The sequence below is a fragment of the Salmo salar genome, chromosome ssa14 (assembly GCF_905237065.1).
Source record: "Salmo salar chromosome ssa14, Ssal_v3.1, whole genome shotgun sequence".
In the NCBI taxonomy this organism is placed as follows: Eukaryota; Metazoa; Chordata; class Actinopteri; order Salmoniformes; family Salmonidae; genus Salmo; species Salmo salar.
Genome location: NC_059455.1, coordinates 33,551,829 through 33,653,142, shown reverse-complemented (window position 1 = coordinate 33,653,142; position 101,314 = coordinate 33,551,829). Strand labels below are relative to the sequence as shown.

Below are 101,314 nucleotides of genomic sequence, written 5' to 3'. Positions count from 1 at the left end.
ATCCAGAGCGACTTACAAATAACAATGATGGTAGGGCAGCAAGTGGTGCTGTTTCACCTACTGCGGATTCCATCTTTAAAAGTATACTTCGGCATTGTATCTACTTCCCCAGAATCAGATGAACTTGTTGATACCATTATTATGTGTCTGTGTCCAGTATGAAGGAAGTTAAAAGTTGTTTTGTGAGCCAATGCTGACCAGTGTTAGCGCAATGACTAGACGTCCATGCTAGTTAGCAACTTCCTTCAAACTGCACGCAAAGACAAAAATGGTCTCCACAAGTTCATCTGACTCTGGGGAGCTAGATAAAGGGCCTCATTGCCAAAATCCTGAAGTATCCCTTTAAGTGTTGATGGTGTATTGGAGGCTGCCTACACACACAGAACCTACTCCACTCTTCCTCCACAGACATTCACAAAAGATGACAATCAGCAAGATATCTTAATATTGTGTGATGTAGGCCTATGTGGATTGATTCCAAGATTAACTGAGAATCAAGTGACTGCTAAATGAGGCCAAGTGTTGAATCTTGATTAACGCTGCCCTCTGGTGGTACACTTGAATCACAGCAACATGTGTACCATCATTCACCATCTTGCTGTGTGGTATAGCCAGTAGGGAAATGAAAGGCTAAATGATAGGCTAGTGATACCACCATGCAAGAGAAACCATGCAAGAGCCTTCTGCTCCCTTGCCCCTCAATTTAAAGACAATGCTACCAAATACTAATTGAGTGTATGTAAACTTCTGACCCACTGGGAATGTGATGAAATAAATAAAAGCTGAAATAAATAATTCTCTCTAATATTATACTGACATTTCACATTCTTAAAATAAAGTGGTGATCCTAACTGACCTTAGACAGGGAATTTATACTAGGATTAAATGTCAGGAATTGTGAAAAGCTGAGTATAAATGTATTTGGCTAAGGTGTATGTAAACTTCTGACTTAAACTGTATGTTGTTTTTATTGTATATATAGTACCAGTTTTTTTCCTTTTTTTCCCCCGAAGTACAGCTTTGAGATTAATCAAATCAAATGTTATTTGTCACATGCACCGAATACAACAGGTGTAGACCTTACAGTGAAATGCTTACTTACAAGCCCTTAACAAACAATGCTTTAAGAAGTTTCAAGAAAAAATAAGTGTTAAGTCAAAAATAGATAAGTAAAAAATAGAAAATAAAAGTAACAAATAATTAAACAACAGCAGTAAAATAACAGTTGCGAGGCTATATATAGGGGGTACCGGTACAGAGTCAATGTGCAGGGGCACTGGTTAGTCGAGGTAATTGAGGTAATATGTACATGTAGGTAGAGTTAAAGTGACTGCATAGATAATAAACAGAGAGTAGCAGCAGCGTAAAAGAGGGGTCTGGGTAGCCCTTTGATTAGATGTTCAGGAGTCTTATGGCTTGGGGGTAGAAGCTGTTAAGAAGCCTCTTGGACCTAGACTTGGCGCTCTGGTATCGCTTGCCGTGCGGTAGCAGAGAGAGCAGTCTATGACTGGGATGACTGGAGTCTTTAACAATTTTTAGGGCCTTCCTCTATCATCGCCTAGTATAGAGGTCCTGGATGGTAGGAAGCTTGGCCCCAGTGATGTACTGGGCCGTATGCACTACCCTCTGTAGTGCCTTGCGGTCGGAGGCCGAGCAGTTGCCATACCAGGTAGTGATGCAACAAGTCAGGATGCTCTCGATGGTGCAGCTGTAGAACATTTTGAGGATCTGAGGACCCATGACAAATCTTTTCAGTCTCCTGAGGGGGAATAGGCTTTGTCGTACCCTCTTCACGACTGTCTTAGTGTGTTTGGAACATGATAGTTTGTTGGTGATGTGGACACTACAGCCCAGTCGATGAGAATGGTCCACAATCGTCTCCTTTGTCTTGATCACGTTGAGGGAGAGATTGTTTTCCTGGCACTACAGGGCCAGGTCTCTAACCTCCTCCCTATAGGCTGTCTCATTGTTGTCGGTGATCAGGCCTACCACTGTTTTGTCATCTGCAAAGTTGATGATGGTATTGATAACTCTGTAATGAAAAGCGCTATACAAATGAAATGTATTATTATTTATTATTATTTTGAATGGGACATCTGGTCATCGTGTAGCAGAGTTCTTTAGGTGTTTGGAATGTTAACCTGTTGTTATAGTGTGCCATGTCTGCCCTCACCAGGGTCAGACATCCTCTACAGTAGGCCTTAATGACCAAACACATTTAGCCACTGATTATAATGCTGATGTTTAATAAACATGTCAAATGTAAGATATAACTACTGTTATAATGAATGGAGGAAAGGGAATGGCTTTTATCTAACATAGATGTTGGCTTGGTGAGGTTATAATAGGCAGCGTGTGCCTATGGCCTATGGTAGCCTAGCTACACACCGACTGTATACCAGGCCAGACACCTGCTATGGAACAGAATGCTTTGCCATCAAACAAAATACATCTTTATATCATGCATTTTCACACACGATAGAAGAGGCCGTGATGGAAAGGGGGGATGAGTTGGGCATGAATGTGTCAGTGTCCCTCAAATTCAAATATTCGACATGTTATTTTTGCTCTCACTGTAGGGGACTGAAGGAGCGCATCCAATCCTGCTCAGTGCGTAATGCGCAGCCGTGAGTCATGACCGCAAACATGGCACGATGGCACAGGGGGCGGGTTTGTTATACCTAACCTGTATGCGCCCTGCCTATAGGCCTACCGCGACGACAGCTCCCCTGCTGTCATTGGGCATTTCATATGTCAATCTGAACACCAAACGCAGCGCCTCCTCGCAATTATCGCGGTTGCATAAAAATATATGATTAATCCGTTATAGAGGCGAATTTAGGTTCATTCAGAATGAAGCTTTGACTCCATCCGAGCAAAACGACCAGAGCAAAACATTATTATAGCACAGGACATCAACATTTAACCGATGCTCATTTACAGCAGGTGGCGTTGCTTGTATAATCCATAATCGCGTTTCGATCCGGACCTTGGATTGGATCTGCCTGTTGTTCAGATTCAGCACTGGACAGCGACCGATTTTGTCGCTCGGACATTCAAAACGACAAGGAATCCTCGAGAAAGGGTAGGTCTAAATGAGACATGGTTATAGAAAATTAATAGAATGAATTATGTCGATGTATTTATTATTAACGTGTTGCCTGTAAGCAAAACATAATATTCGATGCAACGCGTATCATTTGGTGTAGGTTATTTTTCCTCTTGATGCATGTAATCTATGGAATTATGTCTACAAATTTGCACGGCTTTATAGATGGCTTTTAGAGGCGGATTTTAACAGGACCTCATTCCCCAAATGCCCTTGAAAATAATGGTGTGTGTGCGGTGTTGGAGGCAAACAACTGCGCAATCCTACTCTGACTGCCTCGCTTTCCCTGTCTCTCCTCAGTCGAATCGACCCTTGCTTGGCTCGGGGCATTGCGCGGCTAGATGACTTCACTACATCAACAAGCACGGTAGCCCTGGACTAAATATATCACCACATCCCCCTGCCTTCTCTCTTCCTTCTCTCTCATCTTGAGCGCCCCCCGCCCGCTAGCACCATGGGTAACCGAGGAATGGAGGATTTGATCCCGCTGGTCAATAAACTCCAGGACGCTTTCAGCGGCATCGGTCAGAGCTGCAATCTTGACCTGCCACAGATCGCGGTAGTCGGCGGACAGAGCGCTGGCAAGAGCTCGGTGTTGGAGAACTTCGTTGGCAGGTAGGTTCAACGAGTAGCAGCCAAGCACAACACGTCAAATTCATTACTAATACTAGGGCTAGAAATAATCCAATCTCCTGTTAACCTTGGGGATGTCCTGTCACGGCCAATTTATCCTCAGTCGTGTCCATCCCCGTCACGTTTTGTTTTCCCAGAGGACGCACGCACTGTGGCGTCCCTGATCATCTCGTAGCCAGGAGCTCGAGCTCGTCTCCATCTTATTTTCAACGCACATTCCTATTGCATTGCAGGCTATATGACAGGGGAGCCGGTATTTGGGTTACCGCAACACCCTCGGGATTTCAGCCCCATCCAGCCTGTTTCATTCCTTGAAATATCAATTTCTTCAGGAGATCTACCATTTAAACAGAGGCAACATTTGTTTTCAATCACTTTACACAAATCCATGTCTCTATCTGTAAACTATACATATATAATGTCTATAGGCCTACAGTATTGGGTTGAAATATAACATGTCCACCCCACCACCTGCATAAAGGTTGCATTAGAACCCGAGATGTCTGTTGTGGTCTCCTGGTTTCAATAGGATTTCTAGTCATTACAGCATAAACTGGATCAATACTGCCTATCTCACTGCTGTGACACAACTGACTATCCCTTTCTAATTTCTGTCAAACAACTGAGATTCATAGGCTGTTGTTGTTTCAGAGTGAATGAAGGATGTAAACCTCTGTAGATGAAAGCATCTTTAGGTGAAGAGTAATTATTTATCCATCCTTTTGCCTCTTGGTTTATTTCAAGACATCTATTTACCAATGAATGGAATGAAATTGAATTGAATTGAATGAAGGCTGAATCATCTGGTTGAGTATTATATTACCAATTATCATTCGTCCCAAGACAAATGCGGGTGACAGGTAGCCTAGCGGTAAGAGAGTTGGGCCATTAACCAAAAGGTTTCTAGTTTGAATCCAAAATAGACAAGGTGGTGAAACATCTGTCAATGTGCGCTTGAGCAAGGCACTTAACCCAGAGTGCTCCAGGGTCGCCGTTGATAATGGCAGACCCTGGCCGTAACCCCACTCTCTGAGGGTGTCTCAGGGGGAGTTGGGATATGCAAAAACACATTTCCAATTCACACATGGGTATTATACATGCTTTTACATGTGTGAAATAGGACAAATACAAGTGCCTACATTATTATAAGACGAATCCTCTGTATCCTCGGCACTGTAGTTGATTAAAGGTATTTTGGATGTGGGTGTCTCAGAGGGTGAATGATATTGTCTGTAAAATAAGTAATGAAATGACTGTTGTAAGGACTGTTGGATATACAGTACATATACCTGTCACCACTTTTCTCTCATCTTATTACATTGATATGATCAAATCAGTTCTGCTGTCAATCGTGAAGAAGAGTTTCCATTCGATTTTGTTCACTGTGGGAGGAATTGGTACTGTACATTATGACACAGTGTGACCCTTGAATATGGTTTGTACATAAACAGAAGCCATTGGATAGAGACAGAGGAGGTTATAGAGTAGTCTGACAAGTCAGACAACTGTTTCTGAAGTATGACCTATGTCTACAAATATTTACAGACAAACGTGAATGGTAAAGACTGGTCATTTATGCTATGTATAGAAGATGTTTCTGCTATCGCCAAGGTTGTATTCATTAGTGCACACCGTAGCAAAATCTTTTGCAACGGAAAAAAGAGGATTTCTTATTGGACAAGATTCTGGAGTCCCTCCCTGTTTGTCCGTTTTCTTCCATTTGGTGCCTAGAAAATACGACCCAGGTCCAGATAGATGAGGTGCAGGGTTGTTGTCAGCAGCAGCATCAGTCAAAGCTCAGCCGGCCACCCCTGAGACCTGGGATCCAGCTGAGTAATGATCCTGCTGTCCAGGGTTGGCTCCCCCGCACACCGCTGCTGAATGGACACCAGGGTTCTGACTCATCTTTTCTGCTAGCCCATAGATAGAGGGCAATCTCATGATCAATATTCATCTAGCCTAGCCGTTGTTTCAATTGCGTCAGGATTGTAGCGTTCAACTGTGTGATGAGAAATGACAAGTGTCCTAAACATACATATAGACAAGTGACATGCAAACACATGAGCCAACACTCACGCATACACACACACACCCAATCGCTCTCTCGTCTGGTAGCAGACTGGTATGTACTGAAGTCACAATTTTTTGTTTATTTACAATACAGTATGTGGTGAATTTTCAAAACTCGTAGTACAAAACTCCAAAGTGGTAACACTTGTTGCATCTTACATTTAAAACCTTTCATTGTGCATTTTTTTTGTTTGTAGACATATTTCACCCCACAACCATTGATCCAAAATATAAGTTTACTGTGAAATATAATGAACAACCAGTTCATCTAATAGCAAAAAATGTAAGCTAGTTTTTTTTAAATTGCCCTTTGAATGTGGTATGCAACAGTACTGTAAATTGCAGTACATTACTGTTTCACATTAGACAATACATTTGCACTACCCATAAAAATGCACTGAACATCAAATTTCCAAAATGTCTACCTCATGAGTGACCATTGAAGGCATCTTTCACAATGTTATGAAATGAAAGAAACATCATGTTTAGCAGGCACTAGTTTGCGTCTGTCACGCCCTAGGGGGTGACTAGGGGGTGATCTAGTATGTTTATTTCTATGTTGGTGCTAATATGGTTCCCAATTAGAGGCAGCTCTTTATCGTTGCCTCTGATTGGGGATCATATTTAGTTAGTTATTTCCCCATCTGTGTTTTGTGGGATATTGATTGATTGTTAGTGGGTTTGGGCACTACGTCCTCACAGTCTTTGTAAGTTTTGTTATTTTGTTTTGTTAGTTTCACTTAAATAAATATGTGGAACTATACTCACGCTGCGCCTTGGTCCGCTCATTTCCAAGAACGTGACAGAATATCCTACCAAACCAGGACCAAGCAGCGTGTTCACCAGGTAAAGGAGTTTTGGACATGGGAAGAAGTGATGGGTGGATGCGAAACCCTTCCTTGGCGGCAGACGGAAGGTAACAATGGAGGACAGCGACGACGCCAGGGTTCGCGGCCACAGAAAGCCCAAGGACAACCCCAATATTTTTTTGGGGGGGGGCGCAAGGGGTGGCCGGTCGAGCTGAGAAGAGTGCCAGAGCCTGAATGGCAAACTCTGGAGGAGCGTATCGTCAGACCACGGCCACAGAAACCCCAAGATTTTTTTTGGGGGGGGGCACATGGAGCTGGCGGCTGAGCCGCGGGAAGAGCCAGAGACTGTCAGTGAGGCAATGGAGAAGTTATGAGAGAGATGTTGTGTAAGTGTGTTCTCCTCAACATTCGACCAGAAGATCCGGTTAGCAGTCTGGTGAAACCTGTGTTGGCTCCACGCATCTGGCCTCCAGTGCGCCTCCCCAGTCCGGTACGTCCTGTGCCTGCTCCTCGCACTCGCCCTGAAGAGCGTGTCACCAGTCCGGTGCAACCTGTGCCAGCCCCACGCATCAGGCCTCGAGTGCGCCTCCCCAGTCCAGTACATCCTGTGCCTGCTCCTCGCACTCGCCCTGAAGTGCGTGTCCCCAGTCCGGTACGTCCTGTGTCTGCTCCTCGCACTCGCCCTGAAGTGCATGTCCCCAGTCCGGTACATCCTGTGCCTGCTCCTCGCACTCGTCCTGAAGTGCGTGTCACCAGTCCGGTGCCACCTGTACTTGCTCCACGCATCAGGCCTCCAGTGCGCCTCCCCAGTCCGGTACGTCCTGTGCCTATTCCCCGCACTCGCCCTGAAGTGTGTGTCACCCGTCCAGTGCCACCTGTACCAGCTCCATGCACTAGGCCTCCAGTGCGCATTCCCAGTCCAGAGCTTCCTGCGACGTTTCCCAGTCCAGAGCTTCCGGCGACGTTTCCCAGTCCAGAGCTTCCGGCGACGTTACCCAGTCCGGAACCTCCTGCGACGGTCCACAGTCCGGAACCTCCAGCGACGGTCCATGGTCCGGAACCTCCAGCGACGGTCCACGGTCCGGAACCTCCAGCGACGGTCAACGGTCCGGAGCTTCCAGGCAAGGCGTCCAGTCCAGCTCCAAGGCCGGAGCCTTCTTCTGCGCCAGTGCCCAGTCCAGGCGTCTAGTCCAGCTCCAGGGCGGGAGCCTTCCTCTATGTTGGTGGCCAGTCCAGGCATGATGTCCAGTCCCGCTCCATGGCGGGAGCCTTCCTCTGCGCCGATGCCCAGTCCAGGCACGGCGTCTAGTCCCGCTCCATGGCCGGAGTCTTCTTCTGCGCCGGTGCCCAGTCCAGGCATGGCGTCCAACCCAGCTCCATGGCCGGAGCCCTCCTTTGCGCTGGTGCCCAGTCCAGGCATGGCGTTTAACCCAGCTCCATGGCCAGAGTCCTCCTTTGCGCCTATGTCCAGGCACGGTGTTCAGCCCGGCGCGATGGCCGGATCGGGGGTCTGGGCAGGGGCTACGACCTGCACCGGAGCCGCCACCGACACTAATCACCCCCCTACCCTCCCCATTTGGTTTCAGGTTTTGCTGACTGGAGTCCGCACCTTTGGGGGGGGGGTACTGTCACGCCCTGACCATAGAGAGCCCTTGGTTCTCTATGGTGTAGTAGGTCAGCGTGTGACTAGGGGGTGATCTAGTATGTTTATTTCTATGTTGGTGCTAATATGGTTCCCAATTAGAGGCAGCTGTTTATCGTTGCCTCTGATTGGGGATTATATTTACAGTGAGGGAAAAAAGTATTTGATCCCCTGCTGATTTTGTACATTTGCCCACTGACAAAGAAATGATCAGTCTATAATTTTAATGGTAGGTTTATTTGAACAGTGAGAGACAGAATAACAACAAAAAAATCCAGAAAAATGCATGTCAAAAATGTTATAAATTGATTTGCCTTTTAATGAGGGAAATAAGTATTTGACCCCCCTCTCAATCAGAAAGATTTCTGTCTCCCAGGTGTCTTTTATACAGGTAAGAGCTGCTCCTAATCTCAGCTTGTTACCTGTATAAAAGACACCTGTCCACAGAAGCAATCAATCAATCAGATTCCAAACTCTCCACCATGGCCAAGACCAAAGAGCTCTCCAAGGATGTCAGGGACAAGATTGTAGACCTACACAAGGCTGGAATGGGCTACAAGACCATCGCCAAGCAGCTTGGTGAGAAGGTGACAACAGTTGGTGCGATTATTCGCAAATGGAAGAAACACAAAAGAACTGTCAATCTCCCTCGGCCTGGGGCTCCATGCAAGATCTCACCTTGTGGAGTTGCAATGATCATGAGAACGGTGAGGAATCAGCCCAGAACTACACAGGAGGATCTTGTCAATGATCTCAAGGCAGCTGGGACCATAGTCACCAAGAAAACAATTGGTAACACACTACGCCGTGAAGGACTGAAATCCTGCAGCGCCCGTAAGGTCCACCTGCTCAAGAAAGCACATATACATGCCCGTCTGAAGTTTGCCAATGAACATCTGAATGATTCAGAGGACAACTGGGTGAAAGTGTTGTGGTCAGATGAGACCAAAATGGAGCTTTTGGCATCAACTCAACTCACCGTGTTTGGAGGAGGAGGAATGCTGCCTATGACCCCAAGAACACCATCCCCACCATCAAACATGGAGGTGGAAACATTATGTTTTGGGGGTGTTTTTCTGCTAAGGGGACAGGACAACTTCATCGCATCAAAGGGACGATGGACGGGGCCATGTATCGTCAAATCTTGGGTGAGAACCTCCTTCCCTCAGCCAGGGCATTGAAAATGGGTCGTGGATGGGTATTCCAGCATGACAATGACCCAAAACACATGGCCAAGGCAACAAAGGAGTGGCTCAAGAAGAAGCACATTAAGGTCCTGGAGTGGCCTAGCCAGTCTCCAGACCTTAATCCCATAGAAAATCTGTGGAGGAAGCTGAAGGTTCAAGTTGCCAAACGTCAGCCTCGAAACCTTAATGACTTGGAGAAGATCTGCAAAGAGGAGTGGGACAAAATCCCTCCTGTGATGTGTGCAAACCTGGTGGCCTACAAGAAACGTCTGACCTCTGTGATTGCCAGCAAGGGTTTTGCCACCAAGTACTAAGTCATGTTTTGCAGAGGGGTCAAATACTTATTTCCCTCATTAAAATGCAAATCATTTTATAACATTTTTGACATGCGTTTTTCTGGATTCTTTTGTTGTTATTCTGTCTCTCACTGTTCAAATAAACCTACCATTAAAATTATAGATTGATAATTTCTTTGTCAGTGTGCAAATGTACAAAATCAGCAGGGGATCAAATACTTTTTTCCCTCACTGTAGGTAGTTATTTCGCCACCTGTGTTTTGTGGGATATTGATTGATTATTAGTGTGTTTGGGCACTACGTCCTCACAGTCTTTGTAAGTTTTGTTATGTTGCTTTGTTAGTTTCACTTAAATAAATATGTGGAACTATACTCACGCTGCGCCTTGGTCCGCTCATTTCCAAGAATGTGACAGCGTCAAGCCTATCTTGAGCATTTGGCAACAGGTTCTCATCAAAATTGCAGTAAATATCCTCATTGTTCATGTACCTGGAGAAAAAACAAGCTGGATATAGGTCTGGATTCATCCATGACCTGAAGGAGAGTGGCACGGTCCACCTGTATTCTATTTCACAGTATTGTAGTGGTCCTGTAGTGGCTTAGTTCATTAGAGCACGACACTAGCCAGAGTTGTGGGTTCGATTCCCACCGGGGCCACATACCAAAATGTGTGGACTGTTGTCACTTTGGATATCAGTGTCAGCTATGTAAATTGCATATATTGCAGTACTGTATAGGCCAATGCAATTTTCGTAATGTACTGTAGCTTCATTTTGGATACATGTCTACTGTATAGGGAATGCATTTCTTTCTTGTTTTGGACTTTCTGGATTTTTTGCGTATTTGTATTATTACTGCACTTTAGGAGCTAGAAACACAAGCATTTCAGTACACCTGCTGTAACATCTGCTAATCTGTGTACGCGACCAATAAACGTTGATTTGTTACATACAGTACATCTCTGATCTTGTCAATATCAGATTTAAAAAAAATGTACTGTGAAGTACTATCAAGGCACAAGGCGAGAGGAGATGCAGACACAGGAGGCAGATGGTTAGAGTCTTACAATGTTTAATAAGACAAAGGGGTTGGCAAAAGAATGGTCGTGGACAGGCAAAAGCTCAAAACCAGATTAGAGTAAAGATCTGGCAAAGAGTGGCAGACAGGCTCGTGGTCAAGGCAGGCAGAATGGTCAGGCAGGTGGGTACAGAGTCCAGAAACAGGCAAGGGTCAAAACCGGGAGGACTAGAAAAAGGAGAATGGGAAAAAACGCTGGTTGACTTGACTAAACTTACAAGACGAACTGGCACAAAGACAGGAAACACAGGGATAAATACACTGGGGTTGGAGACAAAGGATTGTGAGACACGGGCTTAATCCTAGACACATGGAAGGTAGGGTGAATATGGAGGGTACGGGGTAACACAAGACGGATAGCAGTGGAACTCAGGACTCTACCCGAAAGGGCAGATCCCGAATGGAAAGCCATACCCTCTACCCAATGCGGTAGTGGGGAGCTGGGGTCGGGCGACGGTCAGCTTGTCGATGATACCTGGAGTTGCTCTTAAGAATAGCTGCCTTGGCTCTTCTCCAGGTACGTCGACAGTGGCGGACAAACATCTGGGCCGAGGGTACACTGACCTCCTGCTCTTGTTCCGGGAAGAGTGGAGGCTGATACCCCATGGAGCACTCGAAAGGGGAGAGTCCCATGGCAGAACTGGGAAGGGTGTTCCGGGCATACTCCATCCAGACCAGTTGACGGCTCCAGGTAGTGGGGTTGGTTGAGACCAGGCACCTTAAGGTAGTCCCCAGGTCTTGGTTGGCTCGTTCTGACTGACCGTTAGTTTGGGGATGGAATCCGAATGACAGGCTGGCCGACAATCCAATAAGGGGGCTGAATGCCTTCCAGAACTGAGACGAGAACCCCGATCGGAGACCATGTCTCCCGGGAGTCCATGGATCCGGAAGACATGCTGCACCATAAGCTGGGCCGTCTCCTTGGCAGAAGGTAGTTTAGGGAGAGGGATGAAATGGGCGGCCTTGGAGAACCGATCGACTACCGTCAGAATGACAGTGTTGCTATCAGACGGAGGGAGCCCAGTGACAAAGTCTAGAGATGTATGAGACCAGGGACGATGAGGGACCGGTAGTGACTGAAGGAGGCCAGAAGGAGCTTGCCGTGGAGTCTTGTTCTGAGCACACACAGAGACGTCAGGAAACATTGTGGGCCACCAGAAACGTTGTCGGAGGAAGGCTAGTGTACGACGGGACCCTGGATGACAGGTCAGCCTGGAGGAATGAGCCCATTCCAGGACCTGGGACCGGACTGGATTAGGGACAAACAGCCGGTTAGCCAGGCCCCCTTCAGCTCCAGGCTGAGAGTGTTGTGCCTCACGGACCAGGTTCTGAATACCCCAATCCACAGTGGCAGCAAGGCATGAGGTAGGAAGAATGGTCTCAGAGGTTGAGGGTGTGGCAGTGGAACTGTATGGGCGGGAGAGGGCGTTAGGCTTAACATTCTTTGAGCTTGGGCGGTAGGAGATGGTGAAGTTATATCTGGTGAACAGGAGGGCCCACTGGGCCTGCCTGCAGTTGAGGCGCTTGGCTGTATAGAGATATTCCAGGTTTTTATGGTCGGTCCAGACCAGGAATGGCTGTTCTGCTCCTTCCAGCCATCTTCACCACCAGGAGTTCTCGGTTGCCAACATCGTAGTTCCTTTCTGCAGGATTGAGATGATTGGACAGGAAGGCACATGGATGACGTTTCTGGTCCTGGGCAGATCCCTGGGACAGAATGGCCCCCACTCCAACATCAGAAGCATCCACTTCCACCACAAATTGACGCGAGGGGTCCAGATGGATGCTGTTGTGAACCGATGCTTCAGGTCCACAAAAGCATGGTCGACAGCTGGAGATCATTTAAATGGTACCTTGGGAGAGGTGAGTGCCGAGAGGGGGGCCGCCAGGGTGCTGTAGTCCCGAATGAAACGGCGGTAGAAGTTTGTAAAACCAAGAAACTGTTGCAACTGCACCCTGGATGTTGGTTGAGGCCAATCCACCACTGCTTTCACCTTTCCAGGATCCATCTGAACATTGCCCTCAGCAATGACATATCCCAGAAAGGTGATTGTAGATAGAGCGGTGGAACTCACACTTCTCGGCTTTCACAAACAGTTGGTTCTCCAGGAGGCGCTGAAGGACCTGTCTGACATGAAGAACATGTTCTTGTGCAGATCGGGAGCAAAAACAGGATATCGTCAAGGTACATGAACACAAACCGGTTTAGCATGTCCCGAAGCACATCATTGACCAAAGCCTGGAAAACAGTTGGTGAGTACAAATGGCATGACCTGGTACTCATAATGTCCACTGGCTGTGTTGAAAGCTGTCTTCTACTCATCCCCCTCGCGTACCCGAACCATGTGGTAGGCATTTCGAAGGTCCAACTTGGAAAATATGGTGGCCCCCTGGAGAGGTTCAAACGCAGAGGAGAGTTAGGGGGGTAACGATTTTTAACAGTAATGTCATTAAGTCCCCGGTAGTCAATGCACGGACGCAGGGTCTTGTCCTTCTCCACAAAGAAAAACCCTGCGCTGGCAGGAGATGGGGACGGACGGCCCCAGTGGCCAGAGACTCCTCTATAGCTTTGGTCTCTGGTCCAGAAAGAGAATACAATCGACCCCGAGGTGGTGTAGTGCCTGGGAGAAGTTCAATGGCACAATCATAAGGACGGTGCGGGGGAAGGGAAGTAGCACGTGCCTTACTGAACACTTCCAGGAGGTCATGGTATTCTGTGGGAATAGCAGAGACATCCACAATCTTGCTAACATCCTGAGGAAGACTACTTGAGTAAGGCTGTGCTGCTTGAAGGCAGTGGGAATGGCAAAATGGGCTCCAACCCAGGATGGAACTTGTGGTCCAATCAATTATGAGTTTGTGCTTTTGAAGCCAGGAATATCCCAAAACAACCGGAACATGGGGAGATGCAATGAGGAGGAACTGGATTGTCTCACAGTGGTTACCAGAAACCCATAATTGAATTGTAGTTGTAATAATTAGGTATGTTTTAGCTGAATTCATTAGCTATGTTGTGGTTGTATTCATTATGTATGTTGTAGTTGTGTTCATCAGGTATATTGTAGTTGTATTCATTAGGGATGTTGTAATTGTATCCATTAGGTATGTTGTAGTTGTATTCATCAGGTATATTGTAGTTGTATTCATTATGTATGTTGTAGTTGTATTCATTATGTATGTTGTAGTTGTATTCATTAGGGATGTTGAAGTTGTATTCATTAGATATGTTGTAGTTGTATTCATCAGGTATGTTGTAATTGTATTCATTGGGTATGTTGTAGTTGTATTCATTAGGGATGTTGTAGTTGTATTCATTAGGGATGTTGTAGTTGTATTCATTAGGGATGTTGTAGTTGTTTTCATTAGGGATGTTGTAGTTGTATTCATTAGGTATGTTGGATTCATTATGTATGTTGTAGTTGTATTAATTAGGGATGTTGTAGTTGTATTCATTAGGTATGTTGTAGCTGTATTTATTAGGGATGTTGTAGTTGTATTTATTAGGGATGTTGTAGTTGTATTCATTAGGGATGTTGTAGGTGTATTCATTAGGTATGCTGAAGTGGTATTCATTAGGTATGTTGTAGTTGTATTCATTAGCTGTGTTTAAGTTGTATTCATAAGGTATGTTGTAGTTGTAATCATTAGGTATGTTGTAGCTGAATTTATTAGGTATGTTGTGGTTGTATTCATTATGTATGTTGTAGTTGTATTCGTCAGGTATATTGTAGTTGTATTCATTAGGGATGTTGTAATTGTATCCATTAGGTATGTTGTAGTTGTATTCATTAGGTTTGTTATAGTTGTATTCGTTAGGGATGTTGTAGTTGTATTCATTAGGGATGTTGTAGTTGTATTCATTAGGGATGTTGTAGTTGTATTCATTAGGTATATTGGATCCATTAGGTATGTTGTAGTTGTATTTATTAGGGATGTTGTAGTTGTATTTATTAGGGATGTTGTAGATGTATTCATAAGGAATGTTGTATGTGTATTCATTAGGTATGTTGTAGTTGTATTCATTATGTATGTTGTAGTTGTATTCATTAGGTATGTTGTAGTTGTATTCATTAGGTATGTTGTAGTTGTATTCGTTAGGGATGTTGTAGTTGTATTCATTAGGGATGTTGTAGTTGTATTCATTAGGGATGTTGTAGTTGTATTCATTAGGGATGTTGTAGTTGTATTCATTAGGTATATTGGATCCATTAGGTATGTTGTAGTTGTATTCATTAGGTATGTTGTAGTTGTATTAATCAGGCAGGTTGTAGTTTTATTCATTAGTGATGTTGTAGTTGTATTCATTAGGGATGTTGTAGTTGGATTCATTAGGTTTGTTGGATTCATTAGGTATGTTGTAGTTGTATTCATTAGGGATGTTGTAGTTGTAATCATTAGTGATGTTGTAGTTGTATTCATTAGGAAGGTTGTAGTTGTATTCATTAGGGAGGTTGTAGATGTATTGATTAGGGATGTTGTATTTGTATTCATTAGGTATGTTGTAGATGTCATCATTAGGTATGTTGAAGATGTAATCATTAGGTATGCTGTAGTTGTATTCAATAGGTATGTTGTAGTTGTATTCATCATGTATGTTGTAGTTGTATTCATTAGGTATGTTGTAGTTGTATTAATCAGGTAGGTTGTAGTTTTATTCATTAGGGATGTTGTAGTTGTAATCATTAGTGATGTTGTAGTTGTATTCATTAGGGATGTTGTAGTTGGATTCATTAGGGATGTTGTAGTTGTATTCATTAGGGATGTTGTAGTTGTTTTCATTAGGGATGTTGTAGTTGTATTCATTAGGTATGTTGGATTCATTATGTATGTTGTAGTTGTATTAATTAGGGATGTTGTAGTTGTATTCATTAGGTATGTTGTAGCTGTATTTATTAGGGATGTTGTAGTTGTATTTATTAGGGATGTTGTAGTTGTATTCATTAGGGATGTTGTAGTTGTATTCATTAGGTATGTTGTAGCTGTATTTATTAGGGATGTTGTAGTTGTATTTATTAGGGATGTTGTAGTTGTATTCATTAGGGATGTTGTAGGTGTATTCATTAGGTATGCTGAAGTGGTATTCATTAGGTATGTTGTAGTTGTATTCATTAGCTGTGTTTAAGTTGTATTCATAAGGTATGTTGTAGTTGTAATCATTAGGTATGTTGTAGCTGAATTCATTAGGTATGTTGTGGTTGTATTCATTATGTATGTTGTAGTTGTATTCGTCAGGTATATTGTAGTTGTATTCATTAGGGATGTTGTAATTGTATCCATTAGGTATGTTGTAGTTGTATTCATTAGGTTTGTTATAGTTGTATTCGTTAGGGATGTTGTAGTTGTATTCATTAGGGATGTTGTAGTTGTATTCATTAGGGATGTTGTAGTTGTATTCATTAGGGATGTTGTAGTTGTATTCATTAGGTATATTGGATCCATTAGGTATGTTGTAGTTGTATTTATTAGGGATGTTGTAGTTGTATTTATTAGGGATGTTGTAGATGTATTCATAAGGAATGTTGTATGTGTATTCATTAGGTATGTTGTAGTTGTATTCATTAGGTATGTTGTAGTTGTATTCATTAGGTATGTTGTAGTTGTATTCGTTAGGGATGTTGTAGTTGTATTCATTAGGGATGTTGTAGTTGTATTCATTAGGGATGTTGTAGTTGTATTCATTAGGGATGTTGTAGTTGTATTCATTAGGTATATTGGATCCATTAGGTATGTTGTAGTTGTATTTATTAGGGATGTTGTAGTTGTATTTATTAGGGATGTTGTAGATGTATTCATAAGGAATGTTGTATGTGTATTCATTAGGTATGTTGTAGTTGTATTCATTATGTATGTTGTAGTTGTATTCATTAGGTATGTTGTAGTTGTATTCATTAGGTATGTTGTAGTGGTTTTCATCAGGTATGTTGTAGTTGTATTCATTAGGGAGGTTGTAGATGCATTGATTAGCGATGTTGTAGTTGTATTCATTATGTATGTTGTAGTTGTATTGATTAGGGATGTTGTAGTTGTAATAATTAGGTGTGCTGTATATGTAATCATTTGGTATGCTGTAGTTGTATTCATCAGGTATGTTGTAGTTGTAATCATTAGGTATGTTGTAGCAGAACTCATTAGGTATGTTGTAGCTGTATTCATCAGGTATGTTGTAGTTGTATTCATTATGTATGTTGTAGTTGTATTCATCAGGTGTGTTGTAGATGTATTCATTAGGGATGTTGTAGTTGTATTCACTAGGTATGTTGTAGTGGTATTCATCAGGTATGTTGTAGTTGTATTCATTAGGTATGTTGTAGTTGTATTCATCAGGTATGTTGTAGTTGTATTCATTAGGTATGTTGTAGTTGTATTCATTAAGTATGTTGTAGTTGTATTCATCAGGTATATTGTAGTTGTATTCATTTGGTATGTTGTATTTGTATTTATTAGGTATGTTGTAGTTGTTTGTATTCATTTGGTATGTTGTAGTTGTATTCATAAGGAATGTTGTATGTGTATTCAATAGGTATGTTGTAGTTGTATTCATCAGGTGTGTTGTAGTTGTATTCATTAGGGATGTTGTAGTTGTATTGATTAGATATGTTCTAGTGGTATTCATCATGTATGTTGTAGTTGTATTCATTAGGTATGTTGTAGTTGGATTCATTAGGTTTGTTGGATTCATTAGGTATGTTGTAGTTTTATTCATTAGTGATGTTGTAGTTGTATTCATTAGGGATGTTGTAGTTGGATTCATTAGGTTTGTTGGATTCATTAGGTATGTTGTAGTTGTATTCATTAGGGATGTTGTAGTTGTAATCATTAGTGATGTTGTAGTTGTATTCATTAGGAAGGTTGTAGTTGTATTCATTAGGGAGGTTGTAGATGTATTGATTAGGGATGTTGTATTTGTATTCATTAGGTATGTTGTAGATGTCATCATTAGGTATGTTGTAGATGTAATCATTAGGTATGCTGTAGTTGTATTCAATAGGTATGTTGTAGTTGTATTCATCAGGTGTGTTGTAGTTGTATTCATTAGGGATGTTGTAGTTGTATTGATTAGATATGTTCTAGTGGTATTCATCATGTATGTTGTAGTTGTATTCATTAGGTATGTTGTAGTTGTATTAATCAGGTAGGTTGTAGTTTTATTCATTAGGGATGTTGTAGTTGTAATCATTAGTGATGTTGTAGTTGTATTCATTAGGAAGGTTGTAGTTGTATTCATTAGGGAGGTTGTAGATGTATTGATTAGGGATGTTGTATTTGTATTCATTAGGTATGTTGTAGATGTCATCATTAGGTATGTTGAAGATGTAATCATTAGGTATGCTGTAGTTGTATTCAATAGGTATGTTGTAGTTGTATTCATCATGTATGTTGTAGTTGTATTCATTAGGTATGTTGTAGTTGTATTAATCAGGTAGGTTGTAGTTTTATTCATTAGGGATGTTGTAGTTGTAATCATTAGTGATGTTGTAGTTGTATTCATTAGGGATGTTGTAGTTGGATTCATTAGGTATGTTGGATTAATTAGGTATGTTGTAATTGTATTCATAAGGAATGTTGTATGTGTATTCATTAGGTATGTTGAAGTTGTTTTCATTATGTATGTTGTAGTTGTATTCATTAGGTATGTTGTGGTTGTATTCATTAGGTATGTTGTGGTTGTATTCATTAGGTATGTTGTAGATGTAATCATTAGGTATTCTGTAGTTGTATTCATTAGGTATGTTGTAGTTGTATTCATTAGGTATGCTGTAGATGTAATCATTAGGTATGCTGTAGTTGTATTCATTAGGTATGTTGTAGTGGTATTCATCAGGTATGTTGTAGTTGTATTCATTAGGGATGTTGTAGTTGTATTAATCAGGTATGTTGTAGTTGTATTCACTACGGATGTTGTAGTTGTATTCATCAGGTATGTTGTAGTTGTATTCATTAGGTATGTTGTAGTTGTATTAATCAGGTAGGTTGTAGTTTCATTCATTAGGGATGTTGTAGTTGTAATCATTAGTTATGTTGTAGTTGTATTCATTAGTGATGTTGTAGTTGTATTCATTAGGGAGGTTGTAGATGTATTGATTAGGGATGTTGTATTTGTATTCATTAGGTATGTTGTAGATGTCATCATTAGGTATGCTGTAGTTGTATTCAATAGGTATGTTGTAGTTGTATTCATCAGGTATGTTGTAGTTGTATTCATTAGGTATGTTGTAGTTGTATTCATTAGGTATGATGTAGTTGTATTCATTATCTTTGTTGTAGTTGTATTCATTAGGTATGTTGTTGTTATCAGGTATGTTGTAGTTCTATTGATTAGGGATGTTGTAGTTGTATTCATTAGGTATGTTGTATTTGTATTAATTGGGTATGTTGAAGTTGTAATCATTAGGTATGTTGTAGCTGAATTCATTAGGTATGTTGTGGTTGTATTCATAATGTATGTTGTCGTTGTATTCATCAGGTATTTTTTAGTTGTATTCATTAGGGATGTTGTAATTGTATTCATCAGGTATGTTGTAGTTATGTTCATCAAGTATGATGTAGTTATGTTCATCAGGTATGTTGTAATTGTTTTCATTAGGTATGCTGTAGTTGTATTCTTTAGTTATGTTGATGTTGTATTCATTAGGTATTTTGTAGTTGTATTCATTATGTATGTTGTAGTGGTATTCATCAGGTATGTTGTATTTATCAGGGATGTTGTATTTGTATTCGTTAGTATGTTGTAGTTGTATTCACTCGGTATTTTGTAGTTGTATTCATTAGGTATGTTGTAGTTGTATTCATCAGGTATGTTGTATTCATCAGGGTTGTGTCACAGAAATAGGCGTGTTGAAGTGACCAAATCGCAGGCGGGATGTGAATACTCATCTTTTAATGGTAAAGAATCAAGCAAACACGGAAAAATTAAAAACAAGAACGACTCAAGGCAGGCTAACAGGCTATACTTACAAAAATAGCAGTGGTAGTGAAAACAACCCACAACCCCAAGAGAAAAACACACACCTAATATATGACTCCCAATCAGGAACAACAATATCCAGCTGTTCCTTATCGGGAGTCACACAGACTAACACACAAACAGAACAACTAGAAACTACATACAACCTCTGCCATGTCCTGACCAATACTAAACAACACTCACTCTGCTGGTCAGGACGTGACAGTACCCCCCCCCTAAAGGTGCAGATCCCGGAATGCACCTTAAAAGAAAACACAAAAATCCCCCCAATACCACAAAAAAAAAAAAAGTACCCCCTAAACAAAAAAGGGAGGGAAGGGAGGGTGGCTGCCGTCAATGACAGCACCTGTGCTACACCCCCCCTCCCCAACCCACCTATCCTGGAGGTGGCTCTGGTTCAGGCCTACTGCCCTCTAGACTGTAGACAGACTTGCTCGGCTCCGGACTGTAGGCAGACTCATTCCGTTCCGGATCGTAGGCAGACTCATTCCGTTCCGGATCGTAGGCAGACTCACTCCGTTTCACGCTGTAGGCAGACTCATTTAGTTCACTGTTAATTAAACACTTATTCAGTTCCGGATCCCATACAGACTCACTTGGTTCCGGGTCGCTGACAGACTCACCCGGTTCCGGGTCGCAGGCAGACTCACCCGGTTCCGGGTCGCAGGCAGACTCCCTCGGTTCCCGGGTCGCAGGCAGTATCCCTCGGTTCTGGACTAGACACTGTTGCCGGATACTCTGGACTGCACACTGGTGCCGGATACTCTGGACTGCACACTGGTGCCGGATACTCTGGACTGCACACTGGTGCCGGATACTCTGGACTGCACACTGGTGCCGGATACTCTGGACTGCACACTGGTGCCGAGCTCTCGAGGCTGGGCTGATGCACTGGACGCCTGATGCGTGGGGCTGGTAGAGGAGGTACCAGGCTGGATACACGCACCCCAGGACTAGTGCGAGGAGCGGGAACAGGCTGAATAGGACTAGGCTGACTCATGGGAAGCTTGATCTGGGTTGCTGGTACTGGTCGCGCCAGACTGGAGGTACTCACTTCCGGGTTAGCACGAGAGGCGGGAACCGGAAAGACTGGGTCATGGAGGCGCACAGGTGGCCTTGACCGCACCTCCTGCACAACCCGTCCTGGTTGGGTGGAACTAGCAGCCCTGTACGAGCGGGGTGCTAGTACAGGGCGAACTGGGCTGTGCAGGGGCTTGCTGGTTACCGTGCGTAGAGCGGGCGTAGGGTAGCCTGGTCCTAGGAGGCGTACCGGCGACCAGACGCGCTGCGCAGGCATCCTCCTCCCAGGCTGGATGCCCACTCTAGCACGGCATCTGCAAGGGGCTGGAATAGCGCGCACCAGACTGTGCGTGCGTATGGGCGAGATAGTGCGCACCTCAGCGAAACACGGCGCCCTCAGCGAAACACGGCGCCCTCCACTCCATATACTCACGGGTAGCTGGCTTATGGCTCTTCCTTGGCCTAGCCAAACTACCCATGTGCCCCCCCAAATTTTTTTTTATTGGGGGTGCCTCTCCGGCTTCCTCGCCAGTCGTGTACCCCGGTAGCGTTCCCGGTCCTCACCAGCCTTCCTCCACGGGCCCCCTCCGGCCAGAATCTGTTCCCAAGTCCATTTTTCACGAGTGTCCAACTCAAAGTCCCTTTTCTCAACCTGCCGCTCCTTTCTCCGCTGCTTGGTCTTGGTTTGGTGGGTTGTTCTGTCACAAAAATAGCCGTGTTGATGTGACCAAATCGCAGGCGGGATGTGAATACTCATCTTTTAATGGTAAAGAATCAAGCAAACACAGAAAAACAATAAACAAGAACGACTCAAGACAGGCTAACAGGCTATACTTACAAAAATAGCAGCGGTAACGAAAACAACCCACAACCCCAAGAGAAAAACACACACCTAATATATGACTCCCAATCAGGAACAATGATATCCAGCTGTTCCTGATCGGGAGTCACACAGACTAATACAGAAACAGAACAACTAGAAACTACATACAACACACAACCTCTGCCACGTCCTGACCAATACTAAACAACACTCCCTCTGCTGGTCAGGACGTGACAGGATGTTGTATTTGTATTCGTTAGTATGTTGTAGTTGTATTCATTCAGGTATGTTGTAGTTGTATTCAATAGGGATGTTGTAGTTGTATTCATTAGGGATGCTGTAGTTGTATTCATTAGGTATGTTGTAGTTGTATTCAATAGGTATGTTGTAGATGTAATCATTAGGTATGCTGTAGTTGTATTCATTAGGTATGTTGTAGTTGTATTCATTAGGTAGGATGTAGTTGTATTCAATAGGGAGGTTGTAGATTTATTGATCAGGGATGTTGCAGATGTATTTATTAGGTATGTTGTAGTTGTATCGATTCGGGATGTTGTAGTTGTATTCATTAGGTATGTTGTAGTTGTATTCAATAGGGAGGTTGTAGATGTATTGATTAGGGATGTTGTACATGTATTCATTAGGTATGTTGCAGTTGTATTGATTAGGGATGTTGTAGTTGCATTCATTAGGTATGTTGTATATGTAATCATTAGGTATGTTGTAGGTGTAATCATTAGGTATGCTGTAGTTGTATTCATTAGGGATGTTGTTGTTGTATTCATTTGGTATGTTGTAGAGGAATTCATCAGGTATGTTGTAGTGGTTATGATCAGGTATGTTGTAGTTGTATTCATTAGGGATGTTGTAGTTGTATTCATTAGGTATGTTGTAGTGGTATTCATTAGGTATGTTGTAGATGTAATCATTAGGTATGCTGTAGTTGTATTCATTAGGTATGTTGTAGTTGTATTCATTAGGTATGTTGTAGATGTAATCATTAGGTATGCTGTAGTTGTATTCATTAGGTATGTTGTAGTTGTATTCATTAGGGAGGTTGTAGATGTATTCATTAGGGATGTTGCAGTTGTATTCATTAGGTTTGTTGTAGTTGTATTCATTATGTATGTTGTAGTTGTATTCATTAGGTAGGTTGTTGTTGTATTCATTAGGTATGTTGTAGTTGTATTCATTAGGTATGTTGTGGTTGTATTCATTATGTATGTTGTAGTTGTATTCTTCAGGTATGTTGTAGTTGTATTCATCAGGTATGTTGTAGTTGTATTCATTAGGTATGTTGTATTTGTATTCATTAGGTATGCTGTAGTTGTATTCATTAGGTATGTTGTAGTGGTATTCATTAGGTATGTTGTAGATGTAATCATTAGGTATGCTGTAGTTGTATTCATTAGGTATGTTGTAGTTGTATTCATTAGGGAGGTTGTAGACGTATTAATTAGGGATGTTGCAGTTGTATTCATTAGGTTTGTTGTAGTTGTATTCATTATGTATGTTGTAGTTGTATTCATTAGGTATGGTGTTGTTGTATTCATTAGGTATGTTGTAGTTGTATTCATTAGGTATGTTGTGGTTGTATTCATTATGTATGTTGTAGTTGTATTCGTCAGGTATGTTGTAGTTGTTTTCATTAGGAATGTTGTAATTTTATTCATTAGGTATGTTGTAGTTGTATTCATCAGGTATGTTGTAGTTGTATTCATTAGGTATGCTGTAGTTGTATTTATTATGTATGTTGTAGTTGTATTCATTAGGTATGTTGTAGTTGTATTCATTAGGTATGTTGTATTTGTATTGATTAGGTATGTTGTAGTTGTATTCATTATGTTTGTTGTAGTTGTATTCATTAGGTATGTTGTTGTTGTAATCATTAGATATGTTGTAGTTGTATTCATTAGGTATGTTGTAGTGGTATTCATCAGGTATGTTGTAGTTGTATTCATTAGGTATGTTGTAGTGGTATTCATCAGGTATGTTGTAGTTGTATTCATTAGGGATGTTGTAGTTGTATTCATTAGGTATGTTGTAGTGGTATTCATCAGGTATGTTGTAGTTGTATTCATTAGGGATGTTGTAGTTGTAATCATTTGTTATGTTGTAGTTGTATTCATTAGGTATGTTGTAGTGGTATTCATCAGGTATGCTGTAGTTGTATTCATTAGGTATGTTGTAGTTGTATTCATTAGGTATGTTGTATTTGTATTCATTAGGTATGCTGTAGTTGTATTCATTAGGTATGTTGTATTTGTATTCATTAGGTATGTTGTAGTTGTATTCATTAGTGATTTTGTAGCTCATTTCCAAATATGCATTATGATGCGTTACCAGCTTAAAACATTTTTAAACAAAAATGACAATTATTATAATAACCGAGACTATTTGCGTGATAAATAATTGTTTCCCAAACATCAAATCAAATCAAATCAAATGTATTTATATAGCCCTTCATACATCAGCTGATATCTCAAAGTGCTGTACAGAAACCCAGCCTAAAACCCCAAACAGCAAGCAATGCATGTGAAAGAAGCACGGTGGCTAGGAAAAACTCCCTAGGAAAAACTCCCTAGAAAGGCCAAAAACCTAGGAAGAAACCTAGAGAGGAACCAGGCTATGAGGGGTGGCCAGTCCTCTTCTGGCTGTGCCGGGTGGATATTATAACAGAACATGGTCAAGATGTTAAAATGTTCATAAATGACCAGCATGGTCAAATAATAATAATCATAGTAGTTGTCGAGGGTGCAACAAGCATGTCCGGTGAACAGGTCAGGGTTCCAGAGCCGCAGGCAGAACAGTTTAAACTGGAGCAGCAGCATGGCCAGGTGGACTGGGGACAGCAAGGAGTCATCATGCCAGGTAGTCCTGAGGCATGGTCCTCGGGCTCAGGTCCTCCGAGAGAAAGAAAGAAAGAGAGAAAGAGAGAATTAGAGAGAGCATATTTAAATTCACACAGGACACCGGATAAGACAAGAGAAATACTCCAGATGTAACAGACTGACCCTAGCCCCCCGACACATAAACTACTGCAGCATAAATACTGGAGGCTGAGACAGGAGGGATCAGAAGACACTGTGGCCCCATCCGATGATACCCCCAGACAGGGCCAAACAGGCAGGATATAACCCCACCCACTTTGCCAAAGCACAGCCCCCACACCACTAGAGGGATGTCTCCAACCACCAACTTACCGTCCTAAGACAAGGCCGAGTATAGCCCACAAAGATCTCCGCCACGGCACAACCCAAGGGGGGGGGCGCCAACCCAGACAGGAAGACCTCGTCAGTGACTCAACCCACTCAAGTGACGCACCCCTCCCATGGACAGTATGGAAGAACACCAGTAAGCCAGTGACCCAGCCCCTGTAATAGGGTTAGAGGCAGAGAATCCCAGTGGAGAGAGGGGAACCGGCAAGGCAGAGACAGCAAGGGCGGTTCGTTGCTCCAGCCTTTCCGTTCACCTTCACACTCCTGGGCCAGACTATACTTAATCATAGGACCTACTGAAGAGATAAGTCTTCAGTAAAGACTTAAAGGTTGAGACTGAGTCTGCGTCTCTCACATGGGTAGGCAGACCATTCCATCAAAATGGAGCTCTATAGGAGAAAGCCCTACCTCCAGCCGTTTGCTTAGAAATTCTAGGGACAATTAGGAAGCCTACGTCTTGTGACCGTAGCGTACGTGTAGGTATGTACGGCAGGACCAAATCGGAAAGATAGGTAGGAGCAAGCCCATGTAATGCTTTGTAGGGTAGCAGTAAAACCTTGAAATCAGCCCTTGCCTTAACAGGAAGCCAGTGTAGGGAGGCTAGCACTGGAGTAATATGATCAAATTTTTTGGTTCTAGTCAGGATTCTAGTAGCCGTATTTAGCACTAACTGAAGTTTGTTTAGTGCTTTATCCGGGTAGCCGGAAAGTAGAGCATTGCAGTAGTCCAGCCTAGAAGTAACAAAAGCATGGATACATTTTTCTGCATCATTTTTGGACAGAAAGTTTCTGATTTTTGCAATGTTACGTAGATGGAAAAAAAGCTGTCCTTGAAACAGTCTTGATATGTTCTTCAAAAGAGAGATCAGGGTCCAGAGTAACGCCGAGGTCCTTCACAGTTTTATTTGAGACGACTGTACAACCATCCAGATTAATTGTCAGATTCAACAGAAGATCTCTTTGTTTCTTGGGACCTAGAACAAGCATCTCTGTTTTGTCCGAGTTTAAAAGTAGAAAGTTTGCAGCCATCCACTTCTTTATGTCTGAAACACAGGCTTCTAGCGAGGGCAGTTTTGGGGCTTCACCATGTTTCATTGAAATGTACAGCTGTGTGTCGTCCGCATAGCAGTGAAATTTAACATTATGTTTTCGAATGACATCCCCAAGAGGTAAAATATATAGTGAAAACAATAGTGGTCCTAAAACGGAACCTTGAGGAACACCGAAATTTACAATTGATTTGTCAGAGGACAAACCATTCACAGAGACAAACTGATATCTTTCCGACAGATAAGATCTAAACCAGGCCAGAACTTGTCCATGTAGACCAATTTGGGTTTCCAATCTCTCCAAAAGAATGTGGTGGTCGATGGTATCAAAAGCAGCACTAAGATCTAGGAGCACGAGGACAGATGCAGAGCCTCGGTCTGAGGTCATTAAAAGGTCATTTACCACCTTCACAAGTGCAGTCTCAGTGCTATGATGGGGTCTAAAACCAGACTGAAGCGTTTCGTATACATTGTTTGTCTTCAGGAAGGCAGTGAGTTGCTGCGCATCAGCTTTTTCAACATTTTTTGAGAGGAATGGAAGATTCGATATAGGCCGATAGTTTTTTATAATTTCTGTGTCAAGATTCGGCTTTTTCAAGAGAGGCTTTATTACTGCCACTTTTAGTGAGCTTGGTACACATCCGGTGGATAGAGAGCCATTTATTATGTTCAACATAGGAGGGCCGAGCACAGGAAGCAGCTCTTTCAGTAGTTTAGTTGGAATAGGGTCCAGTATGCAGCTTGAGGGTTTAGAGGCCATGATTATTTTCATCATTGTGTCAAGAGATATAGTACTAAAACACTTTAGTATCTCCCTTGATCCTAGGTCCTGGCAGAGTTGTGCAGACTCAGGACAATGGAGCTTTGGAGGAATAGGCAGATTTAAAGAGGAGTCCGTAATTTGCTTTCTAATGATCATGATCTTTTCCTCAAAGAAGTTCATAAATTTATTACTGCTGAAGTGAAAGCCATCCTCCATTTGCGAATGCTGCTTTTTAGTTAGCTTTGCGACAGTATCAAAAATAAATTTCGGATTGTTCTCATTTTCCTCAATTAAGTTGGAAAAATAGGATGATCGAGCAGCAGTGAGGGCTCTTCGATACTGCACGGTACTGTCTTTCCAAGCTAGTCGGAAGACTTCCAGTTTGGTGTGGCGCCATTTCCGTTCCAATTTTCTGGAAGCTTGCTTCAGAGCTCGTGTATTTTCTGTATACCAGGGAGCTAGTTTCTTATGACAGATGTTTTTAGTTTTTAGGGGTGCAACTGCATCTAGGGTATTGCGCAAGGTTAAATTGAGTTCCTCGGTTAGGTGGTTAACTGATTTTTGTCCTCTGACGTCCTTGGGTAGGCAGAGGGAGTCTGGAAGGGCATCAAGGAATCTTTGGGTTGTCTGAGAATTTATAGCACGACTTTTAATGCTCCTTGGTTGGGGTCTGAGCAGATTATTTGTTGCAATTGCAAATGCAATAAAATGGTGGTCCGATAATCCAGGATTATGAGGAAAAACATTAAGATTACATTTACATTTACATTTAAGTCATTTAGCAGACGCTCTTATCCAGAGCGACTTACAAAATGGTGCATTCACCTTATGATATCCAGTGGAACAACCACTTTACAATAGTGCATCTAAATCTTTTAAGGGGGGGGGTTAGAAGGATTACTTTATCCTATCCTAGGTATTCCTTAAAGAGGTGGGGTTTCAGGTGTCTCCGGAAGGTGGTGATTGACTCCGCTGTCCTGGCGTCGTGAGGGAGCTTGTTCCACCATTGGGGTGCCAGAGCAGCGAACAGTTTTGACTGGGCTGAGCGGGAACTGTGCTTCCTCAGAGGTAGGGGGCCAGCAGGCCAGTGGTGGATGAACGCAGTGCCCTTGTTTGGGTGTAGGGCCTGATCAGAGCCTGAAGGTATGGAGGTGCCGTTCCCTTCACAGCTCCGTAGGCAATCACCATGGTCTTGTAGCGGATGCGAGCTTCAACTGGAAGCCAGTGGAGAGAGCGGAGGAGCGGGGTGACGTGAGAGAACTTGGGAAGGTTGAACACCAGACGGGCTGCGGCGTTCTGGATGAGTTGTAGGGGTTTAATGGCACAGGCAGGGAGCCCAGCCAACAGCGAGTTGCAGTAATCCAGACGGGAGATGACAAGTGCCTGGATTAGGACCTGCGCCGCTTCCTGTGTGAGGCAGGGTCGTACTCTGCGAATGTTGTAGAGCATGAACCTACAGGATCGGGTCACCGCCTTGATGTTAGTGGAGAACGACAGGGTGTTGTCCAGGATCACGCCAAGGTTCTTAGCACTCTGGGAGGAGGACACAAGGGAGTTGTCAACCGTGATGGCGAGATCATGGAACGGGCAGTCCTTCCCCGGGAGGAAGAGCAGCTCCGTCTTGCCGAGGTTCAGCTTGAGCTGGTGATCCGTCATCCACACTGATATGTCTGACAGACATGCAGAGATGCGATTCGCCGCCTGGTTATCAGAAGGGGGAAAGGAGAAGATTAATTGTGTGTCGTCTGCATAGCAATGATAGGAGAGACCATGTGAGGATATGACAGAGCCAAGTGACTTGGTGTATAGCGAGAATAGGAGAGGGCCTAGAACAGAGCCCTGGGGGACACCAGTGGTGAGAGCGCATGGTGCGGAGACAGATTCTCGCCACGCCACCTGGTAGGAGCGACCTGTCAGGTAGGACGCAATCCAAGCGTGGGCCGCGCCGGAGATGCCCAACTCGGAGAGGGTGGAGAGGAGGATCTGATGGTTCACAGTATCAAAGGCAGCAGATAGGTCTAGAAGGATGAGAGCAGAGGAGAGAGAGTTAGCTTTAGCAGTGCGGAGAGCCTCCGTGACACAGACAAGAGCAGTCTCAGTTGAATGCCCAGTCTTGAAACCTGACTGATTAGGATCAAGAAGGTCATTCTGAGAGAGATAGCAGGAGAGCTGGCCAAGGACGGCACGTTCAAGAGTTTTGGAGAGAAAAGAAAGAAGGGATACTGGTCTGTAGTTGTTGACATCGGAGGGATCGAGTGTAGGTTTTTTCAGAAGGGGTGCAACTCTCGCTCTCTTGAAGATGGAAGGGATGTAGCCAGCGGTCAAGGATGAGTTGATGAGCGAGGTGAGGAAGGGGAGAAGGTCTCCGGAAATGGTCTGGAGAAGAGAGGAGGGGATAGGGTCAAGTGGGCAGGTTGTTGGGCGGCCGGCCGTCACAAGACGCGAGATTTCATCTGGAGAGAGAGGGGAGAAAGAGGTCAAAGCACAGGGTAGGGCAGTGTGAGCAGGACCAGCGGTGTCGTTTGACTTAGCAAACGAGGATCGGATATCTTCAACCTTCTTTTCAAAATGGTTGACGAAGTCATCCGCAGAGAGGGAGGAGGGGGGGGAGGGGGAGGAGGATTCAGGAGGGAGGAGAAGGTAGCAAAGAGCTTCCTAGGGTTAGAGGCAGATGCTTGGAATTTAGAGTGGTAGAAAGTGGCTTTAGCAGCAGAGACAGAAGAGGAGAATGTAGAGAGGAGTGAGTGAAAGGATGCCAGGTCCGCAGGGAGGCGAGTTTTCCTCCATTTCCGCTCGGCTGCCCGGAGCCTTGTTCTGTGAGCTCGTAGTGAGTCGATCCACAACATTTATTCCATGGGACAAAACTAGGTCCAGAGTATGACTGTGGCAGTGAGTAGGTCCAGAGACATGTTGGACAAAACCCACTGATTCGATGATGGCTCCGAAAGCCCTTTGGAATGGGTCTGTGGACTTTTCCATGTGAATGTTAAAGTCACCAAAAATTAGAATATTATCTGCTATGACTACAAGATCCGATAGGAATTCAGGGAACTCAGTGAGGAACACTGCATATGGCCCAGGAGGCCTGTAAACAGTAGCTATAAAAAGTGATTGAGTAGGCTGCATAGATTTCATGACTAGAAGCTCAAAAGACGAAAACGTCAATGTTTTTTTTTTGTAAATTGAAATTTGCTATTATAAATGTTAGCAACACCTCCGCCTTTGCCGGATGCACGGGGGGTATGGTCACTAGTGTAACCAGTGGTTGAGGCCTCATTTAACACAGTAAATTCATCAGGCTTAAGCCATGTTTCAGTCAGGCCAATCACATCAAGATTATGATCAGTGATTAGTTCATTGACTATAACTGCCTTGGAAGTGAGGGATCTAACATTAAGTAACCCAATTTTGAGATGTGAGGTATCACAATCTCTTTCAATAATAGCAGGAATGGAGGAGGTCTTTATACTAGTGAGATTGCTAAAGCGAACACCGCCATCTTTAATTTTGCAAAACCTAGGTCGAGGCACAGACACGGTCTCAATGGGGAAAGCTGAGCTGACTACACTGACTGTGCTAGTGGCAGACTCCACTAAGCTGGCAGGCTGGCTAACAGCCTGCTGCCTGGCCTGCACCCTATTTCATTGTGGAGCTAGAGGAGTTACAGCCCTAGCTGTTTATTTGTGTTGTTGTCTTGATTGGCTCTCTGTCTGCAGAGACTTCCTGCCCCGAGGCTCTGGGATCGTCACCCGCAGGCCCCTTGTCCTGCAGCTCATCAGTGCCAATGCAGGTAACACATGTGCTCGCACACACACACTCACGCACACACGCACACACACACACACACACACACACACACACACACACACACACACACACACACACACACACACACACACACACACACACACACACACACACACACACACACACACACACATACTTATCTGCATCTTTCTTCACAGAATGGGCAGAGTTCTTACACTGCAAAGGGAAGAAATTCACTGACTTCGATGAGGTTCGCCAGGAGATTGAGGCGGAGACTGACCGCATTACTGGGGCCAATAAGGGCATATCTCCCGTCCCCATCAACCTCCGCGTCTACTCCCCACATGGTACACATACCTTACCCCTCATCCACCCTCTTTCTCTCTCTTACTCTCTCTCTCTCCCCCTCTTTTATCTCTCTCTCTCCCTCTCATACATATCTCTGTGCTCTCCTTCCCTACTGTGTGTTCATTAATATTCACTATAAGATGTGTCCTCCTCTCTCCTTTCCCCCCTGCCTGCAGTGCTGAACCTTACCCTGATTGACCTGCCTGGCATCACCAAGGTGCCCGTGGGGGACCAGCCAGTGGACATTGAGCAGCAGATCAGAGACATGATCATGCAGTTCATCTGCAGGGAGAGCTGTCTCATCCTGGCTGTCACCCCGGCCAACTCTGACCTGGCCAACTCAGACGCCCTCAAACTGGCCAAAGACGTTGACCCCCAGGGTAAGATGTTGATCATATTGCTATATCACATTATGGGGTTAGCTGATATTTTTAACACCTATCCAGACGTTGAGAGATCTCGCAGGCATCTGCAATGAAGTCAGCTATGAACGTGGTCTTTGTGTTGTGACTGACTTCTGCCTTTGACCCTTACCCTTTGACCTCTGACCCCAGGCCAGCGGACCATAGGAGTGATCACCAAGCTGGATCTGATGGATGAGGGAACAGACGCCAGGGAGGTCCTCGAGAACAAGCTGCTGCCCCTAAGGAGAGGTGGGACATCTCTTTCTCTGTCTTTCTACCAATCTCTCTCATTCTTTGTCCCTCTTTCTCCATCTCTATGTCCACCGATCTACTTCAGTCATCTTTGGTATCAGATTTTCTGCTCTATCCTCCTCACTCGCCTTACATTTTGGTCCCATTTTATTGTATCTCAGTCATGTCTTTTCCATCATCCCGTCTGTCTCTGTGTGTTGCCAGGTTATATTAGAGTGGTTTCACCCTGTCCATCTGTGTGTGTTGCCATGTTATATTGGAGTGGTTTCACCCTGTCCATCTGTGTGTGTTGCCAGGTTATATTGGAGTGGTTTCACCTTGTCCATCTGTGTGTGTTGCCAGGTTATATTGGAGTGGTTTCACCCTGTCCATCTATGTGTTGCCAGGTTATATTGGAGTGGTTTCACCCTGTCCATCTGTGTGTGTTGCCAGGTTATATTGGAGTGGTTTCACCCTGTCCATCTGTGTGTGTTGCCAGGTTATATTGGAGTGGTTTCACCCTGTCCATCTGTGTGTGTTGCCAGGTTATATTGGAGTGGTTTCACCCTGTCCATCTGTATGGAAGCCCGTAAGCCCAAGACAAAAAAAAAATAACGTAGACTCTTGGATTATCTTGTTTGAACGACTTACTATCTTTTTCAAACAACTTATTATTTTGTTTGAACAACTTAGTAAAAAAAAATAATTTTTTATACTAAGTAATTCAAACGAGATACTAAGTTGTTAAAATGACATGCTAAGTCATAATTTTTTTTTTAACTAGGCAAGTCAGTTAAGAATAACTTATTTTCAATGATTGCCTAGGAACAGTGGGTTAACTGCCTGTTTAGGGGCAGAACGACAGATTTGTACCTTGTAAGCTTGTGGATTTGAACTTGCAACCTTTTGGTTATTAGTCCAATGCTCTAACCACTAGGCTACCCTGCCGCCCCCAATACATTTGAACAACGTATTATCTCATTTTAACTACTTAATTGTTATTTAGTCTAGGCATCATTTATTATGCAGCTTGTCAGAGCATTTAATGGTTGCTGCAGCCATTCATTCACTGATTCCATCCATTGATATCATTGTTCTTTGATAGCCTGAAGTAGGGCTGCTTCTGAATGCCAGATCCTGTAAGTGGGTGAGTGTGGAGCGAGGAGCAGAACGTAATTCAAGCAGATAAAAGGTTGTCACCCGTCTCTCCCGCTCCAATTTTACTCTGGTACTGCTCATTTCCTTCATCACTATTGTTTTAATTAGGTCTATTTGGTTATAATGATTTAGCCTACAGTATATATAGTTTATATTCTACTGTCTAACATTAGTGTGAGCGGACCAAGTCATTTGGTGTCACTCTAAAGCGGAAAGATGGAATAAATGAGTCCAGAGTAGGTTTTCTTGATTGAACACAGTTCTCTATTGAGGGATTTCTGACAATACAAACACTCCAACACAGTCAATGAGAATCTCCCAAGGAACAACCTACATGTTCTTCTTTAGATGACACAGGATCACAAGACGATTATCTTTAAACTATAACAACAATCACATAGTCGTCACCGTCTTAATGGCTCTTCTTGGATATCTCCCCTCCCTTGGTAGCCATTCTCCAGAGATAGTTTATCTTCCCCCTACCTGCTGGTTCCATCCTCTCTCTTATAGGGGAAAGAGAATATCTCATTAGTACCGTCAGCTGTGCTTAATTGCCTCTGGTTACCTTGTCTCACGTGCCTTATTGGGCTACTCTCCGTGAGCCCAGCCTGCCCTCTGGTGGTCCTTCCACATTAGGTTATGTCTTTTTTAAATTATTCTTCAATTGTATTAATGGATGTTTTGGGTAGGCAATATACAGGCTACTGTAAAATGTATTTTAGTTTTTCTTGGAATAGAAACACCCTAATATAACTCAATTTAATGAAGCTAAAATATCAGAAGTGAATCGTAAATATTAAAGGCCAGTATCAGCTTATTTTCATAAATAAAAGGGAATAAATAATATCAAACTGCAGCGGTGAAATGATTTGCGCACAGAAGCAAACACCAACAAGCTTCACACCCTGTCCATCTGTCCATCTGTGTGTGTTGCCAGGTTATATTGGAGTGGTTTCACCTTGTCCATCTGTATGTGTTGCCAGGTTATATTGGAGTGGTTTCACCTTGTCCATCTGTATGTGTTGCCAGGTTATATTGGAGTGGTTTCACCCTGTCCATCTGTGTGTGTTGCCAGGTTATATTGGAGTGGTTTCACCCTGTCCATCTATGTGTGTTGCCAGGTTATATTGGAGTGGTTTCACCCTGTCCATCTGTGTGTGTTGCCAGGTTATATTGGAGTAGTGAACCGCAGTCAGAAGGACATTGATGGGAAGAAGGACATCAAGATGGCTATGGCTGCTGAGAGGAAGTTCTTCCTCACTCACCCAGCCTACAGACACATGGCCGAAAAGATGGGCACCCCGTGCCTGCAGAAAGTCCTCAACCAGGTAGGCTAACGGACAGACAGCAGACTGACCAGGTTATGAACAGTAACTGAGTCTCTCCTACAGGTTATTACATCCTTGCTAATCATCCTAAAGCCCAGCATAATAGGCTTGCTTAGCGACGTTATATTTAGGGTAATTTTTGTGTTGTGTTGCCATAGCAATTGACCAACCACATCCGCGACACGCTGCCGGCGTTCCGTAGCAAGCTGCAGACCCAGCTTCTGTCTCTGGATAAGGAGGCAGAGGAGTACCGGGGATACCGCCCTGATGACCCGGGACGTAAGACCAAGCAACTGCTGCAGTGAGTTCCACACTCACAATCAGGGTTTGGGTCAATTGCGTTTTGATTCAGTATATTCAGTAAATCAACTGAAATTCCAATTTAAATTGTGTGTGTAGGATGGTGCAGCAGTTCTCCGTGGACTTTGAGAAGCGCATCGAGGGCTCTGGTGACCAGGTGGATACTGTAGAGCTCTCTGGTGGAGCCAAGATCAACCGTATCTTCCACGAGAGATTCCCCTTCGAACTGGTCAAGGTTAGATAGCTGGCTGATGCATATCTTGTTTCCTGGAGTGCTAGGCTGAAAAACAGTCTCTCATTCTCAATCTCTCTCTCTCTCTCTCTCTCTCTCTCTCTCTCTCTCTCTCTCTCTCTCTCTCTCTGACAGATGGAATGTGATGACAAGGAGATGCGGCGGGAGATCAGCTACGCCATCAAGAACATTCACGGTATCAGGTGGGTGTTTATTTTATATTATAATATTACTGTTTACCACTCTCATACCACCTCCACCTCCACCTCTCACTCTCAAATCAAATCAAAGTTTATTTGTCACGTGCGCCGAATACAACAGGTGTAGACCTTACAGTGAAATGCTTACTTACAGGCTCTAACCAATAGTGCAAAAAAGGTATTAGGTGAACAATAGGTAAGTAAAGAAATAAAAACAACAGTACATTTTTGGGGAACAATAACAGTAGCGAGGCTGTATACAATAGCGGGGCTATAAAAGTAGCGAGGCTACATACAGACACCGGTTAGTCAGGCTGATTGAGGTAGTATGTACATGAATGTATAGTTAAAGTGACTATGCATATAAGATAAACAGAGAGTAGCAGCAGCGTAAAAAGAGGGGTTGGGGGGAAGGGGGGGGCACACAGTGCAAATAGTTCGGGTAGCCATTTGATTACCTGTTCAGGAGTCTTATGGCTTGGGGTAAAAACTGTTGAGAAGCCTTTTTTGTCCTAGACTTGGCACTCTGGTACCGCTTGCCATGCGGTAGTAGAGAGAACCGTCTATGACTGGGGTGGCTGGGGTCTTTGACAATGTTTAGGGCCTTCCTCTGACACCGCCTGGTGTAGAGGTCCTGGATGGCAGGCAGCTTTGTCCCAGTGATGTACTGGGCCCTATGCACTACCCTCTATGGTGCCTTGCAGTCGGAGGCTGAGCAATTGCCATACCAGGCAGTGATGCAACCAGTCAGGATGCTCTCGATGTTGCAGCTGTAGAACCTTTTGAGGATCTCAGGACCCATGCCAAATCTTTTTAGTTTCCTGAGGGGGAATAGGCTTTGTCGTGCCCTCTTCACGACTGTCTTGGTGTGTTTGGACCATTCTAGTTTGTTGGTGATGTGGACACCAAGGAACTTGAAGCTCTCAACCTGCTCCACTACAGCCCCGTCGATGAGAATGGGGGCGTGCTCGGTCCTCCTTTTCCTGTAGTCCACAATCATCTCCTTAGTCTTGGTTACGTTGAGGGATAGGTTGTTTTTCTGGCACCACCCGGCCAGGTCTCTGACCTCCTCCCTATAGGCTGTCTCGTCGTTGTCAGTGATCAGGCCTACCACTGTTGTGTCGTCTGCAAACTTAATGATGGTGTTGGAGTCGTGCCTGGCCATGCAGTCGTGGGTGAACAGGGAGTACAGCAGGGGACTGAGCATGCACCCCTGGGGGGCTCCAGTGTTGAGGATCAGCGTGGAAGATGTGTTGCTACCTACCCCCACCACCTGGGGGCGGCCCGTCAGGAAGTCCAGGATCCAGTTGCAGAGGGAGGTGTTTAGTCCCAGGATCCTAAGCTTAGCTTAGCTCCTATCCACTATTTCCTCCCACACACATCTGCTTTATTGACTGTTCTCTTTTCTCTCTCTTTTCTCTCTCTCTCTCTCTCTTTCTCTTTCTCTCTCTCTGTGCGCTGCAGGACTGGCCTGTTCACTCCAGACATGGCATTTGAGGCCATTGTGAAGAAGCAGATAGTGAAGATCAAGGAGCCGTGTATCAAGTGTGTGGACATGGTCATTCAGGAGCTGATCAACACAGTGCGCCAGTGTACTAACAAGGTAACCTTTTAGTTTAGTCAATCCTCATTATGATGTATGCTGTCATTCCTTTCAAAAAATATTTGTCATTATATTATTTCCTAGGATGCACTGTAACAGGTTTTGTGTGTGTGTGTGTGTGTGTGTGTGTGTGTGTGTGTGTGTGTGTGTGTGTGTGTGTGTGTGTGTGTTTTTCAGCTGGATTGCTTCCCCAGACTGCGTGAGGAAACCGAGAGAATTGTGACCTCACACATCAGAGACAGAGAGAGTAGGGCCAAGGACCAGGTAACACACACACACACACACACACACACACACACACACACACACACACACACACACACACACACACACACACACACACACACACACACACACACACACACACACACACACACACACACACAGTACAAATGATTATGGTATAATTATTGACCATGGGGCTAGTAATACTACACTGTAATTGCCTGCATGTATTGTTGACCATATCTTTCTGTCTCCAATTTCAGGTGTTGCTGCTGATCGATGTCCAGCTCTCGTACATCAACACTAACCATGAGGACTTCATAGGCTTTGCTAAGTAAATGACTGACTAGGCCTGCCTTTAATGGCCTGCTATTTTCATTACATAGTGGAGATGGGGGGGTGAGCGTCCAAAACGATACTGAATACCTGCAGACAGTACTTTGACAGACTTCTCCCTCTCTTGTCTGTTTCCCTTTCTCCTGTGCTAACCTCCTATCTCTCTCTGCTGTCTCTATCTGTCTCTCTCTATTTCTTTGCTGTCTTTCTGCTTTCTCTCTCTGTCTCTCTGCTGTCTCTTTCTGTTTCTGCTGTCTTTCTGATGTGTCTCTCTGTCTCTCTGCTGTCTCTTTCTGTCTCTCTGCTGTCTCTCTCTGTCTCTCTGCTGTCTCTCTGCTGTCTCTTTCTGTCTCTCTGCCATCTCTCTGCTGTCTCTCTGCCATCTCTCTGCTGTCTCTCTGCTGTCTCTCTCTGTCTTTCTGCTGTCTCTCTGCTGTCTCTGTCTCTCTGCTGTCTCTCTGCTCTCTCTGTCTCTCTGCTGTCTCTTTCTGTCTCTGCTGTCTCTCTGATGTGTCTCTCTGTCTCTCTGCTGTCTCTTTCTGTCTCTCTGCTGTCTCTGTCTCTCTGCTGTCTCTCTGCTGTCTCTGTCTCTCTGCTGTCTCTCTGCTGTCTCTCTGATGTCTCTCTCTGTCTCTCTGCTGTCTCTCTGCTGTCTCTCTGCTGTCTCTCTCTGTCTCTCTGTCTCTCCTCCATAGTGCACAGCAGAGCAGCAAGCAGAGCAGCAAGCAGAGTAATGCTGCAAGCCAGGTCAGCCAGGTGAGACATAGAGGAGGATCTGAAATACCCACACACACACACGCACGTACACACGTGCACGCATGCACACACACACACACACACACACACACACACACACACACACACACACACACACACACACACACACACACACACACACACACACACACACACACACACACACACACACACACACACACACACACATACACTTGGGCAAAGGGTCAAGGGTGCCCTGGCTCACACAGTGGGCTGCAGGCCATAGAGGAGGAAACAGGACCATAGAGGAGGAAACAGGACCATAGAGGAGAAAACAGGACCATAGAGGAGAAAAACAGGACCATAGAGGAGGAAACAGGACCATAGAGGAGGAAACAGGACCATAGAGGAGAAAGCAGGACCATAGAGGAGGAAACAGGCCCATAGAGGAGGAAACAGGACCATAGAGGAGGAAACAGGACCATAGAGGAGGAAACAGGACCATAGAGGAGGAAACAGGACCATAGAGGAGGAAACAGGACCATAGAGGAGAAAAACAGGACCATAGAGGAGAAAACAGGACCATAGAGGAGAAAAACAGGACCATAGAGGAGGAAACAGGACCATAGAGGAGGAAACAGGACCATAGAGGAGAAAACAGGACCATAGAGGAGAAAAACAGGACCATAGAGGAGGAAACAGGACCATAGAGGAGGAAACAGGACCATAGAGGAGGAAACAGGACCATAGAGGAGGAAACAGGACCATAGAGGAGGAAACAGGACCATAGAGGAGGAAACAGGACCATAGAGGAGAAAACAGGACCATAGAGGAGGAAACAGGACCATAGAGGAGGAAACAGGACCATAGAGGAGGAAACAGGACCATAGAGGAGGAAACAGGACCATAGAGGAGGAAACAGGACCATAGAGGAGGAAACAGGACCATAGAGGAGGAAACAGGCCCATAGAGGAGGAAACAGGCCCATAGAGGAGGAAACAGGACCATAGAGGAGGAAACAGGACCATAGAGGAGAAAACAGGACCATAGGGACACAGACTCTCTTATTGGTTTCTTTATCTATCATTCATTTGTACACACATGGTATGTATACCCCAGTATGTTATACATCCATTACCTGTGTGTCGCATGTTTTTTGCATTTCCTGTTGATTTTGGGTACCTTTCGATAGCCTTTGTGTGTCTTTTTCACTTGGATGGTGACACTTATTATTATGTCAGTGTGTACAAACCAAATGGATGTTTTTACTTTCTGTTTACCATCATCACTGTGTTTGAACCCCTTCTATATCATCAAGGTGCCCCCATGCATTTCATCCCAAGCCCTTAGTGAGAATCTGAGCTGCCCTGTTTTGGGTGTGTGGTCTGGTTGGTGAGTATTACTCGTTGGGGTTAGGGTTGGGCTATGCCTGCTGCCTGCTTTAGCGGTAGCTAATGGGGATCCTAATAAAATAAAATAAAACATTTAAAAATACTTCCTCTACTCTACTGCTCATTGAGTGTGGCTCCCTCTTGTGGCCACTTTGAGTGTGCTGCTGTTTATAGCTTTTTCCACTTCTCAAGCTTAAATCGAGGTATGCTAACTTGAACCCACTCAACTGCTATGGAAAACACATATGTCAAATACTTTTAAATATTTGATCTGCGTTGATTTAGTTTGCCTGCTGGACAATGGAACCAATGGAATAGTCCCAAAAGTACAAACTCCAAGCTAAATCAACCACAACTCAAGTATTAGAATGTATTTGCCTTGATGTATTTGAGCCAGGTGTGGCAGGTTCCAGTCGTGAGGTTGTATCCAGACGTGGTACCCACGTAATGTGGTGCCCCAGGTGTTTTAACGGCCCACTTCCTTCCTGTTTCAGGCCTCCTCTCCTCCCGCCTCAGGCCTGATTGTAAGAGCAACAGTTTACATTACGACACTCCCTCATCCCTGTGACCACAGGGGGTTACCTGTCACAATCAACCTCCCAATACAAATGGTGTTGGAAAAATCTTTGATTTGTGCCACAACTGAAAAAAATCAAGACTTTATAAATGAACTGTTTGGGTAACCCCCTTAGTGGTTCTATGCCATCTGAGACACCTAACTTAATATTCACTCAATCCTCTGGCTTGTTGTGCCTGCTGGTTAACACACCTAACACAATGGACACTGATGTAGCACTAATGCTATAATGCTAATATTGTGTGTTTTGGGGATGTAATGAAGCACTAATAACCCAACAGCCACCTCTTAACACTGTGACACAGACCTGTGTTTGTGACTGTCACCCTAGTGCCTTGTTTTGCCAGGAGACTGTCACCGAACGGAACTCAGTCACATGTTGTGGTCTGGTTGAGTCACAAAGATACACACTGACACAATCAATTAACTTGGAGTTCTCACACAACACACTTTCTCATTGCATTTTATTATTCATACATCACCTTTGTGCACAAATTGGTTTGGTTATGTATAGTAGCCTAGCAAGCCAGGTTTGGTTATGTATAGTAGCCTAGCAAGCCAGGTTTGGTTATGTATAGTAGCCTAGCAAGCCAGGTTTGGTTATGTATAGTAGCCTAGCAAGCCAGGTTTGGTTATGTATAGTAGCCTAGCGAGCCAGGTTTGGTTATGTATAGTAGCCTAGCGAGCTAGGTTTGGTTATGTATAGTAGCCTAGCGAGCCAGGTTTGGTTATGTATAGTAGCCTAGCGAGCCAGGTTTGGTTATGTATAGTAGCCTAGCGAGCCAGGTTTGGTTATGTATAGTAGCCTAGCGAGCCAGGTTTGGTTATGTATAGTAGCCTAGCGAGCCAGGTTTGGTTATGTATAGTAGCCTAGCGAGCCAGGTTTGGTTATGTATAGTAGCCTAGCGAGCTAGGTTTGGTTATGTATAGTAAGTAGCCTAGCGAGCCAGATTTGACAGAATGTGATTGAAGTAATCAATGGAGGATGGGTACAGTAGGTGTAGCTTCTGTGTTGACCTGACAACTGTTCAGTGCCTTTAAACCTGTCAAAATTTTCTTCCTGCCAATCACAACGCCAACCACCACTATGGCCCCATCTCTTATCCCCTGATCTCTAACCTCTGCCCCCTGCCCTCTCTACAGGTCATCCGTAAGGGCTGGCTAACCATCAACAACATCAGCATCATTAAAGGTGGGGCCAAGGAGTACTGGTTCGTCCTGACCGCTGAGAGCCTGTCCTGGTTCAAGGATGACGAGGTGAGATAGTCAACCCTCTTCAGGGTGGGTTAGTACAGTAGTCAATCACAGTACGTTTGATGCAGTTTATGGCTAGATTTCTGGTGTTGGTGGATTGGAACACCATTTCTGGTTAATGTCTGGCAGAAGGGAGGGCAGTGTAAACAAATGGTAGAATATACATAATTTTGAATTTCTGTCCAATTCCAATGTCATAAGAGTCTCTTTTGTTTGATATATCTGTAGAGGATATATTATAAATCATACCTTCTGACTACCCACTGAATCACAACTCAACGGTGGTTCCCCATTGGCTCTTCAGTGGGGTTTCCCCTCCCCTTGAGATGCAGGGTGCTCCTTGATTGTCTGAATGTTGCGTTCATCATAGCTTGGTGGGCTGGTGTCTGTCTGCCTGTCTGTGCCTGCTGTACAGGTTCCAGGAAGTTCTGCACAGCAAGTGTAGACAGGCAGACACACGGCAACTCCCGGAGTCAGCCAATCCATGCACTGGTCAGCAGATGACATCCATAGGTCATAGAAAGAGAGAGCGGGAAGAGGATATAAAATACTTTTGAGTCCTGCCCAGTGAATATGGCTGTGTATCGACCACATTCTGAACATAGAGAGGATTAAACTATGTGGACTGCTTGTGACCCTATCAACTGTCTCGCCCACTTTGTCTGTCTTTGAGTTTCCCCATCTTTTCTTTCTGTCTCTCTTTCTCTCTCTCCACCTCTCCTCTCTCACTCCGTTGGGAGTTAAGGCATTTGGTTTTCTTTTGCACAATTGGAACAATCCCAAATCAAACCACTGGTCACACATACTCACACACATTATACAAACACACACATTTACACAAAAACAGTTATGTGTTGGCTTTATAAGGCATTATTTGATTATTAATAGGTGTAGACATTAACTGGGTGGATCGTAGACATTCTCATGTTGCATTGACTCTCAAGCAGTTCTGACATTCAACCAAGCAGTTCTTTACTTTCCTTGTGCGTTTTACTGTATATTTATTCTACACACACACACACACACACACACACACACACACACACACACACACACACACACACACACACACACACACACACACACACTCGCCTCTTTCTTGGTGCAGTTGGCAGTTTCTCTGGAACAGCACACATTCTTGGCAAGTTTTTAATTCAAACATCAGCCTCCAATGATTCAGTGGGGAGAAATCCCCTATTAAATTACAATATTCCTCCCTCTCTGTTTCTGAACCCAATACCCTTTCAATATCCAAACCATCTATCAGCAATTCCAACCCACAGCCTCTGAAATACCACCCTAACAGTACAGTAAAATACCCCTTCATTATGCAAACCATCTATCAGCAATACTAACCCACAGCCTCTGAAATACCACCCTAACAGTACAGTAAAAGCATTCCCAACACCATTGCTAATCCTAGCAAGCATACTACACCCACCACTAATTCCAATCTCTATACAGTATACAACCCCAATACGGTACTTTATCCCAACAAAACCACTGATTCCTATACATCCTCTCAATACCACCAATACGGTACTTTATCCCAACAAAACCACTGATTCCTATACATCCTCTCAACACCACCAATACGGTACTTTATCCCAACAAAACCACTGATTCCTATACATCCTCTCAATACCACCAATACGGTACTTTATCCCAACAAAACCACTGATTCCTATACATCCTCTCAATACCACCAATACGGTACTTTATCCCAACAAAACCACTGATTCCTATACATCCTCTCAACACCACCAATACGGTACTTTATCCCAACAAAACCACTGATTCCTATACATCCTCTCAATACCACCAATACGGTACTTTATCCCAACAAAACCACTGATTCCTATACATCCTCTCAATACCACCAATACGGTACTTTATCCCAACAAAACCACTGATTCCTATACATCCTCTCAACACCACCAATACGGTACTTTATCCCAACAAAACCACTGATTCCTATACATCCTCTCAACACCACCAATACGGTACTTTATCCCAACAAAACCACTGATTCCTATACATCCTCTCAACACCACCAATACGGTACTTTATCCCAACAAAACCACTGATTCCTATACATCCTCTCAACACCACCAATACGGTACTTTATCCCAACAAAACCACTGATTCCTATACATCCTCTCAACACCACCATCTACTAACCCCACCAAACTACCAAACCACCAGGCCTCTCTCCTAGCTGGTTTATTATATCATCAGTGAAGTAATATTTTTTGCTGATTGCACACACTGGGCAATATGAAGATCATCTTTCACACAATAGTTTGATCACAGAATGAAATAATTTAGTATTATATTTTATCACTATGAGTTTGACTGTATATTTAGGCAACATAGTTACTGTAACCGCCCAACCCAACCCCAATGAAGTACTAGAAGTATGTGTTTGTATTTGAAGCAGGAGTTGATGGATGGGTTGACCACTGTTCTGTGTCTGATTCTATGGAGCCGCTGCTGCTCCTCCCTTTACTGCACCAGAGCCAATCAGGGCTGAATTCTTTGTGCAAGGGAGCCTATACATTTCTATTACTGTTGTACTGTACATTTAGCAGAAATACTGTTTCAAAGACATTAACACACATTGGTCTAGACCTGACTATGAAAAAACAACAACCTTGTTATAGCATAGGCATTTTCTTCAGGAAACTGATGTTATACATGTGTTGCATAAATAAAATAAGTCTTCAAAAAAATGCAGTTACAGCAGTCACAAAGTACAAGTATGATGCCCTAGTGAGAACCGATAGCTAACACACACAGTAAAGGAGGAAGCAGAGATGAGCAGTCAGCTCTGGAAGATGCTCCATGGTGGAGTGTGGCTAATCAAACCCACTCCTTCAAAGCCAATGTTTCCCCAAAGAGAAGAGAAGTGCTTCCCTGCCCAGTCTAACCAATGTGCAGACTACTGTACACCAGTATGACAATGAACAGGTAGTCTGAACACTGGGAGGACGGAGCCGGACAGACAGACTCAGAGTGTCAGGCCATTCCATAGGCAGTAGGGCTGCACAGTTGCTGCTCTTTGCCTTCCTCCCTCATCCTCCTCCATTTTGGCATCAAGAAGTAGGGATCCCCCACCCGAACCCCCAAAATCACTGTTTTCTTTTCACCCGTCTGCGTCACCTCTTCTCCCTCTCTCTGTCGTTAGGTTGTTTGTTTATTGTGTTTCTGTGTGTCGCTCCCCTCGCGGTCCGTTTGGGTCATGCCGGCCAGGCAGAGTATCCAGGCTTGACGTGGCACATTCACTCAGATGACCGACCGGGACAGACTGGCTGAGCACTCTGGGAGGGGATATTACAAAAAAGAGAGAAGGAAAGAGAAAGGGAGGGAAAGAGAGTGAGAGAGATGGAGGAAGAGGGAGGGACCCATGTGGCCATATTTGGGTTGGAGTGACCCCTTGGGGAATACAACCTAGGGAGGTCTGCAAAGTGTATTTTTCATTTCTCATTTTCTACTCCCCTTGTTTTGTCTAGTAACACCCTACCATGGCTCTGCAGGGGTCAGATCTGGGCACCTCTGTTGTTCCACTTTTCTAAATCCTTCGTTTTGTTTCTTCTTCAGGTCTCCCTTTCTTTCTTAACTTCACTCTGGAAGTTCTTCCCCCCCCTCCTTCCCTCCTCTCCTTCCCTCCTTCCCTCCCTCCTTCCCTCCTTCTCTCCTTCTCTCTTTCTTTCCTCTCCTTCCCTCCCTCCTTCTCTCTGTCTCTGTACTGTTAAGCGGTAGCAGATGTTAAGTCAACACCAGGCTGTCATTTAATCTCTCCCCCTCTCGCTTTCCTTTTCTCACTCTCTCTCTACCTCTCCCTCTCTATCCCTCTCTCTCTCCCTCGCTACCCGACAAATCAGGCAGGAAGTGGGCCCCTCTGGAATGGAAAGAAAAAATATTGAAGAAATAAGAGGGGGAGGGTTAATAGAGAGAGAGAGAAAGAGAGAGAATGGGAGAGTGAAGAATTGAGATGGTGAGGATAGATAGATGGATGGATGGATGGATTGAGTGATGGAGAATTTTACATGACTTTTTACTCTCCATCTTGACTCGTTGCACCCACCTTTAAAACTCTGTCATGCTCAGTGTTATCCAGACAAGCAGCTCTCTGTTTCTTCTATTGTCCATGTTCACATGCACACCGCAGAGTCCGCTGAGTCCCCTGCGTTTCTCCACATCTGTGTTTCCATAGCCAGGTTTCCTCCTGTCTCAGCTCCCCATTCCATAACCAGAAGGTTTCCTCCAGCCCCAGGTCCCCCTCCCTTACAGATGTACCGTGGAGAACGACTGTGTCTTGACCAACACACTAATGACTTCCACATGTAGACTTTCTCTTTCTCTCTCCCTTACCCTCCCTCTCCTCCCCCGCTCTACCTCCCACTCTCATTCTTCCTCCCTTTTTCCACCTCCCCTCTATCTCCCCCTCTGTGATCCCCCACCCTCTCTCCTCTCCCCTGCGCTCCCCCTAACTTCTCCCTCTCCTTACCCTTGTCTCCACATTCCCCTTCTCTCTCTTTCTCCCTGGATCGTCGCCCAATTAAACCAACCTCTTGATTCAAAATCTAACCGAAAAATATACATCATTTGACACACAAAGATCAGACAGCAATCAGAAAAGAAGTATGCATTTCCCTGCCATGGTTCTTTGCATTTGCTTGTTTCTATTGTCAAACCTGATGGCCTCTTTCTTTCTGTTTGTGTTTCTCAGGAGAAGGAGAAGAAATACATGCTCCCTCTTGACAACCTGAAAGTGCGAGACGTGGAGAAAGGCTTTATGTCCAGCAAGCACGCCTTCGCCATCTTCAACACAGAGCAGAGGTCTGGAACCAGACACATCCTAATAAAGTTAACTTTTAATATTGTAGCGCTACACTCTTCAAAAAAAGGGTTCTTCGGCTGTGCCCATAGGGGAACCTTTTTGGTTCCAGGTAGAACCCTTATGGGTTTCACAGAGGGTTCTACCTGGAACCAAAAAGGGTTATTCAAAGGGTTCACCTATGGGGACAGCCGAAGAACCCTTTTAGGTTCTACTGTAGATAGCACCTTTTTTTCTAAGAGTGTACATTTACTTTAAATATTCCTACTTTGGTACCACTACTTCTAATAATAATAATACAAACTGTACAGGAAGACAGAAACCAACGTGGCTGGTGGGCTTCTTCTCTTCCTAGGCTTTATTTAACTAGATGGGCCTGCCACCCCCTGCCTTGACCCCTAAGGGGACCTGAAAGCAGTGTAACTAACTTCCTCTTCCCCTCCCCTGTGTTGTGGTCCGACAGGAACGTGTACAAGGACAACCGTTTCCTGGAGCTGGCCTGTGACACTCAGGATGAGGTGGACAGTTGGAGGGCTTCTCTCCTGCGTGCTGGAGTCTACCCCGAAAGATCTTCTAATGTGAGTGACTGTTACACGGGAGACCAGGGTTGGGGACAATTCCATTTCCATTCAGTCTATTCACAAAGCCAGCCGAATTGGCTGAATCTAAATGGAATTGACTCCGACCCTGGTGCCCGCCACTGTGATGTACAGCCTTCCCTGTGGCTCAGTTGGTAGAGCATGGTGTTTGCAACGCCAGCATGGTGTGTGCAACGCCAGGGTAGTGGGTTCGATTCCCACGGGGGGCCAGTACAATAAAAAAATGTGTGAAATTAAATGTATGCATTCACTACTTTAAGTCGCTCTGGATAAGAGTGTCTGCTAAATTACGTAAATGTAATCCCTTCCTGTAGCATCACCCCATATTAGTCACTGACTCACTGTATCTCCTGTCTGCCCTGTTTATCATTTTACGTATTACCCATGACTACCCCTCACTCCCTTCCCATGTTGCACTTCTGTCATATCTATCCTTATTATTTATCAATTTTTCTTAAACCTGTGTGCTTGCATGGTTATGTACATTGCTAAATATGCATTTTGAATGTATAGTCCAGTATACAGTACCAGTGAAACGTTTGGACACACCTACTCATTCTAGGGTTTTTCTTCAAATGTACTATTTTCCACATTGTAGAAGAATAGTGAAAAATGGAATCATGTAATAACCAAAAAGTGTTAAACAAATCAAAATATATTTTATATTTGAGATTCTTCAAAGTAGCCACCCTTTGCCTTGATGACAGCTTCGCACACTCTTGGCATTCTCTCAACCAGCTTCACCTGGAATGCTTTTCCAACAGTCTTGAAAGAGTTCCCACATATGCTGAGCACTTCTTGGCTCCAACTCATCCCAAACCATCTCACTGGTCGGGTGATTGTGGAGGCCAGGTCATCTGATGCAGCACTCCATCACTCTCCTTCTTGGTCATATAAAATAGTCCTTACACAGCCTGGAGGTGTGTTGGGTCATTGTCCTGTTGAAAACCATATGATATTCCCACTAAGCGCAAACCAGATGGGATGGTGTATCGCTGCAGAATGCTGTGGTAGCCATGCTGGTTAAGTGTGCCTTGAATTCTAGATAAATCACCGACTGTCACCAGCAAAGCACCATCACACCTCCTCCATGCTCCACGGTGGGAACCACACATGCAGAGATCATCCGTTCACCTATGCTGCGTCTCACAAAGACACAGCGGTTGGAACATAACATCTCAAATTTGGACTTATCAGACCAAAGAACATATTTCCACCGATCTAATGTCCATTGCTCGTATTTCTTGGCCCAAGCAAGTCTCTTCTTCATATGGGTGTCCTTTAGTAGTGGTTTCTTTGCAGCAATTCGACCATGAAGGCCTGATTCACACAGTCTCCTCTGAAAAGTTGATGTTGAGATGTGTCTGTTACTTGAACTCTGTGAAGCATTTATTTGGGCTGCAATTTCTGAGGTTGGTAACTGTAATGAACTTATCCTCTGCAGCAGAGGTAACTCTGGTCTTCCTTTCCTGTGGTGGTCCTCATGAAAGCCAGTTTCATCATAGCGCTTGATGGTTTTTGCGACTGCACTTGAAGAAACTTTCAAATTTCTAGAAATGTTCCGCGTTGACTGACCTTCATGTCTTAAAGTAATGATGGACTGTCGTTTCTCTTTGCTTATTTGAGCTGTTCTTGCCATAATATGGACTTGGTCTTTTACCAAATAAGGCAAAGATTGGCTACTTTGAAGAATCTCAAATATAAGATATATTTTAATTTGTTTAACACTTTTTTGGTTACTACATGATTCCATATGTGTTATTTCATAGTTTTGATATATTCACTATTATTCTACAATGTAGAACATAGTACAAATAAAGAAATACACTTAAATGAGTAGGTGTGTCCAAACTTTTGACTGCTACTGTATGTTTTTACAATTTAAAAAAGTAATATCTCTCCTATCACTTCCCAAGTGACTCATCATATCACTTTAATCTCTCCATCCTCTCTGTCTTTCTCCCTGAAGATTGATGTAAGTGTGAAGATGATGTAACTAGTCACAATAGCTGTAGGCTACATTTTGTTGATATGCTATTCGTACTTGTAACTCATTTTTGTTAAAACATTTTAGCCCTTTTTAAAAGCCTGTGCTATGGTTGTTTCTGATGTACAGAGCTTTGTGATTTCCATTTGTAATGAAAAGCGCTCTACAAATAAAGGTATTATTATTATTATTTGTCATTGATATACACAATTGTTCTGCATCTGAAGATGCAAGCCACTAGGTCTGTATTGCTAAATACAGGTGTGTTAAAACTAAAAGCCCTTTTCCTCCAGGTGGAGAGTGAGGGGGGCGGCTCCTCGTCCTCATCCCAGGACAACTTTTCCATGGACCCTCAGCTGGAGCGGAAAGTGGAAACCATCCGCAACCTGGTCGACTCCTACATGGCCATCGTCAACAAGTGCATCCGCGACCTCATGCCCAAGACCATTATGCACCTCATGATCAGCAACGTAAGAGAAATCTCTGCTTCACGCTGGGGTAGTGCTATCAGAACTGGGTTCAAATGGTAGTTGAAATCTTTAAAATACCTTCTGCATCAGCTTGAGCCTGACTAGTGTGCAACTTTTTAGATTATTCTAATGGTTTCTTTGTGCCAGGCAAGCTAAATCAAATCAAATCAATAAAAAATCAAATCAGATTTTATTTGTCACATAAACAACAGTTGTAGACCGACAGTGAAATGCTTACTTAACGAGTCCTTTTCCAACAATGGAAAGTTAAAGTTAAGGATTAAGATAAATAACAATATAGAATAATAACATGGCTATATACAGGAAGTACCAGGTAATAACATGGCTATATACAGGAAGTACGAGGTAATAACATGGCTATATACAGGAAGTACGAGGTAATAACATGGCTATATACAGAGAGTACCAGGTAATAACATGGCTCTATACAGAGAGTACCAGGTAATAACATGGCTCTACACAGAGAGTACCAGGTAATAACATGGCTAAATACAGGGAGTACCAGTTAATAACAAGATTATATACAGAGAGTACCAGTTAATGACAAGGCTATATACAGAGAGTACCAGGTAATAACATGGCTATATACAGGAAGTACCAGGTAATAACATGGCTATATACTGAGAGTACCAGGTAATAACATGGCTATATACAGGAAGTACCAGGTAATAACATGGCTATATACAGGAAGTACCAGGTAATAACATGGCTAAATACAGGGAGTACCAGTTAATAACATGGCTATATACTGAGGGTACCAGTTAATAACAAGGCTATATACAGAGAGTACCACTTAATGACAAGGCTATATACAGAGAGTACCAGGTAATAACATGGCTATATACAGGAAGTACCAGGTAATAACATGGCTATATACAGGAAGTACCAGGTAATAACATGGCTAAATACAGGGAGTACCAGTTAATAACATGGCTATGTACTGAGAGTACCAGGTAATAACATGGCTATATACTGAGAGTACCAGGTAATAACATGGCTATATACTGAGAGTACCAGGTAATAACATGGCTATATACAGGAAGTACCAGGTAATAACATGGCTATATACAGGAAGTACCAGGTAATAACATGGCTAAATACAGGGAGTACCAGTTAATAACATGGCTATGTACTGAGAGTACCAGGTAATAACATGGCTATATACTGAGCGTACCAGGTAATAACATGTCTATATACTGAGAGTACCAGGAAATAACATGGCTCTATACAGGGAGTACTAGGTAATAACATGGCTATATACTGAGAGTACCAGGTAATAACATGGCTATATACTGAGAGTACCAGGTAATAACATGGCTATATACTGAGAGTACCAGGTAATAACATGGCTATATACTGAGAGTACCAGGTAATAACATAGCTCTATACAGGGAGTACCAGTACCGAGTTGATGTGCAGCGGTACAAGGTAATAACGTGGCTATATAGAGGGAGTACCAATACCAAGTTGATGTGCAGTGGTACGAGGTAATACATGTTTTATTTTTATTTAATCTTTATTTAACTAGGCAAGTCAGTTAAAAACAAATTCTTATTTACAATGATGGCCTACCCCGGCCAAACCCGGACGCCGCTGGGCCAATTGTGCGCCGCCCTATGGGACTCCCAATCATGGCCGGATGTGATGCAGCCTGGATGGCTATATAGACATGGCTATATACAGGGAGTAGCCGTACCAAGTCGATGTGTAGGGGTACGAGGTAATTGAGGTAGCTATGTACATATAGATAGGGGTAAAGTGAGTCAATGCAGATAGTCCAGGTAGCCATTTGATTAGCTATTTAGCAGTCTTGTTTAGCAGTCTAATGGCTTGGAAGTAGAAACTATTCAGGGTCCTATTGGTTCCAGACTTTCTGCATTGGTAAATCAAACAGGCCGGGTGTTATGCGTCTGTGTGTAGCTGGTGAGATGAGTCAGGCGCAGGACAGCAGATATGAGTAATGAAAGCAATTTACTAAAATAATTCACAATACACGTCGTATAAATACAAGGCCACACATACGGACTGCAAAACAATAAACAATTACTCACAAATAAACATGGGGGAACAGAGGGTTAAATAATGAACAAGTAATTGGGGAATTGAAACCAGGTGTGTAAGACAAAGACAAAACAAATGGAAAATGAGAAGTGGATCTGCGATGGTAGAAAGCCGGTGACGTCGACCCTCGAACGCCGCCCGAACAAGGAGAGGGACCGACTTCGGCAGAAGTCGTGACACCGGGTTACTGTAAAGCACTAGCTGACAATTGTTGTTGTAATAAGGGATTTATAAACATATTTGAATGAGTGATTGATTTATCCACCAATTCTCTCTCCTGCCACCAGGTGAAGGACTTCATCAACGCGGAGCTGCTGGCCCAGCTGTACTCAGCCGGGGACCAGGGTGCCCTGATGGATGAGTCCCAGGAGCAGGTCCAGAGGAGGGACGAGGTCCTCAGGACCCACCAGTCCCTGAAGGAGGCCCTGGCCATCATAGGAGACATCTCCACCACCACCATCTCCACCCCCATGCCGCCGCCCGTGAACGACTGGCGCAGTGGAGGTGGCAACCGGTAGGCATCCTGGTAGTCCATTGATAAGGACTACCCTAGACCCTAGACATTGATCTAAGTGTAGTGTAGTGGAGTCAACTCTTGTTCTAATAATGGTGAAGATGTTGGGTTGGCCAGCAGTAGACCTGGGTTTGCACTGATTTCCACTGATTCCCAAGAAGACTATGTTATTATTATTATTTTATTTTTTACTTGGATAGTGTTGCAAAATAAAAAAAAGGAAATCACAAATAGTTAAGTCTATTTGATCTGTTATGTCCAGAATATGTCATACACGAGAGGTCACTAAGGGAACTATCTCCACCCTCCCAGGTCTCCTCCAACCAGCCCCACTGGTTCCAGGAGGATGTCATCAGGCCAGCGCCCTAGTCCCGGAGGGGGGCGAGGGGCTCCACCCCCTCCTAACCGCCCAGGACCTCTGGGGCCCTTCAGCAACAGTGCTGATAGCCCCCAGGTCCCCAGCCGCCCCAACCGGGCCCCTCCCAGCATCCCCAGGTGAGACCAGGCCAGGGCCTATGTGCTCCTTTGTGGCTCAGTTGGTCAGAGCATGATCGTGTGTGCTAAGAGCAAGGGTTTAATTCACATAGGGATCAAAAACAAAAAAATGTATGCACTCACTGTAAATTGCTTTGGCCTTTGGATTAAAGGGTCTGATATGTATACATAGAGACCACAGGAGGTTGGTGGCACCTTAATTGGGGAGGACGGGCTGGTGGTAATGGCTGGAGCGTAATAAGTGGAATGGTATCAAATACACCAAACACATGGTTTCCATGTGTTTGATGCCATTCCATTTGCTCTGTTCCAGACATTATTATGAGCCGTCCTACCTTTGCTAGCCTCAACTGATAGATACAATGAACACTATTTGGTACCCATTACTAGTGGTAACCCTCATATAACCTGACTCAGCTCCCTACATCACGTTCCACTGTTTTACTTAAAGGGGAATATTTGAAGGGTTATTATACTGAACAAAAATATAAAAGCAACAAGTGCAGTGTTGGTCCCATGTTTCATGAGCTGAATTAAAAGATCCCAGAAATGTTCCAAACGCACAAAAAGCTTATTTCTCAAAAATGTTGTGCACACATTTGCTTACATCCCTGTTAGTGAGTATTTCACCTTTACCAAGATAATCCATCCACCTGACAAGTGTGGCATATCAAGAAGCTGATTAAACAGCATGATCATTACACAGGTGCACCTTGTGCTGGAGACAATAAGAGGCCACTCTAAAATGTCCAGTTTTGTCACACAACACAATGCCACAGATATCTCCTGTTTTGAGGGTGAGTGCAACTGGCATGCTGACTGCAGGAATGTCCACCAGAGCTGTTGCCAGAGAATTGAATGTTCATTTCTCTACCATAAGCCGCCTCCAACGTTGTTTTAGAGACTTTAGCAGTACGTCCAACCGACCTCACAACCGCAGACCACGTGTAAACACGCCAGCCCAGGACCTCCACATCTGGTTTCTTCACCTGCGGGATCATCTGAGACCAGCCACCTGGACAGCTGATGAAACGGAGGAGTATTTCTGTCTGTAATAAAACCCTTTTGTGGGGAAAAACTCATTCCGATTGGCTGGGCCTGGCTCCCAAGTGGGTGGGCCTATGCCCTCCCAGACCCATCCATGGCTGCCCAGTCATGTAAAAACCATAGATTCGGGCCTAATGAATTTATTTAAATTGACTGATGTTCTTATATGAGCTGTAACGGTAGAGTAGGGGCCTGAGGTCACACACGTAATGTGTTGTGAAATCTGTTGTGAATGTATTGTAAGATTTTTTAAATTGTATAACTGCCTTAATGTTGCTGGACCTCAGGAAGAGTAGCTGCTGCTGGTAATGGGGATCCTTAATAAATACAAATACCAAATACAAAAAACAGTTTAAATTGTTGCATGTTGCGTTTATATTTTTGTTCAGTATCATTCAACTAAAACACACAAACACATTCCAGTAGTTTGTGGTTACTGAAGCAAGGAAGTCCACACGCTGAAGTGTTTCTCAACACCACTTCCAAATTCAGGATGCCACTTTTCTCTGTTTCTTTCTCTGAAGTCACTATTTCTCTTTTAACACCTGTCCTTTATGCTATTGCTAATGGCCTGTTTTTAACCCTTTTTCAACTAACTTAACTCTCTGCTTCTCTCCTACTCTCTTCCCTTTCTCTCTCTCTCTCTGTCACACTTTGTCCTCTAAACACTACTGCCCTCCCACTCTCCCTTCCTCCCTCGTCCCCAGTCGACGACCTCCTCCTTCTCCAACAAGAAATGTCCCCCCATCTTAAGCAGTCAAAGAAGCTTGTGATCTTTTAAGGGCCTAGTGCTCATCCCCTAGCTCATCCCCTAGCGCTCATCCGTCCCCATACCAACCCTATTCCCCCTATCCTCCACAAGCCCCTCTTCTATCTATCCTTGGTCTTTACATAGTGCAGACATTGAACCTTTTGCCCTCTGACCCTGACCCCTGACCTCACGCCAGGTGACGATCGATGTCCATGTATCTATGTACAGTATGGTGCTTGTCTTGTGGTGTATCTTTCTGTATGTGTGCTTGTGCTCACCTGTGGTCCAGGTCTGTTTAGCAGATCCAGTTCCGACTGAGTTTCAGCCCCTAGAAACCTCATCTCCCTTACCTAGAACCCAACCTGCTGTCCCTAGAACGCCCTCCTCACCCTCCACCCACCTCCACCTAGACCCCACTTGCTGCTTCTCTACATATCTATGCTCAGCAGTGGCACTACCCTACCCATTCCAAAATGCAGCATGGCACATAGGCTGCTTTTATTGCATGTGTGTGTGTGTGTGTGTGTGTGTGTGTGTGTGTGTGTGTGTGTGTGTGTGTGTGTGTGTGTGTGTGTGTGTGTGTGTGTGTGTGTGTGTGTGTGTGTGTGTGTGTGTGTGTGTGAGGGAAGGGGACTAATTGGCCTATATAGGCCAAGTTAGTTTTAGTATCATATATTGCATATTGTACAACACCCTCTTTCTGTGGGTTATTGGCTAGGTGTTCTTCTCTTAGAGAGAGAGGAAAGAATATGTCTTAGTGGAGTGCATGTGTGTCGTGTGTGTGTGCGTGTGTGTGTGTGTGAATGTAAGTGTGTGCGTATATTTGTGCATATATATGTGTGTGTGTGTGTGTGAGGGAAGGGGACTAATTGGCCTATATAGGCCAAGTTAGTTTTAGTATCATATATTGCATATTGTACAACACCCTCTTTCTGTGGGTTATTGGCTAGGTGTTCTTCTCTTAGAGAGAGAGGAAAGAATATGTCTTAGTGGAGTGCATGTGTGTCGTGTGTGTGTGCGTGTGTGTGTGTGTGAATGTAAGTGTGTGCGTATATTTGTGCATATATATGTGTGTGAGTGTGTGCCAACACGTATGCATGTATTGTCTGTCTGCACGTTGGTTTGATGTTTGAGTTGTAAGCTGTTAATAAATCAAGACCCTTGGGACTAATTTGATGTTGGATTATTGTGTGATTTGTTCCTGTGTTGTAGTAGCAGTCAATACACATAGAACAAGGCTGAGGACATTGTTCAAAACAAAACAGCCTCAATAAATGGTATGCCTGTATCTACTGTATCACTGGTCAAGTGGAGATCTTCCTCACACCTTTAAGCTCAAACTCACAGAGGCTGGCTGGCGAGATGGAAGGAAGTATTCCCAACACACAGAGAGACAGAGAAATACACTGATATTACTGGCCACAATTATGGGAAGATACATATCTCTGTGTGACTGAGAACAGTGACATTCTCCATTTAGCCTTTGCCTCAGGTTGGATTCAACCCTCCCCTGTGTTCATGACTGATCACATGCCACTACAGAATTGTGTAAAATGTATCCTCCTCTCACTGTCCTCTCCCTGTCCTCTCCTTTTCTCCTCTCCCTCTTCCTCCCCAGTCCTGAGTCCAGTCAGCCACTGTGCCCAGAGCTTAAGGTGTATTTGTGTAAAGTGCTCTCTGTCAGTTTGTTATTGTGTATGTTTGTGGTCCTCTTTTGAGACTGTGTTCTGCAGTACACACATACAAACCAAGGTATTAATAATACAGAGGTGACTGTTGACTATAATGACCTTGTTACAATCTAGCGCTTGTTCTCTCAATGTCTCTAGCGTTCTCTCGCTCTACTTCTCTAAATAGATCAATTAGACCACCATAGTGGCATGAGTTACACGTCTGTATTGCCAAAGTTAATTATAGAAAGGAAATCATACAATATCAAGCAGAGCATCAACAATGTGGTTCCTATAGTTATGAAAATATATTGTATGTAGGAGGATTTAGATTAATTGGGAATTGAATTGCAACAGTGGTTCTTTTCTTTCTGTGTGTCTGTATCTCTCTTCAATAAACTATTCCCCTCCCACTTTCCCTTTGTCCAAAATGTTTCTCTTCAAAATATATTTATCTGATTAACCCATGCAGGCTAAACTTAGCCCCTCCATAACTGGAAACAGTAGCTGAACATACAAGTTGTTGAAAGGACATTCACAGACTGCACTGCACATAATACTAAGACAGAAGGTTTGTTTAAATGAATCAGATATGAAACTCAACTAAAATTAACAGATTTTATTGTGGTGGATTTATTAGTCCATCATCACCATGATCTATAATGATAGTTATACAGACAGAAACAGTACACTTATTTGCCCAGAAGATGGCGCTGGTTAGCCATAAGTAACTGCAGGCCTACACTTATCAGGCAGATGAACACGTCCTCCTCATCAGCATTGAGTTGCATTGCATCACTTTTTCTTTTGACATGAAGTACTGTTCTACACAGAGTAGACTATGTTTTTTTTAAGTTGTAATATGTACCGAATAATTTAGTTATTGTCATAGCTGGGCTATTTTCTAAAAGACAATGAGAAAAGAAAGCAACTCAGAATACATATTTTTCTGTTGAAAGCTCCAACTTGTCCATGTGGGGTCAAACGACATTAGGAGGGATAGCTCGGAACTGCTGAAAATTGATTTTAAAGAACTGATTCTAAGTCTGAAAGATTCCAAAAAGCGGCCAATTATTTCAGGCCCGGTACCATCAAAGGGCCGCGGCTGTGAAAGATTCAGCAGGCTACTGACATTACACACCTGGCTAAAAGACTACTGTAGCTCTGCTGGCATAACTTTTATAGATAACTTTGACACTTTTTGGAAACAGAAGATGCTCTACAGGAATGATGGAGTCCATCCAAATCATTTTGGCTCCTGCACCCTGTCCGCGCATTTCAAGGCTGCATTGAGACAATGACTTATCCATGACCCAAGCCATGCTCAGATAATCCCCACTATTGTGTCGCTGAGCTGTTGTAGTGCTGCTGCAAATGTACATTGGCCCAGGGGCATTAGCAGTCATAATGTAAGTAACGTAATTCATGTCCCTCTAACTCCCCTGAATGCCTCTGTCAACCCTACAGCTATTGTATGCAGTAATCATGCGCTTATGAACAATCAAGAATCCCAGAAAAGTGCTAAAAATAGCCCACATTAACATATGTAGCCTAAGAAACAAGGTTCAATGAATCAATAACTTGCTAGTAACAGATAACATTCATATACTGACTCTCTCTGAAACTCACTTAGATAATACCTTTGATGATACAGTGGTAGCAATACATGGTTTAAACATCTTCAGAAGAAACAGGAATGCCAAATGGTGGAGGTGTTGCCGTTTATGGTCAGAGTAATATTCTTGTAAAGCTTAGAGCGGATCAATTTTTTTAATTTATTTTTATTTCACCTTTATTTAACCAGGTAGGCCAGTTGAGAACAAGTTTTCATTTACAACTGCGACCTGGCCAAGATAAAGCAAAGCAGTGCGGCAAAAACAACAACACAGAGTTACACATAAACAAACGTACAGTCAATAACACAATAGAAAAATCTGTATACAGTGTGTACAAATGAAGTAAGGAGGCAATAAATAGGCCAATAGTGGCGAAGTAATTACAATTTAGCAATTTACACTGGAGTGATATATGTGCAGATGAGGATGTGCAAGTAAAAATACTGGTGTACAAAAGAGCAGAAAAACAAAAACAAATATGGGGATGAGGTAGGAGGTTGGGTGGATTGACTATTTACAGATGGGCTGTGTACAGCTGCAGCGATCGGTAAGCTGCTCTGACAGCTGACGCTTAAAGTTAGTGAGGAAGATATAAGTCTCCAACTTCAGTGATTTTTTGGCTTTGGGGATGACCAGTGAGATATACCTGCTGGAGCGCGTGCTACGGGTGGGTATTGCTATGGTGACCAGTGAGCTGAGATAAGGCGGAGCTATACCTAGCTATACCTACCTAATGTCAACTGCTGTTGAAGTAATATGGCTACAGGTTCACCTGCCTCACCTAAAGCCCATTCTTGTGGGAAGCCGCTACAGACCACCAAGTGTTAACAGTCAGTATCTGGATAATATGTGTAAAATGCTTGATAATGTACAGTATGTGATATCAACAGAGAGGTATATTTTCTTGGTGACCTAACTATTGACTGGCTTTCATCAAGCTGCCCACTCAAGAAAAAGCTTCAAAGTGTAACAAATCAAATCAAATTGTATTAGTCAAATGGAACAGGTGTAGACCTTACAGTGAAATGCTTACTTACGAGCCCCTAATCAACAATGCAGTTAAAAAAAATACGGATAAGAATAAGAAATAAAAGTAACAACTAATTAAAGACCAGCAGTAAAATAACAATAGCGAGACTATATACAGGGGGTACCGGTACAGAGTCAATGTGCGTGGGCACCGGTTAGTTGAGGTAATATGTACATGAAGGTAGAGTTATTAAAGTGACTATGCATAGATGATAACAACAGAGAGTTGCAGCGGGTGTAAAGGGGGGGGGGGGCAATGCAAATAGTCTGGGTAGCCATTTGATTAGGTGTTCAGGAGTCTTATGGCTTGGGGGTAGAAACTGTTTAGAAGCCTCTTGGACCTAGACTTGGCGCTCCAGTACCGCTTGCCATGCGGTAGCAGAGAGAACAGTCTATGACTAGGATGGCTGGAGTCTTTGACAATTTGAGGGCCTTCCTCTGACACCGCCTGGTATAGAGGTTCTGGATGGCAGGAAACTTGGCCCAGTGATGTACTGGGCCGTTCGCACTACCCCTCTGTAGTGCCTTGCGGTCGGAGGCCGAGCAGTTGCCATACCAGGCAGTGATGCAACCAGTCAGGATGTTCTCGATGGTGCAGCTGTAGAACCTTTTGAGGATCTGAGGACCCATGACAAATCTTTTCAGTCTTCTGAGGGGGGATAGGTTTTGTCGTGCCCTCTTCACAACTGTCTTGGTGTGCTTGGACCATGTTAGTTTGTTGGTGATGTGGACACCAAGGAACTTGAAGCTCTCAACCTGCTCCACTGCAGTCCCGTCGATGAGAATGGGGGCGTGCTCGGTCCTCTTTTTCCTTGTGTCCACAATCATTTCATTTATCTTGATCACATTGAGGGAGAGGTTGTTGTCCTGGCACCACACGGCCAGGTCTCTGACCTCCTCCCTATAGGTTGTCTCGTTGTTGTCAGTGATCAGGCCTACCACTGTTGTGTCATTGGCAAACTTAATGATGGTGTTGGAGTCGTGCCTGGCCGTGCAGTCATGAGTGAACAGGGAGTACAGGAGGGGACTGAGCACGCACCCCTGAAGGGCCCCTGTGATGAGGGTCAGCGTGGCGGATGTGTTGTTACCTAACCTTACCACCTGGGGGGCGGCCCGTCAGGAAGTCCAGGATCCAGTTGCAGAGGGAGGGTGTTTATTTCCAGGGTCCTTAGCTTATTGATGAGCTTTAAGGGCACTATGGTGTTGAACGCTAAGCTGTAGTCAATGAATAGCATTCTCACATTTTGTCCAGGTGGGAAAGGGCATTGTGGAGTGCTATAGAGATTGCATCATATGTGGATCTGTTGGGCCGGTATGCAAATTGGAGTGGGTCGAGGGTTTCTGGGATAATGGTGTTGATGTGATCCATGACCAGCCTTTCAAAGCATTTCATGGCTACAGACGTGAGTCCTACGGGTCGGTAGTAATTTAGGCAGGTTACCTTAGTGCTCTTGGGCACAGGGACTATGGTGGTCTGCTAAAACATGTTGGTATAACAGACTCAGACAGGGAGAGGTTGAAAATGTCAGTGAAGACACTTGCCAGTTGGTCAGCGCATGCTCTCAGTACACGTCCTGGTAATCCGTCTGTGGAGTGCGTGATCATACAGTCTTCCGGAACAGCTGGTGCTCTCATGTATGTTTCAGTGTTATTTCCCTCGAAGCAAGCATAGAAGTAGTTTAGCTCATCTGGTAGGCTCGTGTCACTGGGCAGCTCTCGGCTGTTCTTCCCTTTGTAGTCTGTAATGGTTTGCAAGCCCTGCCACATCCGACAAGCGTCAGAGCCGGTGTAATATGATTCGATATTAGTCCTGTATTGACGCTTTGCCTGTTTGATGTTTCGCCGGAGGGCATAGCAGGATTTCTTATAAGCTTCCAGGTTAGAGTTCCTCTCCTTGAAAGCGGCAGCTCTAGCCTTTAGCTCAGTGCGGATGTTGCCTGTAATCCATGGCTTCTGGTTGGGGTATGTACGTACAGTCACTGTGGGGACGACGTCATCGATACACTTATTGATGAATCCAACGACTGAAGTGGTGTACTCCTCAATGCCATTGGAGTAATCCCGGAACATTTTCCACTCTGTGCCAGCAAAACAATCCTGTAGCTTAGCATCTACTTCATCTGACCATTTTTTTATTGATCTAGTCACTGGTGCTTCCTGCTTTAATTTTTGCTTGTAAGCAGGAATCAGGAGGATAGAATTATGTTCAGATTTGCCAAATGGAAGGCGAGGGAGAGCTTTGTATACGTGTGGAGTAAAGGTGGTCTAGAGTTTTTTTTCCCTTTGGTTGCACATTTAACATGCTGATAGACATTTGGTAAGACGGATTTCAGATTCCCTGCATTAAAGTCCCCGGCTACTCTGGGTGAGCGGTTTCCTGTTTGCTTATTGTGGAATACAGCTCATTCAGTGCGGTCTTAGTGCCAGCATCAGTCTGTGGTGGTATGTAGATAGCTTCGAAAAATACAGATGAAAACTCTCTAGGTAGATAGTGTGGTGTACAGCTTATCATGAGATACTCTACCTAAGGCGAGCAAAACCTCGAGACTTCCTTGGATATCGTGCACCAGCTGTTATTTACAAAATTACATAGTCCGCCGCCCCTTGTCTTACCAGACACCGCTGTTCTGTCCTGCTGATACGGCGTAAAACCAGCTTATCGTATGTTGATAATGTTGTCGTTCAGCCGTGAAGCATAAGATATTACAGTTTTGAATGTCCCGTTGGTAGTTTAGTCTTCCGCTTCGGTCATCAATTTTATTTTCAAAAGATAGCACATTTGCTATTAGAATGGAAGGAAGTGGGGGTTTATTTGATTGCCTACAAATTCTCAGAAGGCAGCCCGTCCTCTGGCCCCTTTTTCTCTGCCTTCTCTTCAAATGACGGGGATCTGGGCCTGTTCCCACGGAAGCAGTATATCATTCAAGTCGGGCTCGTCGGACTCGTTAAAGGAAAAAAAGGATTCTGCCAGTCCGTTTTGAGTAATCGCAGTCCTGATGTCCAGAAGTTATTTTCGGTCATAAAAGACAGTAGCAGCAACATTATGTACAAAATAAGTTACAAACAAAGCAAAGAAACTAACAAAAAACACAATTGGTTAGGAATACGTAAAACGTCAGCCTTGTTCTCTGGCACCATCTTGTCCACTCATTACCTCCCCTTTATCTGGACCTTCCTTAGGTTCCTTCCCCAGGCAGTATTGTTTCTGTTATTCATGTCTAGACACTACTCCTATGTTGGATCGTTCCATGTTATTTGTCATATTAAACTTACCACCTGCACCTGCTTCTCAACTCCAGCGTCTACATTACACCCACTAAGCGCAAACCAGATGGGAAGACATATTGCTGCAGAATGCTTTGGTAGCCATGCTGGTTAAGTATGCCTTGAATTCTAAATAAATCACTGACACGTTCACCAGCAAAGCCCCCCCACACCATCTCTTCCATGCTTCATGGTGGGAACCACACATGCGGAGATCATCCGTTCACCTACTCTGCGTCTCACAAAGACACGGCGGTTGGAACCAAAAATAAAAAATTGGACTTATCAGACCAAAGGACAGATTTCCACCAGTCTAATATCTAATGTCAATTGCTCGTGTTTCTTGGACCAAGCAAGTTTCTTCTTCTTATTGGTGTCCTTTAGTAGTGTTTTTTAAAATATTTTGTTTACAGCAATTTGACCATTAGGCCTGATTCACGCAGTCTCCTTTGAACAGTTGATGTTGAGATGTATCTGTTACATGAACTCTGTGAAGCATTTATTTGGGCTGCAATCTGAGGTGCAGTTAACTCTAATGAACTTATTCTCTGCAACAGAGGTAACTCAGGGTCTTCCTTTCCTGTGGTGGTCCTCATGAGAGCCAGTTTCATCATAGCGCTTGATGGTTTTTGCGACTGCACTTGAAGAAACTTTAAACGTTTTTGACATTTTCCAGATTGACTGACCTTCATGTCTTAAAGTAATGATGGACTGTCATTTCTCTTTGCTTATTTTGAGCTGTTCTTGCCATAACATGGACTTGGTATTTTACCAAATAGGGCTATCTTCTGCATACCACCCCTATCTTGTCACAACACAACTGGCACACCTGTTAATTAAAATGCATTCCAGGTGACTACCTCATGAAGCTGGTTGAGAGAATGCCAAGAGTGTGCAAAGCTGTCATCAAAGCACAGGGTGGCTACCTTGAATAATCTCTAATATAAAATATTTGATTTGTTTAACACATTTTTGGTTACTACATGATTCCATATATGTCATTTCATAGTGTTGATGTCTTCACTATTATTCTACAATGTAGAAAATAGTAAAAAAATAAAAACCCTGGAATGAGCAGGTGTGTCCAAACTTTTGACTGGTACTGTACATGAAGAGCTAACATTAATAATATGCACGTCAATCTCTCTTGGTTTAAAGTAGAGGAGCGATTGACTTCATCACTACTTGTTTTTGTGAGAAGTATTGACATGTTGAATGCACCGAGCTGTCTGTTTAAACTACTAACACACAGCTCAGACACCCATGCATACCCCACAAGACATGCCACCGGAGTTCTCTTCAAAGTCTCTGAGTCCAGAACAGACTATTGGAGGCACACAGTACGACATAGAGCCATGACTACATGGAAATCTTTTCCACATCAGGTAACCGATGCAAGCAGTAAAATCTGATTGAAAAAAGAGAGATAAAAATACACCTTATGGAACAGCGGGGACTGTGAAGAGACACACACACGGGCACAAACACACGCACACACACACTCATGATAACATACACATTATACACACGTACACATGGGTTTTGGGTTGTAGATAATGTGGTAGTATAGTAGTGGCTGGCCTGAGGGCACACACTTAAGGTGTTGTGAAATCTGTTGTGAAATGTATTGTAATGTTTTTAAAGTTAACTGCCTTAATTTTGCTGGACCCCAGGAAGCGTAGCTGCTGCCTTGGCATCAGCTAATGGGGATCCTTAATAAATACAAACTCTTTTTTTTTTTAAAGCTCAAATTTTTTAAACATTTTTTTAAACATTTTTAGTCATTTAGCAGATGCTCTTATCCAGAGCGACTTACAGTAGTGAATGCATACATTTCATTTCATGCATTTTATTTTTTTGTAATGGCCCCCCGTGGGAATCGAACCCACAACCCTGGCATTGCACACACCATGCTGGCGTTGCAAACACCATGCTTCCCTGTGGCTCAGACTATCAAATCAAATTGTATTTGTCACATGCACTGAATACAACAGGTGTAGGTAGACCTTACAGTGGAATGCTTACTTACAAGCTCTTTCCCGAAGATGCAGCTTTAAATGGATGCACAAGAATGAAGCTATACAAGGAGTATATACAAAGAATACCTCCAACTCATAAATTAGTAATTTGCCAATTTCCTGTAAAGGTCCATTCCCCTATCTAGTACTCAACAACAAAAAACATTTTTAACTGTCACATTTTACACTCATTTGTGTCATAGTTCATAATCATAGTATGGGAATTTGACAGGGACACACTGGTACACCACATTTTTTAAACACCTCTACGAACTTTACTACGCAACAGCGTTGCTGCGTTTTCATTGGACAGAGCCGGGGACGCGGCGGATGACACAGCTATCGCGTTGGCGGAACGCAAGGTCTCCAGCTCCAGTGGATTTGACAGGAGCCAACAGTTCAACACAACACCACTTTTAGGAAACTAGAAGTTAGGTGTCGGACCTGTAACTTGTAGTAGAAGTTAGACATATTCACGTTGAGTTAAAACATACAACTGTTGAATAACGACAGTATTGATACATGTGTAGGTAGACGGCGATAATGTTGGACCCTGCGGGAGGATGATGAAGAAGAGATTGTGGCGAGTTGTGTCAGCGTGCCTACTTGTGTTATTACTGTGTTGGTAAGTTTTAGCTCTACGGTACTTTTGTTTTCATAACAAGGAATGTGTTTTACCTCACTAGTTAACTATGTACGTTAGCCAAAGCATGTTGGAAGAGATGCTACATTAACGATAACTACGGCAAACAGCGTTAACTAGCTTGCTAGCCAGATTAGCTAGCTAGCTAAATTACCTGCTAACGTACCTCAGAGTTAGATAGCGAACGTTAGCCAGCTAGCTAGTGTTCACCAGTAGCGTTGGCTAGCTCAGGCAAATGCAGTTTGTATTTTAACAATTCATATCATTATGCCTCAGCCTGCCTCCATCACCAGAAAGTGGAGTATAGGACCCTAATAGTAACTTAACTAGCTACATAAACAATATCTCTATCATACTGAATAGGCTAGGTTAAATAACACACTATTGCCGAGTTGTTGCACCTCCTGTATTGATTTCTAATATGTTCTGTGAGTCACATAATACATTTTACCCTCACAGTCAAGAATTTGACTCTTCAGCTCTTGAAGGGATTACAGCCTATTTAGTCACTCAGCTAGCAGGCTCGCTGCGTTTTAGGTCCTGACCCCTGGCTGTAAATCCTTCATCACCAAAGTTCAGAGGGTCCATCCAGAGGTGATGAGAATCTAGGATAGGCTTAATGATGAAGAATGCACCTGGTTTACTGTAACGGCACACATGAATGCTGCATTGATGCTCAGAGATTCCAATAGCCTGAAGTCCTTTCGAGGAAAGTGATGCCTTATGAACCAGTTGCTTCTTGGCCCTTACATTTTTGAAAGTGTACCACTGGTCCGGCTCAGCGAGATTATGTTGCATGCACAAAGTAAACACAGTAGTGCAGGGATTGACATTAAGGTCTGAAAGGCACTCGGCCATGGCATTGGGCAAGTGAGGAGTATTTTTGGGTTGCCAGAAAATGATTACTTGCCCGAAAAGTAGGCTAGCTATTTACACCTACACACGGGACGAACTAGACATAGCAGACTACTGGAATTATTTGTATATTGATTGTTATCAGTAAAAACAAATCGGCAATAAGGCAACCCTTCATTTCCACAACTAAGAGTGTTGAAGCGCAAGGCTAAACTTCTGTTATTTTGTTCCCGTAGCTATCAAGTTGTAGAAGCGTGAAGTGAACAGATACTGTGTGAGAGTAGTCTTGCGTCATGCTCATTTGGGGTGCTGCTCGTTGAACCGTCATCTCGCTGAGTTTACTTTTAAATGTACCTGGCCTAGGCTGTAATTTTGCCCACGCATTAGTGGAAACTCATTAATGAGCTAAGCATCTGGAAAGTACCTAGTTAGGTGCAATGTGATGTGTAAACCTCCCCCTGAACTTTGTACTGCTATGATATGACATATTGATGGCTATCTCCTTCCTCAGACTGCAGTGTTGGAGGCTACCCCTCCTTTATTCTACTCAGGCCTGAAGGAGTATTATTGACAGTCCCACCCCTGGATGCAAATCTAACTTTCTCAATGTACCAATAATCTGCCCTTTATCCTGAAGTGTGCACTTGTTTACTTCCCTTCAAGGATTCAAGAGGGGAGAGTCCACTTCAGGCAGAGGGTGTGTTTATGCTCAGGGAAGAGTGCTCAGTCACAATCACACCTTGGGTGTATCACTGTAAATGAGTCATAGAATGTGCCAGTTAGGCTGCTACTCCCTTATCTTGTTACTCATAGTTTATCACTATAATTAGTATGTCGTTAGAGGGAATTGAGCTAAAATCTGCCATCTAGCACTGGTCCCGGTATTCACATCATCATATTATGTCCGTCTACATTTGATTCCTGTTTAAACGACCGGTAGTACTTCTAGGCTTGGGCGATATACCATTTATACCGTATACCGATGGTATGATTTTCAATAAAAAAAAAAATGTTTTGGGGGGGGCATGCTACGCCACTGCTTATAACAAACTATAAGTAAAAACTGCAATATCTTACTTTTTTGGAGACCAGACCAAATTCACATAGAATTCTGAGTTATAGATGTGTCATTCTCATTGAAAGCAAGTATAAGAAGCTGTAGATCTGTTCTATGTGCACGATTTCTTTGCTTCCCATTCTTAAGTTTTGGTTTTGGGTCTTTTATTTTGGGATTGTATGCCAGCATTAAACATCTGAAAATACAACATTTTTGGTGATTGAAAATATATTTCACAGTGGTGGAATCAGTAGGTGTGTCCAAACTTTTGACTGGTACTGTGTATATACAGTACCAGTCAAAAGTTTGTACACGCCTACTTATTCCAAAGCTTTTATTTATTTTTTACTATTTTCTACATTGTAGAATAATAGTGAAGACATCAAAACTATGAAATAACACATTTGGAATCATGTAGTAAAATCAAAATATATTTTATATTTGAGATTCTTTAAAGTAGCCACCCTTTGCCTTGATGACAGCTTTGCACACTCTTGGCATTCTCTCAACCAACTTCATGAGGTAGTAATCTGTAATGCATTTCAATTAACAGGTGTGCCTTGTTAAAAGTTAATTTGTGGAATTTCTTTCCATCTTAATGCGTTTGAGCCAATCAGTTGTGTTGTGACAAGGTAGGGGTGGTATACAGAAGATGGCCCTATTTGGTAAAAAAAAAAAACTCAAATAAGCAAAGATAAACGACAGTCCATCATTACTTTAAGACATGAAGGTCAGTCAATCTGGAAAATTTCAAGAACTTTGAAAGTTTCTTCAAGTGCAGTTGCAAAAACCATCAAGCACTATGATGAAACTGGCTCTCACAAGGACCGCCACACGAAAGGAAGACCCAGCTGCAGAAGATAAGTTCAGAGGCTGCAGAGGATAAGTTCATTAGAGTTAACTGCATCTCAGATTGCAGCCCAAATAAATGCTTCACAGAGTTCAAGTAACGAGACACATCTCAACAGGTTCGGTGAATCAGGCCTTCATGGTCGAATTACTGCAAAGAAACCACTACTAAAAGACACCAATATGAAGAAGAGAATCATGGGCAATGGACATTAGACCGCTGGAAATCTGTCCTTTGGTCTGATGAGATTTTTGGTTCCAACTACCATGTGGGACGCAGAGTAGGTGAACGGATGATCTCTGCATGTGTGGTTCCCACCGTGAAGCATGGAGGTGTGATGGTGTGGGGGTGCTTTGCTGGTGACACTGTCTGTGATTTATTTAGAATTCAAGGCACACTTAACCAGCATTCTGCAGTGATACGCCGTCCCATCTGGTTTGCGCTTAGTGGGACTATCATTTGCTTTTCAACAGGACAATGACCCAACACACCTCCAGGCTGTGTAAGGGCTATTTGAGCAAGGAGAGTGATGGAGTGCTGCATCAGATGACCTGGCCTCCACAATCACCCGACCTCAACCCAACTGAGATGGTTTGATGAGTTGGACCACAGAGTGAAGGAAAAGCAGGCAACACGTTCTCAGCATATGTGGGAACTCCTTCAAGACTGTTGGAAAAGCATTCCAGGTGAAGCTGTTGAGAGAATGCCAAGAGTGTGCAAAGCTGTCATCAAGGCAAAGGGTGGCTACTTTTTGGTGCAGTTGCCGTACCAGGCAGTGATGCAGCCCGACAGGATGCTCTCAATTGTGCATCTGTAAAAGTTTGAGGGTTTTAAGTGACAAGCCAAATTTCTTCAGCCTCCTGAGGTTGAAGAGGCTCTGTTGCGCCTTCTTCACCACACTGTCTGTGTGGGTGGACCATTTCAGTTTGTCTGTGATGTGTACACCGAGGAACTTAAAACTTTCCACTTTCTCCACTGCTGTCTCTTCGATGTGGATAGGGGGGTGCTCCCTCTGCTGTTTCCTGAAGTCCACGATCATCTCCTTTTGTTTTGTTGACGTTGAGTGAGAGGTTGTTTTCCTGACACCGCACTCCGAGCGCCCTCATCTCCTCCCTATAGGCTGTCTTGTCGTTCTTGGTAATCAAGCCTACTACTGTTGTCGTCGGCAACATTTCTGATTGAGTTGGAGGTGTGCATGGCCATGTGGTCCTGTGTGAACAGGGAGTACAGGAGGGGGCTGAGCAGCAGTAAATGAGTAGGTGTGTCCAAACTTGACTGGTACTGTATATCATTTTTTTCTTTTATTTTTATAGCGCCCCTTGTGTGCACTTCCGGTAATACCATATACCCTGGTATGGTACAGAAATGGTATGACGGTATGAACATCTGGATACCGCCCAACCCTAAGTACTACTACTCATTTTAACTACAACTCATAATTCAAATTCCTCAGACTTGTAGGGATGTATGCTAGGCTTATGGTTTTGATTACATTTTACTGCAGTATATTTGGTAAGTAGGCCTACTTTTGCTTTACTGCCTAGTTTTTTTCTACTGCCTATTGTTAAAGTGGCCACACACTCTAATACATCATTTGTTGTCCAACGAAACCTCCATGGCTCCTTAGAGGTTACATTAAGGCTGTTGGATCTGAATTAAAAGTTAAATAAACACCCTACAACTTATATTATTTGTGTCTTACCAGACTCCAGTGGCCAAGCACAGTAGACTACTTACCCTATAAATCTCACTGCTAGACAAGGCCAAGTTAGTGGTGCAGCTGTTTGACACTGCAGCTTAACACAATGACCTCTGTCCCCAGTAGAAATGTGACATTGTTGTGAGTGGAACTATTTAAAGCCTTGTCATGACTGGCGATCTCTGTTATCCCGTGCCAGGATTCACTAGACAGCTGTGACATTGACTTGTCCATTTCCTTGACAGACTGTCAGCAGACAGTGGCATGCGTTTTTTAATTTCCCTGTGCAGCCACATGGCATAAGGTTTTGACTTTGACCTCCCACCTCCAGCCTGGCCTGCCCCCCCACTGTGATAAGATACACTGTGAGAGAGACACACTGTCAGCCACCTAGTCGTTCCCATGTCGCCTCTTTCAGCTCTGAAACTGCTGGGCAGCAGCTCCCTCTGTTTGATTATGACTCATTCATTGATTCTTTGAAATCAAGTTGTTTTCCTTCTGGTCAAGGCTTGTACTTGTTGGAACGGTAAACACAGTGACACTAGGTTACAGTATATTTCCACACCTTAATAGCATTAGGGTCAATTTCATCTAAATTCAGGAAGTAAACAGAAATTCCAATTCCACTATTCCTATTGCTCTCACTCTCACTCTGCGGCCCCCATGCCTAAATCAATAACACTGATGTCTTCTCCTATGTTATCTCAGGCACCCCACTAAATATGTTAGCTGCACAGAGAAACCCCCAGAGGCTCAGACCCAGAGTCTGAAGGAAGATCCTGGCGACAGGTCCCATCACAAGGTACATCACCTGCTTCATCTGTTTGGACCATCTATCCTGCCTTTTGTTACATACCTAGTATAACATATCAACAACTCTCTTGTTGATATGATACCTGTTTCTTTAATGTTGGATACGACAACTAATGTTTACTTCCGGTCCGTCAGGGTGTTGTTCAGTTAGAGGATGGCTGGGGGTCCCAGTATGTCCAGCACCTATCTGAAGAGGAGGTGCTGCCAGAGGGAGAGGAGGTGCTGCCAGAGGGAGAGGAGGTGGAGACACAGCAGCAGGGCCTAGCAGAAGAGGAGGGGGCGGGGACTCCAGGCACTGAGGTGGAGAACAAGGAGCATGTACAGGTATTTGTGTTTTGGTTATGTTTTTATTTGGATCCCCATTTCGCTGTTAGAATTGCGATCTACTCTTCCTGGGGTCCAAAAGGTACAGGTACTGCTGTGATGAATTATAAGAAGTAGACCTGAAGAACTACTCCACTCTGGCTTTCTTACTGTATGTGAAGCAGATGTCTATTTCTTTAGTTCAAGAGCAGATTGAGACTTGCATACCATCCACCAGACTTATTGACCAGACCTATTGATTGTTCCCGAAATCATTGTATCATAAAAGGTTGTACAACACATACTGCACAGGCAGGTGGATGGTTGTCATAGGCCATCAATATTAAGTTCTGTCTTTTACTGAAAGTGCAGTGATAATGTTTTCCAGACGTTGGACCTGGACGATTCTGAGAAGGAGCCAGAGACAGCAGAACCAGAGGCCGAGCCAGAGACAGCAGAACCAGAGGCCGAGCCAGAGACAGCAGAACCAGAGGCCGAGCCAGAGACAGCAGAACCAGAGGCCGAGCCAGAGACAGCAGAACCAGTGGGCGAGCAGCCACCTCCAGAGGCTGTTGTCACCCAAGAGCTGCAGCCAACCCCCACCTCTGACCTATTCCCTCCATCCTCTGCCCCTGCCCTCAACCCCGTCACTGAAGACCCCTCCATGCCCCATGGCTCATCCTCTAGTGTACCAGAGGATACTTTGTCTGATGTCTCTGTATTGGAATTCAGCGATACTGATCTTGCCACAGACGACTGTGAAGCTGGAGAAACCAACCCCTTTGATGAATCCTGGACCTGCGTGAGTAGCGGGTCCAAGATCCAGGACCAGAGTCCCAGGTATTGTGACTTGGAATGTAGAATGTACATCTCGCAAATCTTTTCCTGAAACGCTTATTTTCAAGTCTTGTGAAAGCAAAAAGTATTTTGTAGAATTCTCACAAACGGTCCAGGAAACCAAACCAGGGAATTGAATTTCATATGTGAAAACGCCCTAACCTTCCCTGAGGCCTGAACTTGTGTTAGCTCCTAGAGAGCTAATGGCTTTAGCACAAATGGCTAACACAGTCAAGTGGCGCACAGGAGGCTTAGGTTCGACCCCAGTTGCTTTTACCAGTGTTTGAATGTAGGCTCTCTTTCTATTGTCCCCCTCTGTAGTCTTCCTGTTGTCCTGGAGAAACTTAACAATGCTCGAGGAAAGGGCACCAAGACCGACATAGACCCCCAGACACGTCAGGCCTCAGCGGTACTGGCTCAGGTGGCCAACACCTCCCGCATGCTCAAAGAACCGGTAGAGGTACACCAACATTTGTTGCATAGCAATAATGTTTTCTGATGCTTATAGTCCCACTCCAAGCTTAATTAAGCCCACCTCAAATGCTTGAGTATATGATGATTGAAGTAAGTATTTGAACCAGGTCTGATGTACTGTTGACTGCTGTTGCTAGGGCTTCGCCACGGAGAAGGATCCTAATGTGGCAACCAAGGATGCGGAGGACATCCCCACCTTTGACGAGTGGAAGAAGAAAATTATGGAGGTGGAGAAGGAGAAGAGTAAGATGTTCCTGTCACTCACTCACTCACTCACTCACTCACTCACTCACTCACTCACTCACTCACTCACTCACTCACTCACTCACTCACTCACTCACTCACTCACTCACTCACTCACTGGTTTTGATTTAAAACTGTATCTCTCTTCATAGCTCTGGCCACTCACATCTCCACCAGCGGTGGCTCTCACGCTGTAAAGAAGGTGCAGAAGAACTTCAACAACTATGCCTCGGTGGAGTGTGGGGCCAAGATCCTGGGCTCTAACCCAGAGGCCAAGGTATCTATTTCAAACTGTCACCCTCCAAACCCATCTATATATTCAGTTGATACAATTGATTTTAATAGCTAGCTTTGCATATTTTGATGGAAGGATCTTGTTTTCTGTCAGAGTACTTCAGCCATATTAATGGAGAGCATGGATCATTACATGTTAAACCCCTGCAGCAACAAGATCTGGTGAGTGTGTGCGTGTGTTTGGAGATCCCTGTGTGTACATGTGTTTCTGTCTCTCAAACATGGCTTATGTTCTTATCCTTCCTCTAAAACCTCCCTGCTCTTATTCCCTTTATAAGCACAGAGAGAACAACATCCACTATTCCACTCACTACCTACTGAATCCTCTCTCTCTCTCTCTCTCTCGCCCCTTTTCTCTCTCTCTCTCTCTCTCTCTCTCGCCCCTTCTCTCTCTCTCTCTCTCTCTCTCTCTCTCGCCCCTTCTCTCTCTCTCTCTCTCTCTCTCTCTCTCTCTCGCCCCTTCTCTCTCTCTCTCTCTCTCCCTCGCCCCTTCTCTCTCTCTCTCTCTCTCTCTCTCTGCCCCTTCTCTCTCTCTCTCTCTCTCCCTCGCCCCTTCTCTCTCTCTCTCTCTCGCCCCTTCTCTCTCTCTCTCTCTCTCTCGCCCCTTCTCTCTCTCTCTCTCTCCCTCGCCCCTTCTCTCTCTCTCTCTCTCTCTCTCTCTCTCGCCTCTTCTCTCTCTCTCGCCCCTTCTCTCTCTCTCGCCCCTTCTCCCTCTCTCTCTTGCTTGCTCCCTCTCTCTCTCGCTCCCTCTCGCTCTCTCTCTCGCCCCTTCTCTCTCTCTTTCGCCCGCCCCTTCTCTCTCTTTCGCCCTCTCTTTCGCACGCCCCTTCTCGCTCTCGCCCTTTCTCTCGCCCCCTCTCTCTCTCTCTCTCGCCCCTTCTCTCTCTCTCTCGCCCCTTCTCTCTCCTCTCTCTCTCGCTCTCTCACCCCTTCTTTCTCTTGCTCTCTCTCTCGCCCCTTCTCTCTTTCGCTCTCTCTCGCCCCTTCTCGCTCGCGCCCTTTTTCTCTCTCTCTCGCCCCCTCTCTCTCTCTCTCGCCCCTTCTCTCTCTCTCTCGCCCCTCTCTCTCTCTCGCCCCCTCTCTCTCTCTCTCTCTCGCCCCTTCTCTCTCTCTCTCGCCCCTTCTCTCTCTCTCTCTCGCCCCTTCTCTCTCTCTCTCTCTTGCCCCTACTCTCTCTCTCAGGTTCATCATCGAGCTGTGCGATCCCATCCAGGTGAAGCAGTTGGACATTGCTAACTTTGAGCTCTTCTCCTCCACACCCAAAGACTTCCTGGTCTCCATCAGTGACAGGTTTGATTTTTAGCCATAGATCTGGGGCATGTTCATTAAGGCACGCATGGAAAAATGTTTTAAACCATTTAAAAACTGAAACGAAAATGTGCTGTTATTGGACAAGTTAATATAGTTTCTCCCTGTTTCAGTCAGTTTTCTTCTTTTTGGTGCTTTATGAACACAACTACAATGGGAATATCTTGATTTGATATCTTTCAAACTGTCATTTGATGCTGAACATCATACGTTACTAAAATAGTCAGTACTATTGGACTAATAAGGATTGATCAATAGGTTGAATGATGTTGGATGTTGTTGGATGATGCTCCCTCAGGTACCCGACCAACAAGTGGGTGAAGCTGGGCACTTTTCATGCTCGGGAGGAGCGCACTGTTCAGAGTTTCCCTCTAGACGAGCATCTGTACGCCAAATATGTCAAGGTGTGTATGGCATTCTCCTGCACCTTCTGTTATCTACCCCCTCCTTTACTCCCATTCTAGTCATCCAGGTCTCTCTTGGGAAAGAGGGGACTACTTGATTAATTACAAATAAAATCAAGACTACAGTAGCCCCCTCTTTACTCTGTTATGGCCCTCTGCTTCACAAGTGGGTCAAACTCAAATCCCGCTCTGGGCTGTTTGTGTGTTTGTGCTGGTCCTCTCATTCTAGAGTAATGTTTTACAAATGTACAAAACATTTGAGCCTTTCTCATCTTTAAACTGATGCTTCTGTACCTCTTCTCTGAAGAGCGGAACAGGGACCAGCATTCATCCATTGGTCCTATTTTAAATGCATGTATGCTTCTTGTAATTACTTGTTTCTCTTCCTTTGTTTCTCCTGCTTCAGATGTTCACCAAGTACATAAAGGTTAGCCTATTTCTCTCTTAGAGGTGGTTGGTCTGTGGAGGAGCATGTAGAGGGTTGGAGGGAAGGGCTTTGGTGTTACAATGCTAACAGTAGGAGAAGCTTGCTAACTGATCAGCACCAGCTTACACTAGGCCAGGAAGCAAATAATCCTTCTATCTAGATAAAGCCACTGAACATATCTCTGTAATCATTATAATTCATCTAGTCATGTCAGTCATGAGAATACCATGTCATTTTGACAGTAGAGATTTTGACTGTGGAGTAGCCCATGCTTTAAAGGGCAACTTCTCTGATAGGCCGTTTTCTATGTGGCATCGATATGAGTCAGAAACATTTATTTTAGTGTCAAAGTTGACTACAAAGTGTAAATAGGATTACTTTTGTTCATTAAGTCTGTCTCGTCTATAACTGTATTTTGTAAGTGAGTTCGTCATGACTTACTTGAGGGTTGGGTTTTGAGTTCGACAATGCTCACTTGCCTTTTTCATCTTAGATTCATTCAGACTAATTTGAGGAAGGAATATTGACTTTGCTGCTATGGTGTCTCATGGGGGACAAACATCTAACTGCCACATCAAACCATATTCCCTTGACTGAGGTCTTGACTTTTATTAATGAACAACAGAGAAACACATTTGGAATTGTTGCATTCAGTCTCTCTTTAAGTGTGTAGGGCAAGGCGGTTCATCACAGCTTCAAAGTGTTCTATATATCTGTAATAGCTTGTCGCTGACCAGCCAGACAATCATCAATGTTAACAACAACTAACTTGAATTTGACTATTTGTCCCACGATTTCAATAACAGTTTAACCACTGGCCAAATCATAGCTTTGCCAAGTGTTCATATTGCAACATGATTATTATCACTGAGCGTGTAGAACAGTCCCACCATGCAGTGATGCCTGTCTCCTGGATGTAAATGATGTCTGTTTCATCGCAGGTGGAGCTGGTCTCTCACCATGGATCTGAACACTTCTGCCCACTCAGTCTCATAAGGTAGGCAATGAATGGAAGAACTTTGAGTTAATGGAATTTTTACAGTCATTGAGGAAAAAACCCCCAGATAAGATAAAGATGCATCAATTTACTGAATCAACAGGTATTTGTCATATTTGCCAATTCGGAAAGTATTCAGACCCCTCCACTTTTGCCACATTTTGTTATGTTACAGCCTTATTCTGAAATGGATTAAAAAAAAAGAATACAGAGCAGAATACCCCTAATGACAAAGTGAAAACAGGTTTTTAGAAATAAAAAACAGAAATACCTTATTTACATAAGTAGTCAGACTGTTTGCTATGAGACTCGAAATTGAGCTCAGGTGCATCCTGTTTCCATGGATCATCCTTGAGATGTTTCTAGAACTTGATTGAAGTCCACCTGTGGTATATTCAATTGATTGGACATGATTTGGAAAGGCACAAACCTGTCTATATAAGGTCCCACAGTCGACAGTGCATGTCAGAGCAAAAACCAAGCCATGAGGTTGAAGGAATTGTCCGTAGAGCTCCGAGACAAGATTGTGTTTCGGCACAGATCTGGGGAAGGGTACCAAAACATTTCTGCAGCATAGAAGAACCCAAGAACACAGTGGCCTCCATCATTCTTAAATGGAAGAAGTTTGGCCGCCCGGCCAAACTGATCAATCAGGGGGAGAAGGTCCTTGGTCAGGGAGGTGACCAAGAACCCATTGGTCACTCTGAGTTCCAGAGTTCCTCTGGAGAGATGGGAGAACCTTCCAGAAGGACAACCATCTCTGCAGCACTCCACCAATCAGGCCTTTATGGTAGAGTGGCCAGACGGAAGCCGCTCCTCAATAAAAGGCACATGACGGGTCTCTTGGAGTTTGCCAAAAGGCACCTGAAGGACTCTGACCATGAGAAACAAGACTTTCTGGTCTGAAGAAGCTAAGAGAGAGAGAGAGCGAGAGAGAGAGAGAGAGAGAGAGAGAGAGAAGGGGCGAGAGGAGGAAACCTGGCACCATCCCTACGGTGAAGCATGGTGGTGGCAGCATCATGCTGTGGGGATGTTTTACAGCAGCAGGGACTGGGACACTAGTCAGGATCAAGGGAAAGAAGAACGGAGCAAAGTACAGAGAGATCCTTGATGAAAACCTGTTCCAGAGCGCTCAGGACCTCAGACTGGGGTGAAGGTTCACCTTCCAACAGGACAATTATCCTAAGCACACAGCCAAGACAACGCAGGAGTGGCTTCGGGACAAGTCTCTGAATGTCCTTGAGTGGCCCAGCCAGATCCCGGACTTGAACCCGATCGAACATCTCTGGAGAGACCTGAAAATAGCTGTGCAGCGACGCTCCCCATCCAACCTGACAGAATTTGAGAGGATCTGCAGAGAACAATGGGAGAAACTCCCCAAATACAGGTGTGCCAAGCCTGTAGCGTCATACCCAAGAAGACTTGAGGCTGTAATCACTGCCAGAGGTGCTTCAACAAAGTACTAAGAAAGGGATCTGAATGCTTATGTAAATGTGATATAATTTTTTTTTTTATACATTTTGCTAAAATGTATAAACCTTTTTATTTTAGAATAAGGCTGTAACGTAACAAAGTGGAAAAGTGAAGGGTCTGAATACTTTCTGAAGGCACTGTATAATAGTGTACGAGTGTGAGGCGGCAGGTAGAGCTTTGGGCCAGTAACCAGAAGGTTGCTGGATCGAATCCCCGAGTTGACAAGGTAAAATTCTGTCGTTCTGCCCCTGAGCAAGGCAGTTAACCCACTGTTCCCCGGGCGCCGAAGATGTGGATGTCGATTTAAGGTGGTTCAGAGGGGTTGGGTTAAATGCGGAAGACACATTTCCGTTGAATACATTTAGTTTGACAACTGTATCCCCTTTTCCTTTCCACTGATAAGTTTACCCCATGTCGCCCCTCACCAGTCTTGCATCTGGAGCTGCTAGTGTTGTACTGTTGAACTGATCTCTCTCTCTCTAAGCTGCCTCGTGTCAGGGGCACTGGGAGGTAGCTCTGGCTGTCAAAGTTTGCAGGACATTTTGTTTTCAAAAAGTACAGCTAGCCACTTGCTTAACATGCTTTTTCTCCTACAGAGGCATTAGTTGTAAAACAAAAAGACAGCTGGAGCTTAATGTACCAACGCCCACCACTAGGGACCATACGGGCTCATTGTATTCTTGTGGACTTAAACACACAATACATTGGTAGTATTTGCTAACTCTCAGTTTGATGTTAGTTTAAACATTTTATTTTAGGATATCTTAGCTATCATTTGTTATGTTATTACTGGGCTCCTGGTGTATCTTTGTCTTCCCTAAGGTGACTGCTAGACAGTATAACATGTCTTCCTTTCTGTTGAAGGGTTTTTGGAACGAGTATGGTGGAGGAGTATGAGGAGATCGCTGACCCCCTGGACAGACCAGACGACCAGGATGACGACCTCGGTGAGAGCCTCCTATTCTTCTGCACTATCTGAAATACTTGTCAATATTCTCTCAACCATCACAGTCATAAACATATATAAATAAAATGTCTCTGGTCATACGTATCAGACAGTGAATACATGATAATATATGACACATTCATCAATGTACATTAACATGTTACAAGTACACAGCAACATTTTCACCTTATGAGGAGACTAGATGGAATATGTCAACAAAGTCCTGAAGTACTATTATACAGGTGTTATGATCTAAATATCAGAGTAAGAAATTGACGGACACTATGAAAGCTCTAACCAAGTTTATTCGTCCAAGGGATGGAACAGCTGAACAAAGACATTTCCACCAGTGGTAGTATTATATACCCCAATTTGGGTGACATCCTCCTCTCTAAACATTACATCTCTATTGCTAGACAGGAAATTAAATGACGTGGGCAATAAACTGTTCCTTCTCCCTTAACGTGACCTGACCTCGACCCCCTTCCTCACTAATCCACATCTCTCCATCCTTATCAGTGCCTGCCACATGACTATCTTTCCTTCACTACAATACATTCCAAGCTTAACTACATCCACCATAACCATTCCTCCTACAGATAACCATTCACTTCTGGTGTAGACCCTAGACTATGGCACCCCTCATGTCTCTAGTAGAACTGATGATTAACAATATTTAAAGTTTAGGAATCCCAACCCATCACAGGTTAATGTCATTTGTACCACTCACCTTTGAACTGTTTGGATGTTGTTCCTGGTGAGTGGGATGTTGTTCCTGGTGAGTGGGATGTTGTTCCTGGTGAGTGGGATGTTGTTCCTGGTGAGTGGGATGTTGTTCCTGGTGAGTGGGATGTTGTTCCTGGTGAGTGGGATGTTGTTCCTGGTGAGTGGGATGTTGTTCCTGGTGAGTGGGATGTTGTTCCTGGTGAGTGGGATGTTGTTCCTGGTGAGTGGGATGTTGTTCCTGGTGAGTGGGATGTTGTTCCTGGTGAGTGGGATGTTGTTCCTGGTGAGTGGGATGTTGTTCCTGGTGAGTGGGATGTTATCTCTCCTGTGTGTGTGTGACCTTCAGATTATCCTCTTGGATACGCTCCTGCAGAGGACAAGGCTTCAAATGACCTCATAGGATCAGCCAAGGGTGAGATACAGACAAATAAATATCCCATTACACCAGTCACACAACTATGGTTTGATCCTGCGTGTAAGTGTCTTTGAGACTCACAGGGTTCCCACCCCTCTTAGTATTGAACAAATGATATCTGTCATACCTGAGTCTGTAAACCCTTTGTGACGTCTATGTGGGGAGGGATTCAATGACTGGTATAAGTATTCACTCATGGGCTGTCTTGTTCCAGACGTCATTCTGAACATGGTGAACAACATTAAAGTCAACGTGCTGGGGGGAGGACCAGGTGAAGGGAACTTCTCAGGCCAGACAGTGAACCTGACTGTCGTTACATCATCTGACCCTGACACCACCACCACCCTCATCCCAGTGTAAGTACCAGCCAACCAGGCATTTTTTCACTTAGTCTTTCACTTGATATAGATCTACAGTAATGGCAGACATTTTGTCATTTAAACTGCTGAAGTGTTTATTTTTTTAAGTCTGGCGGCAATGGTATTTACCAGAGTATATTAGAAGTCAGCTAAATGTGATAGTTTGTGATTCCTATTATAATAAATCACATTTCTGTCAGGGCCTGCAGGTTACCGTGCTTGGATGTGCATTATTGGTATTTTGTAGCTGTAATAGCTTACGTCCCTGTCTCTCTTTCTCTGTGTCTTTCTCCCTGTTTCTGTCTCTCATTCTCCCTGTTTCTCCATGTTTCTGTCTAATTCTATCCCTGTTTCTGTCTCTGTTCTCAGGCCTGACGCTGTAGAGGTGGAGCAGCCTGAAGTACTAGAGGACCCTGATGTCACTACCACAGGGGAACCCAAACCAGAGCATGTAACTGAAGAGGAGCAGGTATTCTCTCCTATAGAGGAGAAGGAGAAGGTCCAGTCTATAGTCACCATGCTGGAGGAGGAAGAGGATGGGAGGGAGAGAGAGGAGCACCGTTGCCCTGGCCATCGACAGCAAGAAAGCCTTGACTACTGTGGCCTATCTTCCTCCTCTTCTTGGTCCTGCTCAGCCTCCCTCCAGGAGTACCTCGTTCACCAGTGTTCCTTTCAGAGGAACTATACCAGCCAGGAGAGGAAACCAGAGGCTACTCCAGCTCCAGTCACCCCCACCACCCCGTCACAGCAGCTGCCCATCTCCCCCACGCCCATCCAGACACCCCAGCAGCCACACACTCAGGAGGAACAACCCCAGGAGAGGGAGCCAAGCTCTGCCCATGGGGGGAGAGAAGCCAGGCCCAATGACACCCCACCACACCTTCCATGGGTTGAGACTGAGGCAGTGGGAGAGGTAGAGCCCAGTATGGAGCTGCCCCACCTAGAGCCCAGCCAGACCTCCACCCTGCCCAGACCCAGCTCCACCGACACCTCCAGCTCTGCCGCCAGGCCCACCCCTGCCGTGGAGCCTCCACTCCACACTTCATCCAAAGACCTGCCTGGGCAGAAGCACCCGATCACTGGGGCAGAGAAAAGCCAGGAGGTGCAGCAGGAGGATATCAGGCAGCCTCCCACTGTCGCCACCTCCAGCTCCAGTGGAGCTGTGGAGCAGAGCTGGGGAACCCCTGTAGAGGAGAGTCCCTGTCCGGAAGTCCAGCCTGTAGATCAAGACAACATCCCGGTCATCCACCAACCACATGTGGCTGATCCACTCCCCCCACCCCTCCTCACTACCTCCACCCCCACAGAGCAGCAGCAGCCTCTGGGATCCCCACCTAAACCAGCGGGTGCCGGCGGCGGCAACACTACTCCTGAGGAGCAGAGCTCTGTCCCCGTCGTGGTCATGACGGAGCCCCCCTCGCACGGCCAGGCCGTGGCCACGGAAACCAAGGGGGAGGGGGAGCTTGTGGAGGACATCCTCTTCACCCCGTCACCCAATGGCAACGGGCAGCAGCTGCCTCGCCCCACCTCCTTCCAGCCCCCCTCTCCTTCCCCTTTAGACTTCTATGCAGAGCTCCACAACGCCACGGAGCAGGGGAACGGGAACCCGATGCACGGCTCCACCAGCCAGAAGGAGTCTGTGTTCATGAGGCTCAACAACCGCATCAAGGCCCTGGAGATGAACATGTCGCTGAGCGGACGTTATCTAGAGCAACTCAGCCAGAGGTACGGGGGCCTCAGGGATTCATGGATGGCCATTGGCTGAGCATTGAGCACCATCCTGCTGGTTTTATTAACTGTCAGATGTCAGACATATTGCAACTAGAGTTAGTCAATTGAAGATGGTGATGCTGATACTTCTGTGTGTTTTGTTGAAGGTACCGAAGGCAGATGGAAGAGATGCAGAGGGCTTTCAACCAAACCATCATCAAACTGCAGAACACATCCAGGATGGCAGAGGAGCAGGTGGGGAGTGGAGGGGGTCCTACAGTGTGTTTGTCTAGAACGTTACATACTGCGTAGCCTATCTTAAGATGGGTATCTTTTGGCCTTTTAATATATATATTTTTTTTTAACCTTTATTTAACTAGGAAAGTCAGTTAACAACAAATTCTTATTTACAATGATGGCCTAGGAACAGTGGGTTAATTGCCTTGTTCAGGGGCAGAATTACAGATTTTGTCATCTAGTCACTCACAATTGCAGGGAGGGTGTCATTTGCAATATATGGGAACATGGCTTGTGAGAGTGTTTGTGATTGGTCAGCTCAAAAGTTTCCTTTGTCCCTATAGGACCAGAGACAGACAGAGTTCATCCATTCGTTGCAGGGCCAGCTGGAGGACGTCACACAGCTGGTGCTCAACCTGTCTGTCAGAGTCAGCCAGCTGCAGAGCCAGGTAGATACTACATCATCTCTACCCTATTGAATACAGCAGGTTTGGGGTCAATACATTTCAATTCAGTCAGTGGTAAGTAAACTAAAGACCTACTCCTCATTGCTTTTCAACAAGGAGGTTTGCCACCTGAATTGACATGGAATTGAAACCAACCCTGGAATGCAGCAGTAAAATTTATTATATATTTCTTTACACCCCTTACCAATCACAGCACATGGCTGCAGTGTGCTAACTTGGCCCTGTCTCTGTTGTAGGTGTCAGACAGGCAGAGCTACCTCCTGCTGTGCCTGGTGTTGTGTTTGATCCTGGGCCTGCTGCTGTGTGTCCAGCACTGTCGCATGACTGCCATGCAGCCTCCCTCCACAGACCCTCCTATAACCTACAGCTACTGCTCCCCAGAGAGGTATCTACACTCACATCCTCTGCTTATGTCCTACTAGGGGGAACACCAGTGGTTGTGATTATGTACTGCTTATGAATGGGTTACGAATGTGTTATGAAGTCCTTACATAGGTACTCTTCAATTGGTGTTACCACATCTCATCCAAGGGACACCACACACTCACCTGCACATTATTGTTGACATACATGAAGTGTCATCAGGATGCTGTGTTTAAAGTAACTTTCCGGTGTTTCCAGGTTTCTATTGAATATGACCTATAATTAATTACAATATGAGTAAAATAGTTTTCCTTCCAAATGTTTTTTTATTAAGTATGTTAAAAAGCAGCTTTTCTGTGTTGGAATGGTATGGGCGTATACCGGTCATTAAAGATATTCACGCCAGTAGACCTCTGATTGGCCAGTGCAACATCCTCTGAGGAAATATCAAGCATTTTTTAAACGCTCTGTTTGAGGTGGGGTTTTTGAAGTGTTTTTTTTTCTCCAATTTATGATTTTGCCACATATGAGTATAGGATGAGTCAGCAACATTATTTGGGTATGAGTTAACAATATGAACTTTTAAAAGTGAGATTTTCACTGACAGTTACTTTAAGTCTGAGTCTAATTCATCCTGTCTCCTCCCCTCAGGCGTTTCTCTGAATATGAAGACATGAGCTTGAAGAGACGAGCCTCATATCCTCTCCTGCTCTCTGATTCCTTTCAGTTACCTACCACTGAAGGCAAGTTTACTTATGACTGTCTGTATGTGTGTGTGGAGGAGTGTGTACTTCCTGATTCCTCATTCTAAGGTTTAGGTTTGTGGTAGCTCATTCATAGACACTGTCTACCTTAGTGGCTGTCTATTCATGAAGGTATCTTCTGGCCGGGGGAGTTTTGTTAAGAGCCCTGACACGCGGTTTTTAACCGATAACACGCATTGCTTGCGGTACGATTTTGGAAACATAATTTCTCGCTGATATGAAAGATGCGTTCCTTATTAAAAGAAACTGTGTTAGGGTTCCACACAGCAATATTTCCATCGCTTGTTTACGGAAGACAGAGGCGACCCCCTGTGCTCATTAGCTATCTAGCATGCTCGAACACCTGTGTGTTGGGATTGTAGTTTACATGGTCCCAACAGTAAGCGGTGTTTATAGCTGAGAACCCTTGGGATAAGGCAGAATGCCTTGGGTTCTCGAGAGCAAGGTTTGTGGTTGCTGTTTGGCTGATTTTGTAATATTGTTTCACAATCAGTTTTTTAAATATAATTTGCTTACTATTTTCACCTTCTTGTGCTTGCAGGTGCAGAGTCACTGCAAACTGTTGAACCAATTAATTTTCCACCAGCTAATAAAAAGGTATGGATGGAACAGTGTCGCTATCTCAAGGAAATTCTCAACACTCTCTCTCTCACATATAACTGTATCATGTATAACTGTATCATGAACATGATCTCTCCTCATCGCCAACCTCAACAAATAAAATCTCTCTCCTCAACCCTTCCACCCTCTGTCCCCAACCCTTCTCTGCTGAAGAAACGCAGTAAGATGAAGACCGTGGAGACCCTGAAGTGCACTGCTTTCTGTGCTCCTTTGCTTGCTAACCGAGCGCCCATATATAACGGCCGTGGCACCATGGACCCTCTACCCCGCACGGGGCATCTGAGCCACCCTGCCTTCAGGGACCCCCCCTCTGAGGGCAGCTCCGAGGGCTCCTCCCAGTCGGACGAGCCCTCCTTCTGCGGCCTCGCTTCTGCCTCCTGCACACGCCTCTGTGACGGCCTGCCCCTGCCCAGGAGCAGGGCAGAGAAGCAGGCGTTCAAGCCTGGGCGCGTGGATCTCCTGCAGGCCCCACGGAGAGACGGGAGTGACGCTACACCCACCATCCTAAACCTGCAGGACCTCATTGGGGGGGAAAAAGAGCTAGCTGCAGGGAGGCTGGGAGTGATGGCGCTCTGAGGTCCTGTCTGACACAGACTGCTCCTCCTTCAGACTCTGGAACACTCATCCTCTGAAAGGAGGGTTGTTGTTATCTCTGTATACATAGGAGGCTTTAAACTAGGACGCAAATGAGACAATCCCTCTTCTTCCACCTCCTAACCAGCATGTTATGTTCTGTCCATGTTTTCTGTCAAACCTTTTGTCAGGCTCTTTTGTTATGAGGTTAATAATGGCAACCTTAAAAGATAAGTTCACTTTTTTTTAACCAAATCTGTATTTTGGATGTAAATGGCATGTTCTAGAATAAAACATGAACAAAAGCTCAAAAATCACCTAAATACGTCATTTTAGACACACAACTTGTGAAATTGTCTTTCCGAACTTTATCTGCAGTGTTATATTTCATTTTGTGTGACTCAAGCAGTTTCCCCTATCCATCTGTGCTTATTTTCCGTGTAGCCTGAGCATGCGCACCCAGAAAAGTATAATGGGCTACACAGAGAAGTATCGCTCGAGTCGCACAATATGAAATATGTTGCCAATAAAGTTTGAAGTGACAAAATGTAATGTGTACAACATCTAAAGACCTGCATCACTATAGTGAGAGCATTGCCATTTCTAAAAGGATGTATTTGGGTGACTTTAGAGCTTTTGTTTTGCTTTATCCACACCCTGGCACTGCAGAATGAACAGGAGGAAGTCTATCTCTGGTTGGGGTAAGTTTATCAAAAACAAGTGAAATCGGAAAAATGTCTGGGCACTTTTATAACATCCCATTTACATTCAAAATACAGATTCTCCTTTAAAGGTGCACAATGTAACAATCAAAACTACAAATAATAGCCAATGTCAATGATGGGCTAAAGGAATACAATTCCATAAGAGGAAAATCTAAGTTAGAATTTGCTTTTACCAGTGAGTTGCTGGTCTAGCCATGTTCAGTTCATAGAAACAGCAGGTTCTTCCTGTTTCAAGATTGGTTCTCATTTTCTGAAGTTGAAAACATTTTATTATATTAGGGATAAATGGGCCCTATCTAAGCTATTTGACCACAGTAAAAGTCCAGCAACACCTGCTATGACCTAGCTTTTTGTTAAAACTTGTTTTGTAATTTATGGACTAGTGGGTAGATTGTACCACGGTTGGACACCTGAAATGTCACTTAAATATAAATCGTTAATATATTTATCATATGAATAAATGCAGGTTGAGACTTTTCTACTATTACGTTGGGGACTTTTATTTAGACATTTCCCCAAAATGCTGTGACCTGGAAGTGACATTCTAATCTGGGTGACGGAAGAGGAAGCGAGATGGCCCACTCCCTCATTTTTTTGGGTTACATTACAATCAATGAACTAAGCAGGCCAGACCCAGCTCCTATTGCATTGGGGTCTATGGGAGAACCACCCTGTTAAGCAGACCGGATTTATTTATATTTCTTTCAATGGTAAGCAGCCTGAGTTCACTATCTTCATTTATCCACCATCTTTGGCTGACAAGAAGCCTGGGGTCACAGGTGTTGTTTACAGAGCTAGCTAGTCTAGGACTGCGCAAAAGAACTTGACTGCAACTGGGTTTTCTTCAGCCAGCACGCCGGTAACATTTCAGTGTGTAGTACCTGGATGCCACAGTAAATACCTCGGAGCTGATGGCAATACTGTTAGCCTTGCAGTGGGTGGAGGAAGTCAAGTCAGACAGAGTAGTTATTTGCTCTGATTCATGTGCAGTGTTGATGAGTCTCCAGTCCTTTAGCTCACGTAGCAGATAAGACCGTAATGAGGTGCTACAAACCCATGGCAGGATTAGACAGATGGGTATACAGATACCGTTTACTTGGGTCCCAGCCCATGTGGGGGTGGAGGCAGTTGATGTACTGGCTAAACATGCACTTAGTAGTGGGATGTTGTAGTTTCAATGAGCAAGGCAGAGGTAAAATGCCTGATATGGACAATGATGTTGCAGAGATGGCAGGAGCAGTGGAATAGAGATACTAAGGGCAGGCATTTATTTCAAGTACAGAGGAAAGTCGAGGAGGACAGCAGGAAGGGACAGAAGAGAGGAGGCTATTTTTTTACAAGAATAAGGGTGGGACACAGCCAGTTGAATAAGACCTTACATGGGATGGGAAAGCATCCAGCAGGATTTAAAAAAACAACATTTATTTCACCTTTATTTAACCAGGTAGGCTAGTTGAGAACAAGTTCTCATTTACAACTGCGACCTGGCCAAGATAAAGGAAAGCAGTTCAACACATGCAACAACACAGAGTTACACATGGAATAAACAAACATACAGTTGGTAATACAGTAGAAAAAGTCTATATACAGTGTGTGCAAATGAGGTAGGATAAGGGAGGTAAGGCAATAAATAGGCCATGGTGGCGAAGTAATTACAATATACCAATTAAACATTGGAGTGACAGATGTGCAGAAGATGAATGTGCAAGTAGAGATACTGGGGTGCAAAGGAGCAAGATAAATAAATAAATACAGTACTGGGATGAGGTAGTTGGATGGGCACTTTACAGATGGGCTATGTACAGGTGCAGTGATCTGTGAGCTGCTCTGACAGCTGGTGCTTAAAGCTAGTGAGGGAGATGTGAGTCTCCAGCCTCAGTGATTTTTGCAGTTTGTTCCAGTCATTGGCAACGTGTGATTATTGCCAGAAAACAGAATGTTGAGCATGTATTGCTACAGTTTGGGCAGTATCAGAGGGAAAGAGTGTTTGGATGTTAAATGACAGGACAGAGTTATTGCTGGGAGTAACCAGTCTTGTTCAGTACATTGCAATACATCCGGGTATATCAAGCACACCGGTAAAAACTGGTGTTGCAATAATTAACATTTACCAACAGATGGCATCAACGTGCCATTTTGCACCCATAACATCTTCCCTTTTATAAAATAGGACAGGAGCTGTCAATTCACTAACAAAACAAACCTAGTAATAATATACTTTCAAATTTTTTTCAGGTATAAAATAAACAGCACATTGATAATCTCTTCACTTTTACAAAACATTTTATGTAAAAAATCTTGGGTCTGTCAACAATTCCTAATAGGAAACCTACAGATTAAGTATTTTATGTGGCTGGGACAGCCGCCTGCAGCGTGAAAAGACAGAGGGCTTGTCTGTGAGGACTGCGGGTTCACGCAGAGGTGTGTCACCTGACTGTCTGAGGGGAGTATCGATGGGCGACGTGATCCCCTGGCTCTTCACCCAGTGCCTCAGGCCCCACATGACTTGCTGGGGTTCCGTCCTTTGTCACGTGACCCCTATGCCCATCAGGGTTCTGAGTAGGGGCTTGCTCAGCAACCTGAAGGTGAACCCTGTTATGACGGTACAGTGAGCCATTCACTTCGACCAAGTAGGAGCGTGGTGCAACTTTTTCTGAACACAGGATCCCGATTTTCCAGAGGCCCGTCCGGTCATCTGGTAGTGGCTTCATCAGCACTGTTTCACCCACCCTAAGCTCAGGTAAATATTTTGCTGATTTGTTGTAGATGAACTTGGACACCTGTCTTCTGTGATGAAGCTTCTCCAGCACGTCTGTCACCACACAGGGCTCCAGGAGAGTGTTGGCTACTGGCAGAGCTGGTTTTAAGCACCGTGCCATGAGGTGCTGGGCCGGGCTGCTATTCAGGCCTTCTGTTGGGGTATTGTGCCACTGCAGGACTGCTTTCCAGGTGTCCTTGCCCTCTCGTAGAGCTTTTTTGCAGAGGTTCTTTGCGATTTTGACTGCCGACTGCCTTCCCATTAGCTTTTGGGTGTCGTGGTGATGAGGTGATGTGCTCGAATCTCCATTCTGCAGCAAATATCCAGAACTCAAAGCAGGAGAATTGGGGTCCATTATCTGAGATTACCCTATCTGGCTGGCTATAGCGGGCAAACTGAGCCTTGCAGCGTTTGATCGTTGTCTCTGCCGAGAGGTTGGGGAGGAGGTAAATCTCCCAGAAGTCTGAGTAATGCTCGACTACCAAAAGAAAGTCTGTCACTGTGCTGGAAGAGATCTAGACTTACTATCCACCAGGGCTGCATCGGTAGCTTGTGGGACATCATCGTCTCTCTCTGTTGCTCAATGGCGTATTCATAGCAGATTGTGCATTTATTGACATAGTCTTTTATTTCACTCTGCATTCCTGGCCAATACAGTGTGCCTGTAACAGGCCTCAGCTGCAATGTGACTTGAGTGAACGCGCTCCAACATCGCAGGGCGCAGAGACCGGGGTCTAGCAGCTGTGTTTGGGAGTGATGGGTCTAGCAGTGATGGGAGTGTTGGCACCGTGGTACGAAGCTGTAGTCCCATCAGCAGTTGCGCCGGGCTGAAGCCATTTTGGAGTGCAGTTGACCGATAGGCCAGCCAAGCAAGCAGAGTAGGCCGAAACCAGGACCTCAGGTACCCCATTGCGGGCGAAGATGAACTTCGGATGAACTACAACGTCTGTAGACTTTGTTAGTGACAGGTTTGCGATTCTCACATACCTTGAGAAGTAGTCCACCACTAGCAGGTAGGTGGTTCTTTTTAGAGTGAACAAGTCTGCTCCCAGTCTTTGCCAGCGTCTCTCAGGAAGTTGTGATGGTTCTGTGTGGTTTGTGTGCTCTTTGATGCTTAAGCACAACTTCGTTCAGTTACTGGCTGAGTCCAGGCCACCACACAGCCTGTTGTGCACGTTCTCTGCACTTGAACACACCTTGATGACCCTTGTGTCGCTTAGTGAGAACATACTTTCGTAAGGATGATGGAATGACAAGTCTTGTTCCTTTCAACGGAAGACCATTGTGCACTGCGAGAAAAGCGCGTTCTGCCCGGTACAGTTTGAGGTCCTTAGCATTAGCTGAACTCATACCATCCTTCCTGACACATTGTCATGACTTTTGAGCACACACTGTCGGCTTTGAGTTGTTCTCTCAGGTTGTCCATGTAGGAAACACTTGCTGGATGCTTTTCCATGATGGCATCCACATATATATTTGTGCTCTTTATGTGCTTCTTTTCTGCAGCAGGAGCTTTGGATTTGACTGGCGCACATGACAGTATGTCTGCAGTCCACAGACTCTTTCCAGGGACATGAGCAATTGTGTAGGAGTATCTCAAAAGTCTCATCCTAAAGCTTTGGATTCGTGGGGGAAGGGTGTACAAGGGTTGGTTCCACAGAAGGCTCAGGAGCGGTTTGTGATCAGTTTCCAGCTGAAAGTGTTGACCAATGAGAACGTCTCTGAATCTTTCACATGCCCATGTCAGCCCCAGAGCTTGTTTTTCCACTTGAGCTAGCTAGTATCTCTGCTCGGTCGGTGTGAGAGACCGGGAAGCATAAGCAACGTGTCTCCATTCCTTTCTCTTCTTCTGCAGCATCACTCCTCCTAGTCCGTAGGAAGACGCATCGGCTGACACCTTGATCTCTTTGTTTGGGTCGTACAGGGCTAGCACAGGTGTGGATGTCAGCTCCTCCTTCAGCTCTTTGATGGCTTTGACCAGTGGTTTTTCTTTGAGAGTAAGTCTGAGAGGTTTGTCCTTTTCTGCAAACTGAGGGATGAACTTTCCCAGTTGGTTCACCATTCCTAGAAAACTCTGCAGCTCGCTGACGTTGGATGGCTGTGCCATCTCCTTGACAGCCTCTGACTTTGTCCGGTCAGACTGTACTCTGTCCAATATAATGTGGCCAAGGAACTTCACTTCCTCCTTTGACAGGTCACATTTGTCCATGTTCAGAGTTAAGCAGGCTTTTTCCATCTTCTGCAATGCGGCATGAAGTCTTGCATCATGCTCCTCCGTTGTTTAGCCCCAGACCAACACATCATCCATGTGACAGACCACACCTTCCAGGCCTTCAGTGACCTCTGTCACCATTATGTTCTGGAAGTGTTCAGGTGCTGAAGCGATACCAAAAGGTAGAAGATTGAAGTAGTAACGTCCTAAAGGTGTGATGAAGGTTGCTTGCTTAACTGACTCCACGGCTAGCGCTATCTGCCAGAAGCCCATGTTCCTGTTGAGCTTGCTGAAGATCTTCGCCCCGGCTATTGAGCCAAGGGTCTGTTCGACCGTGGGAAGTATGTATTTTTCTTTACACACTGACTCATTGAGACTGTTGAAATCGACACATATCCGCACATCCCCGTTATTCTTTGGGACAACCAACCAGTCCGTGGGCTCTAGCTCTTTCTTAACTTTCGGCAGCAATGTCAGAGGAATTTGTCGTGGAGTGAGTAGCGCTCTGCGCCAGGTTTCAGCTTGATGGTATATGGTTGTTGTACTAAACCAAGACCGCAGCTTTGGATAGCTTTCTTTCAGTGTCTGTAAATCAATGCTGTCGAGTCGAGCATCTAACTCAAGCTTTGTGATAGCTGGTCCGCCTAGTAAAGCTTTGTGTAGATCTCTGATGACATCATACACATCCTCCAGTGTCTCCTTTTCTCCCTTTCATAGAACCACACTTGTGACGGGTTCTTCCACACTGATCTCGACAAAGTTTCTTTTTTGCTGAGTTTATAGACACATACACACACACACACACTTATGTGGACACCCCTTCAAATTTGTGGATTCGGCTATTTCAGCCACACCCGCTGCTGACAGCTGTATAAAATCGAGCACACAGCCATGCAATCTTCATAGACAAACATTGGCAGTAGGATGCCACCTTTCCAACAAGTCAGTTTGTAAAATATCTGTTCTGCTAGAGCTGCCCTGGTTAATTTTAAGTGTTGTTATTGTGAAGTGGAAACGTCTAGGAGCAACAACGGCTCAGCTGCAAAGTGGTAGGCCACACAAGCTCACAGAATGGGACCGTCGAGTTCCAAACTGCGTCTGGAAGTAATGTCCGCACAAGAACTATTCGTCAGGAGCTTCATGAAATGGGTTTCCATGGCCGTGCAGCTGCACACAAGCCTAAGATCACCATGCACAATGCTAAGCATCGGCTGGAGTGGCATAAAGCTCACCGCCATTGAACTCCTGAACAGTGGAAACGCATTCTCTGGAGGGATAAATCACTTCACCATCTGGCAGTCCAACGGACAAATCTGGATTTGGCGGATGCTAGGAGAACGTTACCTGCCCGAATGCATAGTGCTAACTGTAAAGTTTGGTGGAGGAGGAATAATGGTCTGGGCCTGTTTTTCATGGTTCGGGCTAGGCCCCTTAGTTCTAGTGAAGAGAAATCTTACCGCTACAGCAAACAATGACATTCTAGACGATTCTGTGCTTCCAACTTTGTGGCAACAGTTTGGGGAAGGCCCTTTCTTGTTTCAGCATGACAATGCCCCCATGCACAAAGGGAGATTCATATAATTTGTCGAGATCAGTGTGGAAGAACCTGACTGACCTGCACTGAGCCCTCAACTTAACTCCATTGAACACCTTTTGGGATGAATTGGAACGCCAACTGCAAGCCAGGCCTAATCGCCCAACATCAGTGCCCGACCTCACTAATGTTCTTGTGGCTGAATGGAAGCAAGTCCCCGCAGCAATGTTCCCACATCTAGTGGAAAGCATTCCCAGAAGAGTGGAAGCTGTTATATCTGCAAAGGGGGACCAACTCCAAATGAATGCCCATGATTTTGGAATGAGATGTTCGACAAGCAGGTGTCCACATACTTTTGGTAATATAGTGTTTTATTAATTAAACAACCATTATTTAATTGTACTGCAGTTTTACTTAATTTTAACTGTAGTGCATTTTTGGAAGTGTATCCTGTATTATTGTGCATGTTTATCTTACATACTGCTAGCCTAGAACAAATGTTATGGAAGTGAATGTGCACTTTTCAATTGGGTGGACTGCAACTATGAAAAACACTGCCGTAGTCTGTAGCAAAAGCATTTATAGCATCTGAGATTCTCTAAATTAGGGACCATCTCTGATAGTGTCTGCGGTCCTATAGCTATCACAAATTTGTGATTTTAATGACCTTGCAAATTCCATGACTTTAAAAAAAATTGGTATTTCAACACCTGCCAAAAAAAACTCTAACTCAACTCATGAACAACCTCAACTCCTAAAAAAAGTTAAATTGGGCCAGGTAAGCTGAAGTGGACTCGGCCCGGGTACTTTTAGCCGGAGCCCAGAGAAATATGTTTCTGACAGACTCGGAAATAGCTTGTCCTGCATGAAGCCCTTCCCGAGTCCAGGCCTAGCCCCCCGAGTCTCGGATTATGCCTGAGCCCACAGTATGCCACGAGACCTTAACCCACTTTTGTGCCCTCTGCCAGCTGTTTGCCAAGTGTGATAAGATGAATCATGTAAACCCTACTGAAAAATAACATTAATGGCTCTAGTGTCTTATATGCAATGCGTGCATGGCCCACAAACACTATGCTCATGTTTTTAGTGCATTCAGAAAGTATTCAGACCCCTTCTTTTTCCACATTTTGTTACATTATAGCCTTATTCTAAAATGGATTAAAAAAAAAATCCTCATCAATCTACACACAATACCCCATAATGACAAATCAAAACTGGTTTTTAGAAATGTTTGCTAATTTATAAAAAAATTAAATAACACTTATTTATGTAAGTATTCAGACCCTTTGCTATGAGACTCGAAACTGAGCTCAGGTATGCACCCTGTTTCCATGGATCATCCTTGAGATGTCTCTACAACTTGAGTGGAGTCCACCTGTTGTAAATTGAATTGATTGGACAGGATTTGGAAAGGCTCAAACCTGTCTATATAAGGTCCCACAGTCGACAGTGCAAGTCAGAGCAAAAACCTAGCCATGAGGTTGAAGGAATTGTCCGTAGAGCTCCAAGACAGGACTGTGTCGAGGCACAGATCTGCAGCATTGAAAGTCCCCAAGAACACAGTGGCCTCCATCATTCTTAAATGGAAGAAGTTTGGATCCACCAAGACTCTTCCAAGAGCAGGCTGCCCGGCCAAGCTGAGCAATCGGGGGAGAAGGTCCTTGGTCAGGGAGGTAACCAAGAACCCAATTGTCACTGACAGAGCTCCAGAGTTCCTCTGTGGAGATGAGAGAACCTTCCAGAAGGACAGCCATCTCTGCAGCACTCCAACAATCAGGCCTTTATGGTAGAGTGGCCAGCGGGAAGCCACTCCTCAGTAAAAGGCACATGACAGCCTGTGAATCACCTAAAGAACTCTGACCATTAAAAACAAGATTCTCTGGTCTGATGAAACCAAGATTGAACTCTTTGGCCTGAATGCCAAGAGTCATGTCTGGAGAAAACTTGGCACCATCCCTACGGTGAAGCATGGTGGTGGCAGCATCATGCTGTGGGGATGTTTTTCAGCGGCAGGGACTGGGACACTAGTCAGGATCGAGGGAAAGATGAATGGAGGAAAGTACAGAGAGATCCTTGATGAAAACCTGCTCCAGAGCGCTCAGGACCTTGGACTGGGGTGAAGGTTCACCTTCCAACAGGATAACGCCCCTAAGCACACAGCCAAGACAATGCAGGAGTGGCTTCGGAACAAGTCTCTGAATGTCCATGAGTGGCCCAGCCAGAGCCCGGACTTGAACCCGATCAAACATCTCTGGAGAGACCTAAATATAGCTGTGCAGCGACGCTCCCCATCCAACTTGACAGAGGTTGAGAGGATCTGCAGAGAAGAATGGGAGAAACTCCCCAAATACAGGTGTGCCAATCATGTAGCGTCATACCCAAGACGACTCGAGGCTGTAACTGCTGCTAAAGGTGCTTCAGCAAAGTACTGAGTAAAGGGTCTGAATACTTATGTAAAAGTGATATTTCAGTTTCATTTTAATTTCTTTTTTTTTTTTTGAAATTTCTAAAAACTGTTCTTGCTTTGTCATTATGGCGTATAGTGTGTAGATTGATAGGGGGAAAAAACATTTTAATCAATTTTAGAATAAGGTTGTAACGTAACAAAATGTGGAAAATGTGAAGGGGTCTGAATACTTTCCGAATGCACTATATATAGATTGTCTATTAATTTAGTAGCATTTAGATAAGTGGTAATCAGTTCAACCAAAAAACAGATATCAACCAAAATAAGATGAATGAAAAATACTGATTAATCTGGTTTTAAGATTTCAACCAGTAAAAGACTCCTTTATCACGTCGTATGCCCACTGTGATTGATCCAAGTCGGAAGCTATAGTAATTAACTGCCATTTGTGAGTCACACCAGAGAGGAAGAGGCGAAGCAAGAGGGATAACTGGGCCCAAAATCTGTCTTCTCCAGCAGGTGGCGTTTTTTCTTTGGCACATGACATTGAGTATAGGGAGTGGATTAGCAGGGCTCGACAGACAGGGCTGCCTGCTGGCCCGGCAACATCTGCGGAGCTCACCGGGCCAGTTAATCAAGCTTTCATATGGCCCGCTTTGGCCAGTACATTTCAAACTCCAAGACAGAAAAAACATGTATACACACTGAACAAAAATATAAACGCAACATATTCAAAGATTTTACTCAGCTATAATTCTTATAAGGAAATCAGTCAATTTAAATAAATTCATTAGGCCCTAATCTATGGATTTAACATGACTGGGAAGACATATATTCATCTATTGGTCACAGATACCTTTAAAAAAAAGGTAGGGGCGTGGATCACAAAACCAGTCAGTATCTGGTGTGAACACGATTTGCCTCATGCAGCGCGACATATCTCCTTCTCATAGAGTTGATCAGGCTGTTGATTGTGGCCTGTGGAATGTTGTCCCACTCCTCTTGGCTATGTGAAGTTGCTGGATATTGGCGGGAACTGGAACATGCTGTCGTACACGTCGATCCAGAGCATCCCAAACATGCTCAATGGGTGACATGTGTAACGATGTACGCTGAGAGTCGGGAAGCAAGTTCAGGGAGTGAATACATTTAATAAATAAATGAACAAAACAAGAAACACGAACAGCGCACTGACATGAAACAGCAACAGGAACAATGAGGACTGGGGAAGAAACCAAAGGGAGTGACATATAGAGGGCAGGTAATCAAAGAGGTGATGGAGTCCAGGTGAGTCTCATTATGTGCGTAACGCTGGTGACAGGTGTGCGCCATAATGAGCAGCCTGGTGACCTAGAGGCCGGAGAGGGAGCACACGTGACAACATGTCTGAGTATGCAGGCCATGGAAGAACTGGGACATTTTCAGCTTCCAGGAATGGTGTACAGTCGTGGCCAAAAGTTTTGAGAATGACACAAATTTTAATTTCCAAAGTTTTCTGCTTCAGTGTCTTTAGATATTTTTGTCAGATGTTACTATGGAATACTGAAGTATAATTACAAGCAATTCATAAGTGTCAAAGGCTTTTATTGACAATTACATGAAGTTGATGCAAAGAGTCAATATTTGTAGTGTTAACCCTTCTTATTCAAGACCTCTGCAATCCACCCTGGCATGCTGTCAATAAACTTCTGGGCCACATCCTGACTGATGGCAGCCCATTTTGCATAATCAATGCTTGGAGTTTGTCATAAATTTGTGGGTTTTTGTTTGTCCACCCGCCTCTTGAGGATTGACCACAAGTTCTCAATGGGATTAAGGTCTGGGGGGTTTCCTGGCCATGGACCCAAAATATTGATGTTTTGTTCCCCGAGCCACTTAGTTATCACTTTTGCCTTATGGCAAGGTGCTCCATCATTCTGGAAAAGGCATTCGTCACCAAACTGTTCCTGGATGGTTGGGAGAAGTTGCTCTCGGAGGATGTGTGTGGTACCATTCTTTATTCATGGCTGTGTTCTTAGGCAAAATTGTGAGTGAGCCCACTCCCTTGGCTGAGAAGCAACCCCACACATGAATGGTCTCAGGATGCTTTACTGTTGGCATGACACAGGACTGATGGTAGCGCTCACCTTGTCTTCTCCGGACAAGCTTTTTTCCGAATGCCCCAAACAATCGGAAAGGGGATTCATCAGAGAAAATGACTTTACCCCAGTCCTCAGCAGTACAATCCCTGTACCTTTTGCAGAATATCAGTCTGTCCCTGATGTTTTTCCTGGAGAGAAGTGGCTTCTTTGCTGCCCTTCTTGACACCAGGCCATCCTCTAAAAGTCTTCGACTCACTGTGCGTGCAGATGCACTCACACCTGCCTGCTGCCATTCCTGAGCAAGCTCTGTACTGGTGGTGCCCCGATCCCGCAGCTGAATCAACTTTAGGAGACGGTCCTGGCGCTTGCTGGACTTTCTTGGGCGCCCTGAAGCCTTCTTCACAACAATTGAACCGCTCTCCTTGAAGTTCTTGATGATCTGATAAATGGTTGACTTAGGTGCAATCTTACTGGCAGCAATATCCTTGCCTGTGAAGCCCTTTTTGTGCAAAGCAATGATGACGGCACGTGTTTCCTTGCAGGTAACCGTGGTTGACAGTGGAAGAACAATGATTCCAAGCACCACCCTCCTTTTGAAGCTTCCAGTCTGTTATTTGAACTCAATCAGCATGACAGAGTGATCTCCAGCCTTGTCCTCGTCAACACTCACACCTGTGTTAACGAGAGAATCACTGACATGATGTCAGCTGGTCCTTTTGTGGCAGGGCTGAAATGCAGTGGAAATGTTTTTGGGGATTCAGTTCATTTGCATGGTAAAGAGGGACTTTGCAATTAATTGCAATTCATCTGATCACTCTTCATAACATTCTGGAGTATATGCAAATTGCCATCATACAAACTGAGGCAGCAGAGTTTGTGAAAATTAATATTTGTGTCATTCTCAAAACTTTTTGCCACGAATGTACATATCCTTGTGACATGAGGCCGTGCATTATCATGCTGAAACATGAGGTGATGACGGCAGATGAATGGCATGACAATGGGCCTCAAAAGGGGCGGACTGAAACAATAATTCAGGCCGGGAATTTGACTCCATCCCAGGCCACCCTGTTCACGCAAACCACCAGACAGCTAATTTTCTAGGCTTACCCTATTTTTTGATGTAACGGGTACCAAACTAGTTATACATTTGGACACTATGTTAATAGTCTGGGAAGAAAGTTATCCACATTACAAAATACAAACATTTGGGACTGACCAACAAGTAGCCTATCTGAACACTGAGTTTTCAAGGTATGCTATGGCTATGGGTGCACCCTCAAAAACTTACTAGGAATACACCAATCATAGCACATACAAATGAACAAGGCTAGAAACCCAAAACAATTAGCCTACACTTTTTAAAAAGAGAATGAGATATACAGAGTTAGCTCAAATGTTCAAATGATTATCTTTATATTCAAGCATCAAGCATATCAAAACTATCAAAAAACTTCACACACAATCACGGAACTTGAACATAAGCTACAACAATGTAAGTAAGTATAATACAAAAGTCGAAAAAGCACTCCTCTACAAGAAAAATTATATTACAATGTTCCCTCACTGGTGTCCATAAAGCCAACAGCACACAATAAACACATCTATACACTGAGTCAATGAAATTGAACATTGGCTACATAACTGCAAGTATAATATGAAACTCCAAAAAACATGCCTCTGCACAAAAGCTTTAACTCACAGCAAATGTTCTTTCCCCCTTGTCAGCCTGTTAAAACCTGTTGGGGCTAGGGGGCAGTATTTGCACGGCCGGATAAAAAACATACCCGATTTAAACTGGTTACTACTCTTGCACAGAAACGAGAATATGCATATAATTAGTAGATTTGGATAGAAAACACTCTAAAGTTTCTAAAACTGTTTGAATGGTGTCTATGAGTATAACAGAACTCATATGGCAGGCCAAAACCTGAGACGATTCCATACAGGAAGGGCCCTGTCTGACAATTTGTTCTCCTTCTGTGGCATCTCTATCAAAAATACAGCATCTCTGCTGTAACGTGACATTTTCTAAGGCTTCCATTGGCTCTCAGAAGGTGCCAGAAAGTGGAATGATGTCTCTGCAGTCTCTGGGCGAAAAACAGCAGGAGTTTTTGTGAGTGGTCAGGCAGGGAACAATGACACTGGAGATGTGCGTCCACGAGACGACTTCATGTTTTTCTTTCAGTCTTTGAATGAATACAACGTCGCCCGGTTGGAATATTATCACTATTTTACGAGAAAAATCGCATACAAATTGATTTTAAACAGCGTTTGACATGCTTCGAAGTACGGTAATGGATATAGTTTGACATTTTTTGTCACAAAATGCGCTCGCGCGTCACCCTTCGGATTGTAACCTGAACGCATGAACAAAACTGAGCTATTTCAATATAACTATGGATTATTTGGAACCAAAACAACATTTGTTGTTGAAGTAGAAGTCCTGGGAGTGCATTCTGACGAAGAACAGCAAAGCTAATCCAATTTTTCTTATAGTAAATCTGAGTTTGGTGAGGGCCGAACTTGGTGGGTGTCAAATTAGCTAGCTGTGATGGCCAGGCTATCTACTCAGAATATTGCAAAATGTGGTTTCACCGAAAAGCTATTTTAAAATCTGACACCGCGATTGCATAAAGGAGTTCTGTATCTATAATTCTTAAAATAATTGTTATGTATTTTGTGAACGTTAATCGTGAGTAATTTAGTAAATTCACCGAAAGTTTGCGGTGGGTATGCTAGTTCTGAACATCACATGCTAATGTAAAAAGCTGTTTTTTGATATAAATATGAACTTGATTGAACAAAACATGCATGTATTGTATAACATCATGTCCTAGGAGTGTCATCTGATGAAGATCATCAAAGGTTAGTGCTGCATTTAGCTGTGTTTTTGGTTTTTGTGACATATGCTTGCTTTGAAAATGGCTGTGTGATTATTTTTGGCAAGGTACTCTCCTGACATAATCTAATATTTTGCTTTCGCTGTAAAGCCTTTTTGAAATCGGACAATGTGGTTAGATTAACGAGTCTCGTCTTTAAAATGGTGTAAAATAGTCATATATTTGAGAAATTGAAGTTATAGCATTTATGAGGTATTTGTATTTCGCGCCACACGATTCCACTGGCTGTTGACTAGGGAGGTTAAGGAAGAGTCATAGCATAGCTACTTCAGAGTAACCAGTAAGTAATTACCACTAGTAACAATATAAGCTAAAAAAAATAGCCATGATTGTCGGCCATGTTTTCCAAGTTATATGCAGCTTCATGTCTGTGTCCTCTGTAGCTAAGCCCACATTTATCAATAACTTTAATTACATCAACCACATGTTCTTTGACCTGCCTCCTCTTTCTGACCTGGTCTCGTTGAACTGACATGTGCTTATCACTCAGAAGGGTACAGATGTCTGCTTTGCTGGCTCTGAGGAAAAAGGCTTCTGCACTTTCTCTATGGGTCTTGCTTCTCTCATGTTCCTGTACTTTCTGATGGGCATGTTTCCAGGCCTGCATGCCTCCTTTGACAAATGCACTATCACTGGCTGAAGGTTTTGCGAATGCAAGACATACTGAGCAGAACAAGGAGTGAGTTACTTCACTGTATGTCAGCCATTTACTGTTTGTTCCATCTTTATAGTGGAATACATTGGGAATGACTCTTTGAGGGATTTGTTTTGGGTGGTACTGAAAAAATAAGTCAAAGTCCTTGGACTGAGGATGGGCAAAATAAGTGCTTTCATTGTCCTTTTCTATTTTCCCTGTACTGGGCTCTGAACCTCTCTCTCTCTCTCTGCACACCTGGTTGCTCTGCAGAATGAGATTAACATTGTAAATAACCTCAACTTAAACTTGTATTACTTGTGCAGTCATCGATTACAGTCCTACTGATAATCTCATAAATAAAGTACATATTAATGTAAAATCATAGCCTACATGTTTAGGTTTGTGCTCTTAAGTTGTACCTGAAGGTTCCTGCTCTGAGTTTGACTCTGAACTGACCACCATCTCCAGTTCTGCAGCAGCACCTGAAGCTCTAGTGCTGCTGCTGCTTCCTTCTCCACCTTTACAAAGAAAAGACTCTTATCATACTCACTATCATTAGTGTATCAGTAGCTCTAGTGCTGCTGCTGCTTCCTTCTCCACCTTTACAAAGAAAAGACTCTTATCATACTCACTATCATTAGTGTATCAGTAGGCTACAGCTCTGGGGAAAAAAGTAAGAGTGGTCTCTTAATTTGGAGTGGCCTCTAAATTTTTCCCAGAGCTGTATATTATTGTAGTAACTTGTAATGCTGGTACTAATGGCACTAATGATCTTTGTCATTGCCTGTGCTGTGGCACACAAGCTACTGTGTTACGTTCATGGATGTATTATGGTTACGTTACTGTAGCCTGTTTCGCTGTACAGTGTATGTGCACTTTTCCTAGCTTATGTGGCATGAGTCATGACCGAATGCTGGCAAGTCCATAGTCTAGGTTTACAATTTTTTACTAGTTGAAACATATTGCCTTCAATGTCATATTATGATCGCTATGTTGCCATGATATAATTCCTCCACAAAGACGTAAGAAGTGCAAACTGTTTAGCCTACCGGCCGTTGTGTCACTATTATTAGCTAGGCTACTTAGCTAGCCATGCTGGGTGTCGTGTGTGTGTGTGTGTGTGTGTGTGTGTGTGTGTGTGTGTGGGGTTTAGCTAGCCATGCTGGGTGTAGTGTGTGTGTGTGTGTGTGTGTGTGTGTGTGTGTGTGCGTGTGTATCAGTGTGTTTTTGACTGACCTGGTCCCTTACTGGCGAACATGTCGCTTATTTTGCAGCGTCTGTGGCAAGGGCCTTTCTCTTTTTTATTCTCCCTCTCTTCTCCACCTTTCCTCTTCTGATTGTCCATTTCGCCATGCAACTTGTCTAAAATGTTATCTGTAGAGAGCCAGGTAGACGGTTGCTATGTGTGTCGCGGAGAGACCTGGTGTCATTATTGGTCAGCACACCCTCGCGTGGGGACATGATGCGTGGATTCTTCGTCATCTCATTCCTGCTTGCTATATTATTACTGGTCAAGTTGACTATTCACTGCTGGCCAAAACGACCCTCAGGCCACCGGGAAATGTCCCAGTGCTCCCGACGGCCAGTCCCCCACTGGGCCTCAGGATCTCGTCATTGTATCTCTGTGCATTCAAATTTCCATCGATCAAATGCAATTGTGTTTTTGTCCGCAGCTTATGCCTACCCATACCATAACCCCACGACACGAGGTGGCACTCTGTTCACAACGTTGACATAAGTAAACCGCTCGCCCACACAACGCCATACACGCTGTTTGCCATGTGCCATCTGCCCCGTACAGTTGAAACAGGGATTCATCCATGAAGAGCACACTTCTCCAGTGTGCAAGTGAGCATCGAAGTTGAGCATTTGCCCACTGAAGTCGGTTACGACGCAGAACTGCAGTCAGGTCAATACCCTGTTGATGACGACGAGTACGAAGAACAGCTTCCCTGTTTCCAACCTTTTGTGCAGAAATTCTTCAGTTGTGCAATCCCACACTTTCATCAGCTGTCCGGGTGGCTGGTCTCAGACGATCTCGCAGGTGAAGCAGCTGTCTGGGTGGCTGGTCTCAGACGATCCCGCAGGTGAAGCAGCTGTCTGGGTGGCTGGTCTCAGACGATCCAGCAGGTGAAGCAGCTGTCTTGGTGGCTGGTCTCAGACGATCCAGCAGGTGAAGCAGCTGTCTTGGTGGCTGGTCTCAGACGATCCCGCAGGTGAAGCAGCTGTCTTGGTGGCTGGTCTCAGACGATCCAGCAGGTGAAGCAGCTGTCTGGGTGGCTGGTCTCAGACGATCCAGCAGGTGAAGAAGCTGTCTGGGTGGCTGGTCTCAGACGATCCAGCAGGTGAAGAAGCTGTCTGGGTGGCTGGTCTCAGACGATCCAGCAGGTGAAGAAGCTGTCTGGCTGGCTGGTCTCAGACGATCCAGCAGGTGAAGAAGCCGGATGTGGAGGTCCTGGGCTGGCATGGTTGTGAGGCCGGTTGAACATACTGCCAAATTCGTTAAAACATTGTTTAAGCTTTACTTTATAACAGGTTTTTATGTGATTTAATATTCTTTCCTTATCTGGGTTTTCTTTTTACAATCATGTTTTCTTACCTGCCTTTCACCTTAAAATATTTATTTTCAGGTATAAAATATGGTAGAGAAATGAACATTCAATTCTCTGGCAACAGCTCTGGTGGACATTCCTGCAGTCAGCATGCCAATTGCACACTCCCTCAACTGTGAGATCCCCGTTTCACTTTGTTTTGTAGCGTTTCACTGTGTTTCATGCTTACTGAACATGACCCAGAATGAACTATAACTTGAAGTATGGGGACAAAATGTACGTCAATATGAGTCTTTTATGAGGCAAAGGGTTGTTTCTGCTATACAGTTGTATGAAAACACTACAGTAAATTCTACTTAATTGTTACTAATAGAAGTGATTCAAATCAAATGACACTATTGATATTTACAGTAAATATATTTACAGTTGTACTGCATACCGGTACACTGACCTGACTGTTTTGGTCATGTTGTAGAAATTATTTTTACAAAAACATTCTGTTTATGTTACTGGGTTGAAAAAAAACAATTTAT

At 44.2% G+C, this 101,314-nt stretch overlaps 2 protein-coding genes across 5 annotated transcripts; both read left to right on the top strand.

The window, feature by feature from the left end:
- Positions 1-2,745: 2,745 nt before the first annotated feature.
- Positions 2,746-55,603, top strand: LOC106569416 (dynamin-3). The gene is made up of 21 exons (XM_014140756.2): positions 2,746-3,085; positions 3,410-3,724; positions 30,377-30,450; positions 30,626-30,775; positions 30,953-31,156; positions 31,331-31,429; positions 33,737-33,897; positions 34,056-34,198; positions 34,297-34,432; positions 34,565-34,632; positions 36,094-36,232; positions 36,410-36,496; positions 36,721-36,791; positions 37,489-37,549; positions 40,622-40,735; positions 45,465-45,574; positions 46,036-46,150; positions 48,452-48,628; positions 50,998-51,224; positions 51,537-51,719; positions 53,474-55,603. The coding sequence occupies exons 2-21, from the start codon at positions 3,564-3,566 to the stop codon at positions 53,517-53,519; spliced, it is 2,526 nt and encodes an 841-aa protein (XP_013996231.1). The 5' UTR covers positions 2,746-3,085; positions 3,410-3,563; the 3' UTR covers positions 53,520-55,603.
- Positions 55,604-63,446: 7,843 nt separating this feature from the next.
- On the top strand, positions 63,447-84,184 carry LOC106569417 (SUN domain-containing ossification factor). 4 transcript variants are annotated; one of them, XM_014140757.2, is made up of 23 exons: positions 63,447-63,739; positions 68,927-69,020; positions 69,167-69,355; positions 69,723-70,174; positions 70,493-70,631; positions 70,783-70,888; positions 71,041-71,165; positions 71,277-71,344; positions 72,365-72,472; positions 72,789-72,894; positions 73,301-73,321; positions 74,263-74,318; positions 76,656-76,738; positions 77,054-77,089; positions 77,810-77,875; positions 78,093-78,234; positions 78,607-79,962; positions 80,115-80,202; positions 80,529-80,633; positions 80,888-81,036; positions 81,666-81,757; positions 82,320-82,375; positions 82,553-84,184. In XM_014140757.2, the coding sequence occupies exons 1-23, from the start codon at positions 63,678-63,680 to the stop codon at positions 82,973-82,975; spliced, it is 4,122 nt and encodes a 1,373-aa protein (XP_013996232.2). In that variant the 5' UTR covers positions 63,447-63,677; the 3' UTR covers positions 82,976-84,184. The 4 variants fall into 4 exon arrangements, with proteins under 4 accessions (XP_013996232.2, XP_013996233.2, XP_013996234.2 ...); XM_014140758.2 differs by lacking the exon at positions 73,301-73,321; XM_014140759.2 differs by lacking the exon at positions 77,054-77,089.
- The last annotated feature ends 17,130 nt before the right edge of the window (positions 84,185-101,314 follow it).

What these genes read in the sequence shown, in the direction of transcription:
- LOC106569417 (XM_014140757.2), top strand. Translation starts at nt 63,678, where the DNA reads ATGATGAAGAAGAGATTGTGGCGAGTTGTGTCAGCGTGCCTACTTGTG. An exon ending in CCCTGCAGCAACAAGATCTG is followed by an intron (nt 71,345 to 72,364) that starts GTGAGTGTGTGC and finishes TCTCTCTCTCAG; the next exon opens with GTTCATCATCGAGCTGTGCG. An exon ending in TGTACGCCAAATATGTCAAG is followed by an intron (nt 72,895 to 73,300) that starts GTGTGTATGGCA and finishes CTCCTGCTTCAG; the next exon opens with ATGTTCACCAAGTACATAAA.
- LOC106569416 (XM_014140756.2), top strand. Translation starts at nt 3,564, where the DNA reads ATGGGTAACCGAGGAATGGAGGATTTGATCCCGCTGGTCAATAAACTC. An exon ending in TGCAGAAAGTCCTCAACCAG is followed by an intron (nt 33,898 to 34,055) that starts GTAGGCTAACGG and finishes GTGTTGCCATAG; the next exon opens with CAATTGACCAACCACATCCG. An exon ending in ACCCCGAAAGATCTTCTAAT is followed by an intron (nt 46,151 to 48,451) that starts GTGAGTGACTGT and finishes CTTTTCCTCCAG; the next exon opens with GTGGAGAGTGAGGGGGGCGG.